Below are 144,179 nucleotides of genomic sequence, written 5' to 3'. Positions count from 1 at the left end.
GCTCAACCACAGACAGTGGACAGCTTTTCACCAAATGGACTCGAACAGCCCATCTGACAACCTGGAAGCCCTTGTCTTCTATTAAACCCACTTCCAGGTACTTCATCATTTTCTGATTGGTGGACTCGGCCTCTGACTGGCCTACTCAGAGAGCTCCCAACCTCACATCCAGGGGTGGGAGAGGACCATGCTGTTGGGGGAAATCAGTGAGGAAGCTGGACATCCTCCAGCCACGTCTGCACGGGTAGAAGTGCCTCAACGTGCTCAGAAATTATACCGTCATCATCCCTGGGCTCCCATGGACTGGTTTCACATTAACCAAGCTCATGAGACACTGATGCAAGGAAACCAGAAACTTAAATTTTTAATGTAACAGAAGACGTGAATCTATGAACCAGACTGAAATATCAGAGTTCAACCATGAGTACATTTTCTCCTCCACGGCCCAATCACGGGCAGGCAGTCACATGGCAAGCATGGACAGAAACGGAGCAGGAAGGGTTTCTAGATTAATTCAATGGACTATATTTCTATTATACGAACAGATCTACTGCCCAGAAGTCAATTAACGCCAATCACGGTGCACTCTCCGTGGACAGCGGCCAAGAAATGACTATGAGCTCCTGTGTAACACTCCTTTCCCTGTCCTTTCTAGGCTAACTGATGCACAGAGGTATAAAGATTCAGGGATGTCGATAATGCTAAACACCCAAAGCCCATCTCTGGGAACCTCAAAACCAGACAGCCAGGGTTTAATTACCAGCTCTGCCAATTACTAGTTCTGTGACTTTGCCAACTTAATTACCCTCTGTGTGCCTCAATTTCCACACTGTAAAACTGGGATAACAATCAAACCTTCCTTACTCGCTTGTTGAGAAGATTGAAGGATTCATTTCTGTAAAATGCTCAGAAAAGAATGTAGCACATTTTGGGTGTTCAACAAATGTCAACTTAATATCAAATTGTTTTACAAGTGTCCCCTCTAATCATCTTATCTGTTTCCTGGCTAGCCTAAGTCCCAAATAAAATCCTTATTTCTCCTTTTACACACTCTTGGGGAGCACCCTTATGTTCCATCCAACCACCTGTTTAAACTGAGGGAGTGGATGTCTCCTAACCACTCCTCTGGGCCATGGAGGGTGCTTCTCCCTTCACACCCCTGGCCCCTGGCCCACAGCTAGCACTCATTACACTAACAGAGTGAGGTGTGAGTCCGGGGAGACAAGCAGGGCATGTGAAACCCTTCCTTTCACTCCAGTGTTGGTCACCATTGGGAAGCACGCGGGATGCTCAGCTCCATGTCAGGAAAGCCCTGTGCATGAAAGGGCAGGTCTTCTCAAGGGAAGGCTCGCTGTGGCCCAGAGCTACATGGGACAGGGTGAGTCTGTATTTCTGGGACACAGTATCATGACACGCATTTTCCCACAGCCTTGAAGTTCATGGAGAACGTGGCTTCATCAGTAACAAAGAAGACATTTATTGCCTGTCTACTCTTTTGTGTCATCTCTCAGTAGGCTGCTGGAGACAACATATGTATAAGTATTGGATCTCCTTAAACCCCAAAATATATGAAGTAACAAATAATTCTGTGGCTTAACGTTGGTTTAGGGCGACTGTGTAACAGTTCTGACTCTGCTGATGCTAAATTATGGGTATAGGAACTATGGAACCTCCTCAAATATCTTTCATCATAAAACCATCTCTTCTTATTTTCCTGTTTCTTAGTAATTGCCAAAGACTCTCAAATGATGGCTTCACACAAAACAGCAGCTAAAGTTTAAGAGCCCTCTTGACATACACACTGTGGTAAACACTGCACATAATTTCTAATTCTCACAATTCTACAAATCAGATACGAATGTCCCCATCTCACAGACGAGGGAAAAACTCAAAACGAACTGACTCAGGCTCAAGTGGCTCAGTGGCAGCGCGTGCAGGCAAACCATATCAAAAACTACACCTCTTCGTATATGTACCAAATCTCCTACCACCAATTAACACACAGCGGCGGGGTCAAAACTCAGGGAACTCAATACACTTTTCACCTTTAAGGTCCTCCAGATGCCGCTTCTAGCTGTTTTATAAAATCCCGGCTCACTGGTTTCTAACACTAGAAGAAAAGCCCGATTTTGCTATTGTTTGCACAGCAAGTCTGAAATGTTCACAGTGAGATGACAGAATAAATCTAAGATATAAGCAGAATAACTTTTCCAGTTAGACAGACATAATGGACATTGGGCTATTCTGAAGCATTAAGTAAAGTAATCAAAATAAAATAACGTTGTTTAAGCCTCCTTTTACAAACAGGAAAGTTAAGACTGTAAGTAGGTGCAACAGTGCCACCTATGGGTAAAATGACCTTCCAGGTTACCAGGAAAGATGCAACACAAAAATTGCCTGTAGGATCAGTAACGAGAATCAGATAAATAAAACTTATATAGCACATGCTGCACTTTGATTCGGGGGAAAGGAGGGATATTCAGTATTTAATCTGATATTGCTAATACTCCTGAATATAAACAGAAGATATAGGCTCATGGAAACTCATCTTAGAAGAGGAAAGAATCCAGTTCAGCCACTTCATTTTACAGGAGGGGAAACTGAGACATGGGATCTGTCCTCCTGGCAATCAGCAGCAAAGTTCTCCTATGCCTCATGTCTTGCACTGTAGCAAAAACCAACAGATCTGTACTAGGCCTATATTCATAAAATTCACGTTTGTATTTTTCCAACAGTAGGTTATCTAAGTATCTTGCAAAATACTAAAAGAGCCAGGATATCATACAATTTTGTTGCCATACAAAAACATTTATTTACATAATAAAACAGCATGAGCTTTATTCTCTCTATTAAAAAAGTGACATGTCAAATCAATGTTTTGATATTTTAAACCTGTTAAGAATGTAGAAAAAAATCAAAATTTTCTTTAATCACAAAATAGAGGAGTTTATTCCCTGAAAATGATCAATATGGATTTTACTAAACTTAACGGATCTGGTCAGAATCCCACGAATTTAAATGTCTGAGTGGATGGTTACACGGCAACATAAATTCTGATTTGTAACAATACATATTCTGTGTAAATAATCTTCAAGGTCATCTGATTAAGGCAATTTAACTAGTCCCTGTCTCACTAGAATGATACAGATTTCATTAAAACTTCATACTACACCAAAAAAAAAAAAATGAATCCTTGTTACTTTAAACCATATTCAAATATATCATACAAATACATATTGAATATGTATCAGAAATAAGCGACACTCTTTAGTATTCAGAGTTGATCCTTCTAAAATATCTGTCATTGTGACAGCACACTTTTATTAAGCACCTCTTGGGTTCTTTGTATACAAGGCATCTACCTCTCACAGTCAGACAAATTAAACGATATTACTCAAATTTCACAAATGAGGAAATGTACTTAAGCCATGAAAATAAAGTACATATTCATCAACAGGAAAGAAAAGAGTAAAGACTTTTCTTACAATATTCACTGACAATCTTTTCTTCCATATTAAAACTACATAAAACCAATTCAGTCTTTGTAGGTATTTCTGTCAAAAAGGGCCACAAGAGGAAAACAAGCAACATCATTAGCAGTGGTTGGACTTTAAGAGCTCACTTCTCTTTTGCACTATAATTATTTTTAATGTTTTGTTTTTAGTGCTTACAGAGCACTAAAATAAAAAAAATAACTTTTTATGTAATTACCTGAGAATTAAAAATTTGTGAAAATGAACAATTTTAATTTCTGCCACTCTGTCTCAACTTCTCAATGGTGTCTCTCCTTTCAAGGCCTCATCAGTCTGAGGTCACTAAACTCGGCCGTTTATGGAGTCACAGGTGTTCGGGTAACCACTTAACGGGAGGCTGATAAGAGGAGCAATTAAGAATGCATTCTGTACAGCCTGGGTTCCAGCACCGAGCTAGCCACAGCCTGCTGCGTGTAATTGGGACAAGCTGCTCCATCTCTCAATCCCTCAGCTGAAAAAAAGGAGACACTGATACCTACAATCAAACACCTGCTATGAATTAAAACATGAGGAAAACATTTTAGCCTTAGGTAGGTGTCCACTCACAGTGAGTTTGGTCATTATGATGATGAGGATGGCTGTTAACAAATTAAGCTAGACCAAACAGGAGAAATCCCCTTAAAGGAGAAACATTTTAAGTCAATGAGCATTTCTTTTTGGATGAATTGCAGAATATTCTAATGATTTTTTAATAAACCAAATTTTGTCCATTAATTATAGATTTACAGGTTCATGGACAAGTCTCCAGAAAAAGAATTAGAGGCCTCTTACCTCTGTAAACTAAGAAAGTAAATTTTAACAAAAATCACGGAGGAGATTATACCTCATTTGGGAGAGTAAGTGCTTAACATGCATGAGGCACTCAGTTCAGTCCCCATTAACTCCATTTAAAAACATGGTTTTTTAGGAAATGGAAAATTAAAGCAAAAAGATGGAGGAATACAGAATTTTTTAGAGACTCATCTCAGATTTAAGATGGGGAAGAAACCATCCATTTCTCAGAAGAAATCTTGAGGACTATGTAAACTGGATCTGAGATGTCTAGTCCTTTAACATTATTCAAGAATTCATATTACCAAGTCTTAAAATTACCTGATAACGCACAGTGGTGATACTGATCATAACAGCTTCCATCACGGATCGAGCTCCGGCTAGGACTGCTCTGTTCTGACATCTCTGCCCCTCAGGCCTCACCAGGCTGAGAGCACTAAATTCGGTCATTCAAGAGCATCTTTTGTAAGTCCTCCATTTGTGCTTCTGACTCTCCCCTCACCAGCTCCTCTGAGGGAAGCACTGTTATCATCTTTCCCACTCACAGATAAGGCCACTGAGGCACAGAGACTAAACTCGTTCCAGGTCACATTGGCATTAAAGGAATTCTGTATTTCTGCTGTTTGCTTTTGACAAAGGAATCTGAGATATCAATTCAAGGCAGACTGTTAAATAATCAAGTCTGTCAGGTCTTCACCTCAAAGAGCAGATAGTATAAATTCCTGATGTAGGATGAGGCTGCCGCCACAAACTGACTCAGCTTGAAATTAATATCCAAGATGAAGCAGCGGATACACGTAAATATTCACGATTGTCAAGTCTGCTCACGGGTCTGGGCCCTTCACTGCCTGAACGGGGGTGAAATCCCCACCCGTGTCTGGGAGAGATGCACGGTGCTTCCCAGGCTCAAACAGGCTTCACGGGCTATTTCCTCCCACAGACTGGCCTCAACGATTAAAAGCTCTCAAGGTTTTTACACCATGCAAAACAAAAAGACATTTCTGCAGATGGAGCACTTTCTTAGGCTTAAATCTTTTTTTGCCTACACTCACCCAGGGGGAAAAAAGAAACATGACTCTGCAAAGTCTCTGACCCTCACCACTCACAGGAGTAGAACAGCCACAGCAGAAGATGGCTCTTCACATTGCAGGATGAGAACAAAATAAAGATGCCCCAACAACAGGCACTCCCAGACACAGCGCTCAGCAGTCTTCTGCAAACTCACGGTTGTGTAGCACCCATCACCTTCTATTTCCAGAACACTTCATCACCCCTAAAGAATCCGCCTATCACTAGCAGTCACTCCCTAATCCCCCTCCAACCAGCCCCTTCTAGCCATCACCTGCTCTCTGCCTCTGCATGTGCCTTTTCTGGGCATTTCAGATCACTGAAATCAACAATATTTGACCGTTTGTGTCTGCTTCCTTTCAATTAACAAGCTGTTATCAAGGCTTGTATATTTTGAAGTGGTATCAGCATCTCTTTCTTTTTTTTTTTTTTGAAAACGTTAAAGATTATTAGAAGGTGGTAAGCACTATCAAAAAGAGTAGAGTGGAGCATAAGTGATTGGGTTTCAAAGGGAAAAGTGTGGGTTGAACAGTCAGGGTGGACTTCCAAAAACAGGTGGCCTTTTTCATTTTCCTCTTTTTTTTTTCTTTTTTATTCACTCTTACGTGTGAATAATCTTCCACTACATGGAGATACTACATTCTGTTCATCCATTCAGCAGCTATTTATGGACGAGTTCCAGAAAAATGAGTGTAAGAGTTGACTAGCATGGATGGCATTTAAGCAAAGGGCAAAATGTGCTTTCAAAAAAAAGCCAACAAACAGAGGCACAAGGAAATTCAGTGCGTTTCTGAGCAAAGTGCTTGCTTGCTTCGGCAGGACTACCGTGCAGGACTGTGGCGGATATTGGCAGGAGTCACGGTGTGGGAGAAACATGAGAAGACTCCCCACTGCAAGTAGCTCAGACAATTCTCCTCCCTCATCCTGTATTGTTAGAGCAATGTTTCTAGGTTACTCTTATTTCAAGTAATAGCACTTTAACTGCACATCTGATCATCTCCATCAGACCACCTTTCCTCCAAGCAACAGAAAAGCATTCAATGACCTGAGCAGCTCCAGGACATAATGGTGATGGATTAGGGAGTCCTGCAGCATTCCAGCCTGCAGGCACAAACCCCACATGTGCCCTGGTGATGTCCAGAAAATAAAATGCATGGAAATATCTCACTGTTTTTACACGACATCTGCCCTCAATTTGCCCCAAAATCATGCTCGCAAAGCACTAATCAACCCTCTCAATACAAAAATAAAAAAGCTAAGAAGGCAAATTTAGGCTCTTTCATTGAAAACCAGCAACCATCACTGCCAGTATCTGAGCTGGAATGCTCCTGACTTTGAAAACCACTGCGCAGTTACTTTTCAAGCGTAAAACTCATATATGTATTCCATGTAGATGATATTGCAGTAGGATTTTTCTTTTCAAAATTTCCACTTGCAACATTAGCACAAGAAAGTTTATGTATAGGCTTTAAAAAAATCAATTATCCTCCACTTTCTTAATTTTGAACTAATTATTATTTTATAAATGTGGCTATGCTGCGTATTATAAACCGTTTGATTTCTGAAAACAAGACCTTTATGACCTCACTATTTCAGAGAAAACTTTAACGATTCTTTGAGAGGTGGGGCCTGGGGCGCCCACTATCAGCTCTTTAAATACTGACAAGGATGTGCTATGAAGTAATGCAAAGGCTCTAACTCCACATTAGCTCAGAAAGCAAAGAAACTACACCAAAGACTTCCTTAAATATTTTATATATTTCTATTCTTTTGAATATTAAAGTTCTTAAATGATATGATTTTTTTGAAAAAGACAACAGCTGTATTAAATTTCCTCTCACCAAGAAAGCAATCTTTATGAAGTAAAAAACCCCTATGGAAATCGAAATGACAGGACGTTTCTAGCTAAGTGAACATCCAGATCTGAACACAAACCTAAATCCGATCAGATCTCACTCGAAGGAGCTCTACAAAGTCCTGGGCAACCCTGGAAATTAGCTCTTTTGTTCCAAATGTTGGCTGAGCTAAGATCATCACACTAGGCAGGGAAGGAGAGAAGAGGAAAATCCACCTGGCGGCCTACATCAGTTTTCTTCCAGCCACAAAATGCCTCTAGGTCGGCCCGCTAACAAGTCCCCCAATAAGGAAAGCCGGCATCCACACTGCCCCTGCCATCCCCAAGTAGCCCCGATGCCCATATCCCAGCCTGTGAATGGTCTTCTAATGATCCCCCAGTTGGTGGCACCCACCCCCTCTTTCCCGCTATACAAACACAGAGAGCCACGGCAGCCTTCCCAAATCACAAATTTGATTACATCAACCCCCACTTCAAACCCTTTAGAGGCTCCCTGTTAGAGTTCTAGCCCCACCCCAGACCCTGCTCGCCCATCCTCACCTAAGTACACAGGTCCCCAGTGACCACAGGGGCCCCTGACCTGCTCCTACTTCCCACTTGCTCCAGTCTCATTTTGACTGTTTCCCAAGGAAGCCTTCCCTCCCTCCAACCTCCACAATTTGTTCCTCTCTTCCTAGAACATTCTAGGCTAAGTCAACTTCTGACAATGCTAAGCTCTCAAGAATCAAATACATTTTGCTTACTAAAGTGGCTACACGCTCTCTCCCCTAGACTCACAGAAGTGCACGTGTAATGTATAAATGAATGACCGGTTGGGTCTCAAAGGGACAGACATACCTGCTCTCGCCCGTCCCGATCCTTCGGTCTGTAGAATATCAGAAGCAAAACCAGAAGTACCTTTCCTGAGGGTCACTTCTGTTGACACCCTTCACTGCCTACTGTGTCAGTTCTAGTAAAACTCAACTTCTTCCAAAGCCCTACATCCCGGACTCTCTCCAGTGTCCTCCCCAGCAGGGGCTCCCTCCAACCTGGACTGCACAGGGCACTCTCCCCGGGTGCCCACGCCAAAAGCCTCCAGGCCTCTGCCCGAGCTGCACCTGCGATCTGAGACACATTCTTGACTCCTTCTCCTGGCTGACTCTTACTCTGTCCTCACAACTGAATGTAGAGCCCATTTCTTCCAGGAATTCCTCTCCAATAATGTCCTTTAGGTCTTGTCTGGTCTCTATCTATAGCAGCAGTACATGGTGACCAACTGGGTGTTTGCCCGCTCCTTTGAGACCACGAACACTTGGGAACCACGTGGGAAGGAGTGAGAGATTACAAGACGGTTGAGGGAAGCAAAAAGCAGAAATCACAGTCCAAGTCCCAAATTCAAGGATACTTTCTCAGAAAAAAGTATAAACTATTTCACACGTGTGCAATTTGGCTACTATTTTTGTGGCTTGGGGACAGCAAGAACTTGGTGTTCTAGTCCAAAACCTAGGTTACATGCAAAGAAATGTATATATTCATATCCAAAGGAAACAAGAGCTGCTCAACAACAGTTTGCAGTTAGAACTGAAAGGAACTTTGATAAAGGCAATCTCTCTCTCTCTCTTCTTTCTTTTCTGGAATCATATAATTTTAGAAGTATTTGCGTGACTAACAGACGTCTACAGCCCGTGATTCTGCACTGAAGTGTTTGGGGCTGAGGAAGCCCAGATTACATTCACTCTGTAAATGCAATCACACCAACACACTGATAGGTGCCGTGAGTGGTGGAGCTGATGTTCCAAAGCAGGCAACATTATTCTGTAAGAGAACTCTGAATAGAAAGGAAGAAATGCAATGTCCTATACTGAATTTCATTTGCTATATGGGCCATTAACTGATAGTATATCTTGACTAATGAAACCCAAAAATAAATTGTCAATGTCGGTTTTCTTCATCTGACCATTTTATGCTAACTTCGGATATTAAATCCTCACTCCATACGGAAGCTCAGGCCTATGCTGCAGCACAGTTACACCCCGTGGAAGAAAGCCGACCAAGGGAGAATTGGAGAGTTTCCCTTTAGAAGCTGCGAAATGTGGTTTTACACCTGTATATCATTTGCAACCACATCATCGACAATGGAGTTAGACGTTACCTCTGTGGGGCGAAAAGCACTGCATGCTTCAGAACCATCAAAGAACGCTGAGCTTTGTGAAACAGTCCTGAGGCACTTAAATCATACTTTTTCTGAAAGGCTCCAAATCTGACCCACTTCACCATTCCAGGTATAACAGGGAAGTACTGGAAACAGTAGAGAGAACATGCCCTTGAAGTCTGACAAGGCTCTGCTTGAATCCTGCTACAGCATTTATCAACCGCTAAACAAACCAATTCCTTAACCCCTCTGAGAAGGCTTCCCAATCCCCAAAAGGGGGCTGTCAGCGCCCACCTGGGAGTCATGGATGTGAATGAAACACGCAAGTAGGGCGGCCGACTGCTACCTGACACGGGGCCTGGCTAGTTTCGCTCCGCTGCCCTTCTGCCCCTTTAAACTTGCACTGATCACCCTGGTAAGGATCAAGTCCCCGGAACAGACTGCCCGTATCTTCTGTGTATCCCTGGATACATGACTTACACTTAGGAGGCCAGAAAAACAACTGCCTCCTCCCAAGTCACTAACAATATTCTTAAGAGTCTGGGTATTTTTAACTCTATTTTTCAGGGAGACTATTCCAGAACTTTCCAAGCACCATTCTCCAGGTTGGCTTCCCTCCCAGTGCCCATCCTTCTTACCTCAGATCCTCTGTCTGACTGCCTCCTGTTCATGGGAAAGCGAGTCCGGTAGGGTGGGGACTCCCTAGGCCTCCCTCCCTCCCTCACAGGTGACTGTGAATACCTTCTCCCCACTCCAACTCCAGCTTCTGAGGATTCTAACCTTCCGTATCCTGCAGCCTCTGCACCTTCCTAAGACGCACACGTGGCCAAGACTCTCCCTTTGGATTTCTTTCTGGCTGGCCCTGCTGACCCCCAGGCCCCTTAAGGATAAATGGGATTGCTCTGAAAATGATAAACGCCGCTGGCTGACACACCAAAGCTGCATGGTCTGGGCTTACCTCCAACCGAGGCACAGCCCTCCCCTCCCTCAGCCTCAGTCTGCAGCTCTCGAGATGATCTAATTCACATGCAAGGCTGTGAACACCAGCTAAGAATGACGACTCCCAACTTGTATCTCTAGTCCAGCTCCTTCACCTGAGCCCCAGTCTCATAGCGCCGAGTGCCTCTTTGAAGTCCTAACTTGGATGAAAAATGGCATCTTAAAAATGCCTCATGTCCACCATTTACTCTGGAATTCGATTCCTGGAAGGTACCTCCCAGACTCCCCATTTTAGTAACGGCCTCAGCACCCACCTAGTTGTCTCAGCTCACATTCAATTTCCACTGTTCCCTCCCCCCGGCCCTGCCCTGGAATCAGTCCTGTTATTTTCGCCAATAAGCTGATCTCAAGTGTGGTTTTGCAGGGACCATGGCCGGAAACACACAAGCTCACAGCATGGTGCACTAACAGTCCGCCGTAGGGTGCTCCCTGGAGGGGGAGGCATCTCCTGCCGCTGGTCACCTCAGAAGGCACTGGATTCTCACACAGGAGGCCCAGGAGAAGGGACTCAAGATTTTCCCGTGGTCTGAGCTTTGAAGGGCCCGAGGTCTGGGGGAGCTCCTAATTAGCAGACACACTTGCCAGTGAGCAGATGAGGATGGGGGAACCCACGCAAGGCTGTTATCACTCCAACTCCTGGGCTCTCGGGAGCCACGGGAAAGACCTGTGTCCAGTGTACAGCCCAGCCATCACAGATCCCAGCCTGCATTTGCCAACCCGGACAGCCTAGACTCCATCTACTTGCGACACTTACTTCTGTTCTGTTCCCCACCCAGAATGTGATGGACTCATTCAGATATTCTGGCCTGTCTCAAGCGAGACAGATTCAGTGAAAAATGAAGTGTCCACATTTGGACCAGAGCATGAAAGGAGAAACAAGGCCTCATGGTCAGCATGATGGTGGTGGCCACACCCTTCCACCGGGTGAGATGAACCATGGTGAGGGTGAGAATCCAGGGTCCTAGGTCGGCCAAATCATCTTCCTTCACGGTTGTCTGGGGTGTTGGAGACTGACTACCACAAACTAACGACACGGCTGTCAGTGGTGGATGTCAGCTGCAACAGAAACGGATTCAACTCTTTACTGCCAACATGGGTTAAAAGTAAAGGCCGGGGCAGGGAGGTCTGCACGGCTGCTGAGGCAAACCACAGACCCAGCTCTGAGTGCCCACTGGCTGGAGCAGAGAGGAAGCTACGGCCCTTTTAGCTGTCCCTGTGTCCAACAGATCCAGGTGAGCCAGCTACTTAGGAGAAGGTCATGTTGTCCTGATACCCAGAAAAACCAGCCTCGTAAAGGGAACAAATAGTGTCATGGATTTTAGACCCAATTCTGCCCCTTTATGAAGGCAAAGTAAAGTAAATGGCACGGGGAAGTTGAATGCAAAAAAAAAAAAATTAAAGAACCAAACGGTGACCGCTTCCTCCAACAGCGTCCCCTGCAGCTGTCACCCCCGAGCCGGCCACTTCCTCACCAGTGACCGCCGGCCAGGAAGCGCCGTCACGCACGTCACACAGCGACAGCCAGGAACCGCGTGCCGAGCACGTTTGTGTAAAAGCAGGAATCGACCAAAATGCTGCAGAGTTTGACCTTACAAGTTTAAATACTCCATGAAAAGAATCCCTGAGCAGCCGACTAAATCAATTCGCATCTTACTTCTTCAAAACAATCAAACAAATTTAATAAGGGCGCATTTGTCACCAAATAAAAGGAGGACCAAACAGGTCCCTCAAAGCAAGGATTTTAACAGGTATCTAACACCAGTGGGTAATGTGCTAACAAAGCAAATATTCCAAAACATTAGAAAATACAAAATGACTAGGATAATACATGGATCAAGACAGATATTAAGATTTTGCTTTTTAAAGCGATGGAGACAGTATGGAGGGCAATCTGGCTATTTCCAATGCAGGGTGTGCACAGCCCACATTTTCAGATGCAACAACATGCTCACTGGGCAGTACAAATGAAAAAGGAATAAAGAAAAAGGAAAAGAGGAACAAGAGAAAATTAGAAACACACAAGAACAAAAATGATTTTGACAGCATGTACAAGAATTTACATGAGTGTGTGAGGCCAGGGACGAGGGGATGGTGAGACCCACCCTCACCCCCTGCTCCAGGGAAAGCAGGGACCTAAGGGGAGCGGCGCTGCCGGGGGACCCCAACGTGGTCAGCGCCCCTAACCAAAATTCCACCTACAAGCTTCAAGGCAGCTTTTGAGCTACAAATTGTGGTCGCATTTCAGTCTGGACCGTTTTACTCACTTCCACCAAGAGTAGCAGGAGAGAATTAGGCTCTGCTCCTGTACCAAAGAATTGTTTAAATAATTAATGACTGTGGAATACTAAAAGCAACAATGGGGTAAAAGTGACTGGAGGAGAATGTGCTTGACCCGAGCTCACTGGCCGCGTTATCTCACTGACGTTCAGAAGCTGGCTGAGCCCTTATGGTACCAGAACAGACAGACCCAAAAGGAGGGAGGTTTAATGCGCTGCTGTATTTCGATACTGGGAGCCATGCCTGGTACACGAGGTTCTGGGTAAACAATGGGGACAGTGTCAACCACTGTGGGCTAATTACACATCCGGATACTCCGCCAAGTCCCAAGGGCAGACTTCAAAAGACAAAAACAATCTGGCATTCACTGGTGGGGCTGCAGACTCAGAGACAAGCATTTGTTGAGCAAAAATATCACCAGTGCCTCCTATGACAAAAGAGGAGGCACTGGCGTGGGGGCTGGGGCAGGGCTCCAGGCTTCCACTGCTCACTCACCAGACTGTCCAGGGGGAGAAGTGGTCCCTGCTTATGTTGCACTGATGCACCTACCTTGACTAATGCCTGGGGCCTCAGCAGGTGTTGACAGGAGAGGTGAACGGAGCCAGACTTGGTGTAGCACGGTGCTGGCAGCTATGCCCTCAGCAGTGCCCAGGCTCCTATACATGCCAGCTCATCTTAAGAAGCAGATGGGGAGTGCGGGCATGTAGATCACAGGGCCCTGAGAGGACAAGTACAGACCATGGCTACAGCATGCCTCTCCCCTTCCTTAAGTCATAGAGGTATGTCTGGGAGGAACAGAAAATTCATCCAGAGCCCGCTACATTATCTCTCGCAGGTGGGACTCGTGTCCCCTGTGCTTCTCACTCACAGGGCTGGTCTAGACATTCTTTTTATCAATTCCCTAGCATCTTCTCCTCCAACTTACCAACAACCAGAGAGTAGGATCTGATCTTAGCTAAGTTCAAGAGTCACAGAGCACTTCCTTCACAGCGGGCCCAGAAACATGTGCCAGGTTCTCCGACCGTCACCTGTGGGACCACCATGAGCCCTCTCCAGACTCAAGGACAGAGGCCGTAGGCCGGGGGAACACAGCTTCCCTCACTCTCCCCAGCAAAGGTTTCCACGTCTCGGAAAAGGCATCTCACCCTCTTCTGCCTGAGGGACAGCACAACAGATACACCAGGAAACAGAGCTGAAGTTGGGGGGGTAGGCAGCCCAGAAGAGCTCGTCTGTACTTCCGAGGCAATGTGGGGCCGTTGACTTAATCACAGGGAAAAAGTGAGAATGAACATTTCCCTGCTCTGTCCCATACACCGTGATACGCCTTTCCCTGCATAAGGAGTTCATTCGGAAGTCCCCGGCGGTGTTTCTGATGTCCTAACTTGGCATGGAGGCTGTCGGGCAAGAAGAGAGGGCCTGAGCAGAATAGGTGCTGGGCCTGGGAGGCAGGAGACACCGGCTCCAGCCCCAGCTCAACCACCTCCTCGTTCCGCCTCTCGGGGTTCAGCATCTCATCTATAAGCAAAGGGATGAGCATGTCCCAGGACAGGCTGCCCAACAGAAATGAAATGAGAGCCATGTAAATAACGTTTCCCATTTGCCACGTTTAAAATGGTAAACAAAGAAACAAACCAACAAACAAAAAACAAATACTAGAAACTGATTTTAAGAACAGATCTTACTTAATCTACTGTATGTAAAATACTATCATTTTGACATGTAATCAATATAGGAAGTAAAGAGATAGTTTATATACTTTTACTAGACAAGCCTCAGTGTCTGATGTGCATTTGACCTAGAGCACATCTCAGCTCAGTCCAGCCTCCTCCCCAGTGCTCCTAGCATCAGTGGCTTTGGCTACTTTATTGGACAGCAACCCCAGGGGTCCCACCATGGTCATGGCTGTAAAGCGGGAGTAAGTGTCCACACTAACCCTAAAAGGATCTCTCTGAAACAAAGGCGGATTCACTTTGAAATGTCTGTAAACCGGCGGGCTGCATCTCCATCCCCCCTTGGCTACAAGACAGACTTCTTCCTTGCTGATCCCTTTCTGGATGTAGGGAAGCAATCCGGCACAAAGCCAGGGTGGACTGGCCTCCAGGTAAACTTACCTGCTGTCTGTGTCCAGTCCCATGAAGTCCTCCTTCTCAAACGGGATGCAGGGGAGGGGGATCTTGTCCCCAGAATTCTTGGGGCCACCATCCAGCCACTTGGAATTGAGCAAGATAAAGAGTGACTCAGTGAAGTCCTCGATCCTCTTCTCCACCACCCTGCAGTCCTCTAAATTTGAAGGCAACGTCGGTGCGCGGCTGCTCGACTTCCTCCACATGCAGTACAAAGACAAAGAGCTGAGAGTCATTATCGAGGTGCCATACAGCTCCTCTGCACGTGGAGCTTCTCCAAGGCCTTGGCAGAGAGACAGTCGGTAATGGTGACAAGGCCCACGACCTTGCAGTGTTTCTGGAAGACGCTCCACCCATTCTCGGGCACATAGCGGTGCCTGTAGTGGATACAGAGTGTCCACTGGGAGCCACATGGGCTGATATGGCTCACCGAGGTGAGTAGCTGATAGATGCAAAAGAAATTCTCCTCTGAGATGATCTCCATGGTTTGGACTACAACGGGAAGAGTCTGGTGGTCCTCAGCACACTGCACGTAGTCAGGGATGCTCATGTTGCAGGCCCTGCCGAGACAGGAGAGGAGATCGAGGTACATACTCTGCTGTGTGCTATGGGCCCATCTGGGTTGCGGTGACCTGGTGTGTACCAGACAGAAGGCAAGGGAAGCCAAAGCAAATCCGGGGGTACAGTTTGTCCTCATAGTCTGCACATGGCTACTGTTGCTCGGATCACATTACCCAGCTTTTGGTCTAGGCTTCCTGCCTCTGCAGAGAAAGGTCATTTCTTATTTTCTATTTCCAAGCACCTAGCAAGGCCCTGATGCAAAGTCACTGCTCAAAAATGCTGAATAAAGAAATGAACAAAGGAAATGCTTCCCCAACCCCCTTCAGCAGAATATAAAGAGAAGGACCACAGTAGGATCAAAAGATCTGGATTCCTATTCAATTTATTTGAACCCCTTAGCTTCATAGTAATGGATAAGAAAACTTGCCTTGGGGTAGAGGGTACTGTTCATTGGTGGAGCACATGCTTAGCATGTACGAGGTCCTGGGTTCAAACCCCAGTACCTCATTTTAAAAAATCAAACAAATAAATACACCTAATTTCCCTCCTGAAAAAGTATTTTTTAATTCAAAAGTCAAAAAACACCTTGCAATTGACACAACATTGTAAACTTGACTATACATCAATTAAAAAAAATCCTTGCCTTGCAAGAATATATCTGGATTACGGATGTTTGCAAATGTAAAATGCCTAGGGTACCACCTGCATAAAAAGTGGTGACTGTACAATTGTACTATCCCCCCTTTATGAGCTATTCTTCCTTTGGGGGAGTTATAACCTCTCAGAGCTAATTTTCTCAGTTTAAAAAATATAAATATTTCCTGGTTCTCAGTACTGCTGAAGAATCAGATAACCCTAAGAAAGCATCTGACCCACAGAATTTACTCAATAAATGTTTCTTGAATGAATGAATAAACAAGCAAAGTGAATGCTGCTCCCTGCCAAAGACCATCATAATGATACTTCCTGGGAATCCCAAGCCCACGTTCACCAGACTCTGCACTAACAATGTGGGTGACCTGGGCAGGCCTGTGTGCTTCTCTAAGCCCCAATTTAATCGTGGATAGAAATGAGGGCAATAACACAAACCTCAAATTGTTAGTGAGTCAGTAATTAATTGTACCCCAATATTGCAAGATGGAACCATTAAGGAAAACTGGGCAAAGAGTCCATAGGCTCTCTCCATATTATCTCTTACTACCACATGGGAATCTACATTACATCTCAAAATAAAAAGTCTAATTTTTTAAAGAGGTTTTCGAGGTTAGGTGAGCTCACTGTCTCAAATAAGGAACACACAGTACAAATAGGACAATGCCCAGCCCATGAGATACACTCAGTTAACATTCCCACTGAGCCCACTAGTCCCTCCAACTTCTAATGGTGTCCACTTCCAAGAGCCCATGTGACCATCCTTGTTCTAATTTTCTATTTGTAATTTTTTTCTTTTCATTAAATAGAAACACCCAATTCCATAGAATTCTTACCAGATATCATGATGGCAGCCCTTCAAAACCTGACCACAGAGATCAGGATGGCAGCCCTTCTTGGTGAAACAATAAAATGAATAGCCATTTTCACAAGACCTCTGAGTAAATCTACTAGGGAACTTCATCCTGGACTGAGGAAGAGGACTGGGGAGGAGGGGGCATTCAGGGGCACAGAGAATCATGGGCCACCTGATCCACGATGGACTTTAGACTCACCCTCACCCTTCAGGAACTACTAAATACACACAGACAGAGTGCTATGGACAAGATTTTTTTTTTTAAACAAATCCCTGAATCCCTAGCAGGTCTTGTTTCTACCCATACACAAATGGCTTATTTGCATAATGTTTCACAAAAGCCTTAAAATATTATCACCCCAACTTGACACATCAAGAAACTGAGGTAGAGTAGTTTATCACATTCTACAAGATTAGAGAGAGGCCACGTCAGACACCGTATTTAAATCCAAGCCCCTGCTCCAGTGCTCACACTAGAAAGTGTGACATACTACCCCTTTCCTGCCCTCTCCCTGCAATCAATCTCTGAAGAGTCTTTTCTGTGTCACCTGGAATCACAATCACATTCATTTTCCACAAAGAGCTATGTCACTCCTTGGAGGACTTTTCAAAATCTAAAGGGTTGGTTTGAGAGGAGAGATTTGCATTTTCTGTTTCTCAAAGGAAACATGGCTTTAAAAGAAACTGAAAAGTAGTTATCTAGTCTAAGCCCTCATTGTGCAGAGAAAGAACCGGAGGCTCAGAAGAGATGAGGAAAGGGCCTTATTAACAAATATTGCCTCAGTGCAGCACCAAGCCAGACCTGGCACTTCTAGGGGAGGATCTGGAAGGCCCAGGAGAATGAGTGTTAGAAAACAGAAAGAGAAGAAGCATACAAGGCCCCGTCTCTTCACCACCATAACATGAATTTCCACCAAATTACCCAGAATGGGTGCAGCCAATATTAAGTTTGTCAAAAGAGGTTATAGAATTCTCAACCATAGTGGAAATTCCAACATTTACTGTGCTTTTTTCCCAGTTCAAGCATCAATTCAGTGGGCACTCTGTACCAGGGACTACACGAGGCCTGGGGTTCTCCCAAATACAGATCTCTATTACCACGTGTGCAAACCACATTAAGGCCACCAGAAGAAAAGCGCCCACAGATAAGATGGAATTACTGAAACTGAAAGCAGCAAAAGAGCATATATTACTAGGAAAAACGGTGCTCCTAGTAATGGACACATGGACATAGAATGCAAACTGTGTTTAGCAGGCAGGAAAGGGGGGATTAACAGATACAAATTAGTAAATATAAAATAAATGACAAGGGCCTGCTATATAACACAGGGAACTATATTCAATTTCTTGTAGTGATTTATACTAAAAACAATCTAAAACATATATATATACATATGCATATGTTTATAACTGAATCTCTGCTGCACACTTGAAACTAACATTGTAAATTGACTACACTTAAATAAAAAATAATTTTAAAAAATAAGTAAAAATAAATGCAACGCCATTAAGAAAAAATAAAAGAACTCTCTAATCCCCTTAACTGTAGGTGGTCGAGAAATCTAGCTGCAAACACCAAGTCCACTGGATCACTCCAGCACTGGCTGTCACTCTTTCTGACCATCAGAGAGTCACTTGCTTCACTGAGGTTACTTTTCTCTTCTGTGAAAGGCTACAGTTGCAACTAACGATGTATAGAATCTCATCATTCACAAGCCCAAAAAGTAGTGAGGACTTCACATGGGCCAGGCTCTGGTCAGATGAAAAGATAGGGTCCCAGATATATTCATGGGTAGAAGAAGTTTATGCCATAAAGGTATAAATTCTTCCTGTTTTGATAGACAGATTCATTTCAATTCTGGTTAGAATTCCTACCAGATTTTTCTTGGAATATAACAAGTTAATTTATGGTCAGGAATAGCCAAGAAATTTCTTTAGAACCACCACTTGGGAGGGGTGGATAGGTCATTCATTTCCACTGCTCTTTCTGAAGTGATGAAAACGTTCTGGAATAATAATGCATGCACCACTGTGAATATGCAAAAAGCTGCTGAATTGTACCATTTAAATGGATGGAATTCATGGTGTGTGAACTATATCACAATAAAACTGTCCTATGAAAATTATTTCTTGACAATTATTTTTCAGTTTATACACTAGTCTGTCCCACAATTTAAGAAAAACAAAAAACCTAAACAAGCCAAACTATGCCAGGAGCACTTTAGGGCTGCAATATGCCTGGGTCTCCAAGGCCTCTGGTGGTGCTGTTCCTGTTAACACACAATAGCTGGGCTGGGCTAGTTAGGGACTGTAACTATCTTTTGAAAATCGAGGATCACTCCTTTCACCCTGGGAGAGGGAAGGAAGGAGGATGTCACAGCCTCATGCCTTCAGCACATTTTTAACAGAACCAAGCCCTGCTTTCACCACTGCAATCCCTCTCACTATAAAAACACGTGACATCAACAAGCACCGCCATCATAACACCTGAAAGTGTTCAAGGTACTTACCTGAGGCAGAAACATGGAGGGGGGAGACAGAACCTCGCTTAGCAGTGACGCTCCCTTTTCCCGACTCCACCAGGAGAAGCTGGGCGTTAGAGCCAGAGGCTTTCAGCCCAGGTAGCAGCGCCCACGCCACAGAGCTGGTCCTCAGGGAGCGGGAAAGGGAGAGCAGGGCAGCCCCGGGGTCGCGGGGCAGGGAAAGCGGGGAGGGGGACGCGGGCTGCAGCCTCGCTCGGAGGACAGCCCCAGCCACAGTCCCAGGCGCCCGCCCCCGTCCGGGTCCGCAGACCCCGCCCGCCCGGGACACAGCCCGCCCAGGGGCGGGGACGGGCCGCCGGACGAGAAGAGGAAGCCCGGGAGGAGAGGACTAGCGGGAGGGAGAGGGGAAGGGGACGCCAGCCGCGGACTGAGGGGATCCCGGCTGGGTGAGAGATGGCAGGTGCACACCAGGCCCTGGACACTGTGGCCGGGACGCCGGGGCAGGTGGCGCTGGCAGAGGGGTCTGGCCTGAGCAATTCATCTGAACACGGGCTGACTAGCGCCCTTGGGGTCTGTGACAGGCGGACCGCCCTCCCGCAGCCGCCTGACCCCTTTCCCAGGAGCCCCCCACCTTGCACTTCCACAGTCAGAGGCCCCGACCCCAGGCAGGAACCAAAGGCCTACCGGGCGACGTAGTTGAGAAGCCTTTGGGCCCGATCCCCGGCTCGGATATGGAGCTCCCAACCAGCGGACCACTTGGCACTGACTGCGCATGCGCAGGAGGGCCAGCGATCCTCTCTGGGTTCTGTGAGAGAAGGTGGGACAGCGAGGGAGGGAGAAGATGGGAGCGGGTGGAGAGGACGGGAAAATTGGAGGGATACAGATGGACAGGATGAGCAGAGAGAAGGAAGGGATCTGGAGAAGGGAGGGTCTTAGAGGAGTTGGAGAAAAAAAGCTTTACCTCTGGGGCACCCCTAGGCGGCAGACCTGCCTCTGTACCCTTCTGTTACCCTTCAAGCCCCGCAGCTCAATTTTACCACCGTGATCCAACCCTCCGTCCGATGCTTCTGCAGAAACCCTAGGGAGATCACACCCGTTGCCCCCACGCGGAGCTGGGTTTTCTGTTGCTCTCAGAACCAAGCACCCGCAGGTGTTGTCGCTCAGAACTACCTTGGGAAGCGCACATATTCCCCTTTTACACGCTGGGAAACAGGCAGGCAGGATCTCTGCCTTAGCTCCACTGTCCCAGGTGTTGGGCTGGCGGGGAGCGGGATGGTACAAGATCAGAGCCCCAGACAGAGCAGACTGCCTGAGTGTTGGTGCATAGTCCCCATCCCTCCTGGGTAAACCATACCCCACCCTAGTGGAAACATCAAGGGCTCACAGTAGTTCCCTGGGTGTGGGAGAGCTGTCCTCATGTGAAGGAAAAGTCCAGCTGGGCTAACAAGCTAAGTCACAAATCTAAGTGTGATAAGTGTCAGTTTACTGATCTAAATTATGCTGGGCTATCTCGTAAATCTGAAGTTTAGTGTCAGTTTATTGGCCTAACAACCTAACTCGTAATTCCAAGCTCAACAAGTGTCAGTAATGTGATCTGTTACAAATTGATAAGCTCCAGTGTACTTATTCCTTGCTTTTTGTTCTTTGAGCCTTATTGGCTAATCCCCCCTTACTTGTAACTAAGCCTTTAAAACCTCATGTGCACGTCTTGGAGGTACTCAAAACTTCGGAGCCGAAGCCCCTCTGAGCCCACCGGCATAATAATTCTGAGTACTCCAACACTCCGATTGGTGCTTTTGTCTTGGCTGGCCTGTTTCCATAACACTCAGCTCCAGTGCCCAGCTTTCTAGGTAGATAGGAGTGTTACCAAGTCGAAATTAATTCTCCTCAGTGCAGGACAGGCCAATAAGTTGGGAGACCAGATGTTGGGGCATGGAATAGCAAGTTTCTGTAGACCTAGATGGCAAACTAATGTCCTGGAAAACCATCTCCCCAAGTCACAATTCAGGCTCCTTTCCTATGTGCTTGGTTAGTGCAAACTTCTTAGTGTAGGAATTCCTTCTTGTTAGAATCCTTTGTTCTTGCAGCTATCTCCCTGGGTCAGATCCCTGTAAACCTCCAACAAAACAAACGTTATTTTCTATTCGCCAACGTGTTATCTTTATATGATTGGAAAAGTGTTAAATACCCTTAAAGGTCAGAGCCTTCAGAATAGGGTCTCCTGTTTATTTCAGGCTCTAGGCAACATTGTTTTACAAGCAAGATGAAGCCTAGGTGACAGAGCATAGGGTTAAATTCAAAGGAACAAATCTAATATGGAGTCAGATTTGTTCTGTTATATTACCCGGCCAGATGCCACTTGAGGATTTAAACCCCTTATAGTTAAAAATAACTAAAATTTTAAAGGAATTTACATACATAGGTGGGAATGTGCAAAGCATATCTGGAAAAGCACCCAAAGGATAGTAAACAGAGGCATCTCCAGAGAGGGCTGAAAGAACAGAGGATGAGGGAAAACTTCTTTCACTTGTGTATTTTTGTTCTCTGAGTTTTTTTTAAACCATTTCCTTGTATTTCTTTTTCAGATAAAAGAAATGTGTAATGGAGCAAAGGAGTAATTAGCTTAGCAAATACAGCAGCCATGGAATCACTAGTCATCACTTTTGATTTAAGCCAGAAAGCATTTTTTGACTCTCTCCAATGTGCTCTGTCCTGTTTTAAGACTTCTATTAATATTATTATTATTATTATTATTATTATTATTATTATTATTATTATTATTGTTATTATTATTATTATTATTATTACTATTACTACAAGTACTACTACTATGACTATTACTATTATTACTATTATTTTATGAAATAATAACACGGTTTACCTCACCCCTGCCCATGGCTGGTGGAAAACCAACCGAGTTTTTCTTGAGTTGTTTTCCAAGGAGTAGAGATGAGTTTATAAACAGAACACATCTTCAGGGCAAAACAGGCAGTGTGCATTACCAGCAGGCCAGACAGCAATGAAGGGTTTTCAATAGAGGCACCCAGAAGCTGAGAGAGAAAGCCTCCAGGACACTACAAAAAGCTGCCCAAACTGCCATCTCCATGGTACTACTGAAATAGGAAAGAACAAATCTGACTCCATATTTGATCTGTTTCTTTGACTTTAACAAAGCCAAGTTAATATGCTCCGGTCTTTTCATGGGTTATGATGTCACAGAGGAAACGGACAGGTCAACAAGGAACCACTCTGCCGTGATCACGGAGCCGGGGAAAGGGATGGGCTGCAAGATGTATGAAGCAGCCACAACTGTGCCCGTGCTTCTAGGCAGGTATCCAAAATCGCCTCGACAAGGTGTCAAACATTTGTGCCCATGCCCTCATCAACAGACATGTATTAAAGACAAATGGAACCATATAAAAGGCCAATACCCTTGCTGGGTACACCGTCCAAAGAACAAAGTCTCAGTTTGACAACTGGCCATCTCGGTTCCATGGGATTCATTCTTGGAGAACCTTAAAAACCACTCTTCTGTCCTCAAGAATTGCTGCATATTTGTCCTATCTTTGGCTAAGGGATGCAGCACGTTCAAGTGAACTTTAATGTCTGCACAGATTTGACTGTCTTTTTCCAGTTTCACTTGTCCATTCAAAAGAGGCCTGAGCTAAGTCCATCCTCCGTAAGATCTAGTCCCTCCAGTGACAGCTCATTGAGCCTGCAATTAAAAGCCAAGTGAACAAGACTGTCCTCAGCTAAAAAGTTCACCCATCTTTCACTGTTTTCTTAATCTCCTCTCCTGGCTAATTGCAACAGACTAACACCTCCCTCCACCAAGATACCCAACTATGTCATTTTTCTCCCCAAAGAGAAAATAAGGTCCATAAAAGAGGAGACAACTCCATAGTCACCTCTGAATTCTTAGCATATAGTAATGTCAATAAATACAACTCAGATTATTGTTAGTTTCCTTTAAAACCTTTCTGGTTATTTGAATGAGACCTTGGAAGAGAGGTGTTTGCTGTCCAGTATCTTGATCCACAAGACTCTGGAGGCCTTTTTCGGAATAGCTGTTCACTGATTCATTCAAAACACAACTTATCAATCAAGGAGTAGCTGTGCTTTTCTGCCAGGAGTTTGTGGTCACTCTCATGCCAGAACAGCTTTAAACTATATCCTTACTTTGGATTTGTTATTTTTCCCCTCTTCCAACAAAATTGACTTTTCTTATTTTCTTGTCTTGAGGAATTTTTTTTTTTCCTATTCCACCCTTTAGTAAAGCAAGATTCTCAGGATGGGCTTGGCCCATTATATGATCACCCATCCAACTCCTAGTGTGAGAGGCCTGGGGCTCACATCCTTCCCTCCTGTCAAGGCAACTGAAAATCAGTTCAGGAGCCAACCAGCACACCACGGCTACTAACGCTCACGTATCTCTCAGAAACCCTGCTTTCTCGTTTGTCTTGGCTTCTGAGAATTTTCCCTCACTTTCTTGACAATGAGTTGTGCAGCTTGAAAGATGAGGAAGGAAGGTTTTATTTCTCAATCAGCATTTTAAGGAACTTGTGTAATGAAGGTTTTCAGGAGTTTTAGTACCCTCCATTGCCGAGACAGAAAACACACTAGACATTTTCTAAATTTAGTTCTCATGTGCATTTTTTCTTTCCTATTTTTTTCTTAACTGCTAACAGACATTTTTTAATTTAAAAAAAATAAGGCCCCAAAAAGAATAGAACACTGAAGGGGCAAACAAAATTAAAGGGCAAAGACAGAAAAATGATAACTACTCTACAAAGTTAATGTAATACATACACTATGTATCAGATCAGCAATTCTCAGTAACAGCTAATTGAAACATGACCATGAGGTAAAATTTCTCTCCTGTCAGTACATGGCCAACAGAAAATACAATTAAACCAACAAACTAATTTCCTAAGTCTGGCGAGGTACAGAAGTCTACAAGCTAAATGTGTCTTATTCTAGAAAAGAGGAAGACACACCAGCTCTTTTCTGTGGAGCCTGAGCCCACGGGAGGACGGTGAAGTGAGCTCTGTAAGTACCCAATTAGCAAAGAGAGTGATGAATAAATAGACGTGAGCTTTGATGACAGAGATAATACTACTATTCGTTTGTCCTTTAAAGTATGACTTCACTTTCAGTGATCAATACTTCGGCGTCCTTAGGAGTTGAGAATTTAGGAAAATGCACAACCTGGGCCCAGATCTCCTCTTTAAGCTCGTGACACTGCAGTTAGTTGTCTCAAAGGCAGCTCCAACTCCACATGCAAAGAGCTGACTTCACGGTGTTCCTCCCATAGCCGTCCTTACCAGGGCCCCTGGTCGGAGGGTAAGGTCTCCCTGCGTCTCCCAACTCAGGCACATCACTCACAGATGTGAATGGACCCCTCATTCAGGGACCAGATATCCTCAGACACCGAGTCCCACCACCCTCAACTGACCTACCAGATACTCACTGGCACTCACTCAGCACTGACTCTCTGCTGGAGACCACGCTGCACACTGCACAGTGTATCTCACTGGATCTCCACAACAGTCCTGGGAATTGGGTACATCACTGCTTCAATTGATTAGATAAATTGTTTCACTTCCTTGCGTGCGTCCTTCAAACTGACACGGCTACTAAGCCACAAGCCTGGGCCTGAAAACCACTTGAAAATTGGACACTGCTACACCTCGCAGCCACCCTACTCTGACTCATCACATCATCTCCTGCCAAGCCTTCTAATTGTTTCCAAACATTCTAGAAGACAAATATGAACTATGAGAGCACCCCACTCTCCTACTTAAAATCTGTCAATGATGGTTCACTCCCCTTAGGAGAAAGCCCAACCAGGCCTGAGCACAGCCTAAGGCCCCAGCATCCGCTTTCCCTGCACGGCCGCGCCGCCTCACCCACCACGCAGCTCTACACGTGCCGTGTCTAGGACAGGGATGCTGACTCCGCACAACCCAGGGCTTGTCTCACTCGAACAATGATCACCTTCTTCAGTGTTCATCTTCTTCATTGCTGACTCTCACAAAAATGTTTTCTCATGATGAATCAATATCTTTTTCCTTACAACTGCCCATCATTAATAATGAGCTCCCCCCAAAGAGAGAAGACCTAATTCTCAGTCTCCTTATCTGTAAAGTGAGAATAACAAGGAAATATGTGAGGTTTCAAGAGAAATAATATTCATGTGAGGCTGAGGGACAATTCCATCATACAGTAAGCATTCAATATGTGCTTACTTAATATTAATAAGAATATATTGCATTCTAGCAACCTTCAATCAATGTTTTATGACTTTGTCCAACAGACTACTGACAAACTGTTGGACGAACCACTTTGAGCAGATCAGCACAAGCATACTGGGAGAGGTAAGTGCTGACTCCAGTTACAGCTGCAGCCACCCAGCACTACGGGGCGGGGGCAGTTTACTCAAACTCTTACATGTTGCTTGAGCATTTAGTTCTCATTATAGAATAAAGACAGTTGTTCTTTAGTCAAAGCTCCTGAAACATAAATCTTCAAAGATTGATGCAAATTAGGTTTCAAGTACAACACTCTCACTAGAATTTATTTGAAAATTATAGTCTTAGCTACTCTGCACATCAAAAGGGCATAATCTTAATGTATCTGACTAAATACACTGAAAGGGTTGTTTAAAAGTAATTAAGAAGAAGCCATTCAGAATAAGCTCTCAGTATCATCTGCACAAAGACCCACCCAAGGGTCTCATTTCTCATTTCCACATAGGTGTTTTCAAGTAGCTTACCTTGGGTCTTGGTTTCTTATAACACGGGGCGGGGAATAGTTGTGGATAGATTTATGTAGCAAATATATACCAAGGGTATTTGTTGTGAAGGAATTCTACAAATAAGAAGATTGATACATAGTCCCACCCATAAGAAATTCAGCCTTTCCATTTACAACAGCATTAAAAATAAAGTGAGAGATACATTAAACAAAAATTTACAAGATTTGTACATTGAACTTTTTGAAGTATCACCAGAATAAATTTTAAAAGATCTACATATATGGAAGACATCCCATTTTCATGGAATGATTGACAATATTATTAAAAATGTTAAGAATCCTCAAAGTGAACTATATATTCAGTGGAATCCCTATCAAAATTCCAGCTGACTTCTATGCAAAATTGAAAAACTGATCCCAAAATTCACATGGACGTGCAAGGGGCCCAGGACAGCAAAACAACCTTGAAAAAGAAGAGTAAAGTTGGAGGACTCACTTTAAAGTGTACTAAAATGCTATAGTACTAAGTCAGTATGATACTGGCATAAGTTTGGATAAATAAGTCTAAGAGACACAATAAAAACCCACGGGGAAAAACTTACATTTACAGACACTTTTCCACTAGGGGGCCAAAAACACTCCATTGAAAGAATAGTCTATTCAACTAATGGTTCAGGGACAGCTGGGTATCTGCAGGCAAAAGAATCAATCTGGAATCTGAACACCCATATTTTATATAACAAATAAAATTAATTGAAAATAGATCACAGACAGAAATGTAAAAATTAAACCTATAAACTTTCTAAAAGAAGACACAGTATAAATCTTTGTGGGCCTAGGATAGGCTTTGGTTTCCTAGATACAAAACCAAGAGCACAAGTGATAGAAGGAAAAAGCAGATAAACTGGACTTCATCAAAACTAAAACCTTTTTCTTACAAAGGACATCATCAAGAAAGTGAAATGACAGGGGAAAAGGGTATCTCAAGTCAGAGAGTGCGTGCTTTGCAAAAAAATAAAATAAATCTTTACATCAAACTACCTCCCTTGTAAAGAAATTGTTTTAATGTTTAAAAAAATATAGTTAAAGGACAATGTGCAGAATAGAAGAAAAATTTTGCAAAGCATGTATCTAATAAGAGAGTAGTATCCAGGATATATAACGAATGCTTACAACTGAACAATACAAAAAAATACACCCAATTTTTAAATTTACCACGAATTTAAATAGATATACAAATGGCCAATAATCATATGAAAAGATGCTCAGCATCACTAGGGAAGTCAAAAACAAAATGAGATCTCATTTTACACCCACTAGGATGGTTATAACCAAAACATGGACAATAACAAATGTCGTTCAGGAGGCAGAGAAACCTCATATGCGGCCAGGGGAAAGGAACAATGTTGCAGCTTCTTTGGAGAAGTCTGGTATTTCCTCAAAAGCTTAGAGTTATATGTCTCAGCAATTCCACTCCTACATATAGAGTCATCTCTCAATATCCTTGGGGGGTTGGTTTCAGGAACCCCACACCCTGGATACCATAATCCAAGGATGTTCGAGTCCCTTTACAATCAACCATCTGGATTCATGTAGTGGAAACTACAGATATGGCGGGGCAAATGTACAGCCAACAGAATGAAAACATATTCTCATAAAAAATTTCACATCAATATTCATAGCAGTATCATTCAGAGTAGCCAAAAGTTACTAACAATATCCATCCATCAATGAACGGATAAACAAAATTACCAAGAATAGGCCCACAAACTTTTGGTCATTGAAACTTTGACAAAGGAGGTGAGAACATACAATGGAGTAAAGACAGCCTCTTCAGCAAATGGTGTAGGGAAAACTTAACAGCTGCATGTAAATCATTGAAGTTAGACTACTCCCTCACAGAATATACAAAAATGAATACAAAATGTGTTAAAGACTTAAACATGTAGACAAGACACTATAAACCTCTTAGAAGCAACCATAGGCAAAACATCTGACATACATCTCAGCAATGTTTTCCTAGAGCAGTCTACTCAAGCAATAGATAAACAACCAAAAATATACAAGAGGGATCTAATTAAACTTACAAGCTTTTGCACAGCTATGGAAACAGTAAGCAAAACTAAAAGACAACCAACCTATGGAATGGGAGAAAATATTTACAATAAATGAAACTGCTAGGGGCTTAATTCCCAGAATATGTAAACAGCTTTTACACTTAATAAGAAAGAAAAACAAACAATTCAATTCAAAAATTGGCAGAAGTCCTAAAGAAACATTTCTCCAATGAAGACGTACAAATGGCCAGTAGCCACATAAAAAAATATTCAATATCATTATCAGAGAAATGCAAATCAAAACTGCAATCAAGTATCACCTCTCACCAGTCAGAATAGCCATCATTCAGAAGTTCACTGACAATAAATACTGGAAAGTCTGCGGAGAATTGGGAACACACCTACACTGTGGTGGGGATACAGTTTGGTGGAGCCATTGTGGAAAAGTGTATAGATGTTCCTCTAAAGACATAAAATTGACCTCCCAGATGACCCAGCAATCCCACTCCTGGGCATATATCCAGAAGGAACCCTAATTGAAAAAGACACCTACACCCCAATGTACACAGCAGCACTATTTACAATATCAAGACATGGAAGCAACCGAAATGTCCACTGAGAGATGACTGGATAAAGAGGTTGTAGCATATTTGTCCAATAGACTACTATTCAGCCATAAAATAATAATAAAATAATGACATTGGCAGCAACATCAATGGACCTGGAGAATGTCATTCTAAGTGAAGTAAGCCAGAAAGAGAAAGGAAAATACCACATGAGATTGCTCACATGTGGACTCTAAAAAAAAAAATAGAAAGAAACAAAAAAATAAACTTATCTACAGAACAGAAACAGACACAGAGACATAGAAACCAAACTATGGTTACCAGTGGGGAGAGGGTGTGGGAAGGAATAAACTGGGAGTTCAAGATTTGCAGATACTGAGTATGTAAAGAATAAACAGCAAGTTTATACTGTATAGCACAGGAGAATATATTTAATATCTTATAGTAACTTATGTTTAAAAAGAGGATGAAAATGAATACAGGTAGGTTCCTATTTAGCTGAAGTGTTGTGCTGTACACAAGAAACTAACACAAAATTATAAACTAACAAGACTTCAATGAAAATATTTTTAAATAGACCAAAAACGAAAACAAAGGAAAAGGATATTATCAAGCAAAAAGAATAAAGTACTGATTCAGGCTACAATTATGGATGAACCTTGAAACTTTATGCTAAAATAAGCCAGACACAGAAAGCCAAATAGTGCCCTTTAAAGTGAACTGTATCTAAGCGTTTATTGTACTACTCCTGTAAATTTTCCAGAGGTTTGAAATCTATCAATATCAAAATAAAATGTATTATGCATTAAAAACTTAAAACGCTTCCTCACAGGAGGGCTTTAATTATTAAATGCAGAAACGCATATAAAGCTCTTGGAAAAACAATTTGCACGTCCACACACAGTCACTGCTGTCACTGCCACTCAGAGGGTGGTGACAGCGCTGATGAGAGCTGCCTCCACTCGCTCCCCTGCAGAAAGGAGTGAAGGCCTGAGCTCTGACAGGCAGGGTGAGCGTGAACCTGAGTCATACACAGCCACGTTCCAGACTCTGCGTTACCCAACTTTCTTATACAAACTGCAACATGTAATGTAAACACGCTAGAGGGATGTATCTTACAACACAGGGAATACAGACAATGTTTTACAGTAACTATAAATGGAGCATCTATTGTACACCTGAAACTAATATCATATTTTAAATCAGCTATATTTTTATGAAAAATTAAAAAATATTTTTAAAATGCTATCACTTTAATATTCAATTCGGTTTTTAAGTTACTACTAAACAGCTCAGAATGTATAAAAGCATTTAATTGTGCTGTTTGCTTACATATTTATTTACATTCAGCCTCTTGCTAAAAGAGAATTTAAACAATTCTGTTAAACACAGCTTAACAACCATAACAACAAAAGGCAAAACGGAGAGTGAAGAGAAGATGGAGATTCAATACTTAAATGAAACCAGGGGGAAGTAAACTCATAAAAATGGATTCCATGAAGTCAGGGCAAGTGTTAAGGCTGACTAGAAATTCAGCTGTAGGATTCTTGGCAGCGAAACCAAAAAGAAAAGATGATGGGGCGGGTGGTAGAGCGTGTGCTTAGTGTGCACGGGGTCCTGGGTTGAAGCCCCAGGGCTTCCACTAACAGGTAAATACATCTAATTAACTGCCCCCCTAAAAGATCACCAAAGAAAAGAAAAAGAGAAATTTCTTTCCCAAAGAACCCTGATATTAAATTTGGATTAAATATTAAAAAAAAGAAAAAAAGAAAAATTCAAAAGATAAGTGACACTGAAGGAAAACCACAGCTGGCCTAACAAGCTAAGTCACAAATCAAAGTGTGATAAGTGTCGGTTTCCTGATCTAAGTTTTGCTGGGCTACCTGGTATATCTGAAGTTTAGTGTCAGTTTACTGGGCTAATAAGCTAACCCGAAAATCCAAGGTCAACAGTTGTCAGTAACGTGATCTGTTCCAAATTGATAAGCTTCAGTGTACTGATTCCTTGCTTTTTGTTGTTTGAGCCTTATTGGGTATTAGCCCCATACTTGTAATTAACCCTATAAAACCTCATGTGCACGTCTTGGAGGTGCTCAGAGCTTTGGAAAAGAAACCCCTCTGAGCCCGCCAGCGTAATAAATCTCAGTACTCCAACCCTCTGTGTGATTCTTATTTCTTGGCTGGCCTTTTGTTTCCATAACAACACAAGCGATAATGCCCGTGAGATAAATCTGGGGAGGCTGCTGGTAAGTCGCCATGTCTCACGTGGGAAAATCTGAAACATCCTTCTCACCACTCAGAGTCATCATAAGCCCACACCACACCTCCTGCCGTTAAATGCAGGAGCACGGTTAGGGCCCGGCCTTTGCTGTCTTTGTGTCATCACAGTGATACAGGATGGAAGGGGGAAGAGCACAGCCATTCAAGGAAGGCCGCAGCAATTGACATCAAAATGGTGAAGGATTCAACCCCCAATAGGCCTTGAGGCTCAGGATGAAGAGATTTAACTTCTAGCAGATCTTGAGATTCAGTAAACATCCATTGTAATAGTAACCTGGTGAATAACATGCCCCAGGCACCATGGCAGTCCCAATGATAGCCACAAAAGGTCAAAGGGTGGGAAATGGCCAACTCCCTGGGAATCCTAGCCCCTTGCCCTAAGGCTGGCCCTTCTACTTATTAGCATATGAAACCACCAAGCCCAAGAAAACAAGCAACACAGCGCCACCTCGCGGTCACCACTCTCTGTCCCTCTTTGGAGAAGACAGACCTTCTGTCTGTGGGGTGTGTACCTACTTCTAATCTGTGCATGAAACCCCCACACCTCGTGACGTTTCTCTTGCATTTCAATGTATCTGTCTGAATATATATACCTTTACTCAACACTGGCTTGCTCTTGAATTCTTTACTGCATGAAGTCAAAGAACAAAATCTGGTGGGGCACATCCCAGGGGCTCAACGAAAGCCTGGGACACAGCCCTTCTCATGCCCAACGTTTTTTATTCTTGTATCAACAGGACTGGGCTGTGAAGTGACGTCTGAGGCCCCAGCTAAGGGACAGAACCAGCTTCCAGGGTTCCAATTTGCGGGCAGCCTCTCCCCCAGCTTGGGCCTTGGGGTCTGCCCGGTTCTCTGTGTTTCTCTGTTGTGCTGACTCCCCAGCCATACAGCGTACTCCTAGGCCTGTCCCCACAAAACCCTTCTCTCCAAAATACAAGCACGTCATGTCACAATCCTCTTGTTCAACCAGGAAATGTTCAGCCCACTTTTTTCCTCCCCAATAAATTACCCAACTGTCCTCCCTCCCATCACATCACTTCTTTCTTTGTGAGAACTCTGCACTCGCCACACCCCATCATGAACACAGGTGTCTTGCTGGCTGTGACCGAGATGTTTCTTTCTCACACAGCAAGCGTCCTTTCACTTTCCCCTTGTTACCTTAAAAAAGCCTTTCCTGAGTCACCCACCCCTCTGATTATGAACTCACAATGTGCTGAAGTTGCAGTCACTATGTGCATACATCCCAGTTTTGGCTAGGTTTCCATCACAAGATCTTCATTAAGGAGCTGCATCAAGAAGTTATACAGGGTATTCTTACATCAGAGTGGAGGAACCTGCAAAAAATTTAAACGGCTTTGAAGAGAGTGTTAACCAGGGACAGAGATGTCGCGGGTCCTAGTCAAAAGTGTCATGAGGAAAAATGTTCTCCCAAGGCTCAGAGTGGCTTCTGAACACAGAATCCTCAGGGAGGAGGTGACAGGCAGTGATTAGGGTGGGTGATACAGGTTACGCTCCCCCAGCTGGGGAAGAATAGGTTTTTTCTTGTTTTCCAAACAATTTCTTACTATCTTTTTCTCTTATTGCCACATACCATTTCCTACGAATTAAGCATATCAATGTCAGTCACTTGGGCCACTTGGGAGAAGCTACACGATGCCATTCACAGGGATGGGGCATGACAGCCACACCAGTCTAGGTTGAAAGACCAGTGGGGGTATTTGCAAGGTAATCACGGGCATGCAACAAACTCCCCAGCTTCAATGACCTCATCTCAAAGCTGGGGTCAATAAAACTACCAAGCAAATTGCGTGAAGATTATGGCCAATGTTTACTAGGTAAGTGCCCGTGAAAGCTGCCGCTTAATGGGGAATGAGTGCGATCAATGAGGCCCTGTCTACCTGCCCACATGCGCCCTGCCTTCCTGCCTTGCTGCAACAGCAGAACTTGTTTAGCTGAGATGAACACCCCCAGAGCAGCCCAGACGGGAAAGCTCCCAGCTCTGCACGGCGAGACGTGTTCCTTTCCTTCTCAGAGCTGATCACAGTTTGCTGTCGTCTGTTTTTATGTTTATCCCTTTTGTAACTCCCTCTCCTCCGGAGTTTTTGCTCAAGCAGCACAGGGCCAGGTGTGTCTTGGGTCCTGCCGGATATTCTGGGCAGGGAAACAGCCAACTCCATATCTGGCTCTGGTGCTGAACGGAGAGAGCAGAAGGCCCAGGGGCCCATGCTGAACTGAGGCCCCTGCACCCAAAATTATGGTCTGACCTTGGGCAAATTACACAGTCTTCTTTACCCTGAGATTCCTCATCTGTCCATGAAAATAACTGCCCATGTCACACAGAGTTACAAGTATTAAAGGAAATCAACAAATTCACAACCTAGCCAAGGGGCTACAAGTGCATCCTCAACAGACAAATGCTGCCTTTACGGCTCTGACGCACGCTAAGCGGGGCGGCCCCACACAGTGAACACTGCTAAGTGCCAGGGTGTTAAATGCTTCATGTGTGCTATAATACTCTTTAGATCTTACAACAATCCCAGGAAGAAATGAATATTATCATGCCCATTTCACAGATTCACCAACAGGTTGAGAGTATGCATTCTATTCCAAGGTCCTATGGTGAAGAAATGGCAATTTAAACCGGAATCTGGGCCCAGGCCTTGGCTCCATCTCTCTCCCATCCACCTGACCACTTGCCTATGAATTCCACCTGTCCAATATAAAAGTTTGCAGCCGGCCATCTCTTAAAAGCAATGTGTGCCACCGTTTGTCAATGTTGTTTAATTACCATAAACTGTTCTCAGAAACCACTACAGTAAAGAAAGTTGGACTTAAGGAATTCTGCATTGCGTTCTCCTGCAATGTGCAGGATCCCTTTCCTACACCTCCAAATCCAAGTGTATGCTTCCTCCGTGTTTATGTTTGCACACGGCTTATTAAAGCAGAAGGTATCTGCAGTAATTCCATCTCGGTTGCTTTCCAAGTTTGCAGATTATCCATATTCGGTCTGTGAACGAAAATACTACAATGTGAATGAGAATACTGCAACCATGTCAGTAAACAAAGAATACTGATACCAAGTCATTAAAGGCTTCCGCCACTCCCCGGCGAGGACAGGCTTGCAGCCCAGCCACTGCAGCAACTCACAATGGTGCCCTCTGAGCAGACTCAGAATAAGAAAGGACGGGCTACTGGCCCGAGATAGCTAGGTGCTTGTCTAAAAAATGAATTCAGTGAGTCCTAATATTTGCTTCCTCCCATTCATACAAAATCACTAAATTCTTGAACTTGAGATACCTGGCTTTCTTTAGATAACAAGTAATCTTTTATTGTTCCAACAACCTGGTCTTTGTTGTAAAGCTCCTATATATCCTAGCTCTTCCTCAACCACTTGGGAGCAGTCCCTCAGAGAGTTCTGAGATACGGTCATCCTGGCTCGAGTCCTCCCGCCAAATGAAACATAACTCTTAACTTTTAGGCTGCACGTTTATTTCAGTCAACAGTTTTGGACACCATGAAGCACCACAGCAGATTTCTCTCCACCTGAACTCTCCAAGTAACCAGAGCCTTGGTACCAGCAGTGGCCCTTTGTGCTCATCCGCCTCCTCGGGGGGTCCAGATGAATTTGGCTGAGTCTCTCCTGGTTCTCAGATCTCACATATTGGTTGATGATCCTAAGTTTTATCTGGCGGTGTATCCAGGTACGTGGCCCTCCAGTTGAAAGAAACTGAGGTGAATTACCCACCCAGTGGAGACATCCCGAGTGGGTCCAAGTTGAAAGACACTGGGTTCAGGACTGAGTGGTTAGGTAAGAGGCTGGTCTAATGTTTTCCTCAATTTGGTTACCTCCATTGAATTTTTCAGGATAAAAGTAAAACTCTTATGAGGAAACTTTCAACTCCAAATTTTGGACCATCCTCCTGGCTGGTAACAGCATTCTCGGGTGACAGGGAATCTTCCAGGAGTGGTAGACACAAAGACTTCATGCCACAGAGTTGTCCCTGTGGGAAATCTTACTAGCAAATTTATTCTGAGAACCCGACCTTACAATGGGGAATAGAACTTTCAAAAAAAAAATAAAGAACAGAAAAGAAAAGAAAAAGAAATGACAGATTGCCAGTCTCCAAGTAAAACCCCAGCCAGATTTATGTACATACAAAACTTACAACATTAATCGGGAATAAGAAAAAAAAAAAACTCACTCTGGAAATAACCAGGCCTGATAAAAACATTTTTTGGCATTCTGAACTTATAAAAACAAAATCCCCTTTAGTGGGAACTTGGATTTCTCTTCCTGTGTCCTTGAAATGTAAACGTTTTATCTTTCTCTGGATGTTTTAAGTGTGTGCATGTAAGTATATATATGTTTAGTTTAGTTTTTAAAGGAAACCTTGGACTCTGCCATACAAAAGTTCAATTATTGTGTACATACGGTGGCCACGCAAATAAATTGGGATTCTAAGCAATTCTTTGATTGTACCAATTTTCAGATATTTTGCCATCTTAAACTTTGTTGCATCAGCCTGGACCACGAAGGCTTTAAGCTTTTGGAGAGTAAACCTTTGAATTTTATTTAGGCAACACCCCGACTTTCATGTGGAAGGGCCTCTTCATCTTATTGGTTTAAAATCACTATATATATATATATATATATATATATATATATATATATATATATATATATTTATTTATATATATATAAATTGATGGCCATATGATGGATTTTTTAATTTGGAATAACTTTTTAATTGGTGAAAGTTTAAAGAGATCTCATTATAAACGGCTGTTTTATTGGTACCTATTAAAATAAAGTTTAAATGCAGAAAAATATATCTAATGGTTAACCTAAGAACTCAGATATAAAAATATAACTGGTTTGAAAAGCTACATTTTTGTTTTTCCTTTCTGATAAATGTTTCTAGAGATGCTAATAAAAACTTAGTATAATTAATGTTAATTAGGTTGAATAACTGGAAAAAGGATTGTAAAAATGTCAAAAAAACAGATAAGTGGCTTATCCCAAAAGGATAAATATTTTTATATGGTTATTTTGAATGAGATCAATAAAATGGACATTTTTGGATTTACATACAGGGTTTTGATACTACACTACGTAAAGTTAAAAAAAAAGGGCCAAAGAGTTCACCTACTCCCCCCCAACATTAAAGTTCAAACAAGTCCGTTTTATTTACCACAGTTTAAAATATATTTATATGTAGACTGAAATACTTGATCAAGGATTGGGACAACAGACCAATTAATGAAATTAAAAATCGAGAAGGGCCTAAGCTCTTTGGCTGAAACTTGGGCAACCTAGAGACTTCTATAAAATTATATACAATGTACACCCACAAAAAAAAGGTTTCTGTCACTCCTTCTAGAAATAAGAATTATTGATTAAACTTAATAAATATAAAAATTAAAGGTATAAGATTTAATAAAATTGAGAGAAAAGTTTGTGAAATTGGTATATTTAGATGGTCTTTATATAAACCTTTTGCTTATGTTGTGGGATAGATATGTTTCAGTGGAAAAACGCTTCCCCTTCTTGGTATTATAAGGCTGGGCACATGTCTATCCCTCTGAAAATATTAATTGAACAAATTAAAGGAAACCAATATAGTTACTTGAGACGTCCAATATAACGTAAATCTAAAAAGTAATTTGAGTAGCTAAAAAAAAAAATATAGGTTTACCCTGGGTTTAACTTATAACTCAAGGAAAAGAGACCTTAATAAATGTCTTATGCAAGCTTTGGAAGACAAAATAAAGAAAACCTTAGTTTTAAAACATGGAATTCTTTGTTTACAGCTCTTCTCACTGATACAAAAATGCCAATTAAGGAGATAAAATTGGGTCTGGGTGACAGAGCAGTTATCTGGGGACCTGGAAGAGAGTGTCTTTGTCTTGCAGATCAGAAATATAAATACAACAAACAGTGACCTAGGACTGAGCCTAATTAGCTCAACGAAATAAAACTTGAGGCCATGAAATTTTTGGCATTTTAGAACTCAGAACTCTGACGGGTCCTTCAGACTTTGTGAGGAAATCTTAATTATCTGTTTCATAAATAGTAAGCCTTAGTGATTTGAGCAAGCAAATTCAGCTTACTCCAACTATTATTATAAATATAAGTAAGTTTTAAAGTGAAGCTATGAGATCTCTAGCTTTTGTCTGTTTATAAGCCTGCATACAGATTATAGAAGTGAGATATTTCTACTGCTAAAAAAAAAAAATTTCGAAGTCAAAGAGCTCTGCTTAATTGATGTAAAAATATAAGAGCTTAAAAATTAAGTATTTTTAAAATAAAAACTTAACAAATTGACTTTCAGTGTCATGTGAATTGGAAAATATTCAATATTAAGGTAATATTTGATATTGTTTAGTTTAAGTATGTTCTAATAAATATAGACATCTTTAAAATCATCCATCTTAACTATAATAGCTTTACTGTACCTAGGTTTAATGAAAGTCAAATAAGATCCTGTTATATCTGTTGCAGATTTGTCAAAAAAAAAATAACAGTAATGTGCTGTGGTAAAATTTTAAGTAAATTAAATGCAAATGAGATGAGAGCTTTGGGTAAATATTTAAAATATATTTTTAAAATGTATGCTTAAAATAATCTCTAAATGTTTGATATCTTTAAATTCTAGAGTTGTGCTAAATTAAGTTAAATGACAAGATTTTATTAAATATCTATGCCATTTTCAGATAAAATAAGATTGAAAGATGAATTACTTAATATTTAACTTCCTCTTACAGTGAAACTAAAGGTGTTTAGAAATATCAATAAATGGTTGGTGTCACACAGAAATAGTCTCTATTAGTAAGGGAATGATCTCAGTATCCTAGGAAAGTAATATAAATGCGTAAAGGAAGATGTAAGAATGGAATAATACTTTGTTAATGAAAAATAGTGACTTTCTCCTGAAGCTGGTTACCTCTGAATGGAAGACAAAATAAGGGACACACTAATATAAGTATAGAAAGCTGTGGAAGGCTTGTGGAAAAGGAACCCTGAGGAAAGTTTTGTACGTGGTCAGAATTGGCTAAGTTTAGAATCAAATTGGGCAACGTAAATGAATCTTAGAAGTTAGCTGGAACAAGATTAGATTTGGTTTTCTCTCTGTTAAGAGGAAAAAATTTTCTTAAAATATTAATCCACCTTCAGTAACAGATTGTAAAACTTCTTATACCACTTAGCTGATCTGTTCTGCCTTTACATTTGACATATTTTCTTGTTAATGAATTAGTACTACTTTACAGTGATCTATATGTTTATCTGATCAAGTGTTCTGAAATCTTTCAAAAAGCTCCCCAAATATAAAATTCTAATTAATTAAATAAAAATTAATTTAATTAATTAAAATTCTTTTAATCTCCAGTTAAGTTTGGGATGCTACAGAAGGCCCCTGAAACATCCCAAAGAGAGATTTTTAACTATAAAGTTTCATTTGGCATTTTAAATAACATGGAATTGTCAAATGAATCATAAAACTTGTAAGGTTATATTGAATGAGAAATATTATTAATATAGGTATTGTAGAAATTATATGGACTCCCTAAAATTCTGGTTTATCTGAAATGTTACCAGTGATAATTATGGGTATAGTGAACAGGTTTCTTTATTGATTATAGTGTAACGGTGTTTAACCATGCTTTTAAATCTTTTGTCATTTATAGACAGTTAATTGTTTTCTTCTGATGGTTTTGCAAAATGCTTTCTCTTCAAGGAGATTTACTGATTTCTAATAAATTTCAAACTACAGCACTGAACTAAACTGGGTAAGACATTTTAAAGTTCTAATGAAAACTCTCATTAAAAGAATTAGTTACATGGGACTGATTAACCAGCTGAATATGGTTATAATTTTTGATATTGTTTGAAATACTACTGCCTTTTAACCTGTTTCCCAGACATAAAGAATCCCTTCTCCTTAAGCTAGTTATGGTTCACAGCAATTTGATAAATTATAACTATGTATACAGACTTGGAACAGTTATCTTTTCTCTCTATCTGATCCCTCAAAAGACTAAAAATACTTAGGTCCCCAGTGGCTCTATCAGACAAATTAGGGAGATCATCTCCTAAGAGATATTGGAGTATAAAGGTATTTTAAAGATTTTAAAGAGAAAAGAATTTACCTAAATCTGTAAGGCAAAAATCCATGAAAAGCCTTGACGTGGCTTTCTTGGCCTTAGAAAACCTTATTAACATTCTACCCTGAGACTCCGTATTAAAACTTCCAACACAGTCAATTTAAAAAGCCTATATGATCAAATAATCAGATTTAATTTGTAAAGAAATTAATCTTGATTTGGCTATATTTGAGAAAACTGAGGGTAACTTTAGAGAGAAAAAAATTATATTTTAGTCGATATTAAATTCTAGTTTTGTTAATTGAGGTCCATATTTACTAAGACACTTCCCAGATCATTCCTTGCTGTTATGTCACACTGCTCTACAGTTTAATTGAATTATGAAAAGAATACTCTAGGTTTGATTCTGAAGCTCAGTAATCTATCCTTGGGTAAAATTCCAATGCCCCATGACCTGCAGCCAGGGGATTATACATACTGCAACAGGCATGACTTAAAGAACTGTCTCCAACCTGAATGGAAAGACCCTTTTTCAGATACTCTTAACTAGACCATACACACCAAAGCTGAAGGAAACGGAGTCTCGGATTCATTTCCTATCTGAAACAGCCCCTGCAGTGCACTGGCCTATAGAGCGCTGCTCACCTTAAAACAATGCCCAAATGGAGAAAAAGCTTCCATACCAGGATGAGAAGAAGACGACATCTGAGCTAGACTGCTGACCCAAGACACCGGACCAGGACTGTATACCAATTACTTTGATAATTTCTCCAACCTTTGATTATGAACTACTCCAATTGTTAAGTTTATGATAAATTACCTATGTCTAGTACTTCTGTGTTACCTTGGTGGGTTTCCCTACTCCAAGGCTCTAACTAGATAGCCCTCAGAAACGTTATTCTAAAAAGAATTTATAGTTCTGTTTAGGCCACTGTTGATCTTACAAGGTGGGAGATTTCAACTGGCCAATTAATACCTGCTCTGACCCTGACCATAAATATGAACTTTCTCATAGGATCAAACTCAGAAACACAAGCAATATTTTAACCCAAAAATACAACTTCTCGACTATTAAATTCTTACTCGTGACTTTATTAACGTTACTAGCTGTATTACTTATATCCTGTCTATTTTATAAAATTGTTGTCTGTTACATTTCCCAATGTGTAACTAGGCCCACAAGATGGATGATGGCTAAACATCTTGAAGAAACAGATAAAATTTATAACCCTGAATAAAATAAATATAATAGTGTGATTCTAGGTATGGGAATGAGCAAAGATGGGTAAACACTTCCTGGATCATAATAGAGTAGTAAGACAGGTGATCCAGAGAACTTTTAGAATCAACAGGGCCTGATAAAAAAACTAACACCTTGAATGGCAACTCAGAAGATTCTTCACCTGAACTAGGAATGAGCCATCCTAGCACCGTGGGACAAAATTGGTCATGAAATGTCTCTCAAAATATTGGTCGAATTTAGGACCAAGGGGGAACACTGTGAATGAAAATACTACAATGTGCATGAAAATACTGCAACCATGTCAGTAAACAAAGAATGCTGAATCCAAATCATCAGCGGCTGCTGCCAACCCCCAGCGAGTTCATGCCTACAGCCCGGCCTCTCAGCCACTCACAGTGGTGCCCTCTGAGCAGACTCAGTGCAAGAAAGGACAGGATACTGGCCCTAGATAGCCAGGTGCTTGCCAAAGGAATGAATTCAATGACCCAAATGTTTGCTTCCCACCATACATAGAAAACCACTAAATACTTGAACTTGAGATATCTGGTTTTCTTTAGATAACAAGCAATATTTTATTGTTCCAATTACCTGATATTTGTTGTAAAGATTCTATTTATCCTAGCTCCTCCACTACCTCTTGGGAGCAGTCCCTCAGAGTGATCTGAGAGGCTGTCATCCCGGCTCGAGTCCTCCAGCCAAATAAATCAAAGCCCTTAACATTTAGGCTGAACGTTTATTTCAATGACGTTCCAGAATAGACACAACTCATCAATTCTGTAATGGAACACACTGAATCAGGAACCAAAAGCGTGTTTTAGTCCAGAAAATCTCCAGGTTCCTATTTCTTCCTGTCATTATACAATCCCTCCAGAACTCATTACTTTGCTGTCTGCTCCTCTGGCAACCAAACTCAGAGAAGAGACAACTCAGCAGAGCGCCCTGCTGGGGAGAACACCCCGCAGAAGCACTGCAGGCTGCCTTCCCTCCCGCACGCTCTGCTGACCCTTGGTGTCCCCCGTGGAGACCAGGCCAACACAGCTCTTCCCAACAGCTGCAAAGTCGCACACGTTAAATAAATCATTTTATTTTATATGATATTTTACGTATATACCCATCTCTGAAAACAGCTTTGCCAGAAGCCCAAATCTTCAACATTAATCTGCAAAGGCAAATCAGGTCCCCAAGGGAAAACAAGTCTTAAGACGACGCTAAGGCCTCCAAAGTCCTCTCCACGACCATGAACCAAACTGCCTGCAGGTCTGCAGCTGCAGGAGGCTACATGTCTGCTTTTAAAGCAACCCCTTTCTGCCCTCGGGTGCTACAATGCCCTTTTATGCCCTCCCATCACAGGGCAAGAGCAGCCGCTGCAGAACCTTGCAGGGCAGCACTGACAGGACTGGACAAAGGGGATCAGAGTTAAACAAAGCATTCTGATGACACGAGCTTGTCACTGTGTCTCTTTACAGATGTAGATATATATAGAGAGAAGTGGGGTGATATTGCTCAAAGTCACACAGCTAATAAGTGGCAAAGTATATAACTCTGCTCCTCCCTCCTGTGTGACGCCCAACTGGGACAACCACAGGGTTCTCTCGTGGCTGCCTGAACAGTCTTTTCCTATCACTCATGACACACAATAGTGTCTGAACTTAGCCTGCATTTGCAGCATCTTTTCCCTCCAGTTTCTCAGGAACAAGGCTGTTCGGGCCTGTATGAATTCCGGCTTCCTGAAATCTCCGTGCTCAGGCTGGTCTTGCCTGTGCATCCGGCCCGCTGCTCAGAGGCTCTTCCTCCCCTGCAGGAGGACGTTTCTAATCTTCACAGGGACACAACCTCAGGGGAGCTCTCCTCTCGCCCTCAGCATGGCAGGTGTCCCAGGCCTCATCCCGAGCAGCCCCGTTAGGACGGTGTCTGCCCAGCTCTGCTAGTCAGATCAGCAGCCTCAATGCCAGGGATTATACCCAGGTCACACTGCAAACCTACTGCCCGCCTCACAGCCCCCAGCCAGCAGGTCACCTGGAAGTCACAGCAAGTGCCCCACCCAATCCAGAAGTCTCTTCTTTTGCCAGCACCACTGATGAATGGTTTCCAACCTTCGGACAGTTTCGCACAAAACAGCACCTTCTACAGTGAAACGGGTGGTTTTTCTTCTGCGCCTCATCCTTACTGGAAACGTAAAAGGAAACCAAAAGGCCTTTTCTCAACCCTTTTCTGATGAAACCCTCCCACCCACAATACTCATATGCTCAAGAGCTTTGGATCCACATGATTTTCGTTCTCTTAGGCTAAGTGGCTCAAAAAACTAAGGGATTCTTTCTCCTTTGAGGTTATTAGCACTCAGTTTCTCGGCTTTAATCTGTTTTTGTCTCTCTCTTCAGTGACCATAGCAGTTGCCACCTCTTACTCCCTTCAGCAGCCTCCCTCCCAACTTCAAGTCTAGGAAATCAGCTGTGATGAGGGGCACGGGGGCAGTCACAGAAGATGCAACTAAGGCACAGAGAGGCTACATAATTTGCCCAAGAAATCACCTTGAACCACCAACAGAGTGTGTCACGTCCCTCTGTTTAACTCTAATGCTAAGCAAGTTAACTTTTTGTAGATTATGTTTATAAACAGATGAGGTATGAAAATACATAGAAGGACACACATCAACTCTAAGATATTCATTAACTCCACTATTTTGTTTCTATTTATTTTATTTCTATTAAAAAATTAAGAACCCCTGCAGTCAATATAGCAAAATGTTACTGGGTTTTAAATCCAGAATATACAGGGGTTGTGTCATTACTCATTCTTGTATGTATTTTCACAAGACAAAATGATTTGAAAGTCTCTCTCCCCGCCCCCTACTCACTACTGGCTCTCACCAGAGCTCCCAGACCACACATCTAACAGCCTTTCACTTTACCCACAGCTGAACTCATCAGTTTTCCCCCAGAACTCCCTCTGCTGCTTTCCCTCCTCAGAACACAGCAGGACCATTATTTAACTCATTAATCCACCCAGAAACCTGGGCCTTACTCCATCCTACCTTCACAGACAGCATTGATCCTTTCCTCTTTACCGTCTAAACATGCCTTCAATCTGTTCGGTTTTACCCACTGACCGTCCCACCGCTCAATTGGAAGCCAACAACACTGCCCACCTGGACTCATGAGTCTCCCAAGTGGCCCCACAGCCACTCTCCCCTACTTGAGACAAATGTGATTGTGTCTCTCCCACGCTTTTGGACTCATTTCAGACCCACTGTTCTTAGAAGAAACTTCAATTTCTTCACCTGGTGAAGGTCCTTGCCATGAAACTGTCAGCTCAGTAAGGGCAGGACACACCCTCGTCCCTCGGCTCCACCATCTGGCAGAGCATCAGCTTGGGAGGATTGAGTTCTTAGCAAACTACTTCACTTATCCATACAAATCCATGGTAGATTAGAAAGATTTTAGATGTTGAGCTCGACTATTAATTTGGGGATTTTGCACTGGCAACCTGCAAGTATATATTCCAATTATTGTGTCTTCTTAAAACCATAGCCAGATTAAAGGAGTATTTGTGGAATGTCTTCAGAGTAAAAGGGACTGTACTTTTACAGATTTTATGTTTTAAAATATGAACAACCCGGACAGGGTCAAAAATAGAACCGCCTCACAAGTGACAGAAGACAGGTGAGACGCATATAGCAACAGGTCACAAAGATGGTAAGAGCAAAATTGTTTCTCCGAACCCCAAAACATTCCTCCAAGAACTGAAAACTCAGAAATTTGAAAGTAAAATACTATCATATAAAGAAAGAAAATAAATAATCCTCTTCATCAGGGTTTCTAGATCTGACTGCAGAGTTATTAGCAGGCCATACTGAATCCTAGCACAGAAAAATCAGATGGACTAGTGGTGAGTAAGTTCCAGGAAAATGGCAGTAACTCCTCCACTTGAAAGAGGACACACACTCACTTGTTCAAGGTGATTGTAAACCACATTCTGCAGAAATTCAGAAGATTCAGGCACCGCTTCTAGATGGTGATGACACGGAAGGACGGCTTGGATGCATGCTTCTAACTGAGTCACCGGCATTCTTACACTGCAGGGGGAAATGGAGGCCCTCAGCCAAGAGCACAGTTGTTCCTGTCATGTATCCCAGGCCGTGCCTCGGGGACTCAGTGTACTGTAGCAGTCCGGCCCCAGGTGAGGACCCGCAGCGTGGCCCAAGCAAGCAGGAGGGGCACTGTGCTTGAGAAATCCCATCCCCCATGGGGGCAAGAGGGGCTGGTGGGGTTGTGTGAACCTATAAATGCTCATAGAAATACACCTGCATACATTGAAGTGATAAAATTAAAAGTAGCAGGCTATTTAACAAAATTTCAATTGTCAGTGTTAATTTTACCATTCCATTCCGCTTGTCCCCTGCACTCTGAGACAGGCTTAGGCTCTCTCACACATGCAGCTCTGATGCAATGGTTGTGAAGTTATTTTACTTTGCTGCAAGTGTCTTCGCTCCCAGTGTCACTGTGACTGTCGTCTCTTAACACAGTCAGATATCTTCCTGCATCTCTCCCTGAGTTCCTTGCTCCTGCTTCTCAGATCCTGAGATAAAGAACAGGTGAAGGCACATGACTGGAAAAGTCAATGTGGACTTGACCAAAGTCCTCAGTGACCCCCTAGGTGAGTGCTGCCCACCCCTTACCTTCGATTCTCAAGGTTCTGCCCAGGGTGACACCCAGCCAGGAGAGAGTCCTGGGCCCTATTAAAAGCTGTGTGGCTTGGGTGCAGGGAAAGCTGCAGGAGCTGGTTCCATAGCCGGTCCCATCCACACCTCTGCTCCTCTCTCTCCCGAGGCAGCGCTGCCAAGCCCCCAGGCTCCCTGAGCTTCTGTCTTTCTCTTCTACTCTACTTCAAGCCCTTTTCCTCTTCCTTTACTCCCTGATTATCCCTAGCTGGAGTGATTTTTCTATCATAGAATCTGAAAAAATTTCCTGCAGCTGAAAAAGAGGTGCCAGAGGTCAACGCGCATATGGTGGTTCCTGAATAGAGCCCCTGGTTAGGGGGACCCTCACCAACACTCACGGGGCATCAGGCATGTTGCAGGGTCGACCACCACCAACAAGAGTTTGTTGTGACACCAAGGCACGCACAGCATCCCTGCTCACTAAATTGTAGTTGTAGTCCTTTATTAAGAAGCAAAAATAAAAAAATTGCTCATGTTTCTTACTAAAATTATTTATGAGGGAGAAAAAGAAATTGTAATAGAAAGAACAAATTTCACTCCATGTTAGATGTGTTCATTTGGCTTTAATCCTGTACCTTGTTTTCTAGGCTCAGACTTGCTATCTCTGCACCTTTTGTAAAAGAAAGTTGCCTTTAGCCTGAAATATCCAGGAGGGCCTATTCTCCGGGCTCTGATCTTTAAGGATATTTGCTCTTCTACACTTATGTATAGATGGCAAGTTGTAAAATAGTGAATAACCTTTCTTTTTTTTTGGAGGTTTTACAGGGGCACCATAATTTGACCCACATGGACAGCTGCAGGAACAAAGGATTTCAAGGACAAACAATTCATACAGCAAGAAGTTTGCAACAACCAGCCACATCCCCGCCGCTTTTTAGTATAAAAGGAGACTGAATTCTGCCCTGGGGAAGAGAGTTCTACTGGATAACAATATGCCATTTTCTGGGTCTGCCAGCTTTACAAATAAAGTCTCTTTTCCTTACTCCAACATCTCATCTCCCGATTAATCGGCCTGTCATGCAGCAAGCAGAACGAGTTTGGACTTGGTAACAAATTGACTGCCTTAGAGGTAGTATGTCTCCACTGTTTCCTCATTTCCAGTATTTCACCACCTATCAATTTTATATGCTTTTTAACAACATGAACAAAAAACCTATTACAAGGAATTGATTCCACAGAAATAAAATTATTTCTACTCCTTCAAAACTTTTTTCTTTTCTATTTTATTTTGTTTTGCTTATTGAAAAGAAAATAAATTCAAATCTTTTTATTTCACGTATTTTTATAACTAGATATTGTAAATACTACAAAGATATTTAAATTGCAATAAAAATTGTTCATATATTAGTATAAAGATATATACACAATCAATGCAGATTAGGAAAGGAGTAGATATTTACTAAAAATCCACTGCACATCCAGTCTTTTACAAGCATATCCTGGAATATAAGCTCTATTATCCAGGGTCCCCCACCCCCAATCTCACTGCGGAGTCCCTTAGTAATCAACTACCAAGGCACCAGCATAGAACCATGAGATCACTATTTTAGGTATAAATGAGAGTATTAGCTCATTCAATTCTAAAACAGAAACCTTAAAATAAATACTGAACTTACTTACAGATAAACAAATTTGGACACAAAAAAGTACAGTTTCTCCCCAAATTCACAAAGATAATAACTGGTAAAGGCAAGATTTGAACTCATCTGCCTTGAATATAAAGCTAAGTTGGAAATCCCCTTCAACTGTGGAGGACCAGCAGCACAGCCTGTCACCCTATCTTTGTTCAGATCTGGCTTTAGACAGCCTGAGACAGCACCCCTTCCTATGGAACTCGAGGGCAAACAATAACAATAAGGATTTTATATTCAGTAGTTTCTTAGGTCTCAATTATATAAAGTGTCAGCAGGTCAGCAGAAAACTCTGGGAAATATGAGTGGGTCCAGAGCTTTTTGCTGATAAGAAACTCAATCTATCAGGACAGAGTGACCTTCCCATGAGAGGCCTCATGGACATAAACTAAAGGCAACTGAGCAATGAAAACTAGCAAGAACATGGAACTCAAGCAAGAAGGATCCCTACCATCCCCTGCCCAGTTGCCTCTTCACCTTTGTGGACAAGACGGCAGAAGGTCCATGTTCTTGTCCAAGTTACAACATCATGGATTCTCACCCATATAATATTACGACTCTATGCTGTCTTAAGTCCTTTCCAACTAAAATATGATGACACCAATATCTCAGCGGAATGTCTATGTCTCCACTTTCTCTCTTCTATTAGGAGACTATATCTATGGCCACAAAGCCGAAATTCAATTAAAAACACCATGCACGAAGCCTGGTGAAAGTCTGTGTAAGAGACATTGTTCTCAAGCTCAGTGAGTGAAAACTCAGAAAAAGTGGTCCTTATCCCTCTGCAAGTGGAAGGTAGCCTGATTGTGTGTGTGTATGTGTGCACACGTGTGTGTGTAAATCAAATACAATGTATTGTGGGATGTGCACAGATTTTTTTTATGTTACTCTCATTTCATGAGGATGAGCCAACCTTTAAAGTAATTTGAATCTACTATTCTGAGAGAGTCTCAGGATCTTTTGGTGGAGGATGGGAAAGGGGAAAGGAAAGGAGGAAAGAAGTAAATGAAGCAAAGCTGTAAGTATACTGCTAGGGAAAGGCAAGACATTAATTTTGTTCCTACTTGCATCACACACAAATTAGGGACTGGCTTTCCCACATGTCTTGTCAAGCACTGAGTTGCAGAAGAACAGGTGACAGCCCATTTCTCACTGAGCTTGTGACTGTACGTGGCATCTTATAGACACTAATTATTTAACCTGATCAAACAATCTGGCAGCAGGCTGTAATTCTCCTATTTTGAGAGATAAGAAAACAGGAAGTGAAATAGGGTATATAGCTTGACAAAAGTCAGAGGACAAGTAAACTAAAGAGGATGAATTCAAACTCAGATCTGAATGCAGAGTCTGATCTTCCCACTCCGAGGGCTGGAAATTCCTTAACACACAGGGTCCCCAGCTCCTCTGCTTTGTTCCTGGCACCAAGCATTTCCCATGGCGATATTCTTCAGTTCTCAGACACAGCGCTCTGTGCAGCCAATAACCTCCATTCGACCTTGATCATCTACCTGTCACGCCCACCAGGCTTCACCAGGCAAGAAAGCTGGCTTTCAACTGCATACAAAGCCACCCCTGTTTTATCCTGGACTCTTCAGCGGCTTTTCCAGCGTAAACACAGCCATGAAAGTGCTCACAGTTTGTACATGAGCCACACTACCTCTCTCCATCTCTGTCCCCACCTATACTACTTTGCTATGACCATTTTGAGAATCTTGGAAACAAATTTTTAAAAACAGAAAAGAAAGGATTCTGTAACAAGTACTTAATACTTACAATTTTAAATGAGAAGTTACAAAGTGAGTATTTACAAACCGAATCTGCCTTCCTAGGTGTCAGTTTTAACAGTTAAAATATACAATAGCAAAAAATTCTGACTTAAATAATTAACAAAAACATCAACAATAATCTGGAATAAACTCAAAAATAATGCCCATGTTGTACATGGTGGAAGTACAGGACTGTACTGTGGGGTAAAGTAAGAGGTGTGAAAGTAGAGACATCAACATTTTGTATGGAGGAAAGCAGTTTTGTAAAAATGTACGTTCTCCTAAAGATAATTCAAAAGTACTAAAAAATCCCACGACAGCACTTCTTTTTTTTTTTAACTTGAAAAATTATATTAGAATTCTTCAGGAATAATAAAGTCATAATACTAACCAAGAAAATTTGGGATCGAAAAGAGAATCAAAAAATCGCACTGTCAGATATTAAATAAATGTTTACAATATGTAAGATATAGTGCTAGTGTAAGAAAGTAAGATTGATAAAAATAAACCATGAGCTCAAAAAGAGACTCTAGTGTACATAAGTATTCTTTACAGGTGGGATTTCAAGTTAAAAAGCAAAGTAGGAATTCAATAATTGTCTTGGGACAATCAGAGAATCCCCTGGAAAAAACAAATTCTATTCCAGTCATAATGACCGCAAGAAAAATTACAGAATGTGATGTGAATATTAGAAAGTACTAATAACAGCGAATATAATTCTTTGCTCATATTAATTCAACTTCTCTTCACTATAACAAGTACCATCATCATCTCCATCTTAGAGATTAAAAAAACCTACAGAAGAAATTTATACCATTATAAGAAAGTATTTCTAAGAATAATATCAGGAATAAAACCCAAAAAGAAGACATTTACAATCTTAAGATTATTTTGGGCCACAACAAAAATGAACCTACTGAACAAAATGAAAGGCAAAATATGACAAGGAAAAGCTCTCTGATACATGTTGATGAAGACAAGGGGTTAATGTTCATAATATACATAGAGCTGTCACAAAGCAACAAGAAGCTGCCTCACTTAAATGTGTGCAAAGGACAAAAGAGATCATTCACTTTTTAAAAGTCAGATGGCTAATGAGTGAAAAATGCTCAATACCTCACTGGTCATCAAGTGCAAATTAAAACAATGAAAAAGTACTTTTGCTCATCATATTGGCACATATTTTTAAAAGATATTCTAGCTAGTGTCCATCTTTGAGAGAACAAACTGTGAGCGATCTTTTGGAGGATGACATGTCAATGGATATGTAAACTCTGAAAAACGTGTGTACACACAGGCTGAACTCCACATTTTGGAATCGTTTCATTTAGAAAAATTCAGTTCAAAAAGATGTACTTATCAGAGCATTTACACAGCACTGTTTACAATGGTGAGAAGAAAAGCTGAAGTGAAATCATATCCAGCGATAGAGAATTGGTTACATAAGTTATTCTACATCTTTTCATGCCCCACAGGAGAAGGAATTTCTTGATTCACTTGAAAGGAGCCTGTGATTTATGTAGTTGTCACATCCAAGGACTAAATTTCCAGAAAACTTAACGAAAATAATACTCATACAAGATCACAGGAATGTTTGTATAAGAAGTATGCCAGTCAAACACCCTTTCTGACAGTGGAAAATGGAGAAAACTTAAGTGTCCACCATCAAGACAATGATGCGGTAAATCACGGTGAGCTGTGGGCACTAAAGTTCCGGTGTTTCGGCGTGGTCCAAGGCCTTGTCCACAGTACGCTCCCACGAAAGGTGTCCTTACACAAGAGACCAAACCTGCATATCAGGAAAACCCTCTACTCTATCTGAAAGGACCGGGTGAGTCTGGAGAGAGAGGACGTCTGTGATATATACCTGAGTGAATAAACCGAGCTGCAGAAAACATATAGTATGGCCTTATTTTTCAATAAAGCATATATACACACACATAGACATAGATTTCTCATATACGTGTATGTATGTGTTTATTTATATGACATAGGCATAAAGGTCATGAAATATATACTCCACATTGTCAGCAGTTTTTACTCTCAGGAAAAAAGGGGAAGGGATGTAGGGGACTTTCGGTACCACAACAGATCTCTTTTCAGAATTTCAGTTAAGTATACTTGGAATTTAAAAGTTTATTTAAGTCCAAAGTAAAATGGACGAGGACTCCACAAGACAGAATGCTATACTAGTCATTAAAAATCATGCCAGGGGAGATAGAATATTGTAGAAAAATGTGTAATAAGCCGAATGGAAAATGGAGGTCTCCACACAGTATACAGGCACACATTGCTCGCTGGTTTTTATGACAGAGGTAATACACACTGATGAAAAGAACAGAAAATAGATGTTAATGTGTTAATTATTATCTCTGAGTACTGGCACCAGGATAGATCCATTTGACCCTTTTTTCATACATTTATATTAAATACACACTATTTTTCATCTGAAAAATGCATTTTTAGATGTCTAGTACCACACATTGGAAAATTACACGAGTACTTACAGAAACAAATAACTAGGAGACACCGCAGCAGCGTCACAAAGTGTAGAAAGGGCGATCCTGAATAACACCGCGCAGTTACATAAGGACCCACAAAGTGAGAGCACCTGCTGTAACAGGGCGCGGCCCCCTTCCATTTGTCAGATGTGTCTTCAGGGCTGAGGCAGTTCTGAGCACGGCCAGTGTCAGTGCTGGTGTCTGGATGGATGCCACTGGAGGTGAGGGCACCTGCAAGCCGAGAGGAAGAACAGAAATCATCCTCTGCTTTTTCTGTCTTGTTTCTCTGTTACTTTTAAAGAGAGGCGGAAATAAGATAAACTGGATCTTTCCTACTGAAATTTCAGTAATGAAACCATTTTTAAAGTGATCACAACTTATATTCTGCCTATGACTGTCTTTTCAACAAAGCATCATATTTATAAAAGGTTAATTAACTCAGTTAATTAACTCCCTGTTGAAACATTCTAGTAAAGAGCATGAACTGCAGTATGTAAAAGAACCACACCTGCAGTGACTAGCTCAGCTGTCTTGACGGCAGTGCAGTCAGCCCCCACCATCCCGTGGCCCTGAGCTCCTGATGCTGGTAAGAGAGCGCGCTGCTGCCTCAGATGGAAAGAAAAGGTGAAAGCATTTTCTGAAATCTACAGCACTGACAAAACATAACTGATAAATCCCAGGCTCCTTTGAGGCTGTCATTTTCCGTTTCTGGCCAACACCCGTCAATGAGCAGAACCACCCCATTCCCGAGTCATGGGACTCACGTGGGCAGAAGTTTTGGAGAAATTTCCAGGTATAGAATGTAAACCAACTATACATAAAACTCTGAAAAAGAAAAGATGCAATAATCTGATTTTGGAAGACACTAAAATATTCTCCTAAGCCTTAGTACTTGGAAAGGCTGGGCTTCTACTAAGCCACTTATTTATTTCACAGCCAATGAGCATCTCCCACAAACCCTGTTTCCCTGTGTCTGCTGGGAGCTTCAGGCACATTGATGTTGTCTATCTTATAAGTCACAAGGCAGAGGCGTGTGTCTCACGCTGGCAACTCTCACACAGGCTCAACTCCTAGCCTCACTGTATGAACTTGGCCCCATTTTCTCACCTGTTTATTTGGTACCTGTTCTTCTGTAAGCTGCCTGAAATGCTTATTGAAACAAGTCAGAAGAATGAGTGGGTAGAGAAATGGACAGATGGACAGGTGAGAGATGGGCAGAAAAACAGAGAGTCTCCAAGAGAAGGGGAGCAATCAAAATTACCTATGCAAAACCCTCTTCTAGTCAGGGAAGGAAACCACCACGGAGAAGTGTGAAGAGGCAGGTTGCTTAGGACTGTTTCCTGGATTCCATGAAAAGTCACACCAAGAGATGAGAGGGTAGAACTATAAATAATAAAAGAAAAAATCATGCATGTTTGAAAGATATACCTACATTATGTACTTTCTAAAGAATAGAGTCAAATTAGCAAGGCCCAATAACACAATCCTTGGGTATATACAGAAGTGAGAATCCCATCTCCAATCTGCAAGGCATCCCTTTGGAGCACTGAGAGTCTACACGGTGCAGTCATAAAGCCATCACCGCAAAAGCGATGCTATCCTGCACTTACGAGGAAAGAGCAGCTGTGCTCGGTCTGCCTACACGTGTCTTTTACACCCCTCAGCACCTCTACGGGGGAGGGACGCCTAGCGAGCCCCATCTCTGCAGGACAGAAAACAAGTCCAAGAGAGGCTAAGCCGACCTACCAATTCTCCATCTCACAGGACTTGTCACTCCAGACCAGGACTCGAACTCGGACCCACGTTTGTAACCACAGTACTACCGTATTTTATGTGCTTTTTGTGTGTATAATACATTTGTTTCTGGCATGAAAGGGTATTTAATAAATGATCGGTTGTCTTGTCTATGTCATTAGTTCACAATCTTTATATTTTTGAATTGTACTCTTCCCCTGGAGAAAGGAACGGAAAGAGCGGGGGTCAGAATGAGGTGGGGCTCCATTCTTTATCTGTTGCCTCATCTCATCCAAGTCCCCAAACAGGGAGAAAGAGCAAATGTTCTCTTCATCATTTAAAGAGAGGGCTCCAGTGACGGTGACTTACTCAACCCCAAAACCAAGTCTGGGGGAAGGGCACATGCAGCAACGAGAGCAGTATCACCTGTAGGAAGGCAAAAAGAGCTCAGGGGATGGCTCAATGGGTCAGCCTGATTTCATTTCAATCGATAATACAATAGCACACTCTAAAAAAACTAGAATGCAATGGATTTCCTCTTTCTTGACATCTAGCAAGTTTCCACATCTCACATGTAACATTATCACGAACTAGTGAAAGGAAGAGTCCACAGACAAGGAAAATCAATGCCACAGGCAGGCTGAAACACAGGCTGGAGGAAAGGAAGGGAAAGGGCATAGTAAAGAAGAGGGGAAATTCTGGGAAAAAGACATCATCACAAGGACTCTCAAGCATCATCCAGCAATCATATAATCATTCTTTCAAGAGAGAGTTACTTAGGTCCTATTTTGTGCAACATTGTACAGTGGGCGAAGCAAGAGCACAGCGTCCATGGTGGCAGCAAGCTGCGGAGCTCCAATACACTTCTGATCCCGGTACCTTGCACACTTGTCCTCAGTATAAAGGCAAAATATATAGTAAAATAATCCAATGTAAACTCTATGCAATGCTGAAAAAAATTAAAGAATACCTAAATACCTGGACAGACACACCACGCACATTCCTGAATCAAATGACAGCATTCTTGGGATGGCAGTGCTCCCCAGAGCGATCCATATATTCAACGTGGACTCGATCACAATCCCAGTGGGTTCCTCTGCAGAAACTGACTATCTGCTGCTACAATTCATATGGGAATTCGAGGATCTCAGTAACCAAACCGTACTTGAAATAGAAGAACAGTTTGAGAGGACTTGTAATTCTCAATTTCAAACCTTACAACTGTATCTCCAGGTGAGATTAGAGGCCATTTTTAAGTTATAATTGTGTTTATCCTTATTTTCTAAATTCTGTACAACGAATATACCTGTTAGAATAAGAAATTTAAAAAGTAAGGTATCTTTTAAAACATGCAAACCTATTCATTCATTGGGAAAAAAATATTTTGACTATAAAGAAGTAAACAAATATCTAGTGAAAAAGGACTATTTAAAAACAAGAGTGCATTTACATTTTTTGTAAATTGGAAACTGGAAAGCACAAACACATCAAGTTTCTAGGGAGAGTGTTGCAACATATTAATTGTTATTTCCAAAATTCTAATTGAACAATGAAAACTCAAGAAAGAGAAAATCTTGATTGACAGCCAACTGCAAACACATGGAGAGCAAAGGCCTAGAAATCACAGTTCCTTTAACTCTGCTACTAACTCAATAGGAGAGGAAATTCCTCAGTGAGGGGACAGTGGAATCCCATGCATAAGACAGGATACACAGTACAAACTGCACTAGAATTGGGGGTGATTTCCATAGAAGAATTCTAAAGTTACAACATTGATGAAAAACTATAAAAACACTGACAGACAGATTAAAACACACAGTCATATATATTATATAAAAACATATGAAGTCTGCCCCCATGTTGCATAGAAATACAAACATATTTGTTCATTTATGGGCACTGATTACTTTATCCCAGGTAGAATATTTCAACTAAAATAGATAATCAATAATACACTCCTCTTGTCAAAACTAGTTGATAAGTTACTCTGCTATGTATGCATAATGTGTCTAAGATAGATTTAAAATTAGTGAAAAAGATTTTTGTATGGTTTCTTGAACCCTTCTCAAAACACCAAGCTTAATTTTAAAATAAATCTGAGCAGTATTTCTATATGATCTTTTCCCTTGTGAAATGAACAACACAGTCTGTTGTCAAAATTCTTTCCTTACAATGATTCACGAGCACCGTATACTCACAAAACTGCTGGACAGCAAGGCACTATCCAGACACTGTGACAAATCAAATGAAACACAAGGAAGACAGTGACCCTATTCTGCAGGGCTTATAATCTGTTCCAACACCGGGTTTTTATTTGATTTGTTTGATTGGTTAGAAAAATAAAATCACTCAAGTACATTCTTCTTTGAGCATTATGTAAATCATGACTCTCTTTTTAGTGTCATGAGCAGGAAAGACTTGAGTATGAATTGATTAGATCAACTAGGCACAATCATCGCTGGAGCCTGTGTAATAAATAAGTACATGAGATCTAAAATAAACCTACACAGATCTCTGCAAGGAAAATGAAGAGGTGAGTTCCCCAATGAGAAAACAAACAATCAAGAAATCAAAAAAGGAAAACTTTTTCATTAATGATTCCAGGCAGTAGTGGAGCATGGTGGTGAAGATCACAAATGCTGGGGACAAACATGAGGGTCTGAAATCCCACAGCACTGGGTAGCTGTGACACTGATATTTCAGTGAAATTTTCTGCACCTCAGTCTCCTATCCATAGACTGGGGACAGCCACAGCACCCATCTCCTAGAACAGTCTTAAGAATTAAGTTATTTTTTATATAAAAGTTTAAATAAAATACCTCAGATTTTAAATATTACCCCAAAAGCTCAAGGAACAAAGAAAACAGTGATAAATTGGAGTTCATCAAATGTTAAAAATTTGCTTCAAAGGACACCATCCAGAAGGTGAAAAAACATCAGAGAGGAGAAAATTTTTTCAAATTATTTATCTGATTAAGTATTTGTATCTTCAAATAAAAGAAAAAACTCCTACAACTCAACAAGAAAAAGAGAACTCAATTAAAATGTGTATAAAGTATCTGAAAATGTATTTTTCAAAGAAAATATACAAATGGCCAATAAGCACAATCAAACGATGTTCAATATCATTAGCTGTAAAAGAAATCAAGTCAAAACCACTAGGAGAAACCGCTTCACACTTACTACAATAGGTTATAATAAAAAAAATGTGTAACAAGCACTAATGAAGACACAGAGGAAGCGGAGCGCGCAGCCCTTGCTTTTGAGGATGTAACACAGGGTGGCCACTTTAGAAAACAGCCTGGCAGGTCCTCAGAGAGTTGAACATTTGGTTTATGAATGACCCAGCATTTCTGCTCTCTGGTCACACAAGTAAGAGAACTGAAAACAAATGTCCACATAAAAATTCCTACAGGAGTATTCACGGCGCCATTACTCTTCACAAACAAAAAGCAGACACAACACAAACGACTATCACCTGATGAATGGGTAAACAGTAGGGCCCAGATATACAGTAGAATATAATTCAGCAATAGCAAAGCATAGAGTACTGACCCAGGCCACAACCTGGAAATACATTGAAAAAGTTACTCAGTGTGAAAGAAGTCAGTCACAATAGACAGTTCCATTTACATGAAATAACTTGTTTTACGTGAAATGTCCAGCACAGGCAAATCCATAGAGAGAGAACAATGGCTGCCTGGGGCTGGGGGAGGATGAGGAAGATGGGAATGACTGCTTGTGCATACAGGGCTTCCTGTTGGGGGATGAAAATATTCTAAGATTGACTGCGATGCACAATTCTGGGCTTTGAGTAAAAACCGCTGCACATTTTAATGGGTGAATTGTATTAAAACTGTTAAGGACAAAAGCACCTAGGGCCAGAACCTTCAAATAGTAAATGCAAATTGCTAACTTTTATTACAGGAAGAAGAAACTGCCCTCAGCATGAAAGCAGGAGATCGGCAAATATGGGTTAACAGAATTGGACAAGAGCATTTCACTTGAAAGAGTTGCTGAGTGTACACGAAATATTCAGAAATAGGAAAATCAGCTTGACATCACGAAGAAGCATTCTGCTTCAAATGCAGATCAAGGATTCGGCAAGCCCAGCTGCTAGAAATAACCAGAGAAGAAACCTGGTTCTTACAACAAGCACCAGAGCCAACAAGGAAATGGTGGTGAGGAAAGCAGGCAGCCAAAAATCTGGAACAGTTTGCTACAAATAATTTCTCCACTGAAAATTCAAAAATAAAATGAAAGTGATGCAATGCTGAGCTGGCCTCACGTTAAAGGGCTTCCTCTGCTGCTCGACAGTTCTGTAACCCCGAATGAGAGACTCAGGAGAATCAGCATGGCTCCTGGCAGTCCCCAAGTGACTGCCCTCCAGCACGTTTACCACCATCACATCTGCCAGGGTTGTATTGCAGAGAAGAGACCAACTTCTAAAAGGCACAGGAAATGTTTACCAGGGAAGAAAAGGCTGCTGTCAGTCCTGGGACAGAGGCAGTGTGAGCAGAGGCCAGAAGGCTGCAGGTGAACTGGAGCAGACCTGGGGCAGGAAGGGACCACGGAAGAGCAGATCTCAATTTTCTACTCTCTCTCCCTAGAGGTAGGAGAGATAAAGCCTGCATCCTTCTCACCTGGAACTGTGGGTTCTGGCTGGCAGAAGTCTTACGTACAGGGAATGAATACTCAAGACTCTGTGGAAAAAGTCACGAAAGAGAGAGGGCGTAGGGACCCAACTCCACGAGCCTCTCAAATGATCCCATATTTATTGTGTATAATCAAAGGAAAACGTCATTAACAGTTGTGTGATAGTAAGCAGGAACTTGGGGAAAGAAGGATGAGACAGAGATTGTAGAATCCACCATGAGTACAAAGGCTTAGTGTATCTTTAGGTAAGTCATGGGGTGAGGGGAATAAGATACATTCTTTAGACATGTGAATTACAAAGCAGACCACCAGACCAGCTAGGTCCTTGCTTGGGGGATAATAGAGTATCTAACTGCACACAAGCCCAGCCTTTATAGCTGTGGGCCTGGGTCATTGCTTTGCGATGAGCAGAGTGCTATCTAAAACATCATCTACGCAAGCAAAGCATTATCTCTGCTTTTTAAGGCAAGGAGACAGGAGTGAGGATGCACAGGCACTTGCTTGCAAAGCAGTTACTAAGCATACGTTTTCTTCTTAAATTTGACAGGCGGCTGGGGTCTGTTACAATTTGTTAACCCAATCATGGGCTCCCACATGGAACCATTATGGAGGACACCCTAAGGTGACAAATCCTGGCTCTGGGTCTTTTCCTGCCAGCTTCAGCCACTCTAGCAGAGTCTAGGCACATTCCTGAATAATGATCATACAGAACCACCCACACTGTTAACTCCTGGTGCTTGAAACTTAATTTTAGCTCTACACAACTTAACGTAGAAAAGTTTCAGAAATAAAAGATATTATATTTACTTTATATCTCATCATAGGACTGATTTTTCTGATTGCTCTAAGCTGCTTCTTCTTGGTAAAGCACCTAATTCTGCAGGTGAATTCAGTACTTTCTTTGGGCATAACTAGCCAGTTTGGGCTCGCTAACTTCTATTGGTCAAATACCGATACACTTAATTGATTTCATTGTTCATCAATTTCAGCTGGGAGCAGAGGGAGTGTCACTCTGTTCCTCAGCCCACCCTCAACCCTTATCATCAGCAACTCAGGCCTCCGGAAACCAAAAAAAGCTTTTGTTTCCCTTCTACAGTTTCAACAAACCCAACAGGATACATAAGCCTGGAGAAAGAATTCAACACAAATGTTAAAACAAAAATCAATAAACCTGAAGCAACTCCATCTCCGAATCATGATACACAATGACATGAGATTAAGTGTGTCAGGCCCAAAGCATGGGTGAGCCTGACCACCTGATTTCTATTCTTCAAAGGAAGGAAAGTTTTCCTATTTTTTATTATCACTCTGTCATTGTTTCTGATTAAGCCAAAAACTAGTTTATGAAATAATTAAGCATTGAAATAACAGATTTTTGTTGTATCAATTACAGAAGGCATTCAGAGGTGTTAGGAAAAACCACCTCTGTAAAAAATGCAAAATTTCTTCCACTGTGAAGAACACGTATACAAAATGCAACAGAGAATTCAAGCTCTTGTGGAGAGGAGCAAAAGCCACAGAATCAAAGCAAAGTCATTACTATGAGTCAACTCAAAATTCACTGGACAATCATGTTCAATGCATTCAATGAAATTTAAAGGCATACTGCAAACCATACACTTAATGATCTGCAGGCTAGAGGAAGAATTTCTCTCTTTAACAGACAAGAGTAATCAATAGGGTGCCCCACCAAACAAGGACCAAAGAACAATCAGGTTTTTAACAGTTCTGATATATCAGCATTTTCTAAAGATCAAAATCCAGAAATTTTAAACATTGATTCACACCACAATGAAACAAGCACTTAAAAAAAAAGAAAAGAAAATAAGCACATAGAACATGTACATAGATCAATGAGAATTTCTTGAGACGCTGGAAGAAACAGGCTATAGTCTTTTACTTGAGAAATAAAACTACTTTTAAAGATAAATGCTAAAACACATTTCATCATTCATGTTGCCTTGAAAAATCTGAGGCACTTGTATCTGATTAGAAAAGCAATTCTGAGGAATAGTGTGTTACAATTCAGAGCCAGTTTGCTTTAGAAGAAAAGAGAAAAGAAAAGCTACCGTTTCTCATATACTGCACAAAGTGTGAAGTGTCTCCCTGCCTCTTTCTCCTCCCGTTTTCTAAGCTCATGCTTCCCAACCCTTCTGAAACAAGTATGAGAACCTCTTATTCCCGCCAATATGCCAAATGACAAAAGAAAATCAATTTATTTGTGTAAGTATATGCTTAAACCTTGAACTGGAAGAGAAAGATATCAGAAGTCTATATGGAACTTATTTCTACATTCCTGAAATCACACACACAAACGTTCACACAGACACAGACACAGACACATACCCCCTGGATTACTGGGAAATTCACAAGCTTAGGATTTCCATCTTCTAGAAGATAACTTTGCAGTTAGTTTAAAATACAAAACTGTCAGCTTTGGAAAGCCTTGATCACCTGCTAAACCATCCAAATATCAAAGAGACCCAATTAGCCTTCTCGGTAGAATGTAATTTCCCATGATGGCAAAACATACCCTAAAAAGTCCTGGATCTAAGTCTCGTGTTTATCACTAGCTATGATCGTTTTTAAGCACATTAACAGATTCAGAAACTTATGTCTCAACAGCATTTATTCTTATTGAAATAGTATACGTGTTCATTTGCCTATACAGAGACCAGGTCCCATGATGGAGTTTAAGAGCTATTTTGTGTATTGCAATATTTATTTTTAAGTGCAGAAAAGGAGGGTGGGTATTACTCAGTTGTAGAGCACCTGCATAGCATGCACAATGTCCTGGCTTCAGTCCCCAGTACCTCAAAAAAAAATAAATAAAATAAGGGCATATTTAAAAATGAGTAAAGTTATAAAAAAATGCAGACTAAAAACCACTGCAATCTAGGAGACACAATTACAATAAAAAAAAACAAGAGTTTCTATCAATTATTGGCTATTTGCCAATCGCAGAGACAACCAGAAATCACACCTGATAACCATCACGTGTGATTCTCAGCAACCCTACTAAGTAGACACGGATGGGAAACCAGGCTCTGCAGATGAGGAGACGGAGCTCAGAGGAGCCGGGGACGCTGACCGTCCTGCTTCCCGTGACACCACATCAGCCCAGGGCAAGCGCTGACGGAGCTGCAATGAGGGGACACCCAGCTGCATGGAACCTTGGGGCACTGGGGAGTCCCAGAAAACACTAAAAACTGTTCAGTGAAAAACCAGCTCAAATATAATACACTGTGCCACATTCTTTAAACAGGGAACATGAGTGAGACCTTTTTGATGCCTCCGTGTCCTTTCTGCCATCGTCAGTTACTTGCCCTCACAGCGTGACCAGTGATGAACTGGACCCCATATGAAGCGCACTCAGATGGCAGAGCATTTGAAGCTGTTTTATGAAGTTTGTAAGACTCTGTCTGTGCCTCACACAGGCGGTCATCCATCACTTCTCACCGGTGTGGATGTACCACCTGAAATCACTCCTTTCTGCTTTTTAAAATCCCTTCATCTACTCCAGACTTTTCAATAGCAAAGAAGCAGCTAAACCACAGACAGTGGACAGCTTTTCACCAAATTTCTTGAACAGCCCATCGGACTACCTGGAAGCCCTTTACTTTTATTAAACCCACTTCCAGGTACTTCATCATTTTCGGATTGGTGGACTTGGCCTCTGACTGAGCTACTCAGAGAGCTCCCAGCCTCACATCCGTGAGAGGACCCTGCTGTTGGGAGAAATCAGTGAGAAAGGCGTACATCCCCCAGTCATGTCTGCATGGCTAGAAGTGCCACAACGTGCTAAAAATTTATACCATCATAACCCCTGGGCTCCCATGGACTGGTTTCACATTAACCAAACTCATGAGACACTGATGCAAGAAAACCAGAAATTTAACTTATTAATGTAACAGAAGATGTGAAACTATGAACCAGACTGCAATATCAGAGTTCAACCATGAGTATATGTTCTCCTCCACGGCCCAAACACGGGCAGGCAGTCACATGGCAAGTGTGGACAGAAGCAGAGCAGGAAGGATTTCTAGATGAATTCAATGGACTAAATTTCTGTTATACCAACAGATCTGCTGCCTGGAAAACAATTAATTCTAATCACGGTGCACTCTTCGTGGACAGTTGCCGAGACACGACTGTGAGCACCTGTGTAACTCTCCTTTCCCTGTCCTTTCTGGGCTAATTGATGCACAGACGTACAGAAATCGAGGGATGCAGATACATCTAAACACCCAAAGCCCATTCTGGGAGCCACAATACCATACAGCCAGGGTTAAAATACTTGCTCTGCCACTTACTAGTTCTGTGACCTTGGTCAACTTACCCTCTGTGTGCCTCAATTTCCACACTGTGAAACTGGGATAACAATCAAACCTTCCTTACTCGCTTGTTGAGAAGATTGAAGGATTCATTTCTGTAAAACGCTCAGAAAAGAATGTAGCACATTTTGGGTGCTCAACAAATGTCAAATTAATATTACAGTGGTTTACAAGTCTCCTTCCTAATCATCTTCTGTGTTTCCTGGCTAGACTAATACCCAAAGGAAATTCTTATTTCTCCTTTTATAAACTCATGGGATGAACCCTTCTGTTCCATCCCACCACCTGTTTAAACTGATGGAAGGGATACCTCCTCCCCACTCCTCTGGGCCATGCAGAGTGCTACTCCCTTCACAGCCCTGACCCCTGGCCCACAGCTAGCCCTCCTCACATTAACAGATTGAGTTGTGATTCCGGGGAGACAAGCAGGGCATGTGAAACCCTTCCTTTCCCTCCAGTGTTGACTACCCTAGGGAAGCACCCTGGATGCTCAGCTCCATTGCAGAACAGCCCTGTGCATGATGGGGCTCATTCTCTCAAGGGAAGGCTTGCTGTGGCCCAGAGATACCTGGGACAGGGTGAGTCTCTACTTCTGGGACACAGTATCATGACACTCATTTATCCACAGCCCTGAAGTTCATGGAGAACGTGGCTTCATCAGTAACAAAGAAGACATTTATCGCCTGCCTACTCTTTTGTGTCATCTCTCAGTTGGCTGCTGGAGACAACATGTGTATAAGTATTGGTTCCCCTTAGGCCCCAACATATATGAAGTAACAAAAATTTCTGTGGCTTAACGTTGGTCCAGGGCGACTGTGTAACAGTTCTGACTCTGCTGATGCTAAATTATGGGTGTAGGAATTATGGAACGTCCTCAAATATCTTTCATCATAAAATCAGCTTTTCTTATTTTCTTGTTTCTTTGTAATTACCAAAGACTATAAAATGATGGCTGCACACAAAACAGCAGCTAAAGTTTATGAGCTCTCTTGACATACCCACTGTGGTAAACATGTTACATAATTACTAATTCTCACAATTCTACAAAGCAGATATGAGTGTCCCCTTCTCACAGACGAGGGGAAAACTCAGAACGAGCTGACTCAGGATCACATGGTTCAGTGTCAGCACGTGCAGGCAAACCCAAGTCAAGAAACTACACCCCATCATATATGTACCAAATCAACTCCCACCAATTAACACACAGCGGCGGGGTCAATACTCAGGGAACTCAACACACCTTTCAGCTTTATGGTGCTCCAGAGGCAGCTTCTAGCTGTTTTATAATATCCCGGCTCACTGGTTTCTAACACTAGAAGAAAAGCCCGATTTTGCCATTGTTTGCACAGCAAGTCTGAAATGTTCACAGCGAGATAAAAGAATAAAAGTATGATATAAGCAGAAAAAATTTTCCAGGTAGAAAGACATAATGGACGTTGTGCTATTCTGAAGCATTAAGCAAAGGAATCAAAATAAAATCACATTGTTTAAGCCTTATTTTACAAACAGAAAAATTAAGACTGTAAAAAGTTGCAACAGCGCCACCTATGGCTAAAAAGACCTTCCAGGTTGCCGGGAAACATGCAACACAAAAATTGACTGTAAGATGAGAAACGAGAATCAGATAACTAGAAGCTTATGTAGCATATACTGCACTTTGCTTCGGGGGGATGGAGGGGTATTCAGTATTTAATCTGATATTGCTAATACTCCTAAATATAAACAAAAGACATAGGCTCATGGAAGCTCATCTTAGAAGAGGAAAGAATCCAGTCCAGCCACTTCATTTTACACGAGGGGAGACTGAGACCTGAGATCTGTCCTCCTGGCAATCAGCAGCAAAGCTCTCCTAGGTCTCATGTCTTGCACTGTAGTAAAAACCAACAGAACTGTACTACGCCTATATTCATAAAAGTCACGTCTGTATTTTTCCAACAGTAGGTAATCTAAGTATCTTGCAAAATACTTCTCAAAGAGCCAGGAAATCATAGAAGGGTATTGAAATACAAAAACATTTATTTACATATTAAAACAGCATGAGCTTTATTCTCTCTATTAAAAAAGTGACATGTCAAATCAAAATTTTGAAATTTTAAAACCTGAAAAGAGTGCAGAAAAAAATCAAAATTTTCTTTAGTCACAAAAGAGAGAAGCTTATTCCCTGATAATAATCAATGTGGATTTTTCTAAACTTAATGGTTCTGGTCAGAATCCCGAGAAATTAAATGTCTGATGGATGGTTACACGGCAACATGAATTCTGAGCTTACATTCTGTGTAAATAATCTTCAAGGTCGTCTGCTTAAGGCAATTTAAGTAGTCCCTGTCTCACTAGAATGACACAGATTTCATTAAAGCTTCATACTGCACTTAAAAAAAACAATCCTAGTTGTTTTAAGCCATATTAATGTATATCATATATACACATATTGAATATGCATCAGAAATAAGCTACCCTTTTTAGTATTCAGAGTTGATACTTCTAAACTATCAGTCACTGTGAAAGCGCATTTTTATTAAGCACCTCTACGGTGCTTTGTATACAAGGCGTCCAGCTCTCACAGTCAGACAAGTTAAACCATATTACTCAAATTTCACAAATGACGAAATATACTTAAGCCATGTAAACAACTAAGATATTCATCATCAGGAAAGAAAAGAGTAAGGATTTTACTTACAATACTCACTGACAAAGTTTTCTTTCATACTAAGACTACATAAAACAAATTCAGTGTTTGGAAATTTTTCAGTAAATAAGCACCACTAGAAAAAACAAGTAACATCATTAGCAACAGTTGGACTTTCAAAGACCACTTCTCTCTTGCACAATAGTTATTTTAAATGTTTTGTTTTTAGTTCTCACAAAGCACTAAATTAAAAAACTATTTCCTTTACAGTCATTACCTGAGAATAAAACATTTGTGAAAATGTACAATTTTAATTTATGCCACTCTGCCTCTCATTCTCACTGGTGTCTCTCCTTTGAAGACCTCATCAGGCTGAGATAGCTAAAATCGGTCATTTATGGGCTCACAGGAGTTCGGGAAAACACTCAACGGGAAGCTGATTAGAGGAGCAATTGAGAATTCATCCTGTGCAGCCTGGATTCCAGCATCGAGCTAGCCACCGCCAGCTGCGTGTCATTTGGGGCAAGCTGACCCATCTCTCAATCCCTCAGCTACAAAAAAGGAGACACTGATACCTACAATCAAACACTTGCTATGAAGTAAAATATGAGCAAAGCATTTTAGCCTCAGTTAGGCGTCCACTCACAGCGAGTTTGGTCATTATGATGATGAGGATGGCTGTTAACAAATTAAGCTCGACCAAACAGGAGAAATCACCTTAAAGGAGAAACATTTTAAGTCCATGAGTATTTCCTTTTGGGTGGACTGTAGAATATTCTATAGATTTTTTTTTAATAAACCAAATTTTGTCCATTAATTGTAGATTTACAGGTTCATGGACAAGTCTCCAGAAAAATAATTAGAGGCCTCTAACCTCTGAAAATTAAGATGTAAATTTAAAAAAAAATCAGGGAAGAGATTATACCTCATTTGGGAGAGTATGTGCTTAGCATGCATGAGGCCCTCAATTCAGTCCCCAGTAACTCCATCTAAAAACTTTGTTTTTTAAGAAATAGAGAATTAAAGCAAAAGGATGGAGGAATACGGAAATTTTTAGAGACTCATCTCAGATTTAAGATAGGGAAGAAACCATCCAATTCTCAGAAGAAATCTTGAGGACTATGTAAACTGGATCTGAGATGTCTAGTCTTTTAACATTATTCATGAAATCATATTACCAAGTCTTAAAACTACCTGATAACCCACAGTGGTGATACTGATCATAACAGCTACCATCACGTATCGAGCTCCGGCTAGGACTGCTCTGTTCTGACATCTCTACCCCTAAGGCCTCACCAGGCGGAGAGCACTAAATTCGGTCATTTATGAGCATCTCGTGTAAGTCCTCCATTTGTGCTTCTCACTCTCCCCTCACCAGCTCCTCTGAGGGAAGCACTGTTATCATCTTCCCCACCCGCAGATAAGGCCACTGAGGCACAGACACTAAACCCGTTCCAGGCCACATTGGAATTAAAGGACGTCTGTATTTCTGCTGTTTTGCTTTTGACAAAGGAATCTGAGATATCAATTCAAAGCAGACTGTTAAATAATCAAGTCTGTCAGGTCTTCACCTCAAAGAGCAGATACTATAAATTCCTGATGTAGGATGAGGCTGCCGTCACAAACTGACTCAGCTTGAAATTAATATCCAAGATGAAGCAGCGGATACACGTAAATATTCACGATTGTCAAGTCTGCCCACGGGTCTGGGCCCTTCACTGCCTGAAAGGGGGTGAAATCCCCACCCGTGTCTGGGAGGGAAGCGCGGCTCTTCCCGGGCTCACCCAGGCTTCATAGGCTATTTACCCCCACAGACTAGCCTCAACGGTTAAAAGCTCTCAAGATTTTTACACCAGGCAAAACTGAAAGACATTTCTGTAGATGGAGCACTTTCTCAGGCTTAAATTTTTTTGCCTACACTCAGCCAGAGGGAGAAAAGAAACAGGACTCTACAAAGTCCTGACCCTCACCACTCACAGGAGTAGAATGACCACAGCAGAAGATGGCCCTTCACATTGCAGGATGTGAACAAAATAAAGATGCCCCAACAACAGGCACTCCCAGACACAGCGCTCAGCAGTCTTCTGCACAATCACAGTTGTGCAGCCCTCAACACCTTCTATTTCCAGAACACTTCATCAGCCCAAAAGAATCCCCCTATCACTAGCATTCACTCCGTAATCCCCCTCCACCCAGCCCCTTCCAACCATCACCTGCTCTCTGCCTCTGCATGTGCCTTTTCTGGGCTTTTCAGATCACTGAAATCAACAATATCTGGCCGTTTGTGTCTGCTTCCTTTCAATTAACATGCTGTTAGCAAGGCTTGTATATTTTGAAGTGGCATCAGCATCTCTTTATTTTTTATTTTTTTTGGAAACGTTAAAGATTATTAGAAGGTGGTAAGTACTATCAAAAAGAGTAGAGTGGAGCATAAGTGATTGTGTTTCAAAGGGAAAAGTGTGGGTTGAACAGTCAGGGTGGACTTCCCAAAACAGGTGGCATTTTTCATTTTCCTCTTTTTTTTTTCTTTTTTATTCACTCTTACGTGTGAATAATCTTCCACTACATGGAGATACTACATTCTGTTCATCCGTTCAGCAGCTATGTATGGACGAGGTCCAGAAGAATGAGTGTAAGGGGTGACTAGCATGGATGGCATTTAAGCAAAGGGCAAAATGTGTTTTCAAAAAAAAGCCAACAAACAGAGGCGCAAGGAAATTCAGTGCGTTTCTGAGCAAAGTGCTTGCTTGCTTCGGCAGGACTACCGTGCAGGGCTGGGGCGGATATTGGCAGGAATCACGGTGAGGGAGTCACCTGAGAAGACATCCCACTGCAAGCAGCTCAGCCAATCCTCCTCCCTCATCCTGTATTGTTAGAGCAATGTTTCTAGGTTACTCTTATTTCAATTAATAGCATTTAACTGCACGTCTGATCATCACCATCAGACCACATTACCTCCAAGTCACAGAAAGTCATTCACTGACCGGAGCAGCACCAGGACATAATGGTGATGGATTAGGGAGTCCTGCAGCATTCCAGCCTGCAGGCACAAACCCCACATGTGCCCTGGTGATGTCCAGAAAATAAAATGCATGGAAATATCTCACTGCTGGAACACGACATCTGCCCTCAAATTGCCCGAAAATCATGCTGGCAAAGCACTACTCAACCTTCTCAGTACAAAAAAAAAAAAAAGCTAAGAAGGCAAATTTAGGCTCTTCCATTGAAAACCAGCAGCCACCACTGCCAGTATTTGAGCTGGAATGCTCCTGACTTTGAAAACCACTGCGCAGTTACTTTTCAAACGTGAAACTCATATATATATACCACGTAGATGATATTGCAGTAGGATTTTTCTTTTCAAAATTTCCAGTTGCAAAATTAGCACAAGAAAGTTTATGTTTAGGCTTTAAAAAAAGTCAATTATCCTCCATTTTCTTAATTTTGAACTTATTATTATTTTATAAATGGAGCTATGGTGCGTATTTAAAACCTTTTGATTTCTGAAAACAAGACGTTTATGACCTCACTATTTCAGAGCAAACTTTAACGATTCTTTGAGAGGTGGGGCCTGGGGTGCTCACTAACAGCTCTTTAAATACTGACAAGGATGTGCTATTAAGTAATACAAAGGCTCTAAGTCCACATTAGCTCAGAAAGCAAAGAAAGCACACCAAAGACTTCCTTAAATATTTTATATATTCCTATTCTTTTGAATATTAAAGCTCTTAAAACATATGATTTTTTTTGAAAAAGACAACAGCTGTAATAATTTTCCTCTCACCAAGAAAGCAATCTTTATCAGGAATAAAAACCCCTATGGAAATCGAAATGACAGGACGTTTCTAGCTAAGTGAACATCCAGATCTGAACACAAACCTAAATCCTGTCAGATCTCACTCGAAGGAGCTCTACAAAGGCCTGGGCAACCCTGGAGATTAGCTCTTTTGTTCCAAATGTTGGCTGAGCTAAGATAATCACACTAGGCATGGAAAGAGAGAAGAGGAATGTCCCCCTGGCAGCCTCCATCAGTTTTCTTCCAGCCACAAGGTGCCTCTAGGGCAGCCCCGCTAACAAGTCCCCCATAAGAAAAGCCGGCATCCACACTGCCCCTGCCGTCCCCAAGTAGCCCCGAAGCCCATATCCCAGCCTGTGAATGGTCTTCAAATGATCCCCCAGTTGGTGGCACCCTCCTCCTCTTCCCCGCTACACACACACACAAAGCCACGACAGCCTTCCCAAAGCACAAATTTGATTACATCAACCCCACTTCAAACAGTTCAGAGGCTCCCTGGTAGAGTTCTAGCCCCACCCAAGACCCTGCTCGCCCAGCCTCATCTCAGTACATAGGTCCCCAGTGACCTCAGGAGCCCCCTGACCTGCTCCTACTTCCCACTTGCCTCCAGGTTCATTTTGACTGTTTCCCAAGGAAGCCTTCCCTCCCTCCAACCTCCACAATTTGTTCCTCTCTTCCTAGAACATTCTAGGCTAACTGACAACGCTAAGCTCTCAAGAAGCAAATATATTTTGCTTATTTATGTGGCTACACTCTCTCTCCCCTAGACTCACTGAAGTGCACGTGTTATGAATAAATGAATGACGGGTTGGATCTCAAAGGGACAGACATACCTGCTCTCGCCCGTCCCGACCCTTTTGTCTGTAGTATATCAGAAGCAAAACCAGAAGTACCTTTCCTGAGGGTCACTTCTGTTGACACCCTTCACTGCCTACTGTGTCAGTTCTAGTAAAACTCAACTTCTTCCAAAGCCCTACATCCCGGACTCTCTCCAGTGTCCTCCCCAGCAGGGGCTCCCTCCACCCTGGACCGCACAGGGCACTCTCCCCGGGTCCCCACGCCAAAAGCCTCCAGGCCTCTGCCCGGGCTGCCCCTGCGATCTGAGACACATTCTTGACTCCTTCTCCTGGCTGACTCTTACTCTGTCCTCACAACTGAATGTACAGCCCATTTCTTCCAGGAAGTCCTCTCTGATAATGTCCTTTAGGTCTTGTCTGGGCTCTATCTATAGCAGCAGTACATGGTGACCAACTGGGTGTTTGCCCGCTCCTTTGAGACCACGAACACTTGGGAACCACGTGGGAAGGAGTGAGAGATTACAAGACAGGTGGGGGAAGCAAAAAGCAGAAATCACAGCCCAAGTCCCAAATTCAAGGATACTTTCTCAGAAAAAGGTATAAACTATTTCACACGTGTGCAATTTGGCTACTATTTTTGTGGCTTGTGGACAGCAAGAACTTGGTGTTCTAGCCCAAAACCCAGGTTACATGCAAAGAAATGTATATATTCATATCCAAAGGAAACCAGAGCTGCTCAACAACAGTTTTCAGTTAGAACTGAAAGGAAATTTGATAAAGGCAATCTCTCTCTCTCTCTTCTTTCTTTTCTGGAATCATATAATTTTAGAAGTATTTGCGTGACTAACAGACGTCTACAGCCCGTGATTCTGCACTGAAGTGTTTGGGGCTGAGGAAGCCCAGATTACATTCACTCTGTAAATGCAATCACACCAACACACTGATAGGTGCCGTGAGTGGTGGAGCTGATGTTCCAAAGCAGGCAACATTATTCTGTAAGAGAACTCTAAATAGAAAGTAAGAAATGCAATGTCCTGTACTCAATTTCATTTGCTATATGGGCCATTAACTGATAGTATATTTTGACTAATGAAACCCAAAAATAAATTGTCAACGTCGATTTTCTTCATCTGACCGTTTTATGCTAACATCGGATATTAAACTCTCACTCCATATGGAAAGCTCAGGCCTATGCTGCAGCACAGATACATCCCGAGGAAGAAAGCCGACCAAGGGAGAACTGGAGAGTTTCCCTTCAGAAGCTGCACAGTCTGGTTTTGCACCTGTACACCATTTGCAACCACGTCATCATCAAAGGAGTTAGACGTTACCTCTCTGGGGCGAAAATCACTGCGTGCTTCAGAACCATCAAAGAATGCTGAGCTTTGTGAAACAGTCCAGAGGCGCTTAAATCATACTTTTTCTGAAAGGCTCCAAAACTGACCCACTTCACCATTCCAGGTATAACAGGGAAGTACTGGAAACAGTAGAGAGAACATGCCCTTGAATTCTGACAAGGCCCTGCTTGAATCCTGCTACAGCATTTACTAGTCACTAAATGGACCAATACTTTAACCCCTCTGAGAAGGCTTCCCAATCCCCAAAAGGGGGCTGTCAGCGCCCACCTGGGAGGCATGGATGTGAATGCAACACGCAAGTAGGGCGGCCGACTGGTACCTGACACGGGGCCTGGCTAGTTTCCCTCCGCTGCCCTTTTCCCCCTTTAAACTTGCACTGTTCCCCCGGTAACGATCAAGCCCCCGGAACAGACTGCCCGTATCTTCTGTGTATCCCTGGATACATGCCTTACCCTTAGGAGGCCAGAAAAACAACTGCCTCCTCCCAAGTCACTAACAATGTTCTTAAGAGTCTGGGTATTTTTAACTCTATTTTTCAGGGAGACTATTCCAGAATTTTGCAAGCACCATTCTCCAGGTTGGCTCCCCTCCCAGTGCCCATCCCTTCTCACCTCAGATCCTCTGTCTGACTGCCTTCTGTTCATGGGAAAGCGAGTCCGGTAAGGTGGGGCTCCCTAGACCTCCCTCCCTCCCTCACAGGTGATTGTGACTAACTTCTCCCCATTCCTCACTGCAACTCTAGCATCTGAGGAGTCTACCCTCCCGTACCCTGCAGACTCTGCACCTTCCCAAGACGCACACGTGGCCACGACCCTCCCTTCAGATTTCTTCCTGGCTGGCCCTGCCCAGCCCCTGGCCCCTTAAGGATAACTGGCATTGCTTTGAAAATGGCAAACGCCACTGACTGACACACCAGAGCTGTATGGTCTGGGCTTTCCTCCAACCAAGACACAGCCCTGCCCCCCCTCAGCCTCAGTCTGCAGCTCTCGAGATGATCTAATTCACATGCAAGGCTGTGAACACCAGCTAAGAATGACGACTCCCAACGTGTATCTCTAGTCCGGCTCCTTCACCTGAGCCCCAGGCTCATCGACCCGAGTGCCTCTTTGAAGTCCTAATTTGGATGACAAATGGCATCTTAAAAATGCCTCATGTCCACCATTTACTCTGGAATTCCATTCCTGTCAGGTATCTCCCAGACTCCCCATTTTAGTAACAGCCCCAGCACCCACCGAGGTGTCTGAGGTCACATTCAATTTCCACTGTTCCCTCCCCCAGGCCCTGCCCTGGAATCAGTCCTGTTATTTCCATCAATAAGCCCATCTCAACTGTAGTTCTGTAGGGACCATGGCCGGAAACACACAAGCTCACAGCATGGTGCACTAACAGTCCTCCGTAGGGTGCTCCCAGGAGGTGGAGGCATCTCCTGCTGCTGTTCACCTCAGAAGGCAGTGGATTCTCACACAGGATGTCCAGGAGAAGGGACTCAAGGTTCTCCCATGGTCTGAGCTTTGAAGGGCCCGAGGTCTGGGGGAGCTCCTAATTAGCAGACACACTTGCCAATGAGCAGATGAGGATGGGGGAACCCACGCAAGGCTGTTATCACTTCAACTCATGGGCTCTCAGGAGCCATGGGAAAGGCCTGTGTCCAGTGTACAGCCCAGCCATCACAGATCCCAGCCTGCATTTGCCAACCCGGACAGCCTAGACTCCATCTACTTGCGACACTTACTTCTGTTCTGTTCCCCACCCAGAATGTGATGGACTCATTCAGATATTCTGGCCTGTCTCAAGAGAGACAAATTCAGTGAAAAATGAAGTGTCCACATTTGGACCAGAGCATGAAAGGAGAAACAAGGCCTCATGGTCAGCATGATGGTGGTGGCCAAACCCTTCCACCGGGTGAGATGAACCATGGTGAGGGTGAGAATCCAGGGTCCTAGGTCGGCCAAATCATCTTCCTTCACGGTTGTCTGGGGTGTTGGAGACTGACTACCACAAACTAACGACACGGCTGTCAGTGGTGGATGTCAGCTGCAACAGAAACGGATTCAAATCTTTACTGCCAACATGGGTTAAAAGTAAAGGCCGGGGCAGGGAGGTCTGCACGGCTGCTGAGGCAAACCACAGACCCAGCTCTGAATGCCCACTGGCTGGAGCAGAGAGGAAGCTACGGCCCTTTTAGCTGTCCCTGTGTCCAACAGATCCAGGTGAGCCAGCTACTTAGGAGAAGGTCATGTTGTCCTGATACCCAGAAAAACCAGCCTCGTAAAGGGAACAAATAGTGTCATGGATTTTAGACCCAATTCTGCCCCTTTATGAAGGCAAAGTAAAGTAAATGGCACGGGGAATTTGAATGCAAAAAAAAAAAATTAAAGAACCAAACGGTGACCGCTTCCTCCAACAGCGTCCCCTGCAGCTGTCACCTCCGTGGCGGCCACTTCATCATGACGGCCAGGAAGCGCCGTCATGCACGTCACACAGCGACAGCCAGGAACCGCGTGCCGAGCACGTTTGTGTAAAAGCAGGAATCGAGCAAAATGCTGCAGAGTTTGACCTTACAAGTTTAAATACTCCATGAAAAGAATCCCTGAGCACCCGACAAAATCAATTCGCATCTTACTTCTTCAAAACAATCAAACAAATTTAATAAGGGCGCATTTGTCACCAAATAAAAGGAGGACCAAACATGTTCCTCAAAAGCAAGGATTTCAACAGGTATCAAACACCAGTGGGTGATGAGCTAACAAAGCAAATATTCCAAAAATTTAGAAAATAAAAATGACTAAGATAATAGATGGATCAAAACAGCTGTTAAGTTGTTGCTTTTTAAAGTGATGGAGACTGTACGGAGGACAATCTGGCTATTTCCAATGCAGAGTGTGCACAGCCCACATTTTCAGAAGCAACAACATGCTCACTGGGCAGTACAAGTGAAAAAGGAGTAAAGAAAAAGAAAAGAGGAACAAGAGAAAATTAGAATCACACAAGAACAAAAATGATTTTGACTGCATGTACAAGAATTTATGTGAGTGTGTGAGGCCAGGGACACGGGGATGGTGAGGCCCAACCTCACCTCCTGCTCAAGGGAAAGCAGGGGCCTGAGGGGAGCGGCGCTGCCGGGGGACCACAACGTGTTCAGCTCCCCTAACCAAAATTCGACCTACAAGCGTCTAGGCAGCTTTTGAGCTACAAATTGTTGTCGCATTTCAGTCTGGACCGTTTTACTCACTTCCACCAAGAGTAGCAGGAGAGAATGAGGCTCTGCTCCTGCACCAAAGCATTGTTTAAAAAATTAATGACTGTGGAATAGTAAAAGAAACAATGGAGTAAAAGTGACTGGAGGAGAATGTGCTTGACCCTAGCTCACTGGCCGCGTTATCTCAATGACGTTCAGATGCTGGCTGAGCCCTTATGGTACCACAATAGACAGACCCACAAGGAGGCAGGTTTAATGCGCTGAACCACTGTGGGCTAAGTACACATCCGGCTACTCCGCCAAGTCCCAAGGGCAGACTTCAAAGGCAAAAACAAGCTGGCATTCTCTGGTGGGTCTGCAGACTCAGAGACAAGCATTTGTTGAGCAAAAATATCACCAGTGCCTCCTATGACAAAAGAAGTGGCACTGGCGTGGGGGCTGGGGCAGGGCTCCAGGCTTCCACTGCTCACTCACCACTCTGCCCAGGGGGAGAAGGTGGTCCCTGCTTAGGTTTCGCTGATGCACCTACCTTGACTAATGTCTGGGGCCTCAGCAGGAGTTGACAGGTGAGGTGAACAGAGCCAGACTCTGTGTAGCACGGTGCTGGGAGCTATGCCCTCAGCAGTGCCCAGGCTCCTAAACATGTCAACTCATCTCCAAGAAGCAGATGGGGAGTGAGAGCATATAGATCACAGGGCCCTGTGAGGACAAGTACAGATCATGGCCACGACATGCCTCTCCTCTTCCTTAAGCCATAGAGGTATTTCCGGGGAGGAACAGAAAATTCATCCAGAGCCTGCTAGGTGGGCTCTCCCAGGTGGGACTAGTGTCCCCTGTGCTTCTCACTCACAGGGCTGGTCTAGACATTCTTTTTATCAATTCTCTAGCATCTTCTCCTCCAACTTACCAACAACCAGAAAGTAGGATCTGATCTTAGGTAAGTTCAAGAATCACAGAGCACCACCTCCAAAGCGGGCCTGGTAGCACATGCCAGGTCTTCTGACCGCCACCTGTGGGACCACCATGAGCCCTCTCCAGACTCAAGGACCGAGGCCGTAGGCCGGGGGGACACAGCTTCCCTCACTCACCCCCGCAAAGGGGGACCACGTCTCGGCAAAGGCATCTCACCCTCTTCAGCCCGAGGGACAACACGATAGATATATGGGGAAACAGAGCAGAAGGTGGGGGGTAGGCAGCCCAGAAGAGCTCATCTGTACTTCCGAGGCAAAGTGGGGCCATTGACTTAATCACAGGGACAAAGTGGGGATGAACATTTCCCTGCTCTGTCCCATACACCGTGATACGCCTTTCCCTGCATAAGGAGTTCATTAGGAAGTCCCTGGCGGTGTTTCTGATGTCCTAACTTGGCATGGTGGCTGTCGGGCAGGAAGAGACGGCCTGAGCTGAAAAGGTGCTGGGCCTGGGAGGCAGGTGACAGCGGCTCCAGCCGCAGCTCAACCAGCGCCTCGTTCTGCCTCTCGGGGCTCAGCATCTCATCTATAAGCAAAGGGATGAGCATGTACCAGGACAGGCTGCCCAACAGAAATGAAATGACAGCCATGTAAAGAAAGTTTCCCAGTTGCCACGTTTAAAATTTGAAACAAAGAAACAAACCAACAAACAAAAAACAAATACTAGAATGTGATTTTAAGAACAGATCTTACTTAATCTACTGTATGTAAAATACTATTATTTTGACATGTAATCAATATAGGAAGTAAAGAGATAGTTTATGTACTTTTACTAGACAAGCCTCAGCGTCTGATGTGCATTTGACCTACAGCACATCTCAGCTGAGTCCAGCCTCCTCCCTAGTGCTCCTAGCATCAGTGGCTTTGGCTACTTTATTGGACAGCAACTCCAGGGGTCCCACCATGTTCCTGGCTGTAAAGCGGGAGTAAGTGTCCACACTAACCCTAAAAGGATCTCTCTGAAATAAAGGCGGATTCACTTTGAAATGTCTGGAAACCGGCGGGCTGCACCTCCCTCCCCCCTTGGCTACAAGATTGACTTCTTCCTTGCTGATCCCTTTCTGGATGTAGAGAAGCAATCCAGCACACAGCCAAGGTGGACTGGCTTCCAGGTAAACTTACCTGCTGTCTGTGTCCAGTCCCATGAAGTCCTCCTTCTCAAACGGGATGTAGGGGAGGGGGATCTTGTCCCCAGAATTCTTGGGGCCACCATCCAGCCACTTGGACTTGAGCAAGATGAAGAGTGACTCAGTGAAGTCCTCGATCCTCTTCTCCACCACCCTGCAGTACTCTTAGATTGAAGGCAACGTCGGTGCGTGTCTGCTCGGCTACCTCCCCATGCTGCACAAAGACAAAAAGCTGAGAGTCATTAAGCGATGTGCCATACAGCTCCTCTGCATGTGGAGCTTCTCGAAGGCCTTGGCAGAGAGACATTCGGTAATGGTGAGAAGGCCCACGACCTTGGGGTGTTTCTGGAAGACGCTCCACCGATTCTCGGGCACATAGCGGTGCCTGTAGTGGATACAGAGTGTCCACTGGGAGCCACAAGGGCTGATATGGCTAACCGAGGTGAGTAGCTGATAGATGCAAAAGAAATTCTCCTCTGAGATGATCTCTATGGATTGGACCACAACGGGACGAGTCTGGTGGTCCTCAGCACACTGCACGTAGTCAGGGATGCTCATGTTGCAGGCCCTGCCGAGAGGGGAGAGGAGATCGAGGTACATTCTCTGCTGTGTGCTACGGGCCCATCTGGGTTGCGGTGACCTGGTGTGTACCAGCCAGAAGACAAGGGAAGCCAAAGCAAATCCAAGGGTACAGTTTGTCCTCAGAGTCTGCATATGGCTACTGTAGCTCGGATCACATTACCCAGCTTTTGGTCTAGGCTTCCTGCCTCTGCAGAGAAAGGTCATTTCTTATTTTCTATTTCCAAGCACCTAGCAAGGCCCTGATGCAAAGTCACTGCTCAAAAATGCTGAATAAAGAAATGAACAAAGGAAATGCTTCCCCAACCCCCTTCAGCAGAATATAAAGAGAAGGACCACAGTAGGATCAAAAGATCTGGATTCCTATTCAATTTATTTGAACTCCTAAGCTTCATAATAATGGATAAGAAAACTTGCCTTGGGGTAGAGGGTACTGTTCATTGGTGGAGCACATGCTTAGCATGTACGAGGTCCTGGGTTCAAACCCCAGTACCTCATTTTAAAAAATCAAACAAATAAATACACCTAATTTCCCTCCTGAAAAAGTATTTTTTAATTCAAAAGTCAAAAAACACCTTGCAATTGACACAACATTGTAAACTTGACTATACTTCAATTAAAAAAAAAAGGCTTGCCTTACAAGAATATATCTGGATTACGGATGTTTGAAAATGTAAAATGCATAGGGTACCACCTGCATAAAAGGAGGTGACTGTACACATGTTCTATCCCTCCTTTATGAGTTATACTTCCTTTGGGGGGGTTATAACCTCTCAGAGCTAATTTTCTCAGATTAAAAAATATAAACATTACCTGATTCTCAGTACTGCTGAAGAATCAGATAACTCTATGAAAGCATCTGACCCACAGAGTTTACTCAATAAATGTTTGTTGAATGAATGAATAAACAAGCAAAGTGAATGCTGCTCCCTGCCACAAACCATCATAATGGTACTGCCTGGAAATCCCAAGCCCACGTTCACCCGACTCTGCATTAACAATGTGGGTGACCTGGACAGGCCTGCGTGCTTCTCGAAGCCCCAGTTTAATCGTGAATAGAAATAAGGGCAATAACACAAACCTCAAATTGTTAGTGAGTCAGTAATGAATTGTACCCCAACACTGCAAGATGGAACCATTAAGAAAACTGGGCAAAGGGCCCATAGGCCCTCTCCATATAATCTCTTACTACCACATGGGAATCTACATTACATCTCAAAATTAAAAGTCTAATATTTTAAAGAGGTTATCGAGGTTAGGTGAGCTCACTGTCTCAAATAAGGAACACACAGTACAAATAGGACAATGCCCAGCCCATGAGATACACTCAGTTAACATTCCCACAGAGCCCACTAGTCCCTCCAACTTCAGAGCAAGAGGATGGGTCCTCGTGGCAACAGGCCACAGCACCTGAAGCTAACAAAGCTAATGGTGTCCACTTAAAAGAGCCCCTGTCACCACCCTTGTTCTAATTTTCTATTTGTAATTTTTTTCTTTTCATTAAATTGGAACTCCAAATTGCATAGAATTCTTACCAGATATCATGATGGCAGCCCTTCAAAACCTGACCACAGAGATCATGATGGCAGCCCTTCTTGGTGAAACAATAAAATGAAAAGCCATTTCCACAAGACCTCTGTGTAAATCTACTAGGGAACTTCATCCTGGACTGAGGAAGAGGACTGGGGAGTAGGGGGTAAACAGGGACACGGAGAAATATGGGCCACCTGTCCCACAATGGACTTTAGACTCACCCTCACCCTCCAGGAACGTCTAAATACACACAGACAGAGTGCTATGGACAAGAATTTTTTTTAAACAAATCCCTGAATCCCTAGCAGATCTTGTTTCTACCGAGACACAAATGTCTTATTTGTATAATGTTTCACAGAAGCCTTAAAATATTATCACCCCAACTTGACACATCAAGAAACTGAGGTAGAGAAGTTTATCACATTCTACAAGATTAGAGAGAGGCCACGTCAGACACCGTATTTAAATCCAAGTCCCTGCTCCGTTGCTCACACTAGAAAGTGTCACATACTGCCTCTTTCCTGCCCTCTCCCTGCAATAAATCTCTGAAGAGTCTTTTCTGTGTCACCTGCAATCAAAATCACATCAATTTTTCACAAAGAGCTATGTCACTCCTTGGAGGACATACCAAAATCTAAAGGGTTGGGTTGAGAGGAGATATTTGCATTTTCTGTTTCTCAAAGGAAACATGGCTTTAAAAGAAACTGAAAAGTATTTATCTAGTCTAAGCGCTCATTGTGCACAGAAAGAAACGGAGGCTCAGAGGAGAAGAGGAAAGGGCGTTATTAACAAATATTGCCTCAGTGCAGCACCAAGCCAGCCCTGGGCACTTCTGGGGGAGGATCTGGAAGGCCCAGGAGAATGAGTGTTAGAAAATAGAAAGAGAAGAAGAATATAAGGCCCCGTCTCTACACCACCATACCATGAATTTCCACCAAATTACCCAGTATGGGTGCAGCCAATAGTAAGGTTGTCTAAACAGGTTATTGAAACCTGGAATTCTCAACCATAGTGGAAATTCCAGCATTTACTGTGCTTTTTTCCCAGTTCAATCATCAATTCAGTGGGCATTCTGTACCAGGGACTACACGAGACCTGGAGTTCTCCCAAATAAAGATCTCTATTACCACGTGTGCAAACCACATAAAGACCACCAGAAGAAAAGCGCCCACAGATAAGATGGAATTACTGAAACTGAAAGCAGCCAAAGAGCATATATTACTAGGAAAAATGGTGCTCCTATAAATGGACTCATGGACATAGAAAGCAAACTGTATTTAGCAGGCAGGAAAGGAGGGATTAACAGATACAAATTAGTAAATATAAAATAAATGACAAGGACCTGCTATATAACACAGGGAACTATATTCAATTTCTTGTAATGAGTTATACTAAAAACAATCTAAAACATATATATATACATATGCATATGTTTATAACTGAATCTCTGCTGTACACCTGAAACTAACATTGTAAATTGACTACACTTAAATAAAAAATAATTTAAAAAATAAGTAAAAATAAAAGCAATGCCATTAAGAAAAAATAAAAGAACACTCTAATCCCCTTAGCTGTAGGTGGTGGAGAATTCTGGTTGCAAACACCAAGTCCACTGGATCACTCCAGCAATGGCTGTCACTCTTTCTGACCATCAGAGAGTCACTTGTTTCACTGAGGTTTCTTTTCTCTTCTGTGAAAGGCTACAGCTGCAACTAACGATGTATAGAATCTCATCATTCACAAGCCCAACAAGTAGTGAGGACTTCCCATGGGCCAGGCTCTGGACAGAGGAAAATACAGGGTCCGAAATATATTCATGGGTAGAAGAAGTTTGTGCCATAAAGACGTTAATTCTTCCTGTTTTGATAGACAGATTCATTGCAATTCTGATTAGAATTCCTACCAGATTTTTCTTGGAATGTAACAAGTGAATTTATGGTCAAGATTAGCCAAGAAATTTCTTTAGAACCACCACTGGGGAGGGGTGGATAGGTCATTAATTTCCACTGCTCTTTCTGAAGTGATAAAAACGTTCTGGAATAATAATGGTTGCACAACTGTGAATATGCTAAAAGCTGCTGAATTTTACCATTTAAATGGATGGAATTCATGGTGTGTGAACTATATCACAATAACGCTGTTATATGAAAAAATATTTCTTGACAAATATTTTTCTTTTTATACCACTAGTCTGTCCCACAATTTAAGAAAAACAAAAAACCAATACAAACCAAACTGTGCCAGGAGTTCTTTAGGACTGCAATATCCCTGGGTCTCCAAGGCCTCTGGTGATGCTGTTCCTGTTAACACACACTCGCTGGGCTGGGCTAGTTAGGGACTGTAACTGTCTTTTTAAAATCGACGGTCACACGTTTCACCCTTGGAGAGGGAAGGAAGGAGGATATCACAGCTTCATGCCTTCAGCTCATTTTTAACAGAACCGAGCCCTGCTTTCACCACTGTTAATCCCTCTCACTATAAAAACACGTGACATCAACAAGCACCGCCATCATAACACCTGAAAGTGTTCAAGGTACTTACCTGCGGCAGAAACACTGAGGGAGGAGACAGAAGCTTGCTCAGCACTGATGCTCCCTTTTCCCGACTCCACCAGGTGAAGCTGGGCGCTACAGCCAGAGGCCCTCAGCCCCGGGAGCAGCACACACGCCACTGAGCTGGTCCTGAGGGAGGGTGAAAGGGAAAGGAGGGCAGCCCTAGGGGGGAGGGAAAGGGGGGGTGCGGGCTGCAGCCCCGCTCGGAGGCCAGCCCCAGCACCAGCATAAGCCACCCGCTCCCGTCCAGGTCCGCAGACCACGCCCACCCGGGAAACAGCCCGCCCATTGGTGGGGACGGGCAGGCGGCCGAGGAGAGGAAGCCCGGGAGGAGAGGACTCGCGGGCGGGAGAGGGGAAGGGGACGCCAGCCGTGGACTGAGGGGATCCCGGCTGCGTGAGAGGTGGCAGGCGCACACCTGGACCTGGACAGCTGTGGCCGGGGCGCCGGGGCAGGTGGTGCTGTCAGAAGGGTCTGGCCAGAGAAATTCAGCTGAACAAGGGCTGACTGGCGCCCTTGGGGGCTGTGAAAGGCGGATCACCCTCCCGAAGCCGCCTGAACCCTTTCCCGGGAGCCCCCCACCTTGCACTTCCACAGCCAGAAGCCCCGGCCCCAGGCAGGAACCAAAGGCCTAACGGGCGACAGAGTTGAGAAGCATTTGGGGCCAATCCCCGGCTCGGACATGGAGCTTCGAACCAGGGGACCACCAGGCACCGACAGCGCATGCGCAGGAGGGACATGGATCCTCTCTGGATTCTGCGAGAGAAGGTGGGACAGCGAGGGAGGGAGAAGATGGGAGCGGGTGGAGAAGAGGGGAAAAGTGGAGGGATACAGATGGACAGGAAGAGCAGAGAAGGGATGGGTCTGGATAGGGGAGTGTCGTAGCGGAGTTGGAGAGAAAAAGCTTTACCTCTAGGGCACCCTGAGATGGCAGACCTACCTCTGTACCCTTCTGTAACCGTTCAAGTCCCGCAGCTCATGTTTTACCTCCCTGATCCAGCCCTCCATCAGATGCTTCTGCAGAAACACTACGGGGATCACACCCGTTGCCCCCATGCGGAGCTGGGTTTTCTGTTGCTCTGAGAACCAAGCACCCGCAGGTGTTGTCGCTCAGAACTTCCTTGGGAAGAGTACATATTCCCCTTTTACACGCTGGGAAACAGGCAGGAAGGATCACTGCCTTAGCTCCACTGTCCCAGGTGTTGGGCTGGCGGGGAGAGGTGTGGTACAAGATCAGAGCCCCAGACAGAGCAGACTGCCTGAGTGTTGGTGCATAGTCCCCATCCCTCCTGGGTAAACCATACCCCAACCTAGTGGAAACATCAAGGGCTCACAGTGGTTTCCTGGGGGTGGGAGAGCTGTCCTCATGTGAAGGAAAAGTCCAGCTGGGCTAACAAGCTAAGTCACAAATCTAAGTGTGATAAGTGTCGGTTTACTGATCTAAGTTCTGCTGGGCTATCTCGTAAATCTGAAGTTTAGTGTCAGTTTATTGGGCTAACAACCTAACTCGTAATTCCAAGCTCAACAAGTGTCAGTAATGTGAACTATTACAAATTGATAAGCTCCAGTGTACTGATTCCTTGCATTTTGTTCTTTGAGTCTTATTGGCTAATATCCCCTTACTTGTATTGAAGTCTTTAAAACCTCATGTGCACGTCTTGGAGGTGCTCAGAAATTCGGAGCAGAAGCCCCTCTGAGCCCGCCGGCATAATAATTCTGAGTACTCCAGCACTCCGATTGGTGCTTGTTTCTTGGCTGGCCTGTTTCCATAACACTCAGCTCCAGTGCCCAGATTTCTAGGTAGATAGGAGTGTTACCAAGTCCAAATTCATTCTCCTCAGTGCAGGACAGGCCAATAAGTTTGGAAACCAGATGTTGGGGCTTGGAATAGCAAGTTTCTGTAGACCTAGTTGGCAAACTAATGTTCTGGAAAACCATCTCCCCAAGTCACAATTCAGGCTCCTTTCCTACGCGCTTGGTTGTTGCAAATTTCTTAGTGTAGGAATTCCTTCTTGTTAGAATCCTTTGTTCTTACAGCTATCTGCGTGGGTCAGATCCCTGTAAATCTCCAACAAAACAAACGTTATTTTCTATTCTGCAATTTGCTATCTTTTAATGAATGAAAAAATGTTAAATATCCTTAAAGGTCAGAGCTTCAGAATAAGCTCTCCTGTGTATTTCAGGCTCTAGGCAACAATTTTTTACAAGCAAGATGAAGCCTAGGAGACAGAGCATAGGGTTAAATTCAAAGGAACAGATCTAATATGGAGTCAGATTTGTTCTGTTCTATTACCCGGGCAGAAGCCACTTGAGGATTTAAATCTCTTTAAGTTAAAAATAACTAAAATTTTAAAGGAATTTACATACATAGGTGGGAATGTGAAAAGCATATCTGGAAAAGCACCCAAAAGATAGTAAACAGTGGCATCTCCAGACAGGGCTGAAAGAACAGAGGATGAGGGAAAACATCTTTCACTTGTGTATTTTTGTGCTCTGTTTGAGTTTTTTTTTTTAACCTTTTGCTTGCATTTCTTTTTCAGTTAAAATAATGTGTAATGGAGCAAAGGAGTAACTAGCTTAGCAAATACAGCAGCCATGGAATCACTAAGTCATCACTTTTGATTTAAGCCAGAAAGCATTTATTGACTCTCTCCAATGTGCTCAGTCCTGTTTTAAGACTTCTTTTATTATAATAATAATAATAATAATAATTATATTAATAATATAATAATAATATAATAATAATTATTATTATTATTATTATTATTATTATTATACTATTATTATTTCTAGTACTATTACTATTACTATTATTACTATTATTTTATGAAATAATAACATGGTATACCTCACCCCTGCCCATGACTGGTGGAAAACCAACTGAGTTTTTCTTGTGTTGTTTTCCAAGGAGTAGAGATGAGTTTATAAACAGAACACATCTTCAGGGCAAAACAGGCAGTGTGCATTACCAGCAGGCCAGACAGCAATGAAGGGTTTTCAATTGAGGCGCAAAGAAGCTGAGAGAGAAAGCCTCAAGGACACTACAAAAAGCTGCCCAAACTGCCATCTCCATGGTACTACTGAAATAGGAAAGAACAAATCTGACTCCACATTTGATCTGTTTCTTTGACTTTAACAAAGCCAAGTTAATATGCTCCGGTCTTTTCATGGGTTATGATGTCACAGAGGAAACGGACAGGTCAACAAGGAACCACTCTGCCGTGATCACGGAGCCGGGGAAAGGGATGGTTTGCAAGATGTATGAAGCAGCCGCAACTGTGCCCGTGCTTCTAGGCAGGTATCCAAAATCGCCTCGACAAGGTGTCAAACATTTGTGCCCACGTCCTCATCAACAGACATGTATTAAAGACAAATGGAAACATATAAAAGGCCAATACCCTTGCTGGGTACACCGTCCAAAGAACAAAGTCTCAGTTTGACAACTGGCCATCTCGGTTCCATGGGATTCATTCTTGGAGAACCTTAAAAACCACTCTTCTGTCCTCAAGAATTGCTGCATATTTGTCCTATCTTTGGCTCAGGGATGCAGCACGTTCAAGTGAACTTTAATGTCTGCACAGATTTGACTGTCTTTCTCCAGGTTCATTTGTCCATTCCAATGAGGCCTGAGCTATGTCCATCCTCCGTAAGATCTATTCCCTCCAGTGACAGTTCATTGAGCCTGCAATTAAAAGCCAAGTGAACAAGACTGTCCTCAGCTAAAAATTTCACCCACCCTTCACTGTTTTCTTAATCTCCTCTCCTGGCTAAGTGCAACAGACTAACACCGCCCTCCACCAAGATTACCAACTATGTCATTTTGTCTCCCCAAAGAGAAAGTAAGGTCCATAATAGAGGAGACAACTACATAGTCACCTCTGAATTCGTAGCATATAGAACTGTTAATAAATAGATCTATGATTATGGCTTCTTTCCTTTAAAACCTTTCTGGTTATTTGAATGAGACCTTGGAAGGGAGGTGTTTGCTGTCCAGTATCTTGATCCACAAGACTCTGGAGGCCTTTTTCAGAATGGCTGTTCACTGATTCATTCAAAACACAACTTATCAATCAAGGAGTATCTGTGCTTTTCTGCCAGGTGTTTGTGGTCACTCTAATGCCAGAACAACTTTAAATTATATCCTTACTTTGGATTTGTTATTTTTCCCCTCTTCCAACAAAATTGACTTTCCTTAATTTCTTGCCTTGAGGAATTTTTTTTTTCCTATTTCACCCTTTAGTAAACCAAGATCCTCAGGATGGGCTTGGCCCATAATATGATCCCCCATCCAACTCCTAGTGTCAGAGGCCTGGGGCTCACATCCTGCCCTCCTGTCAAGGCAACTGAAAATCAGTTCAGTATCAAACCAGCACCCCAGGGATTCTAAGGCTCGCATATCTCCCAGAAACCCTGCTTTCTCATTTGTCTTGGCTTCTGAGAATTTTCCCTCACTTTCTTGACAATTAGTTGTGCAGCTTGAAAGATGAGGAAGGAAGGTTTTATTTCTTAATCAGCATTTAAGGAACTTGTGTAATGAAAGTTTTCACGAGTTTCTAGAACCCTCCATTGCCGAGAAAGAAAACACACTAGACATTTTCTAAATTTAGCTCCCATGTGCATTTTTTCTTTGTTTTTGTTTTCTTAACTGTTAACAGACATTTTTTAATTAAAAAAAAATAAGGCCCCAAAAAGGATAGAACACTGAAGGGGCAATCAAAATTAAAGGGCAAAGACAGAAAAATGATAACTACTCTACAAGGTTAATATAATACATACACTATGTATCAGATCAGCAATTCTCAGTAACAGCTAATTGAAAAATGACCATGAGGTAAAATTTCTCTCCTGTCAGGACATGGCCAACAGAAAATACAATTAAACCAACAAACTAATATCCTAAGTCTGGTGAGGTACAGAAGTCTACAAGCTAAATGTGTCTTCTTCTGGAAAAGAGGAAGACACACCAGCTCTTTTCTGTGGAGCCTGAGCCCACGGGAGGACGGTGAAGTGAGCTCTGTAAGTACCCAATTAGCAAACTGAGTGATGAATAAATAGACGTGAGCTTTGATGACAGAGGTGATACTACTATTCATTTGTCCTGTAAAGTATGACTTCCGTTCAGTGATCAATACTTCGGTGTCCTCAGGAGTTGACATTATTCGAAAATGCACAGCCTGGGCGCAGACCTCCACTTTCAGCTCGTGACACTGCACTTAGATGTCACAAGGGCACCTCCAACTCCACCTGCAAAGAGCTGACTTCACGGTGCTCCTCCAATAGCCGTCCTGCCCAGGGCCTCTGGTCGGGGGCTAAGTTCTCCGTGCCTCTCCCATCTCAGACCCATCACTCACAGATGTGAATGGACCCCTCCTTCAGGGCCCAGATATCCTCAGACACCGAGTCCCACCACCCACACCTGACCTACCATATACTCACTGTCACTCACTCAGCACTGACTCTGTGCTGGGACCGTGCTGCACACTGCAAACGTTATCTCACTGGATCTCCACAACAGTCCTGGGAATTGGGTACATCGCTGCTTCAATTGATTAGATAAATTGTTTCACTTCCTTGAGTGCGTCATTCAAACTGACACGGCTACTGAGCCACAAGCCTGGGCCTGAAAACCACTTGAAAATTGAACACTGCTACACCTCGCAGCCACCCTACTCTGACTCATCACATCACCTCCTGCCAAGCCTTCTAAATGTTTCCAAGCATTCTACAAGACAAAAGTGAACTACGAGAGCACCCCACTCTCCAACATAAAATCTGTCAATGATGGTCCGCTGCCCTTAGGAGAAAGCCCCACCAGGCCTGAGCACAGCCCAAAGGCCCAGCTTCCGCGTTCCCTGCGCGGCCACGCCGCCTCACCCAGTACGCAGCTCTACACGTGCCTTCTCTAGGACAGGGATGCAGACTCCGCACAACCCAGGGCTTGTCTCACTTGAACAATGATCACCTTCTTCAGTGTTCATCTTCTTCTTTGCTGACCCTCAGAAAAATGTTTTCACATGATGAATAAATATCTTTTTCCTTATAACTTCCCATCATTGATAATGAGCTCCCCCGAAAGAGAGAAGACCTAATTGTCAGTCTCCTTATCTGTAAAGTGAGATTAACAAGGAAATATGTGAGGTTTTATGAGAAATAATATTCATGTGAGGCTGAGGGACAATTCCATCATACAATAAGCACTCAATATGTGCTTAATTAATATTAATAAGAATATATTGCATTCCAGCAACCTTCAATCAATTTTTAATGACTTTGTCCAACAGACTACTGACAAACTGTTGGACGAACCACTTTGAGCAGATCAGCACAAGCGTACTGGGATAGGTAAGCGCTGACTCCAGTTGCAGCTGCAGCCACCCAGCACTACGGGGTGGGGGCAGTTTGCTCAAGCTCTTACATGTTGCTTGAGCATTTAGTTGTCGTTATTGATTAAAGACAGGTGGGGGTTCTTTAGTCAAAGCACCTGAAACATAAATCTTCAAAGATTGATGCAAATTAGGTTTCAAGAACAACACTCTCACTAGAAATTATTTGAAAATCATAGTCTTAGCTACTCCGCACATCAAAAGGGCATGTTCTTAATGTATCTAACTAAATACACCGGAAGGGTTGTTTAAAAGAAATTACGATGAAGCCATCCTGAATAAGCTCCAGTATCATCTGCACAAAGCCCCACCCAAGGGTCTCATTTCACATTTCCACATAGGTGTTCAGGTAGCTTAACTTGGGTCTTGGTTTCTTATAACACGGGGCGGGGAATAGTTGTGGATAGATTTAAGTAGCAAATATATAACTAGGGTAATTGCTGTTAAGGAATTCTAGAAATAAGAAGATTGATATATAGTCCCACCCATAAGAAACTCAGCATGTCCAATTACAGCAGCATTAAAAATAAAATGAGGGATACATTTAACAAAAGATTACAAGATTTGTACATTGAACTTTTTGAAGTATCACCAAAATAAATTTTAAAAGATCTACATATATGGAAGACATCCCATTTCCATGGAATGATAGACAGTATTATTAAAAATGTTAAGAATCCTCAAAGTGATCTATATATTCAGTGGAATCCCTATCAAAATTCCAGCTGACTTCTTTGCAAAAATTGAAAAACTGATTCCAAAATTAATATGGACGTGCAAGGGGCCCAGGATAGGCAAAACAACCTTGCAAAAGAAGAGTAAAGTTGGAGGACTCACTTTAAAAGGTACTAAAATGCTATAGTAATAAGTCAGTATGATGCTGGCATAAGTTTGGATAAATAAATCTATGAGACACAATAAAAACCCACGGGGAAAAACTCACATTTACAGACAGTTTTCCACTACGGGGCCAAAAACACCCCATTGAAAGAATAGTCTATTCAACAAATTGTGCAGGGACAGCTGGGTATCTACAGGCAAAAAAATCAATCTGGAATCTGAACACCCATGTTTTATATAACAAATAAAAATTAAAACAAAGTAGATCACAGACAGAAATGTAAAAATTAAACCTATAAACTTTCTAAAAGAAGACACAGTATAAATCTTTGTGGTCCTAGGATAGGCTTTGGTTTCCTGGATACAATACCAAGAGCACAAGTGATAGAAGAAAAAAGCAGATAAACTGGACTTCATCAAAATTAAAACCCTTTTCTTACAAAAGACATCATCAAGAAAGTGAAATGACAGGGGAAATGGGTATCTCAAGTCAGAGAGTGCGTGCTTAGCAAGAAAAATAAAATAAATCATTACATCTAACTACCTCCCCTGTAAAGAAATTGTTTTAATGTTTAAAAAAAATAAAGTGAAAGACAATGTGCAGAATAGAAGAACAATTTTGCAAAACATTTATCTAATAAGAGAGTAGCATCCAGGATATATAACGAATTCTTACAACTGAACAATACAATAAAACAGACCCAATTTTTAAATTTACCACAAATTTAGATACATATACAAATGGCCAATAAGCATATGAAAAGATGCTCAACATCACTAGACAAATCAAAATCAAAATGAGATCTCATTTTACATCCACTAGGATGGTTATTACCAAATCATGGACAATAACAAATGTCATTCAGGAGGCAGAGAAACCTCATATGCGGCCAGGGGAAAGGGACAATTGTGCAACTTCTTTGGAGAAGCCTGGTATTTCCTCAAAAGCTTAGAGTTATATGGCTCAGCAATTCCACTCCTATATGTAGAGTCATCCCTCAATACCCTTGGGTGGTTGGTTTCAGGAACCCCACACCCTGGATACCATAATCCAAGGATGTTCGAGTCCCTTTACAATCAGCCATCTGGATCCATGTAGTGGAAACTACAGATATGGAGGGCCAACTGTACAGCCAACAGAATGAAAACATATTCTCATAAAAATTTCACATCAATATTCATAGCAGTATCATTCAGAGTAGCCAAAAGTTACTAACAATATCCATCCATCAATGAACGGATAAACACATTTACCAAGAATAGGCCCACAAACTTTTGGTCATTGAAACTTTGACAAAGGAGGTGAGAACATACAATGGAGTAAAGACAGCCTCTTCAGCAAATGGTGCAGGGAAAACTGCACAGCTGCATGTAAATCAATGAAGTTAGACTACTCCCTCACAGCATACACAAAAATGAATTCAAAATGTGTTAAAGAATTAAACATGTAGACAATACACTATAAACCTCTTAGAAGCAACCATAGGCAAAACATGTGACATACATCTCAGCAATGTTTTCCTAGAGCAGTCTACTCAAGCAATAGAAAAACAACCAAAAATATACAAGAGGGCTCTAATTAAACTTACAAACATTTGCACAGCTATGGAAACAGTAAGCAAAACAAAAAGACAACCAACCTATGGAATGGGAGAAAATATTTGCAATAAATGAAACTGCTAGGGGCTTAATTCCCAGAATATGTAAACAGCTTTTACACTTAATAAGAAAGAAAAACAAACAATTCAATTCAAAAATTGGCAGAAGTCCTAAAGAAACATTTCTCCAATGAAGACGCACAAATGGCCAGTAGGCACATGAAAAAATGTTCAATATCATTATCAGAGAAATGCAAATCAAAACTGCAATCAAATATCACCTCTCACCAGTCAGAATAGCCATCATTCAGAAGTTCACAGACAATAAATACTGGAGAGGCTGCGGAGAATTGGGAACCCTCCTACACTGTGGTGGGAATGCAGTTTGGTGGAGCCATTGTGGAAAAATTATAGAGGTTCATCAAAGACAAAACCTTGACCTCCCAGATGACCCAGCAATCCCACTCCTGGGCATATATCCAGAAGGAACCCTAATTAAAAAAGACACCTACACCCCAATGTTCACAGCAGCACTATTTACAATAGCAAGACATGGAAACAACCGAAATGTCCACTGACAGATGGCTGGATAAAGAGGTTGTAGCATATTTGTCCAATAGACTACTATTCAGCCATAAAATAATAATAAAATAATGCCATTTGCAGCAACATCAATGGACCTGGAGAATGTCATTCTAAGTGAAGTAAGCCAGAAAGAGAAAGGAAAATACCACATGAGATTGCTGACATGTGGAATCAAAAAAAAAAAAAAAAGAAAGAAACAAAAAGATAAATTTCTCTACAGAACAGAAACAGACAGAGTCACAGGAACCAAACTGTGGTTACCAGAGGGGGGAGGGTGTGGGAAGGAATAAATTGGGAGTTCAAGATTTGCAGTTACTGAGTATGTAAAGAATAAACAGCAAGTTTATACTGTATAGCACAGGAGAATATATTTAATATCTTATAGTAACTTATGTTTAAAAACAGTATGAAAATGAATGCCGGTATGTTCCTTTTTAACTGAAGTCTTGTGCTGTAGACAAGAAACTGACACAACATTATAAACTGACTAGACTTCAATGAAAATATTTTTAAATAGACTAAAACCAAAAAAAATGGAAAAGGATATTATCAAACAAAAAGAATAAAGTACTGATTCAGGCTACAATATGGAAGAACCTTGAAATTTTATGCTAAAATAAGCCAGACACAGAAAGCCAAATAGTGCCCTTTAAGCTGAACTGTATCTAAGCGTTTATTGTACTACTCCTGTAAATTTTCCAGAGGTTTGAAATCTATCAATATCAAAATAAAATGTATTATGCATTAAAAACTTAAAACGCTTCCTCACAGGAGGGCTTTGATTATTAAATGCAGAAACGCATATAAAGCTCTTGGAAAAACAATTTGCACGTCCACACACAGTCACTGCTGTCACTGCCACTCAGAGGGTGGTGCCAGCGCTGATGAGAGCTGCCTCCACTCGCTCCCCTGCAGAAAGGAGTGAAGGCCTGAGCTCTGCCATGCAGGGTGAGCGTGAACCTGAGTCATACACAGCCACGTTCCAGACTCTGCGTTACCCAACTTTCTTATACAAACTGCAACATGTAATGTAAACACGCTAGAGGGATGTATCTTACAACACAGGGAATACAGACAATGTTTTACAGTAACTATAAATGGAGCATCTATTGTACACCTGAAACTAATATCATATTTTAAATCAGCTATATCTCTATAAAAAATTAAAAAATATTTTTAAAATGTTATCACTTTAATATTCAAATCAGTTTTTAAGTAAATACTAAACAGCTTAGAATATATAAAAGCATTTAATTGTGCTGTTTGTTTGCATATTTACATTCAGCCTCTTGCTAAAAGAGAATTTAAACAATTTTTTTAAACACAGCTTAACAACCATAACAACAAAAAGGCAAAACGGAGAGTGAAGAGAAAATGGAGATTCAATACTTAAATGAAACCAGGGGGAGATAAACTCATAAAAATGGATTCCATGAAGTCAGGGCAAGTGTTAAAGGCCGACTACAAATTCAGCTGTAAGATTCTTGGCAGCTAAAGCAAAAAGAATATGATGAAGGGGCGGGTGGTAGAGCATGTGCTTAGCGTGCACGGGGTCCTGGGTTCAAGCCCCAGGGCCTCCACTAACAGATAAATACATCTAATTACCTTCCCACCAAAAGAACCCCAAAGAAAAGAAAAAGAGAAATTTCTTTCCCAAAAAACCCTGATATTAAATTTGGGTTAAATACTTAAAAACAGATAAAAAGAAAAATAAAAAAGATAAGTGACACTGTGAAGGAAAACCCCAGCTGGGCTAACAAGCTAAGTCACAAATCTAAGTGTGATAATGTCGGTTTACTGATCTAAGTTTTGCTGAGCTACTTGGTAAACCTGAAGTTTAGTGTCAGTTTAATGGGCTAATAAGCTAACACGTAAATCCAAGGACAACAATTGTCAGTAACGGGATCTGTTCCAAATTGATAAGCTTCAGTGTACTGATTCCTTGCTTTTTGTTGTTTGAGCCTTATTGGCTAATAGCCCCATACTTGTAATTAACCCTATAAAACCTCATGTGCACGTCTTGGAGGTGCTCAGAGCTTTGGAAAAGAAGCCCCTCTGAGCGTGTCAGCATAATAAATCTCAGTACTACAACCCTGTGAGTTATACTTGTTTCTTGGCTTGCCTGTTGTTTCTATAACAACACAAGCGATAATGCCCGTGAGATAAATCTGCGGAGGTTGCTGTCAGGTCCCCATGTCTCACGTAGGAAAATCTGAAACATTTTTCTCACCATTCAGGGTCATCATAAGCCCACCTCACACCTCCCGCAGTTAAATGCAAGAGCACAGGTAGGGCCAGACCTTTGCTGTCTCTGTGTCATCACAGTGAGACAGGATGGAAGGGGGAAGAGCACAGCCATTCAAGGAAGGCCACAGCAATTAACATCAAAATGTTAAAGGATTCAACCCCCAATAGGCCTTGAGGCTCAGGATGAAGAGATTTAACTTCTAGCAGATCTTGAGCTTCAGTAAACATCCATTGTATTAGTAACTTGGTCAATAACATGCCCCAGGCAACATGGCAGTCCCAATGATAGCCACAAAAGGTCAAAGGGTGGGAAATGGCCAACTCCCTGGGAATCCCAGCGCCTTACCCTAAGGCTGGTCCTTCTACTTATTAGCATATGAAACCACCAAGCCCAAGAAAACAAGCAACACAGTGCCACCTCGCGGTCACCACTCTCTCTCCCTCTTTGGGGAAGGCCCTCAATCTGTGGAGTGTGTACCTACTTCTAATATGAGCATCAAACCCCCACACCTCGTGACGTTTCTCTTGCATTTCAATGTATCTCTCTGAATAAATCTACCTTTACTCAACACTGGCTTGCTCTTGAATTCTTTACTGCGTGAAGTTAAGGAACAAAATCTGGTGGGGCACATCCCAGGGGCTCAATGAAAGCCTGGGACACAGCCCTTCTCATGCCCAACGTTTTTTATTCTTGTATCAACAGGACTGGGCTGTGAAGGGAGGTCTGAGGCCACAGCTAAGGGACAGAAGCAGCCTCCAGGGCTCCAATTGGTGGGCAGTCTCTCCCCCAGCATGGGTCTTGGGGTCTGCCCGGTTCTCTGTGTTTCTCTGTTGTGCTGACTCCCCAGACATACAGCGTACTCCTAGGCTTGTCCCCACAAAACCCTTCTCTACAAAATACAAGCACATCATGTCACAATCCTCTTGTTCAACAAGGAAATGTTCAGCCCACTTTTTTTCCTCCCCAATAAAGTACCCAACTGTCCTCGCTCCCATCACACCACTATTTTTTGTGAGAACTCTGCACTCGCCACACCCCATCCTGAACACAGGTGCCTTACTGGCTGTGATTGAGATGTTTCTTTCTCACACAGCCTGCGTCCTTTCACTTTCCCCTTGTTACCTTAAAAAAGCATTTCCTGAGTCACTCACCCCTCTGATTCTGAACTAACAAAGTGCTGAGGTTGCAGTCACTATATGCATACATCCCAGTTTTGGCTAGGTTTCCATCACAAGATCTTCATTAAGGAGCTGCATCAAGAAGTTTAAAGAGGCTATTCTCACATCTGAGTGGAGGAGCCTGCAAAAAGTTGAATGGCTTTGAAGAGAGAATTAACTAGGGACAAAGAAGTTGCAGGTCCTAGTCAAAAGTGTCATGAGGCAAAATGTTCTCCCAAGGCTCAGTGTGGCTTATGAACACGGAGTCGGCAGGGAGGAGGTGACAGGCAGTGAGTAGAGTGAGTGATACGGGTTACGCTCCCCCAGCTGGGGAAGAAAAGGTTTTTTCCAGTTTTCCAAACAATTTCTTACTACCTTTTTCTATTATTGTCACATACTATTTCCAACGAATTAAGCATATCAATGTCAGTCATTTGGGCCACTTGGGAGAAGCTACACGATGCCATTCACAGGGCTGGGACATGACAGCCACACCAGTCTAGATTGAAAGAACAGTCGGGGTATTTGCAAGGTAATCACGGGCATGCAGCAAACTCCCCAGCTTCAATGACCTCATCTCAATGCTGGGGCCAAGAAAACTACCAAGCAAACTGCGTGATGATTATGGCCAACATCTCTTTACTAGGTAAGTGCCCGTGAAAGCTGCCGCTTAATGGGGAATGAGTACGATCAACGAGGCCCTGTCTACCTGGCCACACGCGCCCTGCCTTCCTGCCTTGGTGCAGCAGCAGAAATTGTTTAGCTGAGATGAACACCCCCAGAGCAGCCCAGACGGGAAAGCTCCCAGCTCTGCACGGCGAGACGTGTTCCTTTCCTTCTCAGAGCTGATCACAATTTGCTGTCGTCTGTTTTTATGTTTATTCCTTTTGTAACTGTCTCTCCTTCGGAGTTTTTGCTCAAGCAGCACAGGGCCAGATGTGTCTTGCGGCCTGCCGGATATTCTGGGCAGGGAAACAGCCGACTCCATATCTGGCTCTGGTGCTGAACAGAGAGGGCAGAAGGCCCAGGGGCTCATGCTGAACCGAGGCCTCTGCACCCAAAATTATGGTCTGATTTTGGGCAAATTATACAGTCTTTTTACCATGAGATTCCTCATCTGTCCATGAAAATAACTGTCCATGGCACATAGAATTACAAGGATTATAGGAAATCACCAAATTCATAACCTAGCCAAGGGGCTACAAGTGCATCCTCAACAGACAAATGCTGCCTTTACGGCTCTGACACATGCTAAGCAGGGCGGCCCCACACAGTGAACACTGCTAAGTGCCAGTGGGTTAAGTGCTTCATGTGTGCTATAATACTCTTTAGATCTTACAACAATCCCAGGGTGAAACGAATGTTATGCCCATTTCACAGATTCACCAACAGGTTAAGAGATTTTGAATTCTATTCCAAGGCCCTATGGTGAAGAAATGGCAATTTAAACCGGAATCTGGGCCCAGGCCTTGGCTCCATCTCTCTCCAATCCACCTGACCACTTGCCTTTGAATTCCACCTCTCCAATACACAAGTTTCAGCCGGCCAGCTCTTAAATGCAATTTGTGCAGTTTGTCAATGTTGGTTAATTACCATAAACTGTTCTCAGAAACCACTACAGTAAAGAAAGGTGGACTTAAGGAATTCTGCATTGCGTTCTCCTGCAATGTGCAGGATCCCTTTCCTACACCTCCAAATCCAAGTGTATGCTTCCTCCCTGTTTATGTTTGCACACGGCTTATTAAAGCAGAAGGTACCTGCAGTAATTCCATCTCGGGTGCTTTCCAAGGTTGCAGATTATCCATAATCAGTCTGTGAACGAAAATACTACAATGTGAATGAGAATACTGCAACCATGACAGTAAACAAAGAATACTGAAACCAAGACATTAAAGGCTGCCGCCACCCCCCAGCTAGGACAGGCCTGCAGCCCAGCTGCTACAGCAACTCACAATGGTGTCGTCTGAGCAGACTCAGAATAAGAAAGGACAGGCTACTGGCCCGAGATAGCTAGGTGCTTGTCTAAAAAATGAATTCAGTGAGTCCAAATATTTGCTTCCTCTCACACATACAAAAGTACTAAATTCTTGAACTTGAGATACCTGGCTTTCTTTAGATAACAAGCAATCTTTTATTGTTCCAACAACCTGGTCTTTGTTGTAAAGCTCCTATATATCCTAGCTCTGCCTCAACCTCTTGGGAGCAGTCCCTCAGAGAGTTCTGACAGGCTGTCATCCCGGCTCGAGTCCTCCCGCCAAATGAAACATAACTCTTAACTTTTAGGCTGCACATGTATTTCAGTCAACAGTTTTGGACACCATGAAGCACCACAGCAGATTTCTCTCCACCTGAACTCTCCAAGTAACCGGAGCCTTGGTACCAGCAGTGGCCCTTTGTGCCCATCCACCTCCTCGGGGAGTCCAGATGAATTTGGGTGAGTCTCTCTTGGTTCTCGGATCTCACATATTGGTTGATGATCCTAAGTTTATCTGGCGGTGTATCCAGGTACGTGGCCCTCCAGTTGAAAGAACCTGAGGTGAATTACCCACCCAGTGGAGACATATTGGGTGGGGCCTGGTTGAAAGATAACAGGAAATATCCACCTTGAGGATATGTCCAAAGTGGGGCTGGTGGAAACATATGAGGAAAATACTCACCCAGTGGAGACATCCTGAGTGAGTCCAAGTTGAAAGACACTGGGTTCAGGACTGAGTGGTTAGGTAAGAGTCTGGTCTAATATTTTCCTCAATTTGGTTACCTACAATGAATTTTTCAGGATAAAAGTAAAACTGTTATGAGGAAACTTTCAACTCCAAAATTCGGACCATCCTCCTGGCTGGTAACAGCTTTCTCGGGTGACAGAGAATCTTCCAGGAGTGGTAGACACAAAGACTTCATGACACAGAGTTGTCCCTGTGGGAAATCTTACTAGCAAATTTATTCTGAGAACCCGACCTTACAATGGGGAATAGAACTTTCAAAAAAAAAATAAAGAACAGAACAGAAAAGAAAAAGAAATGACAGATTGCCAGTCTCCAACTATTACCCCAGCCAGGTTTATGTACATACAAAATTTACAACATTAATTGGGAATAAGAAAAAAAAACTCACTCTGAAAATAACTAACCAGGCCTGATAAAAACAATTTTGGCATTCTGAACTTATAAAAACAAAATCCCCTTTAGGGGTAACTTGGATTTCTCTTCCTGTGTCCTTGAAATGTAAATGTTTTATCTTTCTCTGGGTGTTTTAAGTGTGTGTATATATGTATATGTATGTTTAGTTTATTTTTTAAAGGAAACCTTGGACTCCACCATACAAAAGTTTCAAGTATTGTGTACATATGGTGGCCACGCAAATAAATTGGGATTCTAAGCAATTCTTTGATAGTACCAATTTTCAGATATTTTGCCATCTTAAACTTTGTTGCATCAGCCTGGACCACAAAGGCTTTTAGCTTTTGGAGAGTAAACCTTTGAATTTTATTTAGGCAACACCCCGACTCTCATGTGGAAGGGCCTCTTCATCTTATTGGTTTAAAATCACTATATATATATTATATTTGTATATAAATTGACGGCCATATGATGGATTTTTTAATTTGGAAAACTTTTTAATTGGTGAAAGTTTAAAGAGATCTCATTATAAACAGTTGTTTTATGGTTTCTATTAAAATCAAGTTTAAATGTAGAAAAATATATCTAATGGTTAGCCTAAGAACTTAGTTAAAAAAATAAAACTGGTTTGAAAAGCTACGTTTGTGTTTTTCCTTTCTAATAAATGTTTCTAGATATGCTATTAAAAACTTAGAATTATTAATGTTAATTAGGTTGAATAACTGGAAAAATGATTGTAAAAATGTCGAAAAAAAAATTAAGTGGCTTATCCCAAAAGGATAAATATTTTTATATGGTTATTTTGAATCAAATATATAAAATGGACATTTTTGGATTTACATACAGGGTTTTGATACTACACAACGTAAAGTTAAAAAAAAAAGGGCCAAAGAGTTCACCTACTCCCCCCCAAGACTAAAGTTCAAACAAGCCCATTTTACTTACCACAGTTTGAAATATATGTATATATAGACTGAAATACTTGATCAATAATTGGGATAACAGACCAATTAATGAAATTAAAAACTGAGAAGTGCCTAAGCTCTTTGGCTGAAACTTGGGCATCCTAGAGACTTCTATAAAATTATATACAATGCACACACACACAAAAAAAGGTTTCTGGCACTCCTTCTAGAAATAAGAATTATTGATTAAACTTAATAAATATAAAAATTAAAGGTATAAGATTTAATAAAATTGAGATAAAAGTTTGTGAAATTGGTATATTTAAATGGTCTTTATACAAAACTTTTGCTTATGTTGTGGGATACGTATGTTTAAGAGGAAAAACACTTCCCCTTCTTGGTATTATAAGGCTAGGCACATATCTGTCCCTCTGAAAATATTAATTGAACAAATTAAAATAAACCAATATAGTTACATAAGCCGTCCAATATAATGTAAAACTAAAAACTAATTTGAGTGGCTAATAAAAAAATACAGGTTTACCCTGGGTTTAACTTATAACACAAGGAAAAGAGATCTTACTAAATGCCTTATGCAAGTTTTGGAAGACATATTTAAGTAAGCCTTAATGTTTTAAAACATGGAATTCTTTGTTTACAGCTCTTCTCACTGATACAAAAATGCCATTTAAGGAGATAAAATACGGCATGGGTGAGAGAGCAGTTCTCTGGGGACCTGGAAGACAGTGTCTTTGTCTTGCACATCAGAAATATAAATACAACAAACAGTGACCTAGGACTGAGTCTAATTAGCTCAACGAAATAATCCTTAAGGCCAAGAAATTTTTGGCATATTAGAACTCAGAACTCTGAAGGGTCCTTCAGCCTTTGTGAAGAAATTTTAACTGTCTGTTTCATAAATAGTAAGCCTTAGTGATTTGAGCAAGCAAATTCAGCTTACTCCAACTATTATTAAACCTATCTTATAAGTAAGTTTTAAAGTGAAGCTATGAGATCTCTAGCTTTTTTCTGATTATAAGACTGTGTACACATTATAGAAGTGAGATATTTCTACTGCTAAAGAAAAATAATTCAAAGTCATAGAGCTCTGCTTAATTGACGTAAAAATATAAGAGCTTAAACATTAAGTATTTTTAAAATAACAACTGAACAAATTGACTTTCAGCGTCATGTGAAATGGAAAATATTCAATATTAAGATAATATTTGATATTGTTTAGTTTAAGTATGTTCTAATTAATATAGACATCTTTAAAGTCATCAATATTATGTATAATACCTTTACTGTACCTAGGTTTAATGAAAGTCAAATAAGATCCTGTTATATCTGTTGCAGATTTGTCAAAAAAAAAAAATAAAAGTAATGTGCTGTGGTAAAATTTTAATTAAATTAAATGCAAATGAGATGAGAGCTTTGGGTAAATATTTAAAATATATTTTTAAAATGTATGTTTAAGATAATCTCTAAGTGTTTGGTATCTTTAAATTCTAGTGGTGTGCTAAATTAAGTTAAATGACAAGATTTTATTAAATAGCTATGCCATTTTCAGATAAAATAACATTGAAATACGAATTACTTAACATTTGACTTCCTCTTACAGTGAAACTAAAGGTATATAGAAATATTAATAAATGGTTGGTGCCACACTGAAATAGTCTCTATTAGTAAGGGAATGATCTCAGTATCCTAGGAAAGTAATATAAATGCGTAAAGGAAGATGTAAGAATGGAATAATACTTTGTTAATGAAAAATAGTGACTTTCTCCTGAAGCTGGTTACCTCTGAATGGAAGACAAAATAAGGGACACACTAATATAAGTATAGAAAGCTGTGGAAGGCTTGTGGAAAAGGAACCCTGAGGGAAGAGTTTTGTACATGGTCAGAATTGGCTAAGTTTAGAAACAAATTGGGCAACGTAAATGAATCTTAGAAGTTAGCTGGAACAAGATTAGATTTGGTTTTCTCTCTGTTAAGAGGAAAAAATTTTCTTAAAATATTAATCCACCTTCAGTAACAGATTGTAAAACTTCTTATACCACTTAGCTGATCTGTTCTGCCTTTACATTTGACATATTTTCTTGTTAATGAATTAGTACTACTTTACAGTGATCTATATGTTTATCTGATCAAGTGTTCTGAAATCTTTCACAAAGCTCCCCAAATATAAAATTCTAATTAATTAAATAAAAATTAATTTAATTAATTAAAATTCTTTTAATCTCCAGTTAAGTTTGGGATGCTACAGAAGGCCCCTGAAACATCCCAAAGAGAGATTTTTAACTATAAAATTTCATTTGGTATTTTAAATAACATGGAATTGTCAAATGAATCATAAAACTTCTAAGGTTATATTGAATGAGAAATATTATTAATATAGGTATTGTAGAAATTACATGGACTCCCGAAAATTCTGGCATATCTGAAATGTTACCAGTGATAATTATGGGTATAGTGAACAGGTTTCTTTATTGATTATAGTGTAACGGTGTTTAACCATGCTTTTAAATTTTTGTCATTTATAGACAGTTAATTGTTTTCTTCTGATGGTTTTGCAAAATGCTTTCTCTTCAAGGAGATTTACTGATTTCTAATAAATTTCAAACTACAGCACTGAACTAAACTGGGTAAGAAATTTTAAAGTTCTAATGAAAACTCTCATTAAAAGAATTAGTTACATGGGACTGATTAACCAGCTGAATATGGTTATAATTTTTGATATTGTTTGAAATACTACTGGCTTTTAACCTGTTTCCCAGACGTAAAGAATCTCTTCTCCTTAAGCTAGTTATGGTTCACAGCAATTTGATAAATTATACCTATGTAATCACACTTGGAACACTTATCTTTTCTCTCTATCTGATCCCTCAAGAGACTAAAAACACTTAGGTCCCCAGTGGCTCTATCAAACAAATTAGGGAGATCATCTCCTAACAGATATAGGAGTATAAAGATATTTTAAGGATTTTAAAGAGAAAAGAATTTACCTAAATCTGTAAGGCAGAAACCCATGAAAAGCCTTGACGTGGCTTTCTTGGCCTTAGCAAACCTTAACATTCTACCCTGAGACTCCGTATTAAAACTTCCAACACAGCCAATTTAAAAAAGCCTATATGATCAAATAATCAGACTTAAGTTGTAAAAAATTAATCTTGATTTGGCTATATTTGAGAAAACTGAGGGTAACTTAAGAGAGAAAATAAATTATATTTTAGTGGATATTAAATTCTAGTTTTGTTAATTGAGGTCCATATTTACTAAGACACTTCCCAGATCATTCCTTGCTGTTATGTCACATTACTGTACGGTTTAATTGAATTATGAAAAAGATACTCTAGGTTTGTTTCTGAAGCTCAGAAATCTATCCTTGGGTAAAGTTCCAATGCCCCATGACCTGCAGCCAGGGGTTATACATACTGCAACAGGCATGACTTAAAGAACTGTCTCCAACCTGAATGGAAGGACCCTTTTTCAGGTACTCTTTACCAGACCATACACACCAAAGCTGAAGGAAACGGAGTCTCCGATTCATTTCCTATCTGAAACATCCCCTGCACTGCACTGGCCTATCGAGTGCTGCTCCCCTGAAAACAATGCCCAAATGGAGAAAAAGCTACCAGACCAGGATGAGAAGAAGATGACATCTGAGCTAGACAGCTGACCCAAGACACCGGACCAGGACTGTATACCAATTACTTTGATAATTTCTCCAACCTTTGATTATGAACTACTCCACTTGTTAAGTTTATGATAAATTACCTATGTCTAGTACTTCTGTGTTACCTTGGTGGGTTTCCCTACTCCAAGGCTCTAACTAGATAGCCCTCAGAAACGTTATTCTAAAAAGAATTTATAGTTCTGTTTAGGCCACTGTTGATCTTACAAGGTGGGAGATTTCAACTGGCCAATTAATACCTGCTCTGACCCTGACCATAAATATGAACTTTCTCATAGGATCAAACTCAGAAACACAAGCAAAATTTTAACCCAAAAATACAACTTCTCGACTATTAAATTCTTACTCGTGACTTTATTAACGTTACTAGCTGTATTACTTATATCCTGTCTATTTTATAAAATTGTCGTCTGTTACAATTCCCAATGTGTAACTAGGCCCACAAGATTGATGATGGCTAAACATCTTGAAGAAACAGATAAAATTTATAACCCTGAATAAAATAAATATAATAGTGTGATTCTAGGTATGGGAATGAGCAAAGATGTGTAAACACTTTCTGTATCATAATAGACTAGTAAGACAGGTGATCCAGAGAACTTTTAGTATCAACAGGGCCTGACAAAAGAAACTAACACCTTGAATGGCAACTCAGAAGATTCTTCACCTGAACTAGGAATGAGCCATCCTAGCACCGTGGGACAAAATTGGTCATGAAATTTCTCTCAAAATATTGGTCGAATTTAGGACCAAGTGGGAGCACTGTGAATGAAAATACTACAATGTGCATGAAAATACTGCAACCATGACAGTAAACAAAGAATGCTGAATCCGAGTCATCAGCGGCTGCTGCCAACCCCCAGCGAGTACATGCCTACAGCCCGGCCTCTCAGCCACTCACAGTGGTGCCATCTGAGCAGACTCAGAGTAAGAAAGGACAGGATACTGGCCCTAGATAGCCAGGGGATTGCCAAAGGAATGAATTCAATGACCCAAATGTTTGCTTCTCACCATACATAGAAAAGCAGTAAATACTTGAACTTGATATATCTGGTTTTCTTTAGATAACAAGCAATGTTTTATTGTTCCAATTACCTGGTCTTTGTTGTAAGCTTCTATATATCCTAGCTCCTCCCCTACCTCTTGGGAGCAGTCCCTCAGAGTGATCTGAGAGGCTGTCATCCCGGCTCGAGTCCTCCAGCCAAATAAAACAAAGCCCTTAACATATAGGCTGAACGTTTATTTCAATGACGTTCCAGAATAGACACAACTCATCAATTCTGTAATGGAACACACTGAATCAGGAACCAAAGCGTGTTTTAGTCCGGAAAATCTCCGGGTTCCTATTTCTTCCTGTCATTATACAATCCCTCTAGAACTCATTAATTTGCTGTCTGCTCCTCTGGCAACAAAACTCGTAGAAGACTCAACTCAGCAGAGCGCCCTGCTGGGGAGAACACCCCGCAGAAGCACTGCAGGCTGCCTGCCCTCCTGCACGCTCTGCTGACACTTGGTGTCCCCCGTGGAGACCAGGCCAACAGAGCTGTTCCTAACAGCTACAAATTCGCACTCGTTAAATAAATCATTTTATTTTATATGATATTTTACGTATATACCCATCTCTGAAAACAGCTTTGCAGAAGCTCAAATCTTCAACATCAATCCCCAAAGGCAAATCCGGTCCCCAAGGGGAAACAAGACTTAAGACGACGCTAAGGCCTCCAAAGTCCTCTCAAGGACCGTCAACCAAACTGCCTGCAGGTCTGCAGCTGCAGGCTGTTACATGTCTGCTTTTAAAGCAACCCCTTCCTGCCCTCGGGTATTACAGTGTCCCTCTACGCCCTCCTGTCTCAGAGTAAAAGCAGCCATTGCAGAACCTTGCAGGGAAGCACTGACAGGAGTCGACAAAGAGGATCAGAGCTAAGCTAATACTTCTGATGACACGACCTTGTCACTGTGTCACTTTACAGATGAAGATATATTTAGAGAGAGGTGGGGTGATATTGCTTAAAGTCACACAGCTAATAAGTGGCAAAGTCTATAACTCTGCTCTTCCCTTCGGCGTGACGCCCCAGCTGGGACGCCCACAGGATTGTCTCATGCCTGCCTGAACAATCCTCTCCTGTCACTCATAACCCACCACAGGGTCTGACCCTAGCCTGCCTTTTCAGCATCTATTCCCTCCAGTCTCTCAGGAACAAGGCCGTTTGGGCCACTGTATGACTTCCGGCTCCCGGAAACATCAGTGCTCATGCTGGTCTTGCCTGTGCATCCGGCCCGCTGCTCAGAGGCTCTTCCTCCCCTGCAGGAGTACATTTCCACTCTCCACAGGGACACCTCCTCAGGGGAGCCCTCTTCTCGCTCTCAGCATGGCAGGGCCACATCCCGAGCTGCCCCATTAGGACAGTGTGCGCCCAGGTCTGTTAATCAGACCAGCAGCATCAGAGCCAGGGATTATGCCCGGGCTACCCTGCAAAACTACTGCCCGCCACACAGCCCCCAGCCAGCAGGTCACCTGGAAGTCACAGCAAGTGCCCCACCCAATCCAGAAGTCTCTTCATTTGCCAGCATCGCTGATGACTGGTTTCCAAACTTTGGTCAGTTTCCCACAAAACAGCACCTTCAACTGTGAAGCAGAGGGTTTCGCTTCTGCTCCCCATCCTTACTGGTAATGTCAAGGAAAACAAAGAGGCCTTTTCTCAACACTTTTATAATGACACCCTCCCACCCACAATATTCATATGCTCAAGAGCTTTGGATCCACGTGATTTTCTTTCCCTTATGATAAGCGGCTCAAAACACTGCGGGATTCCTTCTATTTAGAGGGTATTTGTACTCAGTTTATCGGCTTTAATCTGTTTTTGTCTCTCTTCAATATCCCTAGCAGTTGCCACCTCTTACTCCCTTCAGCAGCCTCCCTCCCAACATCTACTCTAGGAAATCAGCTGTGATGAGGGGCCCTGGGGCAGTCACAGACGATGCAACTAAGGCAAAGAGAGGGTCCATAATTTGCCCGAGAAGATCAGCTTCAACCCCCAACAATGTGTGTCACGTCCCTGTGTTTAACTCTTATGCTAAGCAAGATAACTTTTTGTAGATTATGGTTATAAACAGATGAGGTATAAAAATACATACAAGGACACACATCTACTCTAAGATGCTCACTAACTCCACTATTTTGTTTCTACTTATTTCTATTAAAAAATATTAAGAACCTCTGCAGTCAGTATAGCAAAATGTTACTGGGCTTTAAATCCAGAATATAGAGGTGTTAAATGTGTCATTACTCATACTTATTTGTATGTTCACAATACAAAATTATTTGAAAGTCCCTCTCACCTCCCCCTACTCACTACTGGCTCTCACCTGAGCTCCCAGACTACACATCTAACAACCTTTCACTTTACCCACAGCTGAACTCATCAGATTTCCGCAGAACTCCCTCTGCAACTTTCCCTCCTCAGAGCACAGAAGGACCATCATTTACCTCATTAATCCACCCAGAAACCTGGGCCTTACTCCATCCTACATTCACAGACAGCCTTCATCCTTTCCTTTTTACCATCTAAACATGCCTTCAATATGTTCGCTTTTAAACACTGAGCGTCCCACCGCTCAAGTGGAAGCCACCAACACTGCCCACCTGGACTCACGAGTCTCCTACGTGGCCCCACAGCCACTCTCCCCTACTTGAGACAAATGGGACTTTGTCACTCCCGCGCTTTTTGGACTCTTTTCAGACCCACTCTTCTTAGAAGAAACTCCAAGTTCTTCACCAGGTGAAAGTCTTTGCCATGAAATTGTCACCTCAGGGAGGGCAGGACCCGCCCTCTCCCCTCGGCCCCGCCCTCTCCCCTCGGCCCCGCCCTCTGGCAGAGCATCAGCTTGGGAGGACCTGCTGAGCTACACCAGCCTGTATTCTAAACCTGGTCTGAGTTCTTAGCAAACTGCTTCAATTATCCATACAATTCCAAGGTAAATTAGAAAGATTTTAGATGTTGAGCTAGACTATTGATTTTGGGATTTTGCACTAGCAACCTGCAAGGACATGTTCTAAAGATTCTGTCTTCTTAAAACCACACCCAGGTTAAAGGAGTATTTGTGGAATGTCTTCGGAGGAAAAGGGACTGTACTTTTACAGGCTTTATGTTTTATAACATGAACAACCCGGACAGGGTCACAAATGGAACCGCCTCACAAGTGACAGAAGACAGGTGAGAGGCACAAAGCAACAGGTTGCAAAGAAGGTAAGAGCAAACATGATTCTCCAACCCCCCCAAAAATTTTTGAAACAACCAAAAATTCTGAATTTTAAAAGTAAGAGAGTATCATATAGAGAAATGAAATAAATAATGCTCTTCATCAGGGTTTCAAGATCTCACTCCAGAGTTTTTAGCAGGCCATACTGAATCCTAGCACAGAAAAATCAAATGGACTTGTAGTGAGAAAGTTCCAGGAAAACTGCAGTAATTCCTCCACTTGTGTAAGGACATACACTCACCTGCTGAAGGTGAATGTAAACCGCATTCTGGATAAATTCGAAAGCTTCCAGGCTCCGCTTCTGGATGCCAAGGACATGGACAGCTTGGAAGCATGCTTCTAACTCAGTCATCGGCATTTTTACACTGCAGGGGAAACGGAGGCACCCAGTCAAGAGCAGAGATGTTCCTGTCGTGTCTCACAGGCCGTGCCTCGGGGATTCAGTGCCCTGCAGCAGCCCGGCCCCAGGCAAGGACCAGCAGCGTTTTCCACCCAAGCAGGAGGGGCACTGTGCTTGAGAAAGCCCATCTCCGATGGGGGCAAGAGGGGCTGGTGGGGTTCAGTGAACCTATAAATGCCCACAGAAATATGCCTGCATTCATTCAAGTGATGCAAACAACTGTAGCAGGCTATTTAACAAAATTTCAATTATCAGTGGAAATTTTGCCATTCCTTTCCGCTTGTCCCCTGCACTCTGAGACAGGCTTAGGCTCTCTTACACCTGCAGCTCTGTGCAATAGTTGTGAAGTCATTTTACTTTACAGATACCACGGTTCTGCCCAGGGTGATATCCAGCCCAGAGAGGTGGCCCAGGCCAATTTAAAGCTATGTGGCTTGCGTGCGGGGGCAATTACAGGAGCTGGTTCTGGAGCCAGGCCCCTCCCCACCTCTGCTCCCCTCTCTCCCAAGGCCCCGCTGTCAAGCACTCAGGCTCCGTGATCTTATGTCCTACTCTTCTACTCTACTCCAAACCCTTTTCCTTTTGTTTTTTTCCCTAATTATTCCCAGCTGGAATGATTTTTCAATCTCAATATCTGAAAAAAATTCCTGCAGCCGAAAAAGAGGTCTCCAGAGGTCAATGCCCATATGCTGGTTCCTGAAGAGAGCCCCTGGCTACGGGGACCCTCACCAACACTCACGGGGCATCAGAGATGTTGCAGGGTCGGCCACCCCCTACAAGAGTTTGCTGTCACCCCAATGCCTGCACAGCATCCCTGCTCACAAAATATAGTTGGTACACTTATCGGTTATTAAGAAGCAAAAATACAAAATTGCTCGTATTTCTTACTAATATTATCTATGAAGCTGGAAACGGAATTGTAATAAAATGTACAGTTTTTACCCTATGTTAAATCTGTTCCTTTGAGTTTAAACCTGTGCCCTGTTTCCTAGGCTCAGACTTGGTAGCTCTGCACCATTTGAAAAAGAAAGTTGCCTTTAGCCTGAAATCTGCAGGAAAGCCTATTCTCCTGGCCCTGATCTTTAAAAATGTTAGCTCATCTGCACTTCTGTAGAGATGGCAAGTTGCATAATAGACAATAGCCTTTGTTTTTTTGGAGGTTTTACAGGGGTACCATGATTTGATCCACATGGACAGCTGCAAGAACAGCGGATTCAAAGGACAAACAATTCATAAAGCAAGAAGTATGCAACAACCAACCACAACCCCGCCCCTTTTTAGTATAAAAGGAGACTGAATTCTTACTTGGGGAAGATAGTTCTCCAGGACATCAGTCTGCCGTCTTCTGGGTCTGCCAGCATTGCAAGTGAAGTCACTATTCCTTGCTCCAACACCTCATCTCCCGGTTTATTGGCCTGTCATGTGGCGAGCAGAACGAGTTTGGACTCAGTAACAAAATGACTGCATTGGAGGTAGTATGTCTCCAATGTTTCCTCATTTCCAATATGTAACATGCACATCATTTATGATCTAGTGCAAATAATTCATCAAAGACAACCACAAAAAGAAACTATACTCACCTAGCTATCAACACTGAAGTCACAACCTGTCAATTTTATATGATGTTGAACAACACAATGGAAAAACCTAACATAGGGAGTTGATTCCACGGAAATAAAATTATTTCTACTCCTTCAATACTTTTTCTTTTCTTTTCTATTTTATTTTGTTTTGCTTATTGAAAGGAAAATAAAAGTCAAGTCATTTTATTTCACGTATTTTTGTTATAGTTACATTCTTTAAATACTACAAAGAGATTTAAACTGCAAAAAATTGTTCATATATTAGTATAAAGATATATACACAATCAATGGGGATTAGGAAAGGAATGGACATTTACTAAAAATCCACTGCAATCTTGTCTTTTACAAGCATATCCTGGAATATAAGCTGTATGATCCAGGGGGCTCCACCCCCATTCTCACTGTTGAGTCCCTTAGCAATCAACTACTAAGGCACCAGCATAGAACCATGTGATCAGTATTTTAGGAATAAATTAGGGAATTAGCACATTCAATTCTAAAACAAAAACCCTAAAATAAATACTGAACTTATTTACAGATAAAGAAAATTGGAACCAAAAAAGTAGTTATTTCCCCAAGGTCACAAAGCTAATAACTGGTAAAGATAAGAATTGAACTCATCTGCCTGATTCTAAAAACTAAGGTGGAAATCCCATTTGACTGGGGAGGGTCCAGCAGTAGAGCCTATCACCCTATCTTTGTTCAGATCTAGCCTTAGACAGCCTGAGACAGCACCCCATTCCTATGGAACTCGAGGGCAAATGATAACAATAAGGATTTTATATCCAGTAGTTTGTTAGGTCTCATTTATATAAAGTGTCAGCAGGTCAGCAGAAAAACTCTGGAAAATATGAGTGGGTCCAGAGCTTTCTGCTGATTAGTAACTCAGTCTCTCAGGACATAGTGACCTTTCCATGAGAGGCCTCATGGACATAAACTAAAGGCAGCTGAGCAATGAAAACTAACAAGAACCTGGAACTCAAGCAAGAAGTTTCCCTGCCATCCCCCACCCAGTTGCCTCTTCACCTGCGTGGACACGATGGCAGGAGACCCAGATTCTTGTCTAAGTTACATCATCATGGATTCTCATCCATAATAATGTATGACTCTATGCCACCTTATGTCCATTAAAACTCAAATATGATAACACCAATATCTCAGCAGAATATCTATGTCTCCACTTCCTGTCTTCTAATAGGAGAATATTTTTATGGACAAAAAGCAGAAATCCAATTTAAAAAACCATGCACGAAGCCAGGTGAAATTCTGCTTAAGAGACTGCTCTCACGCTGAGTAAATGAAAACTCAGAAAAAGTGGCCCTTCTCCCTCAGCAAATGGGAGGTAGCCTGATGTGTGTGTGTGTGTGTGTGCACGTGTGTGTGTGTGTAAATCAAATACAATGAATTCTGGGATGTGTACAGTTTTTTTAAGTCACTGTCATTTCATGGGAATGAGCCACCATTTAAATAATTTGAATCTAGTGTTTGAGAGAGTCTCAGGCTCTTGGTGGAGGAGGTGAAAGGGGAGAGTGAAGGAGGAAAGAGGTACATGAAGCAAAGAACTAAGAATACTGCCAGGGAAAGGCAAGACGTTAGTTTTGTTCTTCCTTGCACCACATACAAATTAGGGACTCGCTTTCTGCTGATGACTTATCGAGCACTGAGTTGCAGGAGAAGAGGGGACAGCTCATTGCTCACTGAGCTTGTGACTGTACGTGGCATCTTATAGACACAAATCATTTACCCTGATCAAACACTCTAGCAGCAGGCTGTAATTCTTCTGTTTTGAGAGACAACAAAGCAGGAGTTCAAACAGGATGCATAACTTGACAAAAGTCAGAGGTCCAGTAAACTAAAGAGGATTAATTCAAACTCAGATCTGAATGCAGAGTCTGATCTTCCCACTCCCAGGACTGGAAAATCCTTAACACAGGCTCCCCAGCTCCCCTGCATTGTTCCTGGCACCAAGCATTTGCCATGGCAATGGTCACCATTTCTCACAGACACAGCGCTCTGTGCAGCAAATGACCTTGATCAGACCTTGATCATCTACCTGCCACGCCCACCAGGCTTCACCATACAGGCAGGAAAGCTGGCTTTCAAGTGCATACAAAGCCATTCCTTGTCTAACCTGGGCTCTTCTGTGGTTTCTCCAGCCTAAAGGCAGCCATGAAACTGCTCACAGTTTGTACATGAGCCACACTACCTCTCTCCATCTGTCTCCCCACCTATACTACTTAGCTATGAACATTTTGAGAATCTTCGACACAAATTTTTAAAAACAAAAAAGAAAGGATTCTGGAACAACTACTTAATACTTACAATTTTAAATGACAAAATACAAAGTGAGTATTTACAAACCGAATCTTCCTTTCTAAATTTCAGTTTTAAGCGTTTAAAAATATAATAGCAAAAAATTTTCACTTACAAAATTGACAAAAACATAAACAATAATCTGGAATAAGTTAAAAAATAATGCCCATGTTCTAAATGGAGAAACTTCAGGGCTGTACTGAGGGGTAAAGTAAGAGGTGAGAATGTAGAGACATCAACAAATTGCATGGAGGAAAGCAGTTTTGTAAAGATGTAAGTTCTCATCAGAATAATTCAAAACTTACTGAAAACTCCCATGACAACTCCAATCTGATTTTTTTTAACTTGAACAAAATATTTTGGAATTCTTCAGGAATAATAAAATCATAATACTAGACAAGAAAATTTGGGATGGAAGAAAAGAATGAAAAAAATTCAGACTGCCAATTATTAAATAAATTTTTACAATATGTAAGTTATGGTGCTGGGGTAAGAAAGGCAGATTGACAGAAGGGAACCATGAGCTCAAAAAGAGACTCTAGTGTACACAAGTATTTTGTAAAGGTGGGATTTCAAATCAAAGAGAAAAGTATGACTTCAGTAATTGTCCTGAGACAATCAGACAATCACCTAGAAAGAATAAATACTATTCCTCTCATAAGGACCACAAGATAATTTACAGACAGTGATGTAAATATAAAAAAGTACTAATAACAGCAAATACAACACTTTGCTCTTATTAACTCAACTTACCCTTACATTAACAAGTACTATTATCATCTCCATCTTAGAGATTAAAAAAAACCTACAGAGGAGATTTATTCCAGTATAAGAAATTATTTTTAAGAATAATTTCAAAGATAAAACACATAAGGAATACATTTATTATCATAAGAATATGTTGAGACACTACCAAAATAAAAATCCTCCTAAACAAAATGAAAGGAAAGAAATGACAAGAAAAAGCTCTGTGATACATGTTGTTGAAGACAAGAAGTTAATGTTCATAACATACAAAGAGCTGTCACAAACCAACAAGAAGCTCCCCCACTTAAATGTGTGCAAAGGATAAAAGGAATCATTCATTTTAAAAAAGTCAAATGGCTAATGAGTGAAAAATGCTCAATACCTCACTGGTCATCAAATGCAAACTAAAACAATGAAAAAGCACTTTTGCTCATCATATTGGCAAATATTTTTAAAAGATATTCTATCTAGTGTCCATCTGTGGGAGAAGAAACCATGAGCGACATTTTCAGAGGACGACATGTCAATGGATATGTAAACTCTGAAAAACGTACGTACACAATGACTCAACACCACTTCTAGGAATCGTTTCCTTTAGGAAAAAACAAATTAGGTCCAAAAAGATGTACCCATCAGGGCATTTACACAGCACTGTTTACAATGGTGGGAAGAAAAACTGAAGTGAAATCATATCCAGCAATAGAGAATTGGTTACATAAGTAATTGTGCATCTTTTCATTCCCCTATGGAAGGAATTTCTAGAGTTACTTGAATGGAGTCTGTGATGAATGTAAATGTCACATCCAGGGACTAAATTTCCAGAAGCCTTAACTAAGGGAATACTCATAAAAGATCACAGGAATGTCTGTACAAGAAGGATGCCAGTCAAATATCCTTTCTGACAGTGGAAAATGGAGAAAATTTAACTGTCCACCATCAAGACAATGATGCGGTAAATCACGACGAGCTGCGAGCAATGAGGGAGCCAGCGTTTCGCCGTGGTCCAGGGCCTTGTCCACAGCATTCTCTCACCAAAGGTGTGCGTGGGAAAGAGACCACACCCGCAAATCAGGAGACCCCTCCACTCTATCTGAAAGGACCGGGTGAGTCTGGAGTGGGAGGACGTCTATGATATACACCTGAGTGATTAAAGCGAGCTGCAGAAAAACATATAGTATGGTCTCATTTTTAAATAAAGCATATATACACACACGTATACATGGAATTCTCATATGTGTGTATATATGTATGTCATAGGCATAAAGGTCATGAAACATATATATCAAATTTTCAACAGTTTTTACTCTTCGGAAATAAGGGGAAGGGAGGTAGGGCCTTCCTGTACCACCACAGTTCTCTTTTCAGTATTTCAGTTAAGTATACTTGGAATTTAAAAGTTTATTTAAGTCCGAAGTAAAATTGACAATGCCTCCACAAGACAGAATGCTATACTGGTCATCAAAAATCATGCCAGAGGAGATAGAATATTGTAGAAAAACATATAAAAAGCCAAATGGAAAATGGAGGTTTCCACACAGTAAACAGTCACAGAGTGCTCTCTGGTTTTTTATGACAGAGGTGATCCACACTGATGAAAATATACGTTAACGTCTTAATTATTATCTTTGAATAGCGGGACAAGGATAGCCTCTTTTGCCCCCCTTTTCAGAGTTATTATTTTAAATGCACATTCTTTTTCATCTGAAAAAAGCATTTTTGGGTGTGTAGTACTATGCATTGGAGAATAATACAAGAATACTTAGAGAAACAAGTAACTAGGAGACAAAGCAGCAGCATCACACAATGTAGGACGGGCGATCCTGATTAACACCATGCAGTTACATAAGGACCCACAAAGTGAGAGCACCTGCTGTAACAGGGCGTGGCCCCCTTCTATTTGTCAGCAGTGTCTTCAGGGCTGAGGCAGTTCTGAGCACGGCCATTGTCAGTGCTGGTGTCTTGATTGATGCTACTGGGGGTGAGGGCACCTGCAAGCCGAGAGGAAGAACAGAAATCATCCTCTGCCTTTTCTGTCTTGTTTCTTTGTTACTTTAAAAGAGAGCCATATATAAGATAAACCGTGTATCTCCCCAAATGAAATTTCAGTAATGAAACCGTTTTTAAAGACTTCACAGCTTATATTCTGCCTATAACTGTCTTTTCAACAAAGATCATATTTATTAAATGTTAATTAACTCAGTTAATTAACTCCCTGTTGAAACATTCTAGTAAAGAACATGAAATGCAGTATGTAAAAGAACCACACCTGCAGTGACTAGCTCAGCTGTCTTGACGGCAGTGCAGTCAGCCCCCACCATCCCGTGGCCCTGAGCTCCTGATGCTGGTAAGAGATTACGCTGCCGCCTCAGATGGAGAGAAACGGTGAAAGCATTTCTTGAACCCTACAGCACTGACAAAACATAACTGACAAATCCCAGGCCCCTTTGAGGCTCTCATTTTCTGTTTCTGACCAACCCCCATCAATGAGCAGAACCACCCAATCCCCGAGCCATGGGACTCACGTGGGAAGCAGTTTTGGAGAAATTTCCAGGTATAGAATGTAACCAACTATACATAGAACTCTGAAAAAGAAAAGATGCCATACTCTGATTTTGGAAGACACTCAAAATATTCTCCTAAGCCTTAGTAGCTGGAAAGGCTGGGCTTCTCCTAAGTCACTTATTTATTTCACAGCCAGTAAGCATCTCCCTCAAATCCTGCTTCCCTGTGTCTGCTGGGAGCTTGAAGCACACTGCTGCTGTCGATCTTATAAGTCACATGGCAGAGACATGTGTCTCACGCCTGCAATCCTCACACAGGCTCGCCTCCTAGCCTCACTGTCTGAACTGGGCCCCATTTTCTCACCTGTTTATTTGGTATCTGTTCTTCTGTAAGCTACCTGAAATGCGTTTTGGAACATGTCAGAAGAAGCAGTGGGTTGAGAAATGGACAGATTGAGAGGTGAGAGATGGGCAGACAGAGAGAGAGACTCCAAGAAAAGGGGAACAAATAAAATTTCCTATGCAAAACCCTCTTCTAATCAGGGAAGGAAACCACCACGGAAAAGTGTGAAGAGGCAGGTAGCTTAGGACTGTTTCCTGGATTCCATGAAAAGTAATACCAAGAGATGAGAGGGTAGAACTTTAAATAGTAAAAGAAAAAAAGCACGCATGCTTGAAAAATATATCTACAATATGTACTTTCTAAAGAATAGACTGAAATCAGCAGGGCCCAATAACACTACACTTGGGTATTGACAGAAGTGAGAATCCCATCTCCAAACCACAAGGCATCCCTTCAGAGCACTGACAGTCTACATGGGGCGGTCATAAAGCCATCACCGCAAAAGCTATGCTACCCTGCACTTAAGAGGAATGAGCAGCTGTGCTCAGGCTGCCCATGTGCATCATTTACACCCCACAGCACCTCTACGGGGGGGACGCCTAGCGAGCCCCGTCTCTGCAGGACAGAAAACCAGTTCTGGAGAGGCTAAGCCGACTTACCAGTTCTCCATCTCACAGGACTGGTCTCTCCAGAGCAGGACACGAACTCGGACCCACGATTGTAACCATGGTACTACAGTGCTTTGTGTGCTGTTTGTGTGTATAATACATTTGTTTCTATCATGAAAGGTTATTTAATAAATGATCGGTTGTCTTGTCTATCTCATTAGCTCACAATCAATCTTTATACTGTTGAATTGTACTCTTTTCCCCTGAAGAAAGGAACGGAAACAGCGGGGATCAGAAAGAGGTGGGGCTCCATTCTTTATCTGGGATCTCATCTCATCGAAGTCTCCAAACAGGGAAAAGGAGCAAATGTTCTCTTTATCTTTTAAAGAGAGGGCTCCAGTGATGGTGACTTATTCAATTACAAAATCAAGGCTGGGGAAAGGGCACATGCAGCAACTAGAGCAGTATCAGCTGTAGGAAGGTCAAAAGTGCTCACGGGAGGGCTCAGGGGGCAGCCTCATTTAATTTCAATCAATAAAACAATAACAAACTCTAAAAATACTGGCCTACAATGGATTAGCTCTTTCTTGACATCTAGCAAGTTTCCACAGCCCACATGTAACATTATCGGGAACCAGTGAAAGGAAGAGTCCACAGACAAGGAAAATCAATGCCACAGGCAGGCTGAAACCCAGGCTGGAGTTTAGGAAGAGAAAGGGCATAGTTAAGAACTGGGGAAAGGCTGGGGAAAAAAATCATCACAAGGACTCTCAAGCATCATCCAACAATCATATAATCATTCATTCAAGAGAGAGTTACTGAGGTCGTATTCTGTGCAAGATTGTACAGCGGGTGAAGCAAGAGTGCAGCGTCCATGGTGGCAGCAAGTTGCGGGGCTCAAATACACTTCTGATCCCGGTACCTTGCACACTTGTCCTCAATATAAAGGCAAAGATAATTAAAGTAAAATAATACTCTGTAAACTCAAAGCATTGTTGAAAAAAAAAGTTAAAGAAGACCTAAATACCAGGACAGACACTCCACACACATTCCCCTATCAAAAGAAAGTGCTCTTGGAATGGCAGTGCTCCCCAGAGCGATCCGTATATTCAACGTGGTCTCGATCACAATCCCAGCGGGCTCCTCTGCAGAAACTGACTATCTGCTGCTACAATTCATATGGGAATTCGAGGATCTCAGTAACCAATACGTACTTGAAAAAGAAAAATTTGAGAGGACTTATAATTCTCAATTTCAAACCTTACAACTGTATCTCCAGGTGAGATTAGAGGCCATTGTGAAGTTATTACTGTGTTAATCCTTATTTACTAAATTCTCTACAATGAATATTACTGTTACAATAAGAAAAATAAAAAGTAAGTTATCCTTTAAAACATGCACACCGATTCATTCATTGGGAAAAAATTATTCTATCAATTAAGAGATAAATATCTATTGAAAAAGGACAACTTAAAAACAAGAGTGCATTTGCATTTTTCATAAATTGAAAACTGAAAAGCACAAAGACGTCAAGTTTCTAGGGAGACCAATGCAACATATTAATAGTTATTTTCAGAAATTCTAATTTAACAATAAAAACTCTGGAAAGGGAAAATCGTGACTGAGAGCCAACTGCAAACACATGGAGAGCAAAGGCCTAGAAATCACAGTTCCTTTAACTCTGCTCCTAACACAATAGGAGAGGAAATTCCTCACTGAGGGGACAGTGGAATCCCATGCATAAGACAGGATACACAGTACAAACTGCACTAGAATTGGGGGTGATTTCCATAGAAGAATTCTAAAGTTACAAAATTGCTGAAAAACTATTAAAACACTGACAGAAAGATTAAAACACACAGTCATATATATTATATAGAAACATATGTAGTCTGCTCCCATGTTGCATTTAAATACAAATATATTTGTTCATTTATGGGCACTTATGACTTTATCCCTGGTAGAATATTTCAACTAAAACAAATAATCAATATAACACTCCTTTTGTCAAATCTACTTGATAAGTTACTCTGCTATGTAAACATAATGTGTCTAAGATAGATCTAAAATTAGTGAAAAAGAGCTTTGTATGGCTTCTTGAACTATTCTCAAAATTCAAAGCTTAATTTTAAAACAGATCTGAACAGTAATTCTATATTACCTTTCCCGTCGTGAAATGAACAACACAGTCTGTTGTCAAAATTCTGTCCTTACAATGATTCACGAGCACCGTATCCTCACAAAACTGCTGGACAGCAAGGCACTATCCAGACACTGTGACCCAACAAATGAAACACAATGAAGACAGTGACCCTATTCTGGAGGGCTTATAGTCTGTGTCAACACCAGGGTTTTATCTGATTGGTTTGATTGGTTGGCAAAATAAAATCAATCAAGTACTTTCTTCTTTGAGCATTCTATAAGTCATGACTCTGCTGTTAGTGTCATGAGCAGGAAAGACTTAAGCATGACTTGATTAGATCAACTAGCAACAATCATCACTGGAGAGTGAGTAATAAAGAAGTTAACTGATAGCAATGCTTCTCCCTACATGAGACCTAAAATAAATCGACACTGATATCCGAAAAGAAAATGAGAATTTGAGGTCCCCAATAAGAAAAAAATCTAACAAGAAATCAAAAAAGTAAAGATTGTTTCATTAACGTTTCCTGGAAAGATTGGAGCATGGTGGTGTTGAGCTCAGATGCTAGGGAAAAACATGAGGGTCTGAATTCCCACAGCACTGGGTAGCTTTGACACTAATATGTCAGTCAAATTCTCTGCATCTCAGTCTCCGATGCATAGACTGGGGACAACAACCGCACCCATCTCCTAGAACGGTCCTAAGAATTAAGTTATTTTATATATACAAGTTTTAATAAAATACATCAGATATTAAATATTACCCCAAAAGCACAAGGAAAAATGAAAACAGAGATAAATTGGAGTTCATTAAACTTTAAAACTTTGCTTCAAAAGACACCATCCAGAAAGTGAAAAAACAACACTCAGGAGAAAATTTTTTCAAATCATTTATCTGATAAGGAATTTGTGTATCAAAAAAAAAAATTCCACAGCTCAACAATAAAAAGGCAACTCAATTAAAAAATGAAAAAAGAATCTGAAAAGATATTTTTCAAGGAAAATATACAAATGGCCAATAAGCACAATGAAACGGTGTTCAATAACATTAGCTCTAAAGGAAATCAAGTCAAAACAACTAGGAGAAACCGCTTCACATTCACTACAATAGGTTAAAATCAAAAAAAGATTAACAAGCACTAATGAGGACACAGAGGAAGCAGAGCCCGCAGCCATTGCTGGTGAGGATGTAACACAGCGTGACCACTTTGGAAAACATCCTGGCACGTCCTCAGAGAGTTGAACATTTGGCTTCTGAATGATCCAGCAATTCTACTTCCTGGGCACACAAGTAAGAGAACTGAAAACAAATGTTAACATAAAAACTCCTACAGGAATATTCACCATTACTTTTCGCCATTAATTTTCAGAGCCAAAAAACAGAAACAACCCAAATGTCTATCACGTGATGAATGGGTAAATAAAGGGGCCCAGCCATACAGTGAAATATTATTCAGCAATAGCAAAGCATAGAGTACTGACCCAGGCCACAACGTGGACAAACATTGAAAACGTTACTCAGTGTGAAAGAAGTCAGTCAAAATAGACGGTTCCACTTACATGAAGTGACTCGATTTGCATGAAATGTTCAGCACAGGCAAATCCACAGAGACAGAAGAGTGGCTCCCTGGGGCTTGGGGAGGATGGGGAAGTTGATAATGTCTGCTTATGCGTACTGGGTTTCCTGTTGGGGGGAAGAAAATATTCTAAGATTGACTGGGATGCACATTTCTGGGCATAGAGTAAAATCCGCTGTACATTTTAATGGGTGATTTGTATTAAAACTGTTAAGAACAAAAGCACCTCGGATTAGTACCTTCCATAGTAAATGCAAATTGCTAACATTTATTACAGGAAGAAGAAACTGCCCTCAGCATGAAAGCAGGAGATCAGCAAATATTAGTTAACCGAAATTGGACAAGAGCATTTCACTTGAAACTGTTGCTGAGTGTACAAGAAATATTCAGACATGACAAGGAAAATCAGTTTGACATCACGAAGAAGCATTCTGCTTCAAATGCAAATCAAGGATTCGGCAAGCCCAGCTGCTACAAATGACCAGAGAAGAAACCTGGTTCTTAAAACAAGCACCAGAGCCAACAAGGAAATGGTGGTGAGGAAAGCAGGGGGCCTAAAATCTGGAACAGTGTGCTACAAATAATTTCTCCACTGAAAATTCAAAAATAAAATGAAAGTGATGTAATGCTGTGTTGAACTCACGTGAATGGGCTTCCTGCAGTGCTTGACAGTTCTGTAACCCCGAATGACTCAGGAGAATCAGCATGGCTCCTGGGAGTCCCCAAGTAACTGCCCATCAGCACGCTGACCACCATCACACGTGCCAGGGTTGAATTGCAGAGAAGAGAGCAACCTCTGAAAGGCACAGGGAATGTTGACAAGGGAATAAAAGGCTGCGGTCAATCCTGGGACAGAGGCCCTGTGAGCAGAGGCCAGAAGGCTGCAGGTGAACTGGAGTGGCCCTGGGGCAGGAAGGGACCACAGGGGAGCATATCTCAATTATCTCCTCTCTCTCCCTCGGGTAGGAGGGATAAAGCCTGCATCCTTCTCACCTGGAACTGTGGGTTCTGGCTGGCGGAAGTCTTACCGACACGGAATGAATTTCTCAAGACTGCGGAAAAAGGAAAGAAAGCGAGAGGGATTAGGGAGCCAAATCCATGAGTCTCTCAAATGCTCCCATATTTATTGTGTATAATCAAAGTAAAAAGTCAATAACAGTTGTGAGATAGTAGGCAGGAACTTGGGGAAAGAAGGGATGAGACAGAGATTGTAGACTCCACCATGAGTACTAAGGCTTAGTTTACCTTTAGGGAAGTCATGGGCTGAGGGGAACAAGATACATTTTTTAGACATGTTCATTACAAAGCAGACCACCAGACCAGCCTGGTCCCTGTTTTGGGGATAATAGACTATCTAACACCACGCAGGCCTGGCGTTTATAGCTGAGGGCCTGGGTCATTGCTGTGCAATAAGCAGTGTGCTACCTATAACCTCAAATATGCAAGCAAGGCATTGTCTCTGCTTTTTATGGCAAGGAGACAGGAGTGAGGATGCACAGGTGTTTGCTTTAAAGCAGTTAATAAGCACATTTTTTTTCTTAAAGTTGACAGGCGGCTGCGATGTGTTACAACTTGTTAACTCAATCATGGGCTCCCACATGGAACCATTATGGAGGACATCCTAGGATGACAAATCCTGGCTCTGGATCTTTTCCTGCCAGCTTCGGCCACTCCAGCAGGGTCTAGACACATCCCTGAATAACGATCCCACAGAACCACCTAAACTCTTAACTCCTGGTGCTTGAAACTTAATTTTAGCTCTACACAACATAATGTAGAAAAGTTTCAGAAATAAAAGATATTATATTCTTTTTATATCTCATCATAAGACTGATTTTTCTGATTGCTCTAAGCTGCTTCTACATGGTAAAGCACCTAATTCTGCAGGTGAATTCAGTACTTTCCTTTGGGTATAACTAGACAGTCTGGGCTGTCTGACTTCTATTAGTCAAATACCAATACACTTAATTGATTTCTTTGTTCATCAATTTCAGCCTGGAGGTGAGGGTCTATCACTATTTTCCTCAGCCCACCCTCTACTCTTTTCTCATCAGCATCTCAGGCCTCCTGAAAACAAAACAAAGCATTTGTTTCCCTTCATCTACACTTTCCACAAAGGCAACAGGAATCATCATGCCTAGAGAATGAATTCAACACAAATGTTAAAACAAAAATCTATAAACCTGAAGCAACTCCATCTCCGACTCATGATACACAATGACATGAGAGTAAGTGTGTCAGGTACAAAGCATGCGTGAGCCTGACCACCTCATTTCTATTCTTCAAAGGAAGGAAGGTTTTCGTATTTTTTATTATCATTCTTTGTCATTGTTTCTGATTAAGCCAAAAAATTTTTTATGAAATAATTAAGCACTGCAATAACAGATTTTCGCTGTATCAATTACAGAAGGAATTCAGAGGGGATAGGAAAACCCACCTCTGTAAAAAATGCAAAATTCCTTCCCCTGTTAAGAACACGAATACAAAATGCAACAGAATTCAAATTCTTGTGGAGAGGACAAAAGCCACAGAATCAAAGCAAAGTCATTATTATGACTCAATCCAAAATTCACTGGACAAACATGCTCAATGCATTCAAATAATTTTTAAGGCACACTGCAAACCATTCACTTAATTATCTACAGGCTAGAGGAAGAATTTCCCTCTATAACAGACAACATAAATCAATAGGTTGCCCCACCAAACAAGGAACAAACATCAGGTTTTTTGCAGTTCTGATAAATCAGCAAGTTTTAAAGATCAAAATCCAGAAATTTTAAACATTCATTCACACCAGAATGAATCAAGCACTTAAAAAAAATAAATAACCCAAAGAAACTAAACACATTGATCACGTACCTGGATCAATGAGAAATTCTTGTACAGCTGGAAAAAAAGAACAGTCTATAGACTTATACTTGAAAAATAAAACTACTTTTAAAGATAACTGCTAAAACACATTTCATCATTCATGTTGCCTTGAAAAATCTGAGGCACTTGTCTCTGATCAGAAAAGCAATTCTGAGTATTAGTATGTTACAATTCAGTGCCAGTTTGCTTTAGAAGAAAAAAGAAAAGCTACTGTTTCTCATCTTGCACAAAGTTTAAAGAACCTCCCTGCCTCTATCTCCTCCCATTTTCTAAGCTCATGCTCCCCAACCCTTCTGAAACAATTATGAGAACCTCTTATTCCCACCAATATGCCAAATCACAAAAGAGTATCAATTTATTTGTGTAAATATATACCTACACCTTGAACTGGAGGAGAAAGATTTCAGAAGGCTATATGGAACTTATTGCTACATTCCTGAAATCACACACATACACGTTCACAGAGACACAGACATATACAAACTGAATTACTGGGCACTTCACAAGCTAAGGACTTACAACTTCTAGAAGATAACTTTGTAGTTAGTTTAAAATACAAAACGGTCAGCTTTTGAAAGCCTTGAACATTGCAAAATCATCCAAATATCAATGAGATCCAATTAGCCTTCTCTGTAGAATGTAATTCCCCATGATGGCAAAGCAGACCCTAAGAAGTAGTGGATCCAAGACTCGTGTTTTTCACTAGCTATGATCGTTTTAAAACATGTAAACAGATTTAGAAAGGTATGTCCCTATGACATTTATTCTTATTGAGATGGCATATGTATTCAATTGTCTATGCAGAAAATAGGACCCATGATGGTGTTTAAGAAATATTTTGTGTATTGAAATATTTATTTTTAAGTGCAGACAAGGAGGGTGGGTATTACTCCATTGTAGAGCACCTGTTGTGCACGCACATGTTCCTGGCTTCAATCCCCAGTACCTTCATGAAAATAAATAAATACAAGTGCTTACTTAAAAATAAGAATAAATTTATATAAAAAAATAAATGCAGACTAAAAACCACTGCAATCTAGGAGCCACAATTATAATAAAAAACAAGTGTTTCTATCAAATATTGACTATACGCCAATCACAGAGACAACCACAAATCACACCTGACAACCATCACGTGTGATTCTCAGCAATCCTACTAAGTAGACACGGATGAGAAACCCGGCTCTGCGGATGAGGAGACGGAGCTCGGAGGAGCCGGGGACACTGACCGTCCTGCTCCCCGTGACACCGCGTCAGCCCAGGGCAAGCGCTGACAGAGCTGCACTGAGGGGACACCCAGCTGCATGGAACCATGGGGGATTGGGGAGTCCTAGAAAATACTCAAAAGTGTTCAATGAAAAACCATCTCAAATATATTACTCTGTGCCCCATCCTCTAAACACAGAACATGTCTGGGACCTTTTTGATGCCTCCGTGTCCTTTCTGCCATCATCAGTTACGTGCCCTCTCAGCGCGACCAGTCATGAACTGGACCCCATACGAAGTGCACTCAGATGGAAGAGCTTTAAAAGCTGTTTTATGAAGTTTGTAAGACTCTGTCTATTCCTCACACAGGCGGTCATCCAGCACTACTCACCGGTGCGGATGTACCACCTGAAATCACACCTTTCTGCTTTTTAAAATCCCTTCATGTAATACAGACTTTTAAACAGCAAAGAAGCAGCTCAACCACAGACAGTGGACAGCTTTTCACCAAATGGACTCGAACAGCACATCTGACAACCTGGAAGCCCTTGTCTTCTATTAAACCCACTTCCAGGTACTTCATCATTTTCGGATTGGTGGACTCGGCCTCTGAATGGCCTACTCAGAGAGATCCCATCCTCACATCCGGGGGTGGGAGAGGACCCTGCTGCTGGGAGAAATCAGTGAGGAAGGTGGACATCCTCCAGCCATTTCTGCACGGGTAGAAATGCCACATGCTCAGAAATTATACCGTCAGCACCCCTGGGCTCCCATGGACTGGTTTCACATTAAGCAAACTTATGACACACTGATGCAAGAAAACCAGAAATTTAATTTATTAATGTAACAGGAGATGTGAAACTACAAACCAGATTGAAATATCAGAGTTCAACCATGAGTACAGATTCTCCTCCACGGCCCAGTCTCGGGCAGGCAGTCACATGGCAAGCGTGGACAGAAGCAGAGCAGGAAGGGTTTCTAGATTAACTCAATGGACTAAATTTCTGTTATAAGAACAGATCTACTGCCTGGAAAACAATTAATGCCAATCACGGGGCACACTCCATGGACAGTGGCTGAGACACGACTGTGAGCACCTGTATAACTCCACTTTCCCTGTCCTTTCTGGTCTAACTGATGCAGAGGTACAGAGATCCAGGGATGCAGATACCTGTAAACACCCAAAGCCCATCCCTGGGAGCCTGGAAACCAGATAGCCAGGATTTAAATCCCAGCTCTGCCACTTACTAGCTCTGTTACCTTGGCCAAATTACTTACCCTCTGTGTGCCTCAATTTCCACACTGTAAACCTGGGATAACAATCAAATCTTTCTTACTCACTTGTTGTGAAAATTGGAGGATTCATTTCTGTAAAACTCTCAGAAAAGAATGTAGCACATTTTTGGTGCCCAACAAATTTCAATTTAATAAGAAAGTGATTTACAAGTCTCCCATCTAATCATCTTCTGTGTTTCATGACTATTCTGAGTCCCAAAGGAAATCCTTATTTCCCCTCTTATAAACTCTTGAGGAGCACCCTTCTGTTTCAAGCCACCACCTGTTTAAACTGAGGGGGGATTCCCTCCTCCCCACTCCTCTGGTCCATGGGAGACTGCTTCTCCCTTCACACCCCTGACCACTGGCCCACGGCTAGCCCTCCTCACACTAACAGATTGAGGTGTGAGTCCGGGGAGACAAGCAGGGCATATGAAAGCTTTCCTTCCCCTCCAGTGTTGGCCACCCTTAGGAAGCAGCCGGGATGCTCAGTTCCATGGCAAGACAGTCCTGTGCATTATGGGTCAGAATCTCTCAAGGGAATGCTCGCTGTGGACCAGAGTTACCTGGGACTGCGTAAGTCTCTAATTCTGGGACATAGTGTCATGACACTCACTCTCCCACAGCCCTGAATTTCATGGAGAACGTGGCTTCATCAGTAATAAAGGAGACATTTATCGCCTGCCTGTTCTTCTTTGTCATCTCTCAGTTGGCTGCTGGACACAACATGTGTATAAGTATTGGGTCCCCTTAAGCCCCAACATATATGAAGTAACAAAAATTCTGTGGCTTAACATTGGTTCAGGGCGACTGTGTAACTGTCCTGACTCTGCTGATGCTAAATTATGTGTATAGGAACTATGGAACCTCCTCAAATATCTTTCATCATAAAACCAGCTTTTCTTATTTTCCTGTTTCTCAGTAATTGCCAAAGACTATCAAATGATGGCTTCACACCAAATAGCAGTTAAGATTATGAGCCCTCTTGTCATACACACTGTGCTAAACACTTTACATAATTTCTAATTCTCACAATTCTACAAAGCAGAAATGAATGTCCCCATCTCACAGACGAGGGAAAAACTCAGAACAAACTGACTCAGGATCACGTAGCTCAGTGGCAGCGCGTGCACACAAACCCAAGTCAAAACACCACACCCCTTTGTATATGTACCAAATCTCCTACCACCCATTGACACACAGCGGTGGGGATAATACTTAGGGAACTCAGTACACTTTTCAGCTTTAAGGTGCTCCAGAGGCCGCTTCTAGCTCTTTTATAAAATCCCGGCTCACTGGTTTCTAACACTGCAAGAAAAGTCCGATGTTGCAACTGTTTGCACAGGAAGTCTGAAATGTTCACAGCGAGATGATAGAATAAAACTAAGACATAAGCAGAATAATAGTTCCAGGTAGTCAGACATAATGGACATTGTGCTACCCTGAAGCATTAAGCAAAGGAATCAAAAAAAAAAAAAAAACGTTTAAGACTTCCTTTACAAAGAGGAAAGTTAAGACTGTAAGAAGGTGCAACAGCGCCACCTATGGCTTAAAAGGCCTTCCTGGTTGCCTGGAAAGGTGCAACACAAAAATTGCCTGTGGATCAGAAACAAGAATCAGATAACTAAAAGCTTATGTAGTACATACTGCTCTCCTAGTCTTCATGTCTTGCACTGTAGCAAAAACCAACAGACCTGTACTAGGCCTATATTCATAAAAGTCATGTCTGTATTTTTCCAACAGGAGGTAATCTAAGTATCTTGCAAAATACTTCTCAAAGAGCCAGGAAATCATAGAAGTGTATTGAAATACAAAAACATTTATTTACATATTAAAACAGCATGAGCTTTTTTCTATTAAAAAAGCTGACATGTCAAATCAATGTTTTGATATTTTAAAACCTATTAAGAGTGCAGAAAAATAAATCAAAATTTTCTTTAATCACAAAAGAGAGAAGCTTATTCCCTGAAAATGATCAATGTGGATTTTTCTAAACTTAATGCTTCTGGTCAGAGTCCTACGAATTTAAATGTCTGAGTGTATAGTTACACGGCAGCATGAACACTGAGTTGTAACAATACACATTCTGTGTAAATAATCTTCAAGGTCGTCTGCTTAAGTCAATTTAACTAGTCCCTGTCTCAATAGAATGATACAGATTTCATTAAAACTTCATACTGCACGCACACACACACACAAAACCCTGAATCCTTGTTACTTTAAGCCATATTCATATATATCCATATTGAATATGCATCAGAAACAAGCCACCCTCTTTAGTATTCACAGTTGATCCTTCTAAACTATCTGTCATTGTGACAGCACATTTTTACTAAGCAGCTCTTGGATGCTTTGTATACAAGGCGTCTACCTCTCACAGTCAGACATGGTAAACGGCATCACTCAAATTTCACAAATGAGGAAATATACTTAAGCCATGGAAACAACGTACATATTTATCATCAGGAAAGAAAAGAGTAAAGATTTTACTTTCAATATGCACTGACAAACTTTTCCTCCATACTAAGAATACATACATAAAACAAATTCAGTCATTGTAAATTATTCTGTCAATAAGCACCACTAGAGAAAAACAAGCAACATCATTAGCAATGATTGGACTTTCAAAGCCCACTCCTATTTTGCACTATAATCATTTTTAATGTTTTGTTTTTAGTGCTTACATAGCACTAATATAAAGAAAACATAAACTATTTAAGTCATTACCTGAGAATGCAACATTTGTGAAAATGTACAATTTTAATTTATGCCGCTCTGTCTCACATTCTCACTGGTGTCTCTCCTTTGAAGGCCTCATCAGGCTGAGATCGCCAAAATCGGTCATTTATGGACTCACAGGAGTTCGGGAAACCACTCAACGGGAGGCTGATCAGAGGAGAAATTGAGAATGCATCCTGTGCAGCCTGGGTTCCAGCACCGAGCTAGGCACCGCCAGCTGCGTTTGATTTGGGACAAGCTGCCCACCTCTCAATCCCTCAGCTGCAAAAAGGAGACATTGATACCTACCGTCAAACACCTGCTTTGAAGTAAAACATGAGAAAAACAGTTTAGCCTTTGGTAGGTGTCCACTCACAGCAAGCTTGGTCATTATGATGATGAGGATTACTTTTAATAAGTTAAGCTAGACCAAAAATTAGAAATCACCATAAAGGAGAAACATTTTAACTCAATAAGCATTTCCTTTTGAATGGATTGATAAAAGTTCTAATGATTTTTTTAATAAACCAAATTTTGTCCATTAATTTTAGATTTACCGGTTTATGGACAAGTCTCCAAAAAAAGAATTAGAGGCCTCTAACCTCTGAATACTAAGAAAGTAAGGTTTAAAAAAATTATGGGGGAGAGTATACCTCAGTTGAGAGAGTATGTGCTCAGCACGCATGAGGCCCTCAGTTCAGTCCCCAGTAACTCCATTTAAAAACTTTTATTTAAAGAAAAGGAGAATTAAAGGAAAAAGATGGAGGACTACAGAATTTTTTTAGAGAATCCACTCAGATTTAAGATGGGGAAAAAATATCCATTTCTCACAGGAAATCTTGAGAACTATGTAAACCGGATCTGAGTTGTCTAGTCTTTAACATTATTCATGAATTCATATTACCAAGTCTTAAAACTACCTGATAACCCACAGTGGTGATAGTGATCATAAAACCTGACAATGCGGATCGAACTCTGGCTAGGACTGCTCTGTTCTGACATCTCTGCCCCTGAGGCCTCACCAGGCTGAGAGCACTAAATTTTGTCATTCATGAGCATCTCGTGTAAGTCTTCCATTTATGCTTCTCAGTCTCCTCTCACCAGCCCCTCTGAGGGAAGCACTGTTATCATCTTCCCCACACGCAGATAAGGTCACTGAGGTACAGAAACTAAACCTGCTCCAGGTCACATCGGCATTAAAGGACGTCTGTATTTCTGCTGTTTTGCGATTGACAAAAGAATCTGAGATATCAATACAAGATAGACTGTTAAATAATCAAGTCTGTCAGCTCTTCACCTCAAAGAGCAGATACTATAAATTCCTGATGTAGGATGAGGCTGCCGCCACAAAATGACTCAGCTAGAAATTAATATCCAAGATGAAGCAGCGGATACACATAAATATTCATGACTGTCAACTCCTCTCACGGGTCTTGGCCCTTCACTGCCTGAATGGGGGTGAAATCCCCACCCGTGTCTGGGAGGGTAGCGCGGCTCTTCCAAGTCTCACCCAGGCTTCACAGGCTGTTTCCCCCTACAGACTGTCCTAAATGATTAAAAAGCTCACAAGATTTTTACACCAGCCAAAACTGAAAGACATTTCTGCATATGGAGCACTTTCTCAGGCTTAAACCATTTTTGCCTGCACTCAGCAAGGGGGAAAAAAGAAACATGACTCTGCAAAGTCTCTTAGCCTTACCACTCACAGGAGTTGAATGGTCTCAGCACAAGATGACCCTTCACATTACAGGATGAGAACAAAATAAAGCCGCCCCAACAACAAGCACTCCCAGAGACAGCGCTCAGCAGTCTTCTGCACACTCACGGTTGTGCAGCCCTCACCACCATCTATTTCCAGAACACTTCATCACCCCAATAGAACACCCCTGTCACTAGCAGTCACTCCACAACCCCCCTCCACCCAGCCCCTTGCAACCATCATCTGCTCTCTGCCACTGCATGAGCCAATTCTGGGCATTTCTAAGATCACTGAAATCAACAATATGTGGCTGTTTGTGTCTGGTTCCTTTCAGTTAACGTGCTGTTATCAAGGCTTTCCCATGTTGAAGTGGTATCAGCATGTCTCTTTTTTTTTGAAAATGTTAAACTTTATTAGAAGGTGGTAAATACTATCAAAAATAGTAGAGTGGGGTATAAGGGGTGGGGTTTCAAAGGGAAAAGGCCGGGTTGAGCAGTCAGGGTGGACTACCCAGAGCAGATGGCTTTTTTCATATTCCCCTTTATTTATTTTTTCTTTTTTATTCACTCTTATGTCTGAATAATATTCCACTAAATGGAGATACTACATTTTGTTCTTTCATTCAGCAGCTATATATGGACGAGGTCCAGAAGAATGAGTGTAAGTGGTGGCTAGCAGGGATGGCATTTAAGCAAAGGGCAAGATGTGCTTTCAAAAAAAAAAGTGAACAATCAGAGGCACAAGGAAATTCAGCGCGTTTCTGAGAAAGTGCATGGTTGCTTCAGTAGGACTGCCATGCAGGGCTGTGGGGGATAGTGACAGGAGACACAGTGAGGGAGTCACCTGAGAATATTCCCCACTGCAAGCAGCTCAGCCAATTCTCCTCCCTCATCCTGTATTTTAGAGACATTTTTGCTAGCTTTTCTCTTATTTCAAGTAACAGTACTTTAGTTACACATCTGATCATCTGCATCAGACCACATTAGCTCCAAGCCACAGAAAATCATTCACTGACCGGAGCAGCTCCAAGACATAACATTGATGGACCAGGGAGTCCTGCAGCATCCCATCCTGCAGGCACAAACCACACATGTTCCCTGGTGATGTCCGGAAAGTAAAATGCATGGAAATATCTCACTGCTGCTGCACGACATCTGCCCACAAATTGCCCCCAAATCATGCTGGCACAGCACTACTCAACCCTCGCACTACCCCCACCAAAAAAAAAAAAGAGAGAGAGAGAAAAGAAAAGAAAAGAGAAGAAAAGAAAAGAAAAGAAAAGAAAAGAAAAGAAAAGAAAAGAAAATAAAAGAAAAGAAAAGAAAAGAATAAAGCTAAGAAAGCAAATTTAGGCTCTTCCATTGAAAACCAGCAACCATCACTGCCAGTATCTGAGCTGGAATGATCCTGACTTCAAAAACCACTGTGCAGTTACTATTCAAATGTGACAGACATATATGTATTTCACTTAGATGATATTACAATAGGATTTTTCTTTTCAAAATTTCCAGTTGCAACAATAGCACAAGAAAGTTTATGTTTCATTTTTTAAAAAAAATCAATTATTTTCCACTTTGTTAATTTTGAATCTATTATTATTTTATAAAGGGAGCTATGCTGCAGATTATAAACCAAATATCTGGCTTCTGCAAACAAGACCTATATGACTTCACTATTTCAGAGCAAGCTTTAATGATGCTTTCAAATTGGGGGCGCTCACTAACAGCTCTTTAAATACTGTCAAAGATGTGCTATTATGTAATGCAAAGGGTCTACCTACACATCAACTCAGAAACCAAAGAAACTACACGAAAGCCTTAGTTTATCATTTTAAAATATTCCTATTATTTTGAATATTAAATTTCTTAAAGATAAGATATTTTTTGAGAAAGACATCAGTTGTATTAAATTTCCTCTCACCAAGAAAGCAATCTTTATCAAGAATTACTACCCCTATGAAAATCCAAAAGACAGGACGTTTCTAGCTAAGTTAACTTACAGATCTCAACACAAGCCTAAATCCTATCTGCTCTCACTTGAACGAGCCCAGCAAAGTCCTGGGCTACTCTGGAACTTAGCTCTTCTGTTCCATATGTTGGCAGAGCTAAGATCATCACACAAGGCAGGGAAGGAGAGAAGAGGTAAGTCCACCTGGCGGCCTCCATCTGTTTACTTCCAGCCACATGGTGTCGCTAGAGCGACCCCGCTAACAAGCCCTCCACACAAGGAAACCCGGCATCCACTCTGCCCCTGCGGTCCCCAAGCAGTCCCGACGCCCCTCTCCCACTGGTGGCCTCCGAGCCTGTGAATGGTCTTCTAATGACCCACCCAGTTGGTGACACCCTCCCCCTCTTCCCCACTACACACACACACACACACACACACACACACACACACACAGCCAAGGCAGCCTTCCCAAAGCACAAATTTGATTACATCTCCCCCACTTCAAACCCATCAGAGGCTCCCTGGTAGAGTTCTAGCCCCACCCCCGACCCTGCTTGTCCATCCTCACCTCAGTACCAGGTCCCCAGTGACCTCAGGGGCCCCGTGACCTGCTGCTACTTCCCACTAGCCTCCAGGCTCATTTTAACTGTTTGTCAAGGAAGTCTTCCTTCCCTCCAACCTCCGCACTTTGGATTAGGTGCCCTGCTGTGTTAATAAAACATTTTAATCTAAGTCAACTTCTGACACTGCTAAGCTCTCAAGAAACAAGTACATTTTGCTTACTACTGTGGGTCCACCCCCTCTCCCCTAGACACTCAGAATTGCGTGTTTTGTGAATAAAAGAATGAAGGGGTGGGACTCAAAAGGACAGGCAGAGCTGCTCTCCTAAGGGTCACTTCCTGCTGACAACCTTCACTGCCTCTTCTGTGTCAGTTCTAGTAAAAACCAAGCTCCTCCAAAGCCCTCCACCCCTAGGCCCTCTCCAGTGTCCTTCAAAGCAGGGTCACCCACCACCCTGGACCACACAGGGCAGTCTCCCCGAGTCCCCACCCCACAAGCCTCCAGGCCTCTACCCGGGCTGCTCCTGCCACCTGAGTCACCCTCTTGATTCCTTCCCCTGGCTGACTCTTACTCTGTCCCCAGAACTGAATGTAGAGCCAATTTCTTCCAGGAAGTCCTCCCTGATGATGTCCTTTAGCTCTTGGCTGGCTCCATCTACAGCAGGACTGCTTGGCGACCAACTGGTATTTGTCCACCTGCTCCTATGAGACCATGACCTCTTGGAGGCCACGTGGGAAAAAGGAGTGAGGTGACAAGAGGGGTGGGAAGAGCAAACAGGAAAGTCGCAGCTCAAGTCCCAAATTCAAGGATTCTGTCTCAGATAAAAAGAATAAACTGTTTCATACGTGTGTCATTTGGCTATGATTTTTGTGGCTCATGGAAAACAAGAGCTTGGTGTTCAAGCCTGAAATCCAAGTTACATGCAAAGAAATGTATATATTCATATCCAAAGGAAACCAGAGCTGCTCAACAACACTTTGCAGTTAAAATCCAAAGGAACTTTGATAAAGGCAATCTCCCTCTCTCTCTTTATTTTTATTTATTTATTTTTTTTGGTATCATATAGTTTTAGAAGTATTTGTATAACTAAGTGATGGCTACAGCCTATGATTCTGCACTGGAGTGTTTGGGGCTAAGGAAGCCCAGATTACATGCACTGTGTAAATGCAATCACACCAACAAAATGACAGGCGCCCTAGTGGCTGAGCTGAAGTTCCAAAGCAGAGAACCTTATGTTGGAAGACAGCTCTCAGTAGAAAGTAAGAAATGCAATGTTCTGTACTCAATTTCATTAGCTTTATGAGCCATTAACAGATAGTATGTCTTGTCTAATGAAACCCCAAAATATATTGTCATCTTCGATTTTCTCCATCTGACTGTTTTATGCTAAATTTGGATATCAAACCCTCACTCCATACGGAAAGCTCAGGCCTTAGCTGCAGCACAGTTACATCCCGTGGAAGAAAGCCGATCAAGGGAGAACAGGAGAGTTTCCCTTCAGAAGCTGCTAAGTGTGGTTTTGCACCTGTATGTCATTTACAACCACGCCATCGTCAAAGGAGTAAGACCTTACATCTGTGGGGCAAAAAGCACTGCGGTGGTTCTGAACCATGAAAGAACACTGAGCTTTGTGCAACAGTCCTGAGGCACTTAAAGCGTACTTTCTCTGAAAGGCTCCGAAACTGACTCACTTCACCATTTCAGGTACAACCGGAATTAGTAGAGAGAACATGCCCTTGAAGTCTGACAAGGCCCTGCTGGAATCCTGCTACAGCATTTACTAGCTGCTAAATGAACCAATTCCTTAAACCTCTGAGGAGGCTTCCCAATCTTCAAAACGGGGCTGCCACCGCCCACTTGGGAGGCATGGATGTGAATGCAACACGCAAGTAGGGCGGCCGACTGGTACGTGACACGGGGCCTGGCTAGTTTCCCTCCGCTGCCCTTCTCCCCCTTTAAACTTGCACTGTTCCCCCTGGTAAGGGTGAAGCCCCAGGAACAGACTGCCCGATTCTTCTGTATATCCCCGGATACATACCTTACCCTTAGGAGGTCAGAAAAACAACTGCCTCCTCCCCAGTCACTATCAATATTCTTAAGAGTCTGGGTTTTTTTAACTCTATGTTTCAGGGAGACTATTCAAGAATTGTTCAACCACCGTTCTCCAGGTTGGCTCCTCTCCCAACGCCCATCCCTTCTTACCTCAAATCTTCTGTCTGATTGCCTTTTGTTCGTGGGAAAGAGAGTCCGCTAGGGTGCGGACTCCCTAGGCCTCCCTCCCTTCATCACAGGAGAGTGTGACTACATTCTCCCAACTCCCCACTCCGACTCCAGCTTCTGAGGAGTTTCCCCTTCTGGACCCTGAAGCCTCTGCATCGTCCCAAGACGCGCACACGTGGCCAAAACCCTCTCTTCAGATTTCTTCCTGGGTGGGCCTGCCCACCCCCCAGAACCTTAAGGATAAATGCCATTGCTCTGAAAATCACAAACGCCGCTGTCTGACACACCAAAGCTGCATGGTCCGGGCTTTCCTCCAAACCAGACACAGCCCTGCCCCCCCTCAGACACAGTCTGCACCTCTTGAGATGAGCTGATCCACTTGCATGGCTGTGAACACCAGCTAAGAATGACGAATCCCAATGTGTATCTCTAGTCCAGCTCCTTCACCTGAGCCCCAGGCTCATAGACACGAGTGCCTCTTGGAAGTCCTAACTTGGATGACAAATGGCATCTTAAAAATGCCATATATCAAAAAAAAAAGGCCTTATGTCCACCATTTACTCTAGACTTCGATTCCTGGCAGGTACCTCCCAGGCTCCCCATTTTAGTAACAGCCCCAGCACCCACCTAGGTGTTTGAGGTCACATTCAATTTCCACTGTTCCCTCCACCTGGCCCTGCCCTGGAATCAGTCTTGTTATTTCTATCGCTAAGCCAGTCTCAAGTCTGGTTCTGCAGGGAGCACGATGGAAACCCACAAGCTCACAGCAAGGTGCACTGAGTCACAGTCCTCCGAAGGGAGTTCCCTGGAGGGGGAGGCATCTCCTGCTGCCAGTCACCTCAGAAGGCACTGGATTCTCACAAAGAAGGACCAGAAGAAGAGACTCAAGGATCTCCCGTGATCTGAGGTTTGAAGGGCCCGAGGTCTGGGGGAGCTCCTAGTTAGCTGACACTCCTGTCAGTGAGCAGATGAGGATGGTAGGAACCCAGGCAAGTCTGTTCTCGCTCCGACCCCTTTTCTCTCGGGAGCCACGGGAAAGGCCAGTTTCCAGGGCACAGACCGGCCATCACAGATCCCAGCCTGCATTTGCCAACCCAGACAGCCTAGACTCCTACTTGCGACTCTTACTTCTGTTCTGTTCCCCCCCAGAATGTGATGGACTCTTTCAGAAAGTCTGGACTGTCTCAAGCGAGACCAAGTCAGTGAAGGATGAAGTGTCCACATTTGGACCAGAGCATGAAAGGAGAAACAAGGCCTCATGTCCAGCATGACGGTGGTGGCCAAGCCCTTTCCCTGGGTGAGATGAACCAGGGTCGGGGTGAGAATGCAAGGTCCCTTCACGGCTGACAGGGGTGTTGGAGACTCACTACCGCAAAATAACCACACGGCCGTCAGTGGTGGACATCAGCTGCAACAGACACAGAGTCAGCTATTTACTGCCAAAAAGGGGTAAAAGTAAAGGCCGGTGCAGGGAGGCCTGCACGGCTGCTGAGGCAAACCACAGACCCGGCTCTGAATGCCCACTGGCTGAAGCAGAGAGGAAGCTATGGTCCCATTTAGGGGTCCCTGTGTCCACCAGATCCAAGTGAACCAGCTCCTTAGGACAATGCAAAGTTTTCCCGATACTTAGAAAAACCAGCCTCATAAAGGGAACAAAAGAGTGGCATGGTTTTAGGCCCGCTCCTGCCCCTCTATGAATGCAAAGTAAAGTAAATGGCACTGGGAAGGTGAATGCAAAAAAAAAAACCAAAAAACAAAAAACCGGTGACTGCTTCCTCCAACAGCGTCCCGTGCAGCTGCTCACCCCCGAGCCGGCCACTTCCTCACCAGTGACCGCCGGCCAGGAAGCGCCGTCACGCACGTCACACAGCGACAGCCAGGAACCGTGTGCCGAGCACGTTTGTGTAAAAGCCAGAATCAAGCAAGGTGCTGCAGATTTTGACTTTCCAAGTTTAAATACTCCATGAAAAAAATCCCTCAGCAGCCGCCTAAATCAATTCGCATCTCACTTCTTCAAAACAAATAAACAAAATTAGTAAGAGAGCATTTGTTACCAAATATAAGGACGAACTAATAGGTTCCTCAAAGCAAGGACTTTAACATATATCAAACTCCAGTGGGTGATGTGCTAACATAGCAAAAATTCCAAAAAAGTAGAAAATAAGATGACTAGGATAATATACGAATCATGGCAACTGTTAAGTTTTTGCTTTTTATAGCGATGGAGACGGCACAGAGGGCGATCTGGCTATTCCAATGCAGGGTGTGCACAGCCCACATTTTCAGACCGAACAACATGCTCACGGGGTGGTATAAGGGATAAAGGAAAATAGAAAAAGGAATAGAGGAACAGCTAAAATTAGAAACACACGAGAACAAAAATGACTTTGACAGCATTTACAAGAAATTACGTGAGTGTGATGAGGACAGGGACGCGGGGACGGTGAGACCCACCCTCACCTCCTGATCCAGGGAAGGCAGGGGCCTGAGGGGAGCGATGCTGCCGGGGGACCCCAACGTGGTCAGCGCCCCAAACCAAAACTTCACCTAGATGCGTGTAGACAGCTTTTGAGCTACAAAATGTGGTCGCATTTCAAGCTGGACAACTTTACTCACTCCCACCAAGAGGAACAGGGGAGAATTAGGTTCTGCTCCTGAACCAAAGCATTGTTTAAAAAATTAATGACTGTGTAATAGTAAAAGCAACAATGGAGTAAAAGTCACTGGAGGAGAACGTGCTTGACCCGAGCTCACTGGCCACGTTATCTCACTGACGTTCAGATGCTGGCTGAGCCCTTATGGTACCAGAACAGACAGACCCACCAGGAGGGAGGTTTAATGTGCTGCTGTATTTTGATGCCGGCAGCCATGCCTGGTACACGAGGTTCTGGGTAAATAATGGTGACAGTGTCAACCACTATGGGCTAAGCACACATCTAGCTACTCCGCCAAATCCCAAGGGCAGACTTCAAAAGGCAAAAACAAGCTGGCATTCTCTGTTGGCTCTGCAGAATCAGAGCCAAGCAGTTGCTGAGCAAAAATGTCACCAGTGCCTCCTATGACAAAATAGGAGGCACTGGCGTGGGGCTGGGGCAGGGCTCCAGGCTTCCACTGATCACCCACCAGTCTGTCCAGGGGGTGAAGGAGGTCCCTGCTTTCATTGCACCGATGCACCTACCTTGAATGACGCCTTAGGACTCAACAGGAGGTGACAGGTGAGGTGAACGGAGCCAGCCTTGGTGTAGCACGGTTCTGGCAGCTATGCCCTCAGCAGTGCCCAGTTTCCTAAACCTGACACCTCATCTCCAAGGAGCAGAAGTGTAGTGTGGGCATGTAGATCACAGGGCCCTGTGAGGACAAGTACAGATCATGGCCACGACATGCCTCTCCCCTTCCTTAAGCCATAGAGGAATGTCCGGGGAGGAAGTGAAAATTATTCCAGAGCCTGCCAGGCACCACACGCAGGTGGGACACGGATCCCCTGTGTCTGTCATTCACAGGACTGGTGTGGATTTTCTTTTTATCAATTCTCTGGCATCTTCTCCTCCATCTTACCAACAACAAGAAAGTAGAATCTGACCTTAGAATCACAGAGAATCACAGAGCCCCTCCTGCACAGCGGGCCCGGCAGCACGTGCCATGTCCTCCGACCGTCACCTGTGGGACCGCCATGAGCGCTCTCCAGACTCAAGGCCCGAGGCCGTAGGCCGGGGGGACACAGCTCACCTCACTCTCCCCAGTAAAGGGGGACCACCTCTCGGCAAAGACGTCTCACCCTCTTCTGCCCGTGGGACAGCTTGAAAGATATACAGGGAAACATAGTAGAGGGTGAGGGGTTAGGCAGCCCAGAAGAGATCATCTGCACTTCCAAGGCAGAGTGGGGTCTTTGACCTAATCACAGGGACAAAGTGAGGACGAATTTTTCCCTGCTGTGTCCCATACACCGTGACATGCCTTTCCCTGCGTAAGGAGCTAATTCGGAAGCCCCTGGCAGTGTTTCTGATGCCCTAACTTGGCATGGTGGCTGTCAGGCAGGGGAGAGGGCCTGAGCCGTGCTGGTGCTGGGCCTGGGAGGCAGGAGACATCGACTCCACCCTGAGCTCAACCAGCACCTCGTTCTGCGTCTCGGGATTCAGAGTCTCATTTATAAGCAAAGGGATGAAACTGTCCCAGGACAGGCTGTCCAACAGGAATGAAATGAGAGTCATGTAAATAATGTTTCTCAGTTGCCACGTTTAAAATGTAACAACAAAAAAAAAAACCAAGTAACTGATTTTAAGAACAGACCTTACTTATTCTACTGTATGTAAAATACTATCATTTTGACGTGTAATCAATATAGAAAGTAACAAGATAGTTTATATTCTTTTTACTAGACAAGTTTCAGCGTCTGATGTGCATTTGACCTACAGCACATCTCAGCTCAGACCGGCCTCCTCCCCAGCACTACTAACAACAGTAGCTGTGGCTACTCTATTGGACAGCAACTCCAGGGGTCCCCCCAAGTGTCCTGGCTGAAAGAGGGGAGTAAGTGTCCACACTAACCCTAAAAGGATCTCTCTGAAACAAAGGCGGATTTAGTTTTAAACGTCTGAAAACCGGCGGGCTACACCTCCTTCCCGCCTTGGCTACAAGAAAGCCCTCCTCCTTGATGATCCCATTCTGGATGCAGGGAAGCAATCTGTCACACAGCCAGGGTGGCCCGGCCTTCAGGTTGACTTGCCTGCTGTCTGTGTCCAGTCCCACGAAGTCCTCCTTCTCAAATAGGATGTAGAGGAGGGGGGTCTTCTCCCCAGAATTTTCGGGGTCCCCATCCAGCCACTTGGACTTGGGCAAGATGAAGAGTGACTCAGTGAAGTCGTCGATCCTCTTCTCCACCACCCTGCAGTCCTCGTAGATTGAAGGCCACGTCGGTGTGCGGCTGCTCGGCCACCTCCCCATACAGCATAAAGACAAAGAGCTGAGAGTCGTAGAGCGTGGTGCCATACAGCTCCTCTGTGCGTGGAGCTTCTAGAAGGTCTTGGCCAAGAGGCAGTCAGTAATGGTGACAAGGCCCATGACATTGCGGTGGGTCTGGAAGTCACTCCATCCATTCTCGGGCGCATAGAGATACCTATAGTAGATACAGAGTGCCCACTGGGAGCCGCACGGTCTGATCTGGCTCACCAAGGAGATTCCATTATAGATGCAAAAGAAATTCTCTAAGATGATCCCCACGGGTTGGACCACAATCGGGAGAGTCTGGTGGTCCTCAGCGCACTGCATGTAGTCAGGGGCGTTCATGTTGCAGGCGCTGCCGAGAAGGGAGGGTAAATCGATGTACATACTGTGCTGTGGGCTGCGGGCCTCACTGGGATGCGGCGACCTGGTGTGCACCAGCCAGAAGGCAAGGGAAGTCTAAGCAAATCGGGGATAAGTTTGTCCTCAGCGTCTGCACATGGCTACTGAAGCTCAGATCACATTACCCAGCTTTTGGTCTAGGCTTCCATCCCCTGCAGAAAAGGATCATTTCTTGTTTTCTGTTTCCAAGCACCTAGGCAGGCCCTGATGCAAAGTCGGTGCTCAAAACTGCTGAATAAATGAATGAATAAAGGAACTGCTTCCCCACCCCTCAGCAGGATATAATGCAAAGAACCATAGTAGGATCAAAATATCTGGATTTCAACGCCAATTTATTTGAACTCCTAAGGTGCAGAATAATGGGTAAGAAAACTTGCTTTGGGGAGGAGGGTACAGTTCAGTGGTAGAGCACGTGCTTAGCATGTTCAAGGACCTAGGCTCAATCCTCAGTACCTCATTTTAGAAAAATGAAACAAATAAATAAACTTAATTAACCCCCTCAAAAAATATTTTCTCCATTCAAAATTCAAAAAAAATCACCTTGCAATTGACACAACATTGTAAACTTGACTATACTTCAATTAAAAAAAAACTTCTTGCCTTACAAGAATATATCTGGATTATGGAAGTTTGCAAATGTAAAATGCCTAGGGTACCATTTGCATAAGAAGAAGGAACTGTACAAATGTACTATCCCTCATTTATGAGCTATTTTTCCTTTGGGGAGATTATAACCTCTCAGAGATATTTTTCTCATATTAAAAAAAAAAAAAAAAGAAAACATTACCTGATTCTCCATACTGCTGAAGAATCAGATAACCCTATGAAAGCATCTGACCCACAGAGTTTATTCAATAAATGTTTGTTGAATTAATGAATAAACAAGCAAAGTGAATGCTGCTCCCTGCCACAGACCATCATAATGGTACTGCTTGGAAATGCCAAGCCCACGTTCCACCCAAATCTTCACTAACCACGTGGGTGACCTGGGCAGACCTGTGTGCTTCTCTCAACACCAGTTTATTCATAAATAGAAATGAGGGCAATAACACAAACCTAAAAGGGTTAGTGAGTCACGAATGAATAGTACCCCAACTTTGCAAGATGGAACTATTAAAGAAAATTGGGCAAAGAGTCCATAGGCCCTCTCCATATTATCTCTTACAACTACATGGGAATCTACATTACATCTAAAAATAAAAAGTCTATTATTTTAAAGAGGCTATTGAGTTTAAATCAGCTCACCATCTCAAATAAGGAACACACAGTACAAATAAGAGAATGCGCAGCCCATGAGATGCACTCAGTAAATATTCCCACTGAACCCACTGGTCCCTCCAAATTCAGAGCATGAGGATGTGTCCTCGTGGCCAGAGGCCACTGCACCTGAAGCTAAAAAAGCTAATGGTCCCCACTTTCAAAAGCCCCTGCCACCAACCTAGGTCTAATTTTGTATTTGTAATTTTTTTTCTTTTTATAAAATAGAAATCCCCAATTGCATAGCCTTCAGGTCACCAAAACCTGACCACAGAGATCATGATGGCAACCCTCCTTGGTGAAACAATAAAATGAAAAGCCATTTCCACAAGACCTGTGTGTAAATCTACTAGGGAACTTCATCCTGGACTGAGAGGAAGAGGACTGGGGAGGAGGGGGCAATCTGAGGCACACAGACCCATGGGCCACCTGTCCCACGATGGACATTACACTCAACCCTCACCCTCCAGGAACTTCAAAATACACACAGACAGAGTGATGTGGACAATATATATGTATTTTTAAAGAAATTCCGACTCTCTAGCAGGTCTTGTATCTACCGAGACACAAATGGCTTATGTGTATAATGTTTCACAAAAGCCTTAAAACATTACCACCCCAACTTGACACATTAAGAAACTAGGGATAGAGGTTTATCACATTGTGCAAGATTAGAGAGATGCCACATCAGACACTGTATTTAAACCCAAGCCTTTGCTCCAGTGCTCACACAAGAAAGTGTGACATACTGCCCCTTTCCTGCCCTCTCCCTGCAATAAATCTCTGAAGAGTCTTTTCTGTGCCACGTGGAATCACAATCACATCAATTTACCACAAAGAGCTATGTGACTCCTTGGAGGACGTGTCAAAATCTAAAGGGTTGTGATGGGAGGAGAGATTTGAATTTTCTGTTTCTCAAAGGAAACATGGCTTTAAAAGAAACTGAAAAGCACTTATCTAGTCTAAGCCCTCATTGTGTAGAGAAGGAAATGGAGGCTCAGAAGAGATGAGGAAAGGGACTTATTAACAAATATTGCCTCAGTGCAGCACCAAGCCAGCCCTGGGCCCTTCTGGGGGAGTACCTGGAAGGCCCAGGAAAATGATTGTTAGAAAAAGGAAAGAGAAGAAGCATACAAGGCCCTGTCTCTACACCACCATACCATGAAGTTCCACCAAATTATCCAGTATTGGGTGCAGCCAAAATTTAGGTGGGCTAAAGAGGTTATAGAAACCTGGAAGACTCAACCATAGTGGAAATTCCAACATTTACTGTTTTTTTCCAAGTTCAAGCATCAGTTCAGTGGGCGCTCCATACGAGGGACTACACGAGGCCTGGAGTTCTCCCAAATACAGATCTCTATTATCACGTGTGCAAACCACACACAGGCCCACCAGAAGAAAAACGCCCACACATAAGATGGAACTACTGAAACAGAAAAGAGCCAACCAGCATATATTGCTAGCAAAAACGGTGCTGCTAGAAATAGACTCATGGACATAGAAAGCAAACTGTTGTTAGCAGGCAGGAAAGGGAGGATTAACAGATACACATTAATAAATATAAAATAAATGACAAGGACCTACTATATAGCACAGGGTACTATTTTCAATTTCTTGTAATGAGTTGTACTAGAAACAATCTGAAAAACATTTATATACATATGCATAAGCTTATAACTGAATCTCTGCTGTACATCTGAAGCTAACATGGTAAATTTACAACACTTCAATAAAAAATAATTTTATATAATAAGTAAAAATAAAAGCAACGCCATGAAAAAAAAAAGTAAAAGAACACGGTAATCCCCTTAGCTGTAGGTGGTGGAGAACTCTGCAAGCACCAAGTCCACTCGAATACTCCAGCACTGGCGGTCACTCATTCTAACCATCAGAGAATCACTTGGCTTCTACGAGGTTACTTTTCTCTTCAGTGAAAGGCTACAGTTCCATCTAATGATGTATTGAATCTCATCATTCACAAACCCAAGAATTAATGAGGATTTCCCATAGGCCTGGCTCTGGACAGATGAAAAGATAGGGTCCCAGATATATTCATGTGTAGAAGAAGTTTATGCCATAAAGACATTAATTCTTCCTGCTTTGATAGACAGATTCATTGCAATTCTGATTAGAATTCCTCCCAGATATTTCATGGAATGTAACAAGTTAATTTATGGTCAGGAACAGCCAAGAAACTTCTTTAGAACCACCACTGGGAAGGGGTGGATAGGTCATGTATTTCAACTGGTCTTTCTGATGTGATGAAAACGTTCTGGAATAATAATGGTTGCACAAATGTGAATATGCTAAAAGCTGCTGAATTGTAACATTCAAGTGGGTGGACTTCATGGTGTGTGAACAATATCACAATAAAGCTGTTATATGAAAAAATCCTTCTTGCCAATTATTTTTCCCTCTATACTACTAGTCTGACCCACAATTTAAGTAAAACAAACAAACAAAAAAAACCAAAACAAACCAGATTTTGCCAGGAGCTCTTTAGGAGTGCAATGTCCCTGGGTCTCCAACGCCTCAGGTTGTGCTGTTCCTGTTAACACACAGTAGCTGGGCTGGACTAGTTACGGACTATAAGTATCTTTTTAAGATCGACGGTCTCACGTTTCACCCTGGGAGAGTGAATGATGGAGGATGAGACAGCCTCATGCCTTCAGCTCATTTTTAACTGAACCAAGCCCTGCTTTCACCACTGTAATCCCTCTCAGTATAAAAACATGTGACATCAACAAGCACCGCCATCATAACACCTGAAAGTGTTCAAGGTACTTACCTGGGGCAGAAATCCTGATCAAGGAGACAGAAGCTCCCTCAGCACTGCCGCTCCCTTTTCCCGACTCCACCAGGAGAAGCTGGGAGTTACAGCCGCGGGCTCTCAGCCTGGGGAGCAGCGCCCACGCCGCTAATCTGGACCTCAGGGATCGGGAAAGGGAGAGGAAGGCAGCCCCGGGGTCGCGGGGCAGGGAGAGCGGGGTGGGGGACGCGGGCTGCAGCCCCGCTCGGAGGCCAGCCCCAGCCCCAGCCCAAGCCGCCCGCCCCGTCCGGGTGTGCAGACCCCGCCCGCCCGGGACACAGCCCGCCCAGTGGTGGGGACGGGTCGGCGGCCTAGGAGAGGAAGCCCGGGAGGGGAGGACTCGCGGGCGGGAGAGGGGAAGCGGACGCCAGCCGCGGACTGAGGGGAGCCCGGCTGGGCCAAGAGGCGCAGGGACACACCTGGCCCTGGACAGCTGTGGCCGGGGCGCCGGGGCAGGTGGCGCGGGCAGAGGGGTCTGGCCCGAGCAATCCAGCTGAACACACGCTGACTGGCGCCCTGGGGGGCTGTGACACGCCGACCGCCCTCCCGCAGCCGCCTCACCCCTTTCCCGATATCCCCTCACCTTGCACTTCCACAGCCAGAGGCCCCGGCCCCAGGCAGTAGCCAAAGGCCTACAGGGCGACAGAGCTGAGAAGCCATTGGGGCCGATCCCCGGCTCGGAGCTGGAGCTTCCAACCCGCGGTCCAGCTGGCAGCAACTGCGCATGCGCAGGAGGGCCAGCGATCCGCTCTGGGTCCTGAGAGAGAAGGGGAACCGAGGGAGGGAGAATAGGGGAGGAGGAGGGGAGGCGGGGAAAAGTGGAGGGAGACACATGGACAGGAGGAGCAGAGGGAAGGCAGTTATCTGGAATTGGGAGGGGAGTAACAGAGATGGGGAGAAAGCGTTTTACCTCTTGTGGCACCCCGAAGGAGGCAGCAGTCCTGCCTATACACCCTTCTCTTACCCGTCATTGCCCACAGCTCATATTTTACGTCCCTGGCCCAGCCCTCCAGCTAAGGTCTCTGCAGAAACCCTACGGGTATCATACCCGTTGCCCCCACAAGGAGCTAGGTTTACTGTTGCTCAGGGAACCAAGCACCCGCAGGTGTTGTTTCTCAGAACTACCTTGGGAAGAGTACATATTCCCCTTTTACACGCTGGGAAACAGGCAGGCACGATCTCTGCCTTAGCTCCACTGTCCCAAATGTTGGGCTGGCAGGGAGCGGGAGGTAAAATGTCAGAGCCCCAGAAGGAGCAGACTGCCTGAGTGTTGGTGTAGAGTCCCCATCCCTCCTGGGTAAACCACACCCCAACCTCGGGGAATAATCAAGGGCTCACCGTAGGCCCCTGTGTGTGGGAGAGCTGCCCTCAGTCCCAGTGTCCAACTTGCTAGGTAGGTAGAAGTGTTATTGAGTCCAAATTCATTCTCCTCAGTGCAGGACAGGCCAGTAAGTTGGGAGACCAAGTGTTGGGGCATGGAATAGCAAGTTTCTGTAGACCTAGATGGCAAACTAATGTCCTGGAAAACCATCTCCCCAAGTCAGAATTCAGGCTGCTTTCCTATGTGCTTGGTTTTTGCAAACTTCTTGGTGTAGGAATTCCTTCTTGTTAGAATCCTTTGTTCTTGCAGCTATCTCCCTGGGTCAGATCCCTGTAAACCTCCAACAAAACAAACGTTATTTTCTATTCGCCAACGTGTTATCTTTATATGATTGGAAAAGTGTTAAATACCCTTAAAGGTCAGAGCCTTCAGAATAGGCTCTCCTGTATATTTTAGGCTCTAGGCAACATTGTTTTACAAGCAAGAAGAAGCCTAGGAGACAGAGCACAGGGTTAAAGTCAAAGGAACAGATCTAATATGGAGTCAGATTTTTTCTTTTCTATTACTGTGGCAGAAGCCACTTGAGGATTTAAATCCCTTAAAGTTAAAAATAAGTAAAACTTTAAAGGAATTTACATACATTGGTGGGAACTTGCATAGCATATCTGGAAAAGCACATAAAGGATTGTAAACATTGGCATCTCCAGGGAGGCATGTAAGAACAGAGGATGAGGGAAAACTTCTTTCACTTGAGTATTTTTTGCTCTGTTTGAATTTTTTTAACCATATGCATATATTTCTTTTTCAGTTAAAATAAATGTGTAATGGAGCAAAGGAGTAACTAGCTCAGCAAATACAGCAGCCATAGACTCACTGAGTCATCATTTTCGATTTAAGCCAGGAAGCATTGATTGTCTCTCTCCTATGTGCCCAGTGCTGTTTTAAAACTCTTTTATATATTTTTTTAATAAAATAATAACATGCTATCCCTCACCCCTGCTCAGGGCTGGTGGGAAACCAACTGAGTTTTTATTGAGTTGTTTTCCAAGGAGTAGAGATGAGTTATAAACAGAACACAACTTCAGGGCAAAACAGGCGGACTGGTTTTCCAGCAGGCCAGATAGCGATGACGGGTTTTCAATAGAGGCGCACAGAGGCTGAGAGAGAAAGCCTCCAGGACCCTACAGAAAGCTGCCCACAGTGCCTTCTCCATGGCACTACTGAAATAGGAAAGAACAAATCTGACTCCATATTAGATCTGTTCCTTTGACTTTAAACATGTGCCCTGTTTCCTAGGCTTAGTCTTGCTGTTTCTGCACCTTTTGTGAAACAATGTTGCCTAGATCCTGAAATATACAGGAGACCCTATTCTCAAGGCTCTGACTTTGAAGGATATTATCACTTTTCCATTCGTATAAAGATAACAAGATACAGAATAGAAAATAACATTTGCTTGTTGGAGGTTTACACGGATCTGACCCAGGTGAAGAGCTGCAAGAACAAAGGATTCTAACAACAAAGAATTCATACACCAAGTTTGCAACAACCAAGCATTCCCGCTTCCCCTTTTTAATATAAGAAGAGCCTGAATTCTGACTTGGGATGATGGTTCTCCAGGACATTGGTCTACCATCTTCTCCGCTGGCTTTACAAATTAAAGCCGCTATTTCTTGCCCCAAATCCTTGTCTCCTGATGTGTTGGCCTATAATGCACGAGTAGAACAAGCGTGGACTCGGAAACACAAACATACATTGAAAGTACGCAT

At 42.5% G+C, this 144,179-nt stretch overlaps 1 protein-coding gene across 1 annotated transcript; it reads right to left on the bottom strand.

Annotated features, from left to right (window-relative positions):
* Window positions 1-83,799: 83,799 nt before the first annotated feature.
* LOC140693510 (uncharacterized) lies at window positions 83,800-142,731 on the bottom strand. The gene is made up of 14 exons (XM_072957330.1): window positions 142,431-142,731; window positions 141,676-141,956; window positions 141,072-141,150; window positions 140,763-140,831; window positions 120,049-120,075; window positions 118,183-118,241; window positions 117,833-117,985; window positions 117,173-117,296; window positions 112,541-112,600; window positions 112,285-112,442; window positions 111,886-112,006; window positions 106,681-106,790; window positions 105,217-105,340; window positions 83,800-83,871 (listed from the first exon to the last, which is right to left on the bottom strand). Exons 1-7 carry the CDS (start codon window positions 142,621-142,623, stop codon window positions 117,890-117,892), a joined length of 804 nt encoding a protein of 267 aa, XP_072813431.1. The 5' UTR covers window positions 142,624-142,731; the 3' UTR covers window positions 83,800-83,871; window positions 105,217-105,340; window positions 106,681-106,790; window positions 111,886-112,006; window positions 112,285-112,442; window positions 112,541-112,600; window positions 117,173-117,296; window positions 117,833-117,889.
* Between the last annotated feature and the right edge of the window lie 1,448 nt (window positions 142,732-144,179).

This window comes from Vicugna pacos, unplaced genomic scaffold, assembly GCF_048564905.1.
Source record: "Vicugna pacos unplaced genomic scaffold, VicPac4 scaffold_19, whole genome shotgun sequence".
NCBI classification, from domain to species: domain Eukaryota; kingdom Metazoa; phylum Chordata; class Mammalia; order Artiodactyla; family Camelidae; genus Vicugna; species Vicugna pacos.
The sequence above is the reverse complement of the archived record's forward strand: the minus strand, read 5'-3'. Positions and strand labels throughout refer to the sequence as shown.

Excerpts from the sequence above, each read along its gene's own strand:
- LOC140693510 (XM_072957330.1), bottom strand. The coding sequence starts at position 142,623 with ATGGTTTTCCAGGACATTAGTTTGCCATCTAGGTCTACAGAAACTTGC. Across the intron at positions 141,957-142,430 it reads CCCACACACAGGGGCCTACG|ATAACTGCCTTCCCTCTGCT; the intron begins GTGAGCCCTTGA and ends TCCCAATTCCAG. Across the intron at positions 120,076-140,762 it reads AGAGCTCCTGGCAAAATCTG|CTGTACAAGAATTTCTCATT; the intron begins GTTTGTTTTGGT and ends CTTTTTTTCCAG.